The 121,896-nt window shown below is 41.1% G+C and overlaps 10 protein-coding genes across 22 annotated transcripts; 8 read left to right on the top strand and 2 right to left on the bottom strand.

Moving 5' to 3' along the window:
- Positions 1-2,737: 2,737 nt before the first annotated feature.
- rack1 (receptor for activated C kinase 1) lies at positions 2,738-6,650 on the top strand. Its single transcript, XM_086312430.1, has 8 exons — positions 2,738-2,952; positions 3,420-3,591; positions 4,684-4,831; positions 5,202-5,297; positions 5,475-5,585; positions 5,855-5,995; positions 6,215-6,325; positions 6,538-6,650. Exons 1-8 carry the CDS (start codon positions 2,844-2,846, stop codon positions 6,601-6,603), a joined length of 954 nt encoding a protein of 317 aa, XP_086168556.1. The 5' UTR covers positions 2,738-2,843; the 3' UTR covers positions 6,604-6,650.
- A 1,304-nt stretch (positions 6,651-7,954) lies between these two features.
- On the top strand, positions 7,955-12,948 carry nme5 (NME/NM23 family member 5). Of its 2 annotated transcripts, XM_086312449.1 has the most exons (6): positions 7,955-8,005; positions 8,169-8,307; positions 11,214-11,419; positions 11,849-11,949; positions 12,057-12,175; positions 12,263-12,948. In XM_086312449.1, the coding sequence occupies exons 2-6, from the start codon at positions 8,182-8,184 to the stop codon at positions 12,344-12,346; spliced, it is 636 nt and encodes a 211-aa protein (XP_086168575.1). In that variant the 5' UTR covers positions 7,955-8,005; positions 8,169-8,181; the 3' UTR covers positions 12,347-12,948. The 2 variants fall into 2 exon arrangements, with proteins under 2 accessions (XP_086168575.1, XP_086168569.1); XM_086312443.1 differs by lacking the exon at positions 7,955-8,005 and having other exon boundaries at positions 8,012-8,307; positions 12,263-12,945.
- A 2,454-nt stretch (positions 12,949-15,402) lies between these two features.
- On the top strand, positions 15,403-19,262 carry hnrnpaba (heterogeneous nuclear ribonucleoprotein A/Ba). The gene is made up of 9 exons (XM_086312423.1): positions 15,403-15,551; positions 16,073-16,311; positions 16,750-16,918; positions 17,006-17,164; positions 17,254-17,385; positions 17,482-17,572; positions 17,678-17,833; positions 17,943-18,028; positions 18,486-19,262. Exons 2-8 carry the CDS (start codon positions 16,088-16,090, stop codon positions 18,011-18,013), a joined length of 1,002 nt encoding a protein of 333 aa, XP_086168549.1. The 5' UTR covers positions 15,403-15,551; positions 16,073-16,087; the 3' UTR covers positions 18,014-18,028; positions 18,486-19,262.
- On the bottom strand, positions 18,636-23,567 carry phykpl (5-phosphohydroxy-L-lysine phospho-lyase). 2 transcript variants are annotated; one of them, XM_086312338.1, is made up of 13 exons: positions 23,012-23,567; positions 22,798-22,916; positions 22,504-22,663; positions 22,350-22,424; positions 22,178-22,265; positions 21,969-22,085; positions 21,767-21,849; positions 21,452-21,677; positions 21,053-21,207; positions 20,540-20,629; positions 20,288-20,421; positions 20,146-20,190; positions 18,636-19,802 (listed from the first exon to the last, which is right to left on the bottom strand). In XM_086312338.1, exons 1-12 carry the CDS (start codon positions 23,068-23,070, stop codon positions 20,147-20,149), a joined length of 1,350 nt encoding a protein of 449 aa, XP_086168464.1. In that variant the 5' UTR covers positions 23,071-23,567; the 3' UTR covers positions 18,636-19,802; position 20,146. The 2 variants fall into 2 exon arrangements, with proteins under 2 accessions (XP_086168464.1, XP_086168455.1); XM_086312329.1 differs by lacking the exon at positions 23,012-23,567 and having other exon boundaries at positions 22,798-23,002.
- On the top strand, positions 23,234-28,420 carry LOC147337878 (protein FAM53C-like). 3 transcript variants are annotated; one of them, XM_086312412.1, is made up of 5 exons: positions 23,234-23,280; positions 25,402-25,650; positions 25,763-25,823; positions 25,902-26,728; positions 27,011-28,420. In XM_086312412.1, exons 2-5 carry the CDS (start codon positions 25,567-25,569, stop codon positions 27,245-27,247), a joined length of 1,209 nt encoding a protein of 402 aa, XP_086168538.1. In that variant the 5' UTR covers positions 23,234-23,280; positions 25,402-25,566; the 3' UTR covers positions 27,248-28,420. The 3 variants fall into 3 exon arrangements, with proteins under 3 accessions (XP_086168538.1, XP_086168520.1, XP_086168530.1); XM_086312394.1 differs by lacking the exon at positions 23,234-23,280 and adding an exon at positions 23,563-23,695; XM_086312404.1 differs by lacking the exon at positions 23,234-23,280 and adding an exon at positions 23,704-23,953.
- A 225-nt stretch (positions 28,421-28,645) lies between these two features.
- Positions 28,646-39,817, top strand: ctbp1l (C-terminal binding protein 1-like). 4 transcript variants are annotated; one of them, XM_086312351.1, is made up of 11 exons: positions 28,646-29,001; positions 30,048-30,096; positions 30,471-30,617; positions 34,325-34,479; positions 35,357-35,501; positions 35,618-35,824; positions 35,943-36,157; positions 36,886-37,016; positions 37,121-37,248; positions 38,473-38,590; positions 38,674-39,817. In XM_086312351.1, the coding sequence occupies exons 3-11, from the start codon at positions 30,557-30,559 to the stop codon at positions 38,858-38,860; spliced, it is 1,347 nt and encodes a 448-aa protein (XP_086168477.1). In that variant the 5' UTR covers positions 28,646-29,001; positions 30,048-30,096; positions 30,471-30,556; the 3' UTR covers positions 38,861-39,817. The 4 variants fall into 4 exon arrangements, with proteins under 4 accessions (XP_086168477.1, XP_086168487.1, XP_086168496.1 ...); XM_086312361.1 differs by lacking the exon at positions 28,646-29,001 and adding an exon at positions 29,217-29,318; XM_086312370.1 differs by lacking the exon at positions 28,646-29,001 and adding an exon at positions 29,628-29,646.
- Positions 39,818-44,544: 4,727 nt separating this feature from the next.
- On the top strand, positions 44,545-63,114 carry spon2a (spondin 2a, extracellular matrix protein). 4 transcript variants are annotated; one of them, XM_086312317.1, is made up of 7 exons: positions 44,545-45,123; positions 45,968-46,040; positions 54,304-54,532; positions 56,483-56,703; positions 61,118-61,309; positions 61,644-61,815; positions 62,186-63,114. In XM_086312317.1, the coding sequence occupies exons 3-7, from the start codon at positions 54,304-54,306 to the stop codon at positions 62,371-62,373; spliced, it is 1,002 nt and encodes a 333-aa protein (XP_086168443.1). In that variant the 5' UTR covers positions 44,545-45,123; positions 45,968-46,040; the 3' UTR covers positions 62,374-63,114. The 4 variants fall into 4 exon arrangements, with proteins under 4 accessions (XP_086168443.1, XP_086168436.1, XP_086168427.1 ...); XM_086312310.1 differs by lacking the exon at positions 44,545-45,123 and having other exon boundaries at positions 45,844-46,040; XM_086312301.1 differs by lacking the exons at positions 44,545-45,123; positions 45,968-46,040 and adding an exon at positions 49,544-49,666.
- Positions 63,115-64,091: 977 nt separating this feature from the next.
- Positions 64,092-90,422, top strand: kdm3b (lysine (K)-specific demethylase 3B). Of its 3 annotated transcripts, none has more exons than XM_086312270.1 (25): positions 64,092-64,618; positions 73,325-73,483; positions 76,537-76,650; positions 76,964-77,069; positions 77,849-77,973; positions 78,071-78,130; positions 78,252-78,947; positions 79,062-80,259; positions 80,342-80,558; positions 80,673-80,887; positions 80,981-81,133; positions 81,249-81,356; positions 81,469-81,596; positions 81,696-81,993; positions 82,106-82,359; positions 82,723-82,995; positions 83,158-83,329; positions 83,465-83,555; positions 83,755-83,885; positions 83,987-84,106; positions 84,921-84,944; positions 87,378-87,517; positions 87,746-87,922; positions 88,045-88,179; positions 89,453-90,422. In XM_086312270.1, the coding sequence occupies exons 1-25, from the start codon at positions 64,412-64,414 to the stop codon at positions 89,558-89,560; spliced, it is 5,409 nt and encodes a 1,802-aa protein (XP_086168396.1). In that variant the 5' UTR covers positions 64,092-64,411; the 3' UTR covers positions 89,561-90,422. The 3 variants fall into 3 exon arrangements, with proteins under 3 accessions (XP_086168396.1, XP_086168389.1, XP_086168404.1); XM_086312263.1 differs by having other exon boundaries at positions 81,693-81,993; XM_086312278.1 differs by lacking the exon at positions 84,921-84,944 and having other exon boundaries at positions 81,693-81,993.
- A 1,155-nt stretch (positions 90,423-91,577) lies between these two features.
- reep2 (receptor accessory protein 2) lies at positions 91,578-103,821 on the top strand. The gene is made up of 8 exons (XM_086312251.1): positions 91,578-91,840; positions 93,768-93,840; positions 97,107-97,183; positions 97,443-97,563; positions 97,667-97,780; positions 99,006-99,186; positions 100,406-100,566; positions 101,901-103,821. Exons 1-8 carry the CDS (start codon positions 91,809-91,811, stop codon positions 101,970-101,972), a joined length of 831 nt encoding a protein of 276 aa, XP_086168377.1. The 5' UTR covers positions 91,578-91,808; the 3' UTR covers positions 101,973-103,821.
- A 2,355-nt stretch (positions 103,822-106,176) lies between these two features.
- LOC147337873 (uncharacterized) lies at positions 106,177-108,336 on the bottom strand. Its single transcript, XM_086263547.1, has 4 exons — positions 108,131-108,336; positions 107,804-107,889; positions 107,403-107,474; positions 106,177-107,244 (listed from the first exon to the last, which is right to left on the bottom strand). Exons 1-4 carry the CDS (start codon positions 108,326-108,328, stop codon positions 106,224-106,226), a joined length of 1,377 nt encoding a protein of 458 aa, XP_086119673.1. The 5' UTR covers positions 108,329-108,336; the 3' UTR covers positions 106,177-106,223.
- Positions 108,337-121,896: the final 13,560 nt, after the last annotated feature.

Here is a 121,896-nt window from a genome sequence, read left to right as displayed (position 1 = left end):
GTCAGTTGGGGCCATCTTCCCAATGTATTCTTGGATGTTCGTTGTCTCATCCTGGACTGTGGTGCTGACACTCACCAGTCCCCGGCCCCCTTCCTTCCGCTTAGCGTACAGCCTCAGGGTGCTGGACTTGGGGTGAAACCCTCCATGCATGGTAAGGAGCTTTCTTGTCTTTATGTCAGTGGCTTCTATCTCCTCCTTTGGCCAGCCTATTACCCCAGCAGGGTACCTGATCACGGGCAGGGCGTACGTGTTGATGGCCCGGATCTTGTTCTTACCATTCAGCTGACTCCTCAGGACTTGCCTGACCCTCTGCAGGTACTTGGTGGTTGCAGCTTTTCTAGTGGCCTCTTCATGGTTCCCATTCGCCTGCGGGATCCCCAAGTACTTGTAACTGTCCTCTATGTCTGGGGGGGGGGGGGCTACATGAATAGGATGAGGGACCTATGGATATTATATATATATATATATATATATATATATATATATATATATATATATATATATGTATATATATATATATATATATATTTAATCATTTCAAAATGGCTCATGTTTATTAGTACACACAAAACACAACTTTGTTTTTCATGTATTTGGTCACGTGCCTATGCAGAAGGACTTTGAGGATGTGAAAATCAGTAGGATTCATTGTTTTGGACCCATTGATATTTGCATTAGATTTTACCAAAAGCCAAAAGCTAGAAAGTCTACAAAATAAATGGGACAGAATAGAAATACTAAAAGGGAGTCTAAGATCTGTGCAAACATTTTTTACGTTGTCACAGGTCTTAGTCTTGTTTAAAGACTAAGACCTGTGGATTTACTTTTGAGGCATTACAAAAGTCATAGTCAACAGATATTGCAATTCATTGGCTAAAGAGCCAAGACAAAAAATGAGAGAGACACAACCAAAGATTTTCAGTTTGTTAACCAAATGAACCATCCATCCATCCATTCGCTACCGCTTATCCTTTTCAGGGTCGCTGGATCCTATCCCAGCTGTCATAGGGCAAGAGGCGACCCTGGACAGGTCGCAGGACTAACACACAGAGACAGACAACCAGTCACATTCACACCTATGGGCAATTTAGATTGTTCAATTAACCTATCCCCACAAAGTGCATGTCTTTGGAAGGAAGCCGGAGTACCCAGGGAGAACCCACACAAACACAGGGAGAACATGCAAACTCCACACAGAAAGACCCCGGCCTGATGGTAGAATTGAACTCAGGACCTTCTTGCTGTGAGGCAACAGTGCTAACCACCGTGCCACCGTGCTGCCTATATTTATACATAAAGAAGTTGGCATTAACCACAACAGAAACACTGTCACCTAAACAAAACCGACCAAAACTTTAAGCATGGAAAGATGTGATATTGTTATTTCTATGTCAAATCATCTAAGACTACAATTATTTCATTTTTAAATATTTTCTGAGATGCTGTAATGGAGCAGAACCATTAGATCATTCGTTGTGATTACACCAATGTTTACATATGGTACACTTCACTGATTACTGAGCTCTTGCTGTCTACACTCTTTGACAGCAGGCACTTTGATATGAAATTTGAGTATCAAAGAAGTGTTTCTGAGGAGCTCTGTCTTTTGGTAAAATAAACAGTTTAAAAAAACGTCTTTGATTAGGTCTGTCATGAGCATCTGACATAATACACAATCACTCGGGATTAAATACCCGCGCCTGTGACAAAGCATTTCGCCCCTAGAGGGTGCTATAATTAAAAGCAAAGCTTCGCACACGTCTGAACAATTATAAAAAAACCCTCAACGGGTGTAAAAAAAAATTCTGAATGACAATATAAAGTGAAGAAGTGAAGAAGAAAAATACAGATTAGAATCCAGATCAAAATGAAATAATCCATAATTCAATCACTGAAGTGGAAGAATTCACACACTGTATGCAAAAAGAATGAATTCTGCTGCTCATAGTTTCATACCATGAAAAATATACAACACAGACCTGGCTAATACAAAAACTAAACTAAAAAGAGTTAATTGTTTTAAAAAAAAAGGTTTGTTTTTATTTGAATACCTGTAGTGAATTGCCTAAACCTTGCATCTGGCATATGTCCTCCATACAACAAGAGACTAAAACTAAATCTATTAAAAACTAAACTAAACATTTGGAAGCAATAAACAAAACCTGAAACTAAACTGAATTAAAAACAATACGTCAATATGAAATAAAAATGAAAACTAATTAGGAAATACATAACTATATTAAGTATTGAAAGCATTTAGAGCCAGGCAACAATTCCTTTTCTTCTTCTTCTTCTTTGATGAGCAATAAAATAGGTTGTACGTAAATACAAGTATTAGACGTTACATGAATTAAGCTCAATTTCTATTTGGGTAGAGAGCATTAACAAAAATGACTATAACTGCGTTTTGTGTTTTATTTATTATTATTATTATTATTATTATTATTATTATTATTATGAAAAATGTACCTTGATACATTTTTATGATTGTTGTTTTACATGTTTGTTTGTTTGTTTTCGGGGCTTTTTGAGGACCATTTTTATCAAAACTTTTACTAAATATGACGCACATAGAGAGCATGAATTTAACATAATCTGTAGCACATACTAGAGGTAGTAATAGAGGTTTTGTTTTCGTTTCTTTTTACACACGTCGCTGTGTAATGGGCTGAAGTTCACATATCCCAGAATCCTCCGCGGGCCTCTCACCCCCTCTTAGTTTTTGCATCCGGGTCTGAACTTCCTTTTCCTCTGTGCCTAGATGCGATGAGGACCTAGGTTTTCCCGGACCTCTGAAAAATCCGAATCCATCCTTGTAAAAGGCACCACCGAACCTCGCCAAAATGACCGAGCAGATGACAGTGAGGGGGACCCTGAAGGGGCACAGTGGATGGGTCACCCAGATCGCCACTACGCCCCAGTACCCCGATATGATCCTGTCGGCGTCCCGAGGTGAGGCTTCCCCCGCCGGTTGCGCCAACATGGCTCAGATAGCATTATTAAGCTAGCTGCTGCCGCTGTAATGTGAGGCAGATACTTAAACTGGTGTGTAAGGAGCAGATAAAACATGAGTAACCACGTAATATTAGATAAAGAGGGCTCAAACTTTTACATAAAAAAGGTCCTAACTAGCTGGAAAGAAGCAGGTTAGCTAAGCTCGCTAGCGCTATCTGTCGTCATCTGTAACAGACCCGTTGATGTCCATACTTGTTAGGAGGGTTATAGCACGTTTAGTTACCTGAATAAATGTAATTATTTAGCAACAAAACCCTCCTAACCTTCGTAGACTGAGCCCGTGGATCCGAAGTTTAACAGGTGTGCATGTAGTGCTAGCAATCGATGCATGCTGATGCTTAAATTATTCGTTTCCTGAATGAATATTGGACGTTGAGACATGAAAACGTGTTGCTTTTTTTCAGACAAGTCCATCATCATGTGGAAACTGACCCGTGATGAAACCAACTACGGTATCCCCCAGCGTTCCCTGAAGGGTCACTCTCACTTTGTGAGTGATGTTGTGATCTCCTCTGATGGACAGTTTGCCCTGTCCGGAGCCTGGGACGGGACCCTCCGCCTGTGGGATCTCACCACGTAAGTGCAGGGAGTCTTTACCCCTGGGCAGATGTTTAGAAGTACAGGTGAAAAGCCAAGTCTTCTAAATGACATTTGATTTTTTATGAATCACTTGAGTTTGAAGAGGCCTAGTGCTAGTTTCTCAGATCTGTTATATGCCAAAAATAGTCTTACAAATGAAGTGTTTTCTTAGTTAGTTTCAGAATATCAAATTGTTCTCTATGCCATCAGTACATGAGATCTGATACCAACAAAGCCTAAGTTGTCTAGATCAGGTCACACTGACTTTTCAGCAGTCTGATCGACCTCACGCAGACAGAACCACCACAAAGGTAATGGGGTGAAGGTCTGTACTCAGACAGGCACAGGTTCTGTCAAACCCATCACCTACCCTCTACCCTTAGTATGAGCTCAGAAAATCACACATCCATCAGCTGCTGTTACTGTATTTGCACACTGGACTCACAAAATCAAGGGGAAATGGAAGTTTGAACATAATTTAGCTGATTTTTGTTACTGTGTGGGAGCAAAGTCAGAAAACGAGAGGGGTTTTTTTGCTTAACTGATTAAGGGCAAGTAGTATGGAAGAAACTGTAAGTGTAGCTGCATTCTTTGGTGATTTCACAGACTACTTGTGAACCCAAACCACATAGTTTGTCCTTTTCTTCACCTCTGGCCGTTGTGTTTTCCTTGATTTTTTTTCATTTCTTTTATCACTGAAAACTCAGTTGAGCAGCAACATTGGTGTTTCTTGAATGGCCTCAAATAGCTGGCTTTTGGGTGTGTGCACCATTTCACTGCCTAAGATCTATGCTGAAAACAGTGATGGTAATAAATGTGCAGATGGTCCAGTTTTGCTGGATTGTGCATCCACAGCTTTAAAATCTTGAGTTGTATTTTTTATTTTTCAGTGTCAGTGTTCGCATTGTAAAACAAAGACACAAGAAAAACTGGTGTAGTAATTTTTTTTTCTGGCTCTTAAATTAATGTCTAGGCCTTGGACTCGTCAGTAGTATTTGGATGCAGTGGCAGCAGGCATGCATTGATTGGTTATGCTAAGGTGTGCAGTAATTTAGTTGATCTGAAATGCCTGCATATTTTTCTTCCTAGTGGTCTCACCACCCGCCGATTCGTTGGACACACAAAGGATGTTTTGAGCGTGGCTTTCTCTGCTGATAACCGCCAGATCGTGTCTGGCTCCCGGGACAAGACCATCAAGCTGTGGAACACTCTTGGAGTCTGCAAGTACACCATCCAGGTGAACTTCCATCTAATGCTCTCCTGCAGCTATCAGCCACTTCTTAATGCCTTAATATTATTTTGAACGAGACACTTAACAGTTAAAGATGCTAGCTTTAATGTAAAGCAACTAGATGGCACTTTATTGTTGACATCTACATTTTCCCCACATTGTTTGCCTGATTGTGATAAAATGATCTGGCAGATAATAAAACTTTGTTATATGGTTTGTCTGCTCGATGATTATTACAAATTTTGCATGTATTACCTGATCTCGTTGATGAGTACTATTGATGAGGGCACAAACCAAATAGCATCACGTGACGTTTTTAATACCAGCATAACTCATAATCTGGCTTTGAGAATTCACAAAGCTCTTTATTTTGCAGGATGAGGGCCACACTGAGTGGGTGTCTTGTGTTCGCTTCTCCCCCAACAGCAGCAACCCCATCATCGTCTCCTGTGGCTGGGACAAGATGGTTAAGGTATGTTACCTTTGTGGAAACTTTGTGTTGTGTGGTTTGCTCAGTGATTTAAAAACTTTTCGCATGGCTTAACTGAACTCAGTGATGAGAATTATTTATGAGAGCAAAGCTCAGATAGGCTGACACGATGGCGCTTATAACAGTGGAGGCCTAACATAGTGTGCCCTTTGCTCATAGGTGTGGAACCTGGCCAACTGCAAGCTGAAGACCAACCACATTGGTCACACTGGCTACCTGAACACAGTGACCGTGTCTCCTGATGGCTCCCTGTGTGCATCTGGTGGAAAGGTAAGGCAGAGTTTAACTGAATGTCTTTTTTTTTTTAAATCATTTTTACTCCACTTAATAGGAGTAAATTAAAGCCTGCAGGTTTCAACTATGATGTATTCTTTACATGCATCTGTTTTAATATTGATGACACCAGAGGCTGTTACTGAGTGATTCCTGCACCTTAAAGAGATCATCATTAGTGCTGAAGATTTTTAAAAGTGACTGTTTGCTTTAAATGTTACACAAAGATGTTTGAACTGAAGGATGTCTTCTGTCTTCCACATTAGGATGGCCAGGCCATGCTGTGGGACCTGAATGAAGGCAAGCACCTCTACACCCTGGACAGCGGTGATGTGATCAACGCCCTTTGCTTCAGCCCCAACCGTTACTGGCTCTGTGCTGCCACTGGACCCAGCATTAAGATCTGGGTAAGGCTTCACACTCTGGTCTGTGTGTTTAAAAATTAAAGTTGTAAAGGGCAGTGATGTAACCTAACATGCCAGCTGTATTCTATGATGAAAACCAGAGGCTGTTTCTGAGCTCTAACCTCGTTTGTTAGTTTAATAATAAATTTTGGTGCTCAACTTCAGTCACTGTTTTATACCTGTTAGTGATCACACCACCTCTTGGTTCTTCTTTTCATGTAGGATCTGGAGGGCAAGATCATTGTGGACGAGCTGAGACAGGAAGTGATCAGCACAAACAGCAAGGCCGAACCCCCACAGTGTACTTCCCTGGCATGGTCTGCTGATGGACAGGTAAGAAAAACATATATTAAGCATGTCTGTCAGAAGAGGTGCTTTTAGTGTTTTACCCCCAGTGATTATTCCCATTCACTTTTACCTCTGATGTCCACTGGTGACAGTCCTGCAAATATGAGGGGCACTAAAAACAGTTATCTGAATATGATCGGACTATAAAACGGCAGAAATTGATGAGCGTTGACTTTATGTTCTCGGTTTCTTTACAGACCCTGTTTGCTGGCTACACTGACAACCTGATCAGAGTGTGGCAGGTCACCATTGGAACTCGATAAGAAATCCTCGTTGAAGCAACTTTAAATAAAAGACTGTTTGGAAAGAATGTGTCCCGTCTTGCTCTGAACATTGTATAATATTGGTGGTTCTCATATAAGTTGGTTAATGTAAAATTTATTCATATAGCACATTTAAAACAACTGTTGATCAAAGGGCTGTACATTTAAGATGATCAAAGGAGATGAAATTGACAAAATTTAAGAAAAGAAGCATAAAATGAGAAAATTTGAGTAAGAAATAAAACAAAATGGAATTCATTCTGGTTTAAAAGCCAACGAATAAAAGTGGGTTTTTAAACTGGTTATGAAAGTGTCTAATGTTGGGGAGGTCCTGATGTGAAGAGGGAGTTTGTTGCACATTTCAGGAGCAATCACAGCAAAGGCCAATCTCCTCTGTGCTTTAATCTGGACATATGGACAGCTAGGAGCATTTGGTCCCCAGACCTCAATGATCTTGAAGGAATTTACCAGTTGAAAAGATCAAAAAGGTACAAGGGTGCTGACCTGTGCAATCCCTTGAAAAGTTAATAGTATTAAGTCTGATTTAAGAAGGAAAAATTAGATCTAGTATAATATTTAAGTGCAAGTTTGTGGATCTCAGATCTTGTACCTTTTACTCAATTGATATCTTTAGTTAATGGTTACTTTTCAGATCATGTTACAGATGCTCCCTGAATGATAAAAGCCTCTTATCTCTGTATCTGTTTTACGAATAAGATTTCAAATATATGAAGGGTCAGGTCTACTGTTCCTACTCCCTGAGTCAAGAGAGAGAAGCAGGTCACAGAGCAGCAATGCTACAGAGTATGAAGGTTTGATGTGATCTGTATACAAAGAGGCTCAACTTTAAATATGTGCAGTAAAAGTCCTCAAATAGTCAATTAAATGCCCTTTGAAAAGCATTAATGTCTACTTTAGTAATATTTAAGTGTTGCTTTAAAGTATTTTCACTGTCATCCTGGTAGTTAAACCAGGGTGGTAAGGTGCCCCCTTATACTGTGTACCCCAATGTGACAGTCCTCCATATTTAAATTACTTTGGTTTGCAAAATCTTCGAGTCACGAAAAAAGTCTGATTATCAGATCTGCTGCTGGAATAACACTGTTAATAGTTATTGCCACGCAAAAAGGGGGCATACAAGTACAGCTATCCACGAAAAGGTTTCTTCACTGAGCTATAACATAATCTCTCACATCATGTTTATTGTGATTCTTACTATACCCTGAGATATTTGGCAAGATTTTATGTAACTAAACAGATTTAAGAGAAGCTGATACTTTTTTGACGAAGGGGGACAAATATTTATTGAACCTTTGAATTCGCGAGTTTTTACATCGTAAGAATTGTCCTGCATGCGGTGCCGTACACGTGCATCCTAGCAACAGACATACACATCCAGAAGGTGGGTCAGTGGTTTAATTGAACGAGTAATCGCAGTTTCGCTTTAAAAAAAACCATTTTTATAATGAGGCTACTCAAACTCTTCATTGCCAGCTGTTATTAATATTAAGTAAATTAATATCATAAAGATAAACGTTACAAGCGTCTGTCTGATTTGATGTTAGCGAGCGAGAGGAGATGGATGAAAGTTCACCTCTTCGTATTTATGTGGAAAGAACACTGGCCATTATTAAACCAGATGCCATCGACAAAGCTGCGGAGATAGAGAATATTATCCTCAAGTCGGGCTTCACCATCCTGCAGGTATGTTAAAGTTTCTTACGTTGGTAAATTACAAGATGAGAACTGTGGGGTGCACTTTGTTGTGTCAGGGACGAGGCTATCCAGCTGAGGATTTTTGAGGAAATAATTTATCTATTTTCTATTATAAGAAGTGTGATATCTTCGTTCATATAAATGCCCCTTTTAAAAGTAATAGATTTTCTTCCTTTGCAGATATCAGCAGTGTTGGGACTAACGTGTTATTAAGTAACGCGTTACAGTAACTACGTTATTATTGTGGTAACGAGCACGGTAACTAGTTATTATGCCAAAATCAGGAACGCGTTAGTCGTTACTGGGATTTAGATAGGCTCGTTACTCGTTACTTCGTGTGGTGGCTATCGCGGAGCTTCCACAGATTCAGTAACATTAGCAAGTGGTGGAGGCCAGCAGGTGGATGAAGGAAAGGGGGCGCAGAAGGAAAAGAGACCCGAGGCGGCCGCCGGTCCAAGTGTGAACTGAACTTCAGGTAAGAAGTTATGACCTGCAGTCTCTCTGGGTCAGATATGAACCAAGTTTAGGTGGAGTTTATTTTTGTTTCTGACGTTTTCCGTACTGCGTGCTAGCTAGCATGACGGAGTTTCTATACAGCTGGGTGGTGCTATGATGTTACTGATGTTGAACTTTATTTTGTTTATAAGTTATTAGAGTTGCCAACCATCCCGTCTGGTATTCAGAGAAAATATTAGGCGTTTCTTATTGAGGTGAAAAGGAACAGTTTGTCCCGTAATTCAGCTACAGTGAAAAAGGCACAAAGCTGGAGTTATTCTGTGTTTACGCTGCACAGCTGCCTCTTCTTCTCTCATTCTCCCCCCTCCCTCTCCCGTTTCTACTTCAGTCATGAAAACTGATCAATGATCAGCTGATCGGCTCTCTTGTTTGTTTATCGCTCACTTTGCGCCGAAAGAGGAAACCAGCGGATGTCGCGCTAAACAACAGCAGCACTTTTAAGCTTGATCAGCTGTTGTTAGAATTTATTTAATATTAATTTCTAGTATCAGCTGATGTTTGCTGGAGCCACAGCTGTAAACCTGCTGGTCATGATGTCGGTTTGGATATGTGGTGAGAGGGAAACATGAAGATGAAACCAGGAGATGTCCTTACTGAATCATCAGAGCTGAACAGGTGATGGAGAAACAGGTTTACCTTTTAGGTGACATGAATGAGTTGAAGGGAAGTTATGAACTGTTTCTGAGAGACAAATAACACCAGGATCCTTTTCTACTGACAGCTGGTAACTGTGCAGGGGCGGGTCTAGCAAAGTGTTGCCAGGGGGCCAGGTAGGGCATTAACAGGGAAAGGGGGGCACAAAGAAATACTTTTCTTTCTTATTCTCATTTAAAATGTCTAGCTTTTAAAAAAAATAATTATCTGAATCTTACAACAAACGATTGATAGATTGATGCATATATACCATCAAAACAGTGAGCATCACTGTCACAACAGTGTTTATTTTCATTCAAAGGCTTTATGATTTTTCCTATAATGGTGGGCCGGTCTCTAGTCAAAATGTCCGGGCCAATTTTCTGTCCCAGTCCAGCTCTGTATGCAGCTCACCTGCAGTCTGGTGTTACCTACATCTTCCTATTCAGAAGGCAGAATTTCCGAGTACAATCGAAAGCACCACGACTGCAGTTTTTGTGTTGGATGTAAAAGGTGCACATGACGCTGTGACGTAGGCTAGAATCATGGCAGCAGTCAATGACGGTCCAGGCGTGGGATTTCTCTCGTGGAAATATGCACATTATCTTTTCCTTTCTATTGGTAGGTGGCACAGTGCACTTGTGGCAAGTAAGCAAGCTAGAAGACTGGCAAAGTTATGGAAGAAACACATTAACAAGAGAATTCTGAGTAAAACCAAAGTTACTTTCCCTAGTAACTAGTTACTTTGAAAGTAACGAGTAACTTGAAGTAACTGAGTTACTTTTGAGAGAAGTAACTAGTAATGTAACTAAGTTACTATTTTAAAGTAACTTACCCAACACTGGATATCAGTAGCGCAAAGGTTTTCCAATAAAGGGCATTAATATCCAATGCAATTCTATTTTATACAGCGTCAAATCTCAACAGCAGTAACCTCAAGGTGTTTTATTCTCTATGGTAAAGACCCTACAATCAAACGTCCTTCTTTGAGCAAGCATTTGGCAACAGTGGGAGGGAAAACTACCTTTTAACAGGAAGAAGCCTGTAGCAGAATCAGACTCAGGCAGGGGTAGACATCTGATGCAACTGGCTGGGGGTGATGGGACGAAGACAATAACTTAACAACAATAATAACAAACAATAGTTGATAATACAATCACTGGGCACTTTATTTCTAGTAAACCTGGATCCCCTTTTCCCTCAGAACCACCTGAATGTTTCATAGCATGGTTGTCGGAAACATTCCAGTTTGAGATGATTTTAGCTTTGTGACATGGCGCGTTGTCTTGCTGGAAGCAGCCATCAGAAGATGGGTATACTGTGTCATAAATCGATCGTACATCTGGTACCTGAAGTGTGCCAAGAAAATGTACCCCACACTATTACACCACCACCACCATCCTGAACCATAGATACAAAGCAGGATGGATCCATGCTTTCGTGTTGTTTATGCCAAATTATGATGCTCAGTTTATACTTCAGAAGATCTATGACTATGCATACATGCCTAAATGCATTGAGCTGCTGTGACGTGATTGGCTGATTAAATATGACAGGACAAACTATTTTTGCACATGGTAAAAGCAATTGAAGTATGCATATGCAAATAGCAAATAGCCTCAGAATACCAGCCTACTGAAATTAAACTGATCTACTGTATCTGATGTGGTTAGAGATAAATCATGACTGTGTTCACCACCATATGTGCTTTCTCTGTCATATCCAATATTTAATCCCTGCATTAGAAGCGGAAGCTGCTGCTAAGTCCAGAGCAATGCAGTGATTTCTACGCAGAGGAGTATGGAAAGCATTTCTTCCCCAGCTTGACGGCCTTCATGAGCTCTGGCCCCATCGTTGCCTTGATGCTAGCATGCGACAATGCTATCGCCCACTGGAAGTCCATCATAGGACCTGTCAACAGTGCCAAGGCCAGAGAAACCCATCCAGAGTGGTCAGTGTCATTGCTTGGGATAATGAAAAGTGGGGTGTAATTAGATTTTGAATAGAATAGAAGAAAATCAAAGACTGACATTATTACACAATATACAGTATACTGTGCAGCATGCTCACACTTTGGTGTAAAAGCACTTGAATATTTCTCTGCAAACCTGCCCCATCCTTGGACTCAGACAAATGAATAACAGTAATAATGTGTATTATTTACATGGCATTTTTTTAATATAAATTTGACTTGTATATAACTTACAGTGTTTGATTGTAATTCTGGATCTCAGCCTCAGAATTTTAGTTCACCGTGTCCTTTGACTGACCCATCATCAAGGCTTGGTATATTACTTTTATCAAAGGTATGGGTTAAAGGTCAGCTCTGTTAAAACTCATACGCAGATGTACAAATAAAGAATGCTGTACTTTTCTTCAGCCTTAGAGCAAAATATGGCACTTCTGAGCTACAAAATGCCCTTCATGGAAGCGATTCATTTCAAGCAGCTGTAAGGGAGATCAAATTCATGTTCCCAAACTGTAAGTAATTTGCACACCCACACATAATCTTCTATACATAGAGATCTTGTGCATATGCAAGTGTTTTGAATGCTTTTCATTCTTTGACCTGTGTGTTTTTTATGCAGCTATAATTGAACCCTTACCCTCAAGAGAAGAAAATGAAGAATACCTGAGCAGGTATATAAACCCAGTTCTGCTACGCGGGCTCACTGAGCTCTGCATGAACAAGCCACTCAACCCCATTGTAAGTATTAGAAGCTATACGTGTTCAGTCATTAGCCAGCTGTTTAGAGCTTTGTGAACATGGGGATTGTATGTTTGCTCCTGATAGATTTGGCTTGCAGACTGGCTCATCCAAAACAACCCAGACCAACCTCAAATATGTGAAGCAGTCGGTGTGGAAGAGGAGCAATGAGAGGCAAACAGTGGGGAAAAAGGAGCAACGAGCACAGAGTTTAATGTCTTTCTTTTTGACTGAGAAATGAATCTGTTCAACGCTATAATGAAATAAATCATATTTTCAGTCGTAAGCATCTGTTTGCTTTCTGGCATAAATCAGCAATAGACTGGTGATCTGACTAGGTTGTACTTCACCTCTTACCTAAGCCCCAGAATTTGGGTTAGAAAAATGGATGGATGGATGAAAGTTAAAAGTCTTCTTATCACTTAAATATAGACACAACTTCTTAACCTTTAACTAAATGCATCAAAAATGGCTGTGGCTCAGGAGGTAGAGTAGGTTATTTTCTCATTAAAGGCAAACAAAAGTGTTTGGTTGAATTAAGCTTTCATAAAAGAAAGAAAGCACTTTCTTACTGCTTGTAGTAAGGTTTGAACTCTCAAAGCACTTTCTAAGCATTAAGAACAATTCAATGTAAAGTTGTGTTAGTTTGTCCATTTACCTTTAAGCCTCTGAAAATGGGGGACTGCGTGTACAATTGGCTGTCATTCCTGAAGGGTCATGCAACACTTTTGCCTAACTCCCTGAAATAAAGTTGCACTGTAATTTGAATCTTGTGTGTCTGTGTTTTTAAATCTATGGTGGCGATTACTTATGAACCTAACTTTATCACGCTGGGATGAAAGGTCTGGAAATATTCTCTGTAATTTAATCTTTGAATAATTTGATTTGGGCAGCTCCTTAAACTATTTTACAGCAGGTTTGGCACTAATTGAACATACAGTGTTGTGACAAAGTATATTTTTCAAACTTATGTCCCATATATCCTCTGATAATTGTTAACCTAGGTCTACTTCCCATTGAGTTGCAGTGGTTTTAGCCCTAGCTGGGAAAATACGTGTGTCTGGTGCTGCACTTTCAAAGTCACTCGTGTGTGATCTTATGTCATTTTTTACCTTGAGATATTTAAAGAAGTCTCATTGTGAGTGAACTTGACTTTGTTGGAAGGATATGAAAGTTACTTTTAGGTAAAAGTGGCCATGTTAAATATTTCTTTTATCCTCCGTACAAAACAGTGCACCATCTGACTTGGAAGGGGGAAAGAAAGTATTCAGTATTATTGGCAATAATACTATTGGTGACTGTTTAATGTCGAAGAGCCACTCCATCTCCAACCCAGCAGGTAACACTGCTGGTCGACAAGGCAGTAGACAGCAGAGTAAATATTTGGCAGCACCAAATAACAGGACAAACAATTTTATAGGGTCTGCAAATGACGCTGTTTAAAAAGAGTGCATTTTGAAGTAGTGAACATGGTTGCACTGAATCCATCCGATAACCTGGGTCGACTGTATGAACCCAGCTGAGATCAGAATGTTACTTGTTGACAAAACACTCAATAACTTTATTTGATTTTGATGATGATGAGATGAGATAACCTTTATTTGTCAGTTGCAGGTCTTTTGCTCACAACCGAGATGACAGACCTTGCCGACCGTACATACAATACAAACATCACATTGGGGAGACAGGTCAGGCTAAGTAGCGAAGAAAAAAACATCGAAATGTGCAACACAAAAGGATAATACAGGAATGCACAGGTATCAACACACCATAACACAATAAACACAGTCAAGCAATATTTGATTTTGAGTCAGTTCTGTTGCTGTTGCTCCACTCAGATTGATTCACTATTAGTGAAAATAATAACTTATTTGTGCATTTGGGTCTGCTTATTCAGTAAGAGGGTACTTCCAATACCATTTCCTACATTTATATGCTAAGATTGTTGGAAACGGATGATTGCAGTTACCCAGCTGTGAACATTTTGTTCTGCAGTGTGTGACTCTGTTCCTAACTCACCAGGTATACAGAAAGCTGCTTATACTGTAAACACAAGTGCTTATGACTAGCTCAGGATATATTTTTTTCTTAAATAAATGGACTGAAGCATTATAACCCAAGTGTATATCCTTTTATCACACACATATTTCTGGTAAAAGGATTTAGAAAAAGAATGACAGAAAATTATGAGTTCTGTCAACACACTTCAATGCTTTTGTATCTGATTATACATATACAATTGTGTGTATTACAACCTCAAGCCAATCAATTAGCTTTTACTGTGCACTGAAGACATTTGAGTGTGAAACCAAAAGATGAATTTGAGAAGAGAGATCAGTTTCATTTTTTTTTTTATTGCCGTTACTGGCATCTAAATGTGTTTTTTTTTAAACATAGAATATATATAACTACATCAATTCTATGACCCATAGACTGCATCATATTTCTTATTTCTTCATTAGTTCATTAGTAGTCTCTTCATTAGTTATGTCTCTCCGGGGTTCTTTTTCAGCACCTTTTTCAGGGTTTGTCCTTTCAGTCTTTTCTTCATGAGTTGAAATGTTCAGCTGGGTAAAGATCTGGTGATGGCCAAAACCTCTCATGCCACAACCGCCACTGTGCTTCACAGATAAGCAGATCCCTTCTTTCTCCGTATATTGGGCTTTCCATCACTCCGGTGGGGGTTAATCCTTCTCTCATCATCAAACTGTTTAAGAACAGCGGTGGTTCATCTTTTTACTTTTCTTTTAACTTCAGTTTGACCTTCTAATTTTTTACCGCTGGTCAGTGGTTTGGATTTTGTAGTTTGGGCCCTGTTGTGTTTTCTAAGCCTCCTTCACAAGTCTTCACAGGTGAGAGCAAAAGAATTAAACTGAGTGAAGGTTCAGGGCTACTTCCCTATTTAAATAATCAATAAGGAAAAAATAGATTATTAATGGATTACTGTGCCAGTGTGTTTTGTTACTTTATCTGAGCTGTTTTACCTATATCTCGCACTCTATGAATATGGATATAACTTGATGACGTCACTTTATGATTTTTTTTTTTTTTATTAATAATGAAAACTTCACTGGTAATTTTCAGACCAAGTTCCTTGAGTGGAGCTGAAATTACCGAGCAGTGAACACACCATTCTGAAAGTACTCTGAGTTCCTTCCTGAGTTCTCGAGGCGTGAACATCTTTTGTAGAAAAACAGAAAAAAAACTGTCTTACATGCCATTGGTCGGTGCCGTGAATGGCAGCAGAGATTTTCCAATCAGAGGGCTTCTGCGCAAAAAGGTCGTTTTTTTCTCCTGCTGGTTCTAGAAAACCAACCACGAGTTGCCGTCGTGTGGGAGAATCCATCTTGAAGAGAGCTCTCCGGTTGTGTGATTAGTAAGTACGTTTCTGTATTTCATTAGCCTGATTAGTTTTTTCTCATTATATTGTCACGTAAGTAATGCGATTCTTGTAATCTATCTATTTTTTAAACAGTTGTTTTTGGGGTACATGCAGGTAATTTTTGTAGTTATTAAAACTGTAGACTGATATTGCGGCCGTATCGGCCTCGGCATTACGTAACTACGAATTTGAGTTGCATAGTCCCGGCTCGGTTTATCAGCGCGATACATATGTGTACAACTTTTCTAATATTTGCCCTTGGCAGTAATGCGCTAAAGATGCAGTTTGGTTACTGTGATGTGTAAGTGAACGTAACTCTGTGGCCATTTCCCGGCACTCGGTAATAAGCGGGGCTCTCTGAATGCAGGGAACGCGATCGCGCCGGCCAAAATGGTGGGAAAAGCACGTATTGGCACCATGGAAATGGCGAGGCATGCACGGCATGACACATTATATAACCCCCATAACTGTATCACTAATTCCTTACTCTATCTTGTTTGTGTTGGGGGACTTAGGTATAATTGTGCAAAATGTCTGAGTCAGAGCAACAGTACATGGAAACATCGGAAAACGGCCACGAAGTCGACGATGATTTTAACGGAGCCGGCCTCACTGAGGAGGGGAACGACGACGACGACGGCGCCGCCGCGAATGACTGCGGAGAGGACGCAGGGCCCGAGGACGACGACAATTCGCAAAACGGCGGCACGGAAGGAGGCCAGATCGACGCCAGCAAGGGCGAGGAGGATGCCGGGTGAGTTTAAGAGGCCTGCTGTGAATCTGTGAAGGAAGCAGGCGTCCCTAATGAGCGCTAGCGGTTTGCCACGGCTCTTTGTTCAACCGGCCTTTTGTTGGCGCCATGTGCAGCGCGGAGAGGGGGGGATGGGCGCCACTGTAAAGATTAAATCTAATATATAGTTGCTTAGAAAAGCAGCAGATACGGGGTGGGTGCTGTGCCTCTACCATGGGGATTTCTCACTTTATTAAACCGGCCTTGAAAGATGGCTAACGGCTAAAAGCTAAAGCAAGTGCTACCTACCTACCCCCCTACATTACTGGGTCACCAGATGTTTTGGGACAGCCTGTATATCTACACCCCTGGTTCTACCCACTACCACTACTGTGTGAAGCTTGTTAGTGGGGGGGTGCCTGCAGCTGCTGCTGCTAACAGTGTCCCTTCTCCTGTGCTCAGGAAAATGTTTGTTGGCGGTCTCAGCTGGGACACAAGCAAGAAGGATCTTAAAGACTACTTCTCTAAATTTGGCGAAGTGACAGACTGCACCATCAAAATGGACCAGCAGACAGGCCGGTCAAGAGGCTTTGGTTTCATTCTGTTTAAAGACGCAGCCAGCGTAGAAAAGGTAAGTTATGTAATTATGTGGACACGTGAGGCATATTTTCACAATGTGGGCAATTTTACATGTGTTTGTTTTTTCTTTGTCTAATAGGTTCTTGAACAGAAGGAGCACAGGCTAGATGGGAGACAGATTGACCCCAAGAAAGCCATGGCCATGAAGAAGGATCCAGTAAAGAAAATCTTTGTGGGCGGACTCAACCCTGATACTTCAAAGGAGGTCATTGAGGAGTACTTTGGGACCTTTGGAGAGGTACATTAGAAGCACCTGTCAGCATCTAATGGAATTAAGTGGGTATATTGGAGGTGGCTGCTACAAAACTCTGATTTCTTTGTTTGTAGATTGACACCATAGAGCTTCCGCAGGACCCAAAGACAGAGAAGAGGAGGGGATTCGTATTCATCACGTACAAAGAAGAGGCTTCGGTGAAGAAAGTCATGGAGAAGAAGTACCACAATGTCGGTGGTAGCAAGGTAATGGCACAGCAAGCTTGCCGGCTGAAATTTAGTTAGCCAGATTTATAAGTCTTTGCAAACGTTTAACACGATGCTCTTTGTGTGACATTGTAGTGTGAAATTAAAATCGCGCAGCCCAAAGAGGTCTACCTGCAGCAGCAGTACGGTGCCCGTGGATACGGTGGACGTGGGCGAGGACGTGGAGGTAAGCACGAAATCTGTGTGCACTTCAGAAGACTCTTGATTTCAATCATGGCCTAAATTTGTTTCTGGAGACTTGTGACAAAAGCTTTCTACTTGTTATTTCTAGGCCAGGGCCAGAACTGGAATCAAGGCTACAACAACTACTGGAACCAGGGATACAACCAGGGCTATGGTTATGGACAGCAAGGCTACGGATATGGTGGCTATGGTGGCTATGACTACTCTGCTGGTTATTACGGCTATGGGGGTGGCTACGATTACAGTAAGCGATAAGTGGCCCCAGGGAAAAGAAACAGAATGAGAGAAACTTTATTTTCTTGGTCCTCCTTTTTGTACAGAAGAACTCAGTCCCTTTTTCTCTTGTCCTCCAGACCAGGGCAATACAAGCTATGGGAAAACTCCAAGACGTGGAGGGCACCAGAGTAGCTACAAGCCATACTGATCACACATAGTGCAGGTATGCATTTCTGCATCATCCGTGGTAGTATGAGAACATAGCTGTAACCATTAGTGCCTTCTGACCCCAGAGATCTCCATCTACTCTAAGTCCATTCCAGCATTGTTGTGGGGTTAGGGTAGGCCGCCTTGTGGGGTCTGTGATCATTAGAGATGGATTCATTCCACCTGTCGGCCATCTTTAGATGAACCTGTACTGCGACTGTTTGATCAGTACGCGTCGAGTTTGTGGTGGTTGAAAGCGGGAATAAAGGACTGTTTCACCTTTCACCAAAGTGCTAGGTGTAACAGCTAGAGGTCGTGTCCCCCTCCCTTCCCAGCCCCTGCCCCTGTCCAAAAAGTGTGTCTGTCCATCACTGACCAGTCAAACTCATTCATGCACCTGTCTGTCTTTGTGTAACTGCATGCCGCATTTGGTTTATTCTCAGTAACGTTAAGCACCGTGTTTTTCTCTCAAGGTCTAAAGTAAATAAGAAAAAGAGATCCATGGTCTGACTACAGCGAACATGGGCTCTGGCTTTTCCTTTGGAGTTGGCAGAAAATTTGGACTCATGCTCCATTTGTACAGATCAAGTGAGGAACTGGGGAAGCAAATGTCACTTTTCCACTTTTTATTTTATATTGTTTTTTGTTTTGTTTTTTTGTGTCCATTTACATTTCCAGTGATGGAAGTGTTATTTTTACTGTACTTTTTGGTACCTTTTTGAATCTAATGTATTGTATGGTTGTATTTTTACATGTCTACTGGATTTACAGATGAGCAAGAGCTTTTAAAGCTCGCGAATAAAACAATTTTTTTTTTTTTTTTTTTTGTTTCTTCATTTTGTTTTGGTGTTTATAGATTTTGTTGTTCTCCCATGCTGAGTGTTGGATGTGAGTTGCATGGCTTCAGATGTGGGGTGAGGTTAAAAAAAAAAAAAAGGAAAAAGGGATTTATACTAATCAAAGGGTTCTTTGTAAGAGTGTCAAATAAATATTTGCAGAAGGCCTTGTAGACAAAGACAACCAGCAATTATTTGGTTTTTTTTTTTTTTTTTTGTTGTTGTTGTTTTTGTTATTTTGGCTTTTAAGGAGATTCTTCCCCCATCATGTCTGCAATTTTTAAGTGGCTTTACTAGTGTTATTCAACTGAACGCAAGCCTGTTAAATGTAAGAGGGTATTCCCTCTCTCACTGGAAATTCATTCCTCTAGTGTCTTTGGCAAATTGGTAGAAATAAACTTTTGGTTTATATTACACATGGATCTTTCTGTTATTATTTGTAAAGTTAACGTTAAATGTTTTTGTACTGTTAACTGGCTTGCTTGTTTCGTCTCAAGTAATGTTAACATCTCCATGGGAAGCTGTGGGAGAGGGCTTCACTACCTGCAGGATAACTTGCTGAGTGTAACACCCACCCCACTAGATGTTAAACTGCAATACTTGAGCAATTTTTGTGAATGTGTCCGGGAGTTATAGTTGTCTGGTAAGTGCTTAACTCTACCATGCTGTGTATTAAGAACATGTTGCCAATCAGTGTTAAGTCACAGCTGATTATGTGAACTGCTGTCAGCAGAAAAATGATACAAGAACCAGGATTACAGTTAAAAAAAAAAAAAAAAAAAAAGTTTATTTGTCAATATTTTCTTTAATTTATTTATTTTGTATTATAAAAGTGTGGAATTTCAAAATGTCATCTTCTGGTAGACTACATTTCCCAGGTGGCAATGATATGTTGTGGCTTGTAGTGTTTACCTCCAGTCTGTGGGGTGTCATCAGAGAGGTGACTGGTATGATCTGTTGAAAATGAGAATGACTAAAACATTTGCATTGATATTTCACTTTAAATGGGCATAGTTTGAAACGAATGACGACGCTGATCCAGCAGTACCGTTATTTAAAATTCACTGTCACCGCTTTGATATTCTCTGAATTATTAATTTCCAGATAGAAGTCCAACTTCTCTAAAGTGAACCCCCACAGTAGTCTGTGTTGAGTGGAAGAGGCAACATGTTCTGTGAAGCTGTTTGGTCTACTGGAGCCTCAAGAACAGATTTTAATCTCTACCTCTAAATATTATGAATGTGACCACCTGACTCTGTCTGATGCAATTAAAATGTTTTCTACAGGTTTGACAAACCTTAGATGTCTTCCTTTTCCAGTTTGAGGTCACTGGCTTTCATGTCTGAAAAAAATGAAATGGTTATATTTTGGTGTTGAGGTTTTTATGGACTGAGTAGATAGCATGCATATAACCTTGTTTACAATGTTAGTCAGCTAACCTGTAAGGATGCGATCAATACATTGCACCACCAGCTCTGCATTCTCCATGCCGAAGCACATGGGAGGCTTAAACTTCAAGACGTTCTCCCATGGGCCATCAGTACTGACACATATTTGATCCTCCTCCTTCAACCTGATATAAAGAGGACAAACTCCAATCACAGAACAGCACTGGGGAGTAAGCTTTTTTTAAAAAAACATAAAATGTAAAAACTAACTGATAACTAATATGTTGCACTGCAGTCCCTCACCTCTTGACCACATGCGCTGCAGCTTCTGTGGCAGGAGTCTTCTTCTCTCTGTCAATCACCAACTCAATTCCCAAAAATAGTCCAACACCTCTACAGAAATAAAGACATGGCCTTTTATTGGACTTATGAAAGAATTAGCATACTTGTCAAATATATTTACATGTTAAGTATTCACGTTAGCAGCGGTTTGCAGTCCATGTCTGAAAATCTGAGATTTTTGTCATTCATATCTAGCTTTTTATACTGCAAAGGGTAAACACTACCAAATATATGTATAATAGGGTATGGAGGACAATTTCTATACATTTGAATAATTGAACATTTTTAGATTAAGTAAGATCAAAACACCACACCTGCAAATAAAAGTGAGATGTCAACGAGGCACTGTAAACATGGACATGTCTGTAGGCAAGCTTTAATTAGTAGAGTCACTGGACTTCATTATACGGCAGCTCAATTAGTTATTTTTTAAGTGCTATGAACTGCAGGATACCGCTGACATAGCATCCTTACCTGACATCTCCAATTATTTCATGTCGTGCTTTCAGTTTTGTGAGCAAATCTTTTAGGTGGGCTCCGACCCTCACAGCATTTCCTCTTAAGTCTTCCTCCACGATCACATCAAGGACTGCTAGGCCAACTGCACATGAAACTGGAGTCCCGCCGAACTGCATGAAGTTGGAGAGTAAAATGAGTGATTTATCTTTAGAATATGCATAAAAGCATTATATTTAAAAGTAACACAGGAACTGTGAGTGAAATGTACGTTTTAAGTCTTAAAATGACATTTCTCTCTTAATGTCATTTTAATATTAATGGTAAAATGGTAAAATAGCTATTATTATCAAATACCTGGTTGTGTGTGGAGATCGGGCATTAATTTATGCTACATTAAGGTTTCTGTATAGTCACCGTATTGAAGTACTCCACTCCGTTGGCTGTAAAAGCTCCAGCTATCTCTGCAGTGGTTGCTACGCATGCCAGGGGATGCCCATTGCCCATCGGTTTGCCCATGGTCACAATGTCTGGGCAGAAATCGTCTCCCTGAAGCTGAAAAGCCCAGAAATGATGTCCCACACGCCCAAAACCTGTCTGGACTTCATCTGCCACAAACACGCCACCAGCTGAGCGCACATATCTGTGGAGAATACGACGAGGAGGCACCACACTTTCATTGTTGTACAACCAGCTGAGCAAAAACAACCAGATAACTGAAGAATTACTCACTCTGCAACTTTAGGAAAGTATCCTTGGGGCAAGATTATTTGTCCACCAACACTGGGCAGGGATTCAGCAAAGAAGGCTGAGATCTAAAGAAAAACAGATAATAAATATGCACTATAAGTGTAATGTGCTTATTATTAGCACTGTTCTGAGCGTGTGTAGTAGAGATTTTATTGAGCCTGCATGGAACTGGGTTATAGTGTACCTTACGGCCTTTTTTGTGAACATCCTCTATAAGGTCTTTTACTGTATCAGCATATGCTTGGCCTGGGTTGGGGTGATCTTCTCTGTATATGCCTCTGTAAGTGTCTGGTAGAGGTGCCTGGGAGGATGAAAGAACATGTTCTTTGAGATCAGCAGGAGTCTATTGCTGGGTAGCAGTTTTTGTGATAATAGGTTTCTAAATTTACACACCACATGAACCCATTCTTTCTGTCCCGCCAGTTTCTGGAACTTGTAAGGGCTAATGTCGATGAGAGACATTAGATGCCCATGGTATGCACTAGTGTAGAAGGAGAGCTCATTATAACTGAAAAGCACGTGTAATTGCAGGGGTGAAAGGGCTGCAATGGAGCAAAATACTTACTGGTCAAGAACTACGACATCTTCATGTTGGGTGTACTGACGTGCCAAGCGTAGGGCAAGATCATTGGCCTCTGAACTATCAGGAAAAAAAAGATGTAATTGTACTTTAGAGAATGCTTTTTTTAAGGAGTATGAGCGTGCAACAGAATACTCACCCAGAGTTAACAAAGTAGAAGACACACAGTTTCTGGGGGAGGGTAGCAGCCAGGCGGTCAGCATACAGGACTATGTTGTCATGCAGGAATCTTGAATTTGTGTTCAGGACGTCCATTTGAGCTGCTGCAGCCTTTGTGATGGCGGGGTGACAATGACCCACTTAGAAAAACATACATACAACATGTCAGTAAGGGCGTTAAAACGTCCTGCCACTAGGTGGCAGAAGTGTAATACACTGTATTTTTTTAATTGGTTAGAAAAAACGGACTTGAGACTGGATGATAATGTTTTACCATGTTGGACGTTACTGATACAGTCCAAATAGCGTTTGCCATTTTCGTCAAATAGATACTGTCCTCGTGCTCTTACTATTTTCACCGGGTCTTCTGAATAAAACAGTTTACATGACTGTCTGTAATCAAAGAAATCAATACGTGTCATTTGCACTATATGCACAATAAGCCTGTGAGCAAGCACCAAGAAAACACCAAGTTTCATCTTACATACCCGATTAGCCTATTCCTCATTGCAAGAGTTTCTTCTTTCCGAAGTTCTTCTTGCGCCATGACAACTTAATCTCTGGCTCTTTTAATTTCACGTATACCAAATACAGATACAAATACAATGCCATAAACTATAACAGCTATTGACTAGAAACTTATGGAAAACTGTTTCGCTAACTGACCCAATACGCATGCGTCGGTGGCAGAGCTGAGTTCACTTCCCACTAAGTTCAAACACTTTGTAGTTTTAACTTTTCTTTTCCCCTGTCACAGGTAAGGTAGGGTATCTAAATTTAATAAATATTTTATTATTCGACCTATATTATAAAATACATTTGCCTTTATTGTTAGACAGGAAGATTTGAAATTACGCTCTCGCTTTAACCAGAACGGTGTCACTGTGGGACGGTCAAAGTGACAGAAGCTCGTAAAATAATTGCAATGTGTTTTGCTGTGAGTTCAGTTTAATTTCCTCCAAAACAACAGAAAAAAACAATAGTAAACGTTATACATTTTTGGTATGTCTAAACCTCATTTAAGCATCTCTTGAATCACCAGTTGTAAAGGCATGTGACAAAAACACCCTCTCAATTGGTATCGTCCAGAAGCTATAAATACTCAGTTAATCTGCTCGCCACCCGGTGCACTCGCTGCGCAGCTTTGGTTGCTTAGGAACGCCTGAATGCAGGTAATACATCAAGACAGCTGTAGCATGCTAGCTTGCAACCAAGCTGGCCTTACAAAACGTAGCTATAACCGACTGGAATGACAAGCCTCTAACCGGTCGCAATCAGATCTATTGTAATAAACTGACGCTAGTAATTTTAGTGCATTTATCCTATGAGCTAGCTGACAACTTGGTGCTTCACTGGCTGCATCGTGTTCGTGAGCTAGCTTACCACATACCACCTTGCTCACCGGCTATAATCGGAATCCTATCGATCCTGTAAGTTTAGCATTATTTTAATGTGTTACATTGTAACGAACAACAGCTGGATTGCAGTTCATGAATTTTAGCTGATGGGCAGAAACGTGGTTTGAGTAAGCTGCGCAACACTGTGTTAAACTCGCTTGTTTTCCATTTTTTAAATATTTTTTTTTAATTTTGTTTTTTTAAATACAGTGTCCTTAAGTCAAAGCTATTTTATCAAGGTGGCTGTGCTAGAGGTTTCTTGTCATTTCGACAGCGTCCTATATTATTTTTCTTATGCTGATCGAATGTATGTTTGCTAGTCACACTGAAAAGTGATGCTAAAGTTTTATACTAGTTACTTGACAGCTCTTGATTGTGTTCAGGACATGACAGTGGAAAAAGCTTGGTCTTGTGCCCCTTAAATAATGTCTTGTGGCATGTGGAACTAGGCTAGCAAATGCACTGTTTGCCACAAGGAGGAGGAAGGCCCTGGAGGCCACATCTTGACTCAACAGTGATTGAACGAAAGTCTCTTAAGTGAGCTGAAATATAAATGCCATCAAAGGGCCTCAAAGTTGCTAGATTAATATTTGGTTTTTTTGAAGGGGGGTTTTCCACCCTACATGTGCTCTACACATTCTTTTAAACAGAAGTCCAAAGGCTAATGGGTCATGTTACATTTTAATGCAACGGTCATTCTGTGTCTTTTACTTTCAATTTGAGATGTACAGCACTGAGTAATAGACTTCCTGGGATTCCATACATGGGCTACTGCAGGGGAATCTTCAGGTGTTTGTGCATTCAGTAACTAATGTTTTTTTTTTTTTTAAGTTTTTGATTACAAGTAGAGTAGTTCAGGACTGTATTTGGTTTGGCCTCAAGTAAGTCCTTGAGACCTGGTCACTATTCTTTTGTCCCCTTTACAAAGATACTATGGTATGCTTCCAGCCCCTGTCCCATTCATTTTTCACACACTTCCCCCTCCATCCTTTCCCTTTTAGTCTTTCCCTCCCCCTTCCATTCTTTACTACTCACAACTTTTGTCATTTCAGTTTATTGGACCCTACTGACTTGATTGCAAAAGTTTTGACTTGAGTTGTAGTCTGCATCTCCTTCGAAATAAAATTTTCTTTGGAGTCCCATTTGGAATGACAATATGAACTTAATTTGATGAAATGTGACGTGCTGCTTTGTTCAGGGTCACCTCATGTCCATGTGTGATTCTCGCCTTAGTGAGCATAAACTTCTGCTCCTGCATGAATGAAAGGGCAACTTATAAGCCCTAGCTTGGTTCACATAGACCTGTGGTCAGTGTTTGGTGTGCAGCTTTTCTGTTCCTCTTGCTGTGGGCTTTCCCAAACAGAAAAACAAACATTAGAAAGTACCCTCTGCCCCACAATGACTAAACTAGTTTGATTTCTCTGCAGTTTGTCTAACCACTTATTTAATTTGTTTCAATCTATTCTCACCTGCCTCTCTAGGTTGCATAAAGATGTTGGTGGCAAAGTGAGGAACCTGGTCAGTCTGGCTGGTTGAGGTGTAGAGGGGACGCCACAAACCACGCCAGAACTCTGACTAATGACACTTTCACTGCCCTTGGTAAATCTCCTCATCTCCATGTCTCTCCCTGGATCATAGCTACAAATATGGTGACTCTTATAACAGAGCAACTTCGTAAGCAGAGTTTAGAAGAACCCTATCACAAGGCCTTCTCATTCAGTGTGAATGTGGTGAGTTGGATGGTTTAGATGGAACAAAGTCTTGTCCTTCAAACTGATTTTGTTTCATTGACTTGGTTTTCTCACTTCTGATTTTGAAAACAAGTCATTCTGTTTGTTACAGTCATTACCTACAGTGGGCTCCAGTCCCACTGTCTCGTGGAGTGCTCATAAAACAACACAAGGCAAGTTTAGTGAGTTAAGAGCAACATTTGTGACCAGTGGGGAAATTGGCCTCATGTTTATCTTTTTGGCATTTTCAGAGAGCTACACCTCAACTACACATCCATCATCTGTTGCCAGTGTTTTGGATGACTCCTGTGGACTTGATTCACTATGGCCTACTTCTCAATCTGGAGAATCACTCCAGAGACCAGAACGTCCCTTCAAGGCTTTCCAAAGTTCACCTCCGCCACCTCCAAAACGCCACTGCCGGTCCCTCTCTGTTCCAGAGGATCTGTCTCAGTGCCGCACCACCTGGCATCCCAGCGCATCAAGGGTTTGGACCCCGGTGAAACGTAGCTGTCACAGTGGTGGAGCATCTAGTTCAGGCTCTGGAGCCAGCTCTTTGCCACTTTGTGGTCCTAGTTCCTCCTTCCCCTCTTCCTCCGTACACTCATCTGCTAGTCCTACCTTCTTTAGCTTAGCGCTATCGTCTGACTCCCTGATATCATGGGGCTTCCCATGGGACCCCTGCGATACACTGAAAGGAGCGTGTTCTGCATCTTTTGCTACGCCTTCTTCGTGCTCTTCTTCACCGGCCCCGCTGACCTCACACTATGTGCTGCAGCGTCGCTTCTCCCTCTCCCCTGTACACATTCAGAAATCTCCTACGGTGCCCTTGCCCCCCCAACCCTGTGCAGGTTCAGCCTTGAAATATGGCCGTTCTGACTTGGAGCACCCAGCGCTGTCTCCGTCTCCTACTTCAGCCTGCAGCACACCATCCTCATCTAGGCGTGGCCTCCACCCTGCTTTGCCACGTTGCCACTCGCAGCCCTGTGACATGCGCAAACCTCGCTTAAAGAGGCGCCATGACCCAGATGTTCTGCCCTACCCAAGGCCAGTCCTCGACTTCAGCAAGATGACACAGGTGAGCAAGGAAGGTGGTCCATCAGTGTTACAGTACCTCTGTGACGGAGGCTAATAGTATTGGTGAGCAATCAAGTTCACTACTTTCCTTAAATGTAGCCTTCTCTTTGAGACCTTTTGTGATCTTTTTTTTTTTTTTTTTTTTGCTTTTATCTCATCACTTATGTTTTACCACTTTATCTTTATCACTTATTATTTGATGCAAGGATGCAAGACAGTAATTATTTTTGTCTATAAAAATAGTAACATGATGATCATGATGCACATGGTTTTTCCTGCTTAGATTGGTAATCGTGAGAGCCCTGCATATGGACCAGGTAGCGGTTTGATTCCAGTGACCTCACAGGTGGAACGACGTTCGGCTTTCTCTCCGGCAGAGTTTCTGGGAAGAGCCAGCATCGGGCCGCTCAGTGAAAGTGAGGAAGAGGAAGACGAAAGGAGGCCTGCAGATGGAGGACAAAAGATTGTTTTTGAAAGAGACTGTACAGAATTGGATCTGAACCTTATAGAAGAAAACTGATCGCTCCTTGGTGCTCTCAGTGTTATAACTGCATCAATATCCATGTTAAGCACACCTGCAGGCTTATATTTTCTTTTTAATATAACGTGCTCTTCTGGCAGTTGGTGGAAACCTGCTGCCCTCTCTATACAAATGTCCAGAGTTTAAAAGTAAGCTCCAAGGACCCCATGTGGGAGGCTAATATCCAATGACATTACTGCGATCATAACACTTGAGCTTGCTCACTATTCAAAATTGCACAAATTTTGTTAGCGCTGGCCTGTTGAAGCACTCCTTAAGGAAATGTGCATGAGCGAATAAGCAAGATTTAATGCGCACAGATTTTTGACTAATATTTGATATTAAGACAAGTCTTAATTAGCATAAGCCACTGGTTTGCATCTTGATGGCCTTACATATCCTTATCAAAGAACTTTATTGCCAGAGGTTGACAGAATGTTTCTATTACATGACGCACACTAAATGCCAGTAACTGAATGAGACAGATTGTTGTTCAGTGCTGCTTCTGATACTCGAGTAGACTACTTTTGTATTTGGCTGACTGAATTAAATGTGAGCTGTTTAACAGTAGCTAAAATGTTGCTGTGTGTAAGATTAAAAAAAAAAAAAGCCCATACAATAAGTATCCATATTTAATTGTTCTGTGTATTTAACAGGATACATTCCACTTTTTAAAAATCTCGCCTAAAGCCTCTTCACTTTTACTGCTGTTCTAACTTTTCAGATATATTCTGCTTTTCTTCTGGCACAAACGACATAACACACCCTCTACGTTACATTATCTTTTTGGAGTTTGTGTAATTGCTTTGACATTGACACATCTTGTTAACAGTGACACGGCTTACATAAACTGACCATGCCTTAAGCTTAAAATACAGAGTTCTTGGTGCTGTGCTCTTGTTTTTCACAGCCAGGCTCCTGTTTGCACTGATTGAGATATTTCTGAATTCGAGGCACATACACTTCAGTGGTCAGTCGTATGAGTGCTGCAGCTGGTCTTCACAGGGCACAATGTAACGGGCTGTACAGTGGTTTGAGTGAGTACATGCGTCCAGCCATTTCTGAGAGTGTATGTAACGAAAGAGTGAGGCTTTTAAGAAATGATTTCTTTGGCTGGAAATATACTTGTTGCACAATTTATGTACAAATAAATTTAATAGAATTATTTTTTTTCCCAAAAAGTGTCTTGTCCTTCTTTTCTTCTTCTTAAATGAATATGAATGTTGTTTCATGCTTGGACCCAACATAAAGGAAGTCAGGGGGCAGTAGATAATTGGATTATTGTGACACCTAGTGGCTGATCTCAGTATAATAGTCGTGCTGTATGGATATACTGTATAGTCCAGTTTGGGTTAGTTAACATAGATATTGACACACATACACCTACATTTCGCGCTCGGGGAGAAAATGTTTTTCTTGTAAACTATATTGTAGCTAGCTGTAACCGAATTACAAATTGAGCAGAATCGGGTCTGCGGGTGTATGTGTAAGAACGCTGCACACGAAGTTAAAGTTTAAGCAGAAAGTTTTGATAGCTGCCTGCAGACTTGTTGCACTAGAGTTTGCGCGTCTTTGTCGTTCCGCCTTGAAAGGTGAGGGCGCTCCTTCCAGTCCAAGGATGCTTTCTCGCACACTGTCTGACCCCCACATCGACAAGCCACTTCCTCTTTGTCTAATTTCATGGCGATCGGGAGAGAGGGAACACCGCCGACGCACGCACACTGTCTGAGCACTCCTCAAAGAGTTTATTCGGGGTAAATAATTATCATTTCTCCTCACAAGATTCGCTTTTTAGTTCACAAAGTAGATGTGGTTCAAATCAAGCATACGGGCGATTGTTCCTTCCCCGAAGAATTAATGATTTTAAAGCTTCTGGGTCAGATATTTCACATTGTAGCGCTCTTCGCTGATAACAGATCGGACGAAATGGGCTCCCCCTCCGTTCTCATCTCCCACACACTCAGCTGCACGCTAGTTATCGGCGATAGCTAGCTAACGTTAGCAACGCTTCAAACGCCTCATGTAATTGTGGACGTGGGTTGTAGCAACACTATTCACGAGTTAATGAGAAGTAAATAACATCAAAAACAACGTGTACTCGAAAGTTGGCGGGAGTTTGAACTTGCCACTAAAATGTTAGAGAGTCCTCAAGTGTTTGTGTTTGGGTTAGCTAGCCACCGTCGCGCAGCTAGCTGCTGTGCTATGTGTTTAGTTAGCGATAGCTCGGATTGCGATTCAAAAGTTAATGCTAGCTGAACTAACTCGGAGTGGACTTTAGTGAATGTCATCTGCGTATATGAGTCAATAAATGTAACGTTTGCATTTAACGGATGAATGTTATCCTTCATTGTAAGCGTTCCGGTGTTTCTGGATAGAGTAGAAACGAGTGAGCTAGCACTGTAAGCTAACTAGTTCATTAACGGTAATTTGGGAGCTAACCGTTGGGGATATTATAACCAAAAAGTTATCAAGAGTGTCCTTTCGTACTGTTTATTCGTACTGTGTGCCTAGGTTGTTGTAGTAAAGTTAAGGAGAAAGTTGGGGAACACGAACGAGTGTAACTGTGAAAAAGAAGGGGGGGAAAAAACTATGCGAGTTGTACAGCGCAAGTTACTTCTCTCAAAATACTTTTGCCACTAGATGATGGCCATATCATTTTAATTGCTGTGCATGCGATGTTATAAGTGTCGAGTTTTATTCAGTTATTATTATTATTTTTATTATTTTAATGAGCCACCTGCAGCGTCACTGTTTCGCATTATTATCACCTAAAGTAATTTTATCTCTGCTTTGTTTACAGTGTAAACTAAGTTGTGAAGCTGACTGGTGCAACAGACGCTATTCTCCAGGTGAGTGTCTGTCTAAACCCTGCAGCTGTACTAATAAATCCTTATAATAAGTTTCTGGGGGTAAATATACAGTATATTTCCCCCAACGCCCCCAAAACCGTAGTCCTGTAACTTTTTAGCTTTAGTTATCACTTGATCTTGTGAAAAAAAAGTTTCACTTGAGAGTGTTTTCATTCCTGGCAAGTTTGATTATGGCTAACTTCTAATACTCCAAATTCTATGTGTTTAAAAAGAAAGTGACTCTTTTTTTGAATTCTAAAATCCTCATTACTTTTCATTTGCAAGTTGGGTTTAATGCAGGTGTCAACATAAGGATGCATTTAAAATTTCAATTTTTTTCATCTTTTCATTTTTGGCTGGATTCTTGTATGCAGGTGAAAATACGTGGACGTCATTAAAGGGACCCTGCCACCACTTGGATCTGTTCTTTCTGTGTCCCTGGGTATAGACTGCTTGGTGTATGGCTCTGATGGACAAGCACAAACAAATCAAGCGGCAGAGACTCGACCGCATTTGTGAGGGTGAGACTATAAGCATTACAGTCATATATATGTAGGATTCTCAAAAAAAAAAAAATATATAAGTGTTTTGAGGAAGTATAATAACATTTGTTTGTAATGTTCCTGTGCCATTGCACATAATGATAGTTTCTTATGAAATAATCTTTAATACTTGGTTGCAGAAGAGATTTACTACATGCTGTGTCCTCATGAGAAAACCACCTTTTAAGCCACAACTCACAAGGGTTTTAACTCCGAAGGCGGACAGTAGTAAAGAATTTGAAATATCCATCAGAATGGGCAGATGCACACAGTCACGGTGAAATTAATTGTTTCGATTTTTAGGTGAGAAAAATAGGTGAACTTGGATCTTTTTAGCAAAATGCATTTGAAGATGTTGCACTGCAGATTTCTAGAGATACAGTGGTTGGAGAGTGGAGAGTTGATGATAGTGATGAGACATAACGGTGCGCTAAAATGGAGGGAAGCGTCTGGAAGAGTCTCAGGAGACGGGTGAAAGGGAGAGAGGACAAGGTGAAGGGTCGTGGCCGCAGCTACAGGGAAACGGGCCAGCTGTCTCTTTAAAAAACGACAACAGCCCCCCAAACCGCTCTCAGCCTCAGCTTGGGCTATGCTAATGAGGTTAGTGCTGGTTGGCTGGCTCTCAATAGAGTCGCCCGGTGATTGGAGGCAGGCTGTGGGGGAGGGGCTGGGCGTGGATGACAGCTGGGATCCAGTCAGCCAAGAGCAGGCTAACAGAGAGAGAGGGAGGAAAAAAAAAACGAGCAATAGAGGGAGAGCAAGGCGAGGGTAGAGAGAGAGGAAGACAGGCTGACAGACTTCATAATGCAAGGTTAGCCCCGGTGCTCATGTGTTTTCTATATCGGCATGTGTTTTTGAAATTTGTGAACTGTGGAAGGGGGGAAGGGATCTAGGCTCTGGGTGTGGTGCCGGCTATGTGTGTGCAGTTTCCCTTTTTTCTTTTTTTTCCTTTTTTGTCTTTAGTGTGTGTTGGTGTCGCAGGCGTAAGAAGGAACTGAATAATCGCATGTGTGTGTATGTGGGTCTCACTGTGTCTGGGTGGAGTACTGCTGCTTGCTGCATTATCATCGCTTGCTGCCCCTCCCCCCTCACCTCTTACTCTAACTACAGAAGGGGGGGGGGGGGGGGAGGAGGAGGGAGTAAGGGGAAAGAAAGGGAGAGGGAGGGAGAATGAATGAATCACTGAATGAATTGCATTGTGTGTGCGGCCATGCTCGCTGGTTGTAGGCCTCGGGTATACCGATGTCCTTTGCTCAGATTGCTCTCTGTGTAGGCCTACTTGGATATATATTTTTACACAGGGAGTCTTTGTGACGCACCCATTTGGGTTTTTCTGCATAGTAAGAGTCTTTGTTTTTTGTCTTTTTTTTTCTCTAGCCTGTTTGCAGTCAGCATGACGGCATTCTTGAACCTTCTGCCGCAAATGTGAATCACACTGCTAAATGGTGTGCATCAGATTGAGTGTACCAGGCTTTATAAATACCTTTTTCCCCTCAGCTTGTGTGCATTTTATTCATGAATTGAGATATGCTCAGGCGTCAGAGGAAGCTTTCGCAAATATTTGTTTTCCACCCCCCTTCCAGCTACCAGCGCCTTTTCTTCCTCAACAGTCTCACCATTACGTCCTGTCTTCTGTCCAAGTAAATGTTCCTGCTTGTCACACTCCCCACCATGGGGGCAGGCGCACACACACCTGTCACCCAACAGGACTGAGATAGTGAGTGCTGGCGCATGTGTGGAGTCAGTCCAAGCCTGAAGACGTTAAAGTCGCCTTCACGCGTCCCTAGAGATTATTTGGGCAGGTTATCCAGCTCTCAATCCAGGTGTTAAGTGGACTTTAGCTGGTTTAAATGCAGCAAAATGTGTGAGTAGCACAGGTAATTGTCTAGAGAATCCACAGCGAGTGAGTGGGCGTCATGTGTCCTGCCTCCAGCAGGCTCTACCCAAGTGGACAGTCTCCTGTTGTCTTCTAGTCCTGAGAAATAAGTGTTGGATCTGATTCTCCTGAAAGATTTATCCAGATTTCATGTGAGAAAACTACAGTGAGCAAGAGTAAAACACACTTTACTGATGTAGCTGTTTTTGCAAAGATGTGGCGTTTATAATTTAATTGAATAGTCTGTACCAGTAAAAATATGATTTTTATATACCAAAAACAAAAATATTATCCAACATACTTAAATGTTGTGTTAAAACACTGACATGGCAGATCATTTATTTAAGATGTTAATATTATAATTTCTTTTTTGAGAAGACACAGACTGAAGTGTTAGGGTGTTTGCTGAGTGGCTTACTAATGTTACAGTTACATTATGTTGGCATAAGCATTTAGTGTTAGCCACTGCAAACATTTCAGCCTATAAAACAAAGTTAATTTCACAACAGCAGTGCCAGCTGTCTCAAACAAAACGCTAACGTGTATTTCAGGATAACCTAAGAAGGACCATACTTTGTTTGCTGATACTATGAAGTGAAACCCACTCAACTTGAATTCCGTGAACCGATCTGGATGCTGGTCTTTCAGGTGCTTTGCTCAACTGGAAGTATTTCCTCCCTTTCTCTAAAAAATATCATTTAATTTGCAGGGGGCATGTTGCACTTATCATCCCTTGCTTGCCCACCTTTGAATGCAAAGTACTTCCTGTTTTTCTTAGCTACCATATCGGTTCTCGCGGCATCCCTATTGATCCCTCTGATTTGTGGTAATCGTGCAATATTGACCGTAGTGCACATGAGCCAGTTGTGCAGATGTTTGCTGCTGAGGTGTTTGTGAGTGTGCGATTGGGGAAATAAAAGGGTACAACAGGAAAAATAAGAAGTAGGGACTCTTCCAGACGGGAGAATTTAGGTCATGACTCAGGCCCCCCCTCCTCTCCAATCCCCACAACCTCCTCCCAGAGACCCCACAGTTTTCTCCGCCCCTCCCCCAGTCATCATACACCCATCACCTCACCCCCGTTGTCCCTACCCCCACCCGTCTGCTCATACAGTAGGCAGGCCAAGTTCCCAGAATTAACACTTAACTAAAAGCCTCTCTTTCATTAACCAGTGTCCGAGCTTCCCCTTTATGAGTAGTAGATTTGAACAGGACGCGATGGATCTGTGAAGTCTTGACGGTGTATAATGGTTACATGCCATCCTAAACAGAGCTGGAGTTCAATGCCAACTAGGCCAGATGGCTGGACACTGTCCATGCCCCATCATAGATATGGTTACACATTGCTTTTGTAACCTTAAAACACTTGGTATAAACACACACACACTTAAACACACCATTTTGATAGTTCCCTTAAGGTTCTGGTGTAAGTGTTGGAAAAATACAGTCATAAAAGTCTTGAGTTATTATTGTCTAGCTCTGTTTAGCCATGTGCGCAGGGTTTTTTTTGTGAGGGTATGATGACTTGTATCACGTCGGATAGTCCAGACATGGGAAATGCAGACTGTTGAGTCACAAACCTTCAGCTGAAATTTACTGGTTCTGAAATGCAAGTAGCTGGTAGCTCTTTACGTCAAACGTCATGTGGAAGCTACATTTGAAAGGGGGCAAAAAAGCAGAAAGGCTGTGTAACAAAATCTGTTTGAAAACAAGTGCTCACATGCGTCTGTGGCAATTTGATACTTTTACCTGGTTCTTGCTTCAGATTGATTTGATGCACATTTGTCCCTTTTCTCCCCGGCGGACTCAGGTATCCGACCCCCAATCCTGAATGGGCCAATGCACCCTCGGCCTCTGGTGGCCCTGCTGGACGGGCGTGACTGCACTGTGGAGATGCCCATCCTGAAAGATGTGGCCACAGTGGCTTTCTGTGATGCCCAGTCTACACAAGAGATTCATGAAAAGGTAGAGGAGACACAAGCACACACGTTAAAAAGGCACGACATTCTGATGTCACATGAAACATTCTTCTAAAACCTTCTAAATGTCAAAAAAGGCTGCATTCCCTTTTCCTAGAGCTGTAAACTTCAGACAGCATCTAAGCTGTCTACACAAAAGAAACCTGCGGAGAAAAAAATTCCCCCCCACACAGATTTGGCTGTGACAGATGGCTCAGACATATTAACAAGCACATTTTATGTTATGTTACATAGTCTCTCAGAGAGAACCCTCTCACTTCTTTTTTTCCTTACTTAGAAGGCTCAGTTACTAACTATCTCTGACCTTCCTGTCTCATGTTTTTCTTGCTGGCTGCCTTGCTGGCCAGGATGCTATTGTAGCGGTCCTCACTATCATTCACCTGCTTCCTAAGAGAGGATCTGTCCCATGGTTGGAAAGATTCCATCTACACCATCCTGGGCTGCAGCTGGAGATTGTTAGTCCTTGCTTTGCTTTGAAACTCCATTATGAGCTGGAGAATCGCTCTTAACAGAACCTGCAGCAGATGGAAAAGTGTTTCATGTACAAACAACGTGAAGTCACTCAGGATTAGCACCGCTAGCTGCAGCCCAAGACAGTGGAGATGAATGCAGTTGATTAGTTTAGTTTATTATTTCTTTCTTTATTCCCTCACTTCATTATTCATTTATCATAATGCACTTAGCAATAGATTTGTAAAGAAGCAGCTGTATTATTTGATGATTTATTTAAGAGAGCATGCATGCACCTCCTTCACAAGTGGAATCGAAATCTGTGCACAACACTGCAGCCTTGTAACAGAATGATAAGTGCAGTCCACTGAGATGAACACCGAGGTGTTAAAATTTCCATCTGTCTCCAACAGGTGCTAAACGAGGCAGTGGCCGCTCTGCTGTACCACACTATCACTCTATCCAGAGATGACTTGGAAAAGTTTAAAGGCCTACGAGTAATTGTCAGGATCGGCTCCGGCTTCGACAACGTTGATGTCAAAGCAGCCGCTGAGCTGGGTGAGAGGATCAAATTTGTACTGTATTTTCAGAGACTTGTACAGCCATGCTGTGACACACAGTAAAATAGAACGGTTTAGTTAGTGTTTCTTTCTTCTTTTCTACCTGTTATTTAGGCATCGCTGTCTGTAACGTGCCAGCAGCCTCAGTGGAAGAGACAGCGGACACTTCGCTATGTCTGATTCTCAACCTGTACAGGCGAGTAACCTGGATGCACCAAGCTCTAAGGGAGGGGACCCGTGCTTCTAGCGTGGAGCAGATCAGAGAGGTGGCTGGTGGCGCCGCTCGTATCCGGGGGGAAACGCTGGGCATTATTGGTCTAGGTGAGTAAAAAGCGTAGTGAGGGGTGGCATCAAAGTAAGGAAATGTGACGAATTTTAAAATAAGCCTGTGCACCACTAATGGCTTCTTATACCCCTAACCTCCCCTTCCTCCTTCCAGGACGTGTTGGTCAAGCAGTAGCTCTGCGGGCAAAGGCCTTTGGTTTTGGCGTGATCTTTTATGACCCTTACCTGCCCGATGGCGTGGAGCGCTCACTCGGCCTGCAGAGAATGGCCACTCTGCAGGACTTGCTAATCCACTCTGACTGTGTGTCCCTGCACTGCAGCCTCAATGAGCACAACCACCATCTCATTAATGACTTCACCATCAAACAGGTGTGTGAACATACTCCAAATATCCAAAACAATGTTGGTTTCAGAAAGGGTAGCATTACTTCCACCTCAGCTATGTTTTGTTTAGAATAGATTGTCTAGTGACAACATACCTCTGCTATCTGTTTAAACCCTGTGAGTAGCTTGCGTTGTTTATTTTAGATGAGATTAGATACGACTGCATTCTGCCGTACTACTCTAAATATTATCTTGCATCAGCTGATAATTTGGTTCAGTTAGGTTATTAATTTTAGATGTATTTGTCACATCCATATGATTAGAAGTTTATTATCAAAATGACTTCAGTAACATCTGAGGACTCGTTCCTGCCTAATTCTGCCTTATTGCTCTTTGTGAGGATGAAAAATATTTTTCTGCAGGGGTCTTTGAATGCATTAATTGTAGTTTTTTGGTGGGATTAATTCAACATAATCATTATCTAGCATCAGCTAAGTAAACTGCTGCTTTAGCACACAGGAACTACTGGCTGGTGTTTTGTAAATAATCGACAGGACTTTAAATGAGAGTGACAATTTCTATGTGCCAGACATTTCAAACATTTGCAGCTTTTCCTGAGCCAAACCTTGTAATTGTGTGACTGTGTGTGTTAATCAGAGTTTAATAGTGCTCATTTGTTTCAGTTTGTACTGCATTTCGCTGGAAATTGAAATTCTTAGCCTTTCCTCGCAAGCTCTCATCCACATTGTTGAATGATATTGTTAATGACACAGATGCGCCAAGGAGCCTTCCTGGTGAACACATCTAGAGGCGGTCTAGTGGATGAGAAAGCACTGGCTCAGGCCCTAAAGGAAGGCCGGATACGAGGTGCCGCCCTGGACGTCCATGAGACAGAACCCTTCAGGTAACCCTAGTGAATTGGGCTCTAACTGGCCCGCTACATTCATACATAAGTGTGGTGCAAACCCTCAGTGCTCTCTCTGTATCAGCCTGTACTTTCTTCTCCAGTTTTTCAACAGGCCCTCTGAAGGATGCCCCCAACCTGATCTGTACCCCGCACACATCTTGGTACAGTGAGCAGGCATCTGTCGAGGCTCGTGAAGAGGCAGCCAGAGAGGTGCGCCGGGCCATCACTGGTAAGACGTGTACACTCATCTCATGAGATCAAGCCATTTCTTTCGCTGCAGTGAACGCATTATCATGTGACACTCCTCACTTTTTGGCAACTATCACTTTTCTAATGACAGTTTGGGTTCTGTGAATCGCCCAGTGTTTGTATCTCTAAGCATGCATACAGGTTTTTTGTGGTTAGGACAAGTGCAGAATTAGTGGATCAGAGCTGGAGTCTGACTAATTCTGGATTTTCTTAAGATGCGTGATAGAGTTTTAGAGTGCTACCAGGAGTACCCCTTGTTTCTCTTTTTTGAACTGAGCAGTTACTGTCATATTTCAGACCGGCTTTCAGGACAAAGTTACTCAGTTTGGATCAGATGTTAGTGAAGGGGAACTCTGCCTTTACACTTTACTAGCACTACCCTTGGAAAAACCTAGAAACTCTTCTAATGATCATAAAACCAAGTTTTTATTACCGAGGTCTCAAAACTCATTAAGGGTCCATGGGATGTCCTCAAATATTGTCTTTATGGGAGAAGAGGTTAAAGAGTAAAATTCCAAAAACACAAATTTTTAAATTCTTGATTATATTTCCACACATAAAAATTTAAAATGAAATGCCTACCACCAAACACAGAGCATGTATGATGAATCAATCAATCAAAGCTTTATTCGCGACATGCAGGTTGCCCTGCAGTGAAATGGGACCCCCCCAACCCCCCCAACCTTACAGACACAACACAGACATTACATGGGGATACAAGTCGAAGATCGGTAGCGTTACAGAAAAACACTGAAATATACACAACAATGGGAAAGTACAAGAGGGAAAAAAGAGACCTCTACTCATGCTGTGCTTCCATGGTAGGACAGCATGAGAACAAGAAACAAAAAAACTCCTCTGCACAAAAAGCACATAAATGTCCACATCACACTTTGTGAAAGACATGACAAGCCACAGGATTGGGTGGGGGGTGAGGAGTAATACGAAGCGAACACAGCAGCCGCCCTGCACAGCGCTACCATTCCAGCGCGGCACATAGACCCGCTGTGTTCCCCCGCAGGAAACAAGCATCGAAGGCGTTTGGAATACACAGGCTTCATTGGAGTAACGTGTTCCCTGTTGCCATGCTGAGACTGTTTTGACTCATATTGCTAGAACATTAAACCAGAAATGTATCCGGTAGCTGAATAAGGAGGTTGTCGGTCATATCTGACAGCGAAACTTTGTGGTTTGTTTACTGCAGGGCGTATCCCCGACAGTCTGAAGAACTGTGTTAATAAGGAGTATCTGATGGCAGCCTCTCAGTGGCCCGGCATTGAGGCCGCTACTGTTCACCCAGAACTAAATGGAGCCGCCTACAGGTGAGCGGAGAATTGACCGAGATTGCCTCATTGGTGATAAGGTTGAATTTAACCTGATCTGATTTTGTTTGGCTCTGTGTCAGATTTCCTCCGGGGCTGATCAACGTTGCAGCAGCAGGCGGTCTCCCAGGAGCTGCCGCAGGCGTTGAAAGTTTGGTTCCAGGAACCCTGGCACATGGCATCGCCCCCGTCTCCCACCCCCCTCACGCCCCATCCCCAGGGCAACCTACTAAGGCCGAAGCCGACAGAGACATCCCTTCCGACCAATAGCCCCCCCCCACCGCCGTCAGCACATTCCGTCATCTCTGGAAACCAACCCCCGCCTCCCAGGATCAGACACAACCCTACCCTCCAGTACATCGGCAGCACTAGTTTGACCTGACGTGGCTCTACAGTCTTTTCTCAGATCACATAACCAGCCCAGGAGTGACCTGTCCACACCACAACAATCCACCCCCCCAACCACCACCACCCAGAATACACCCTTGCCTCCATCATCCACCTGCTCACCCACCATCCCCTCATCTCCTTCACTCCCCCACTACGTCAGCAATAACTGTGTTCTCAAGGATTCAGTGATTGGATTGGTTTATTTCCTTAGTTGGTTGTTGTTTTAATGAAAAGTTGATCTGCTCTGGTTCTAGATGTTAATGTTTGTTTGTTTAAAAAAGAAGAAAACAAGAAAAAAAGCATTTCTGACACGAGGCTTTACAGTCTGCCTCCTGCAGTCCTCCTCTGACCACTAGAGGCACAGACACAGAATGGTTGAAGCCCCACTTTTGTACATTAATGGCTCATGTTACTGCTCTCTTCCTCTTTTCTTTTTCTTACCCTTTCCATCTTTCTCATGATGGGGGGTGAAGTTTGTACTGAAGTAAAAGAAGAAAACAGGACAGAATCACAAACAGTACATCCTCTTCTCCCTGCCAAGTATCTAGCTAACCCTTTAGCCCACTTTGGCCCTTGTCTCTCCTCTGCGCTGTCATCAGTTTGCTCAGCAGAGGGATCCATAATGCTGTCAGTGTGGAGCTCTCTGACTGTCACAGTGTGTTTTTTATCTGCTAAACTCGTCTGTGAGTATTAAACCCATTATTCTTTGTCAACTTTCACTGCTGCGATTGTCTAGTTTTAGGACAGTCATCCCTGTATTTACACACGCTTTTCCCCTTTTGGATTGTGATGTCATGAGATAAAAGCTCTGAGCGTCATATCAGAGATGTACCTGCATGTCCTGGTATGAATTTCTATCTCTTGCCAGCAGTCTTGAGTGATGTGCGTTTGAGTGTGCGAGTGAGCGTGTGAGGTCCTGTGCACCTGGTGCCCACAGGGACTCGATTGCAGCAGCTTTTCTGTTTTTCATTTCCTTCCCAGCTGGAAACCCAGCAGCATTTCAGCAGAGGGCGCTGTCTGGCTGCTCAGAGCAGAGGAAGCTGCCTGCAGCTTCTCTCAGTCACAGTTACAGGTAACCTTTAGTAACGAAGAACACGATGACACACTGCCGACGTTCAAACCACAGGAGGGGTGACCAGGGATGGATTACCGCCTTATTGTTAAGCTCGCGCCACAACCACCAACACACCCACTCTGTCACCCACCCTCCACTATTCTCCCACTGTGATGCTCCAACCCTATACATCTGCTCATGAATCCATCAATTCCTTCAAAGTGCGAGGGGACGATAGAGATTAGATTCTCCGTAGGAGCAAATGGGACGGTGTTCTTGCATGCTGGCTCATTAATGACCGTGGCATGCGTGTGTGTGTGCGCGTGATAGTGTGGGTTTGCGTGCGAGTGTGTGTTTGTATGTTCCCTCACCCTTATAACAAGCTGTTGTCGTTCCAAAGGAATAGCCCCTAGGAGTAACTCTTAAACGCTGTTGCCCTGGTGTCATGGGAACACCACTTCTAGTACCTCAGTAACAGATATTGAATGTACCGTGCATACCCTTTTATTTTTTTGTACAGATTTTCTAGATGCATCTTTACTATTCTTTACTAGAAGGGTTGTAAAATGGTAGCAGTAATGATACAATTTAAAAACAAAAAAAAGCCCCATAAAATAATTTGACAATATCTTTGTAGGTTCGATAAGATCAATGAATACTCAGGCATTAAATCCAATGCGTATCTGTTTGCCTTTACCTTTTTATTTCCTCATAGTGTAAGAATTCGGCACAGATTCAGACTGTAGTCGATGTGTTTCAGTCCCAATCTTACTGGCTGATGGAAAAATGAGAGGAAAAAAAGGAGGAAAAAAACAAAACAAAAGGCGATCATTGTGATCTGCTAGTTTTCTTTTACTAGAACAGTAGTAGTAGGTGCTGTTTTGTTATTCATTTAATCCCCCTTCGTCAAGCTGCTCTATCTATAGTGCATGTGAGGTCATTTTTAAGGGGAAATACTATTGCCCCCCCCCCCCCCCCCTCCCCCCCTCCCTCCTACCAGACCCCACCGAGTGTTTCCAACCCGAGTTGCCATGTTTGTCGTGGTCAGTTTCCAGTGATGTACAGTTTCCCCCCTCAGAGTCTATGACAGACGTGGAGCGCGTCTGTCCTGAGATGTTAGGCTCCTCTGTCATGTGATGAGTATATATTTTTAATAAATAACCCCCATAGTTTGGATTATGAGCATAATAGTAATCTTAAAATTTTTTTTTTGCTGTTGTTGATGATGATGATGATGATTATATATATATATTTTTTTCAGTTCATCAGTGCACTGTTATGAAAACCGTTCTGTTTTATTTTAATGGATATGCTGTCTGTGTTCTACATGTTGTACTGAAACATTTCAGAGATCAAGAGTTCCCTCTTTCCCCCGCAGCCCCAATTTTTATTTTTTTTTCTTCTTAAAAGAAATTTGTCTGATCCCACCACCTTTTCTCTCCAACTGATATCCTGTGGGCCTTACTTACTCTCCCCATAATAGTAGCTGTTAGTGAAATTTGCCATGGAACCACTCACTGCCTTAATACAGTTGACCACAGCAGGTGAAGTCAGGAGACACACACCCAGCCAAAAGGAAAAAAGAAGATTGGGCCACATTCAAGGCCTCTCCGCAAAAAGCTCCTCACACCCCAGCAGGCCTAAATCTACCGCACCTTGTTTCTTTATCAGTGACGAACCACATTTAGCCTTGTGTGAACTCTTTTAGCTCATTCTGCAGCACATCAATCCTGTGCTGTACAGCGTTATTTTAAATGTCTTTTTCATTACTCCCTGGTTTAATAGTTCAAATCAGCCGGGCAGAGAGTATATGTGTGTTGGCTAACAGATAAGCACAGTGTGAGTATGCTCATAGCTGATATTTCACTCTTGGGTGTGAGACTGCCCCGCCACCGTTACCATCACCGCTCTGCTGCTCTTAAAAGTCTCCGAGCCGGAGCCACAGGGGTGACTGGTAGGGGGAGGACAAAGCGGACTCTGGTGTGGTCTGTTGGCAAAAAGCAAAAGGAGAAAATTATGGTGAGAGCTGGTCACTTTTTCTCTCTCAGGGTTCAAAATGCACACATATCCTCCAGCAGTCGCCCTCTGTCTCTTGTCCCTCATCCCAAGTTTTCCGCCCTGACAATGTAGAACAGCCTCCTGCATTTTTTTTTTTCTTTCTTGTTTTTGGAAACCGCTCTCCCCTTCGATCCGTTTGTGCACAGGTCTGAACTTTTTCCTTTACTCTTTCATTTTTGCTTTCTTTTAGCACTGACATCTAACCATCTAACAAGGAATGAATGAATGAATGCTTGGAAGTGACTGTGTGTAATGTTAAAATTGGGAAATGTATTTTTACAACATGTGAACATTTTTTTTTTCCCACACACTCTCATTGTGAATTGATTTTTTTGTTTTTTTGTTTTTTCTTTCACCAGACTGCAAAAACAAAACAAAACAAATTAAAAAAAATTCTCCTGTAACTAGACTCTTAAGCTTTATTTTTTGTTTTGTTTACTTTTTTATTAGAAACAATCATGTTTGTGATGGTAACTTCCAATGGTAAACTCCACACCGTATTTTAATAAAATCTTAAAAAATGAAATTTCTCTCACTTCTTTCTTTGCGTTTGTAAGCTGGTACCAGGCGTCCTGCTGTGTACTGAACCTTTAACACTGCCTTTGGTAATTTCTTCGGGGGGAAAAAAGGGGGTCTGTGCTTCATTATTAGTGGTTAGTTAGATGGTGACAGTTAATTGCCAGCTGTGATATGTTGACAGTCAGCATGTTGAGAACATGGAGCTGTGTTTACAGAACGTCTGCCATAAACAAAATTGTTTACTTGCAGGCTTAAGCTGCTCTTTTATACGCCAACTGTAGCTTAGGCACTGCCAGCATGACCACAGGTTTACAAGGAAGGGGGGCTCAGGAGGGTGGAGGGATTATTGGCTCCAAAATTGCTTCCACATGCACACAACCAGGAACTTTTAAAATGGAGCAGAGATCGCTCTTGACCCTGTTTTCATTTTACTGTACTGTGCACAAGTCTAGAGCCACCCCTCATTTCTCTGCATTTGATTTCAAAGGAGCCAGACCTTGTATCTTTTTTTTTTTTTTCTTTTTTTTAAATGGTCTTGAGCACTAGTTCTCCAGGCTTTCTAAAGGTCTTTCAAAGTCTTTCTCTGGATATTTTGTTTCACTCATCTCAGCCCAGTGCTTGTACCTGGCTGTTTTAGATGAATATATCTTTTTGTTAAGCCACGTAATGCTGACTTGTGAAACACTTATTCAAGTAAAAGAATGGCATCTAATTCAAGGGATGAAGCAGAGTTGCCTACATATAACGACTCAAAAAAAGAACCAGTTTTAAATTGGATTTAAAACTAGGATAGAGACTGTAACTACCAGCCTGTCACAAAACCACATCATTTGTTCCCATTTTTTCAGCTGAATGTGTGAACAGTTCAAACGATAACAGTTTGACAGGAATAAGGTAGTATTTTTTTTGCACCAACAAGGTGGTTCCTAAAGAGCTAGTAGCTCTTCCCATGGTGTGCAGTATGCCCTGAACAAATTTGAGGAAACTGGACAAGTAGAGGACAAAAAATGCAGGTAAAACTACAGCAGATTAACACTACCTAGAAGTCTTGTCCATAAGAAATAGGAAAAATTGCAATATAGATCTGACATATGACATGAAAGATTCATTTGGCCCTTCAGCTGATCCATCTACTGTTCACAGAAGGAAAATAAGCAGGGAGAAAAGGCTGAGCTGTGCCGAATTACACAAGAACTGCACTAAAAATCAGTGCCAACAGGTCTTGTGGAGTAATGAATCCAGATTTAAAATTCTTGGTTCACTGTCAGAGGATGCCAAAAAAGAGGCGCACCAGTGAGTGTCAACAGCCATCTTGAAAACGTGGTGGAGGCACAGAGGTTTAGAGCTGCATTTCAGCCAATAGCATTGGAGAACGTTAAAATAAACACATAAAATTACGGTCATATTTGATCCACTATGCAATGCCATCTGGCAAGCATCAGACTGTTAACAGCTTCATTTTTTAGCAATGATCACAGATACTCTGCCGATGCAATTAAAACATACTTAGATGGAAAAACAGTGAAACACCGTCAGTTAGGGTTGCCAATAGGGTTGCCAACTCCCTGAAAAATAAATAAGGGACACCTCGTGGCCAGGGCCGGGCGACCCAGTTGTCTTCACCCTTCCCAGTGTGGTGAATTTTCTAGCTCTTTTTTTGTGTGTGAAATTGTTTTTTTAACCATTTGACTTGAAGTTGATTGTGCGATTTTTGGCCCATTTTGAGCCGATTTTTGAGTGATCGGACCGATTTTGGCCTTCATCGTGCGTCGTGTAGTATACGTGGGGTAACGAGAAGTGATTAACACCTCACGACCAGCTCCCGATCATCAATCGCTCGTGAGGGTGTCACCACAGGCTGAGCGCCTGTGGTGACACCCTCACGAGCGATTGATGATCGCGCGCAAACGTAAACGTAAACGTTGGTGAAAAAGACGGAGCAGCACGGCTGTGCAGCGTGTGATCTGGACACAAGCGATGGAGGCACAACTTGTAGAACTTTGGAAAGCTCATCCGAGCCTTTTCGATGTGGCATCACAAAATTATCACGACCACAACAACCGTGAAAATAGTTGGATTTACATTGCTGCTCAATCACAGCTGCCTGATCAATGTTTTTCATTAGCAATTTAGCAAAGTTGATGGTGGTGGTGTGTCTGTGTGAGTGAAAGACAGAGCGAGCGACAGATTTTCTGTTATAACCTTCATGTTATGGAGGCACAGTGTGAGCACTCAGGTCGCATCAGAGCATCGGGCGGTATAGTGTGAGACCTGCATCGTGACCTACCAACTTCTAACCCCTGCGAGTCAATCGTGCAGTTTGAGCAGGAGCTGAATAACGTGACTGAAAAAATCGCACAGTGTTTGCCCAGCTTTAGGTGTACTGTCATCCGAGACTTGCACCGCAGAGTCGGCGTTTGTTCCCCTGTTGGCCATGCTTCTTGTTGTGGTCATCTGTTGTCTTCCGGTATTTTCTCCGCAAGCGACCTTTCCTCGACCAATGAGATGAGCGGTAATCTGAATTGTCATACTCGAATTGTCATAAGTGTGGTGTCAGCTCATTGGTCACAAAGCAGGAGAGGGGCTGGGAATTATGTTTTCAAACAAAGCGTTAATTCCATTAACATTTATAGACTACTTTTGATTCTCACTGTATTACGGGACAAAGTGCGTCCCTTATTAGCTCAATACGGGACGTGTACTTTTGTTTCTAAATACGGGACGATTCCGTATTTTAAGGGACGGTTGGCAACCCTACACACTACCAACAAAGCAGCTACTATGCTAGTAGCGGCTAATGTAGCTCTGAGCATCTTGCCTCAATAATCAAAAGTGACTCAATTTCAGCTGTTTATGTGCTTTTTAGAATTGTTTTACTGTATAGCTAGGTTGGGTCTTGGCTTTTTTTTCTTAAAAGGTTAGTTTTCAAGGTTTAATAGTAACCATATGTACCACTTTAGCTCAATAATGGTATTGAGGTATATGCTAGCAGCTATACCTGAATGTTGTTGTGTTTGGAAGATAGATGTATAAAGAAAAAGAGATTTTAGTCTATTTTCTAAAATTTCTTGGTTAAATTATGGTTCAAATAAAATTAACCAAATTTAATTGCAGTTCATACAAACTACAAAATTATTATCAGTCATCAGAGGTAGTATCAGCCCTACTTACTGTTTTTGTTTAAGAGAGTGACAAGCATATACTGTGTTATGTAACCATGTGTGCAGATGAAGCAGGCCCAGGGTGCCAACGGTATTATTTACCAGACCTGATTCACACACACTTCAAACACACCATTGCGACATCTGTCAGTTCCCATGCTGTGCCAACACATTTTTTTTTATTTGTTTGTTTAGTTCAGAGGAGGAGGGAGTCCTTCAGGTCAGGCCAGTAAAATGTGAGAACTGGTTCCTGCCCTGCTTCTGCAAGGTCAGTAATTTCATTTAACTACTCTTTAAAACGAGTCGTCTGCAGGTTTGAGTGGAAAAGAAAACAACACAGAGGTCTTAGATACAGAGTTGAAAACGTTAAGAAATAAAACTGTTTGGAGTCTTTCTGGTTATACAGGGGAGCGGTTTGACGGACCCACATGTGTCTCATATTGGTTGCGTGCTTGCCCTTATGATAAATTAGTCTGGCAGATTGATGTCCCCCCATGTGGAGGGATCCTATCTTCAAAGCTGTTTGGCATCTTTGGAGTAATTTCATTCTTTTCTAGTAACCGAATCAGTAAGATACCAGTTTTGCTTTCAATTTAAAATGAATGAATCCGGTACTCTGATACTCTGAGATAGTTAATTTATCTTCGACTTCAACTTTGTTAAAAAAAAACATCACTTTGGTAATACAGGGGACTTTATCACAGATAACATAACTTAAATATTTGAGATAATGTGCAAAACGTAAGTAAAAACAACAAAACAATGTGAAGCATACAGAATTTAGAAAATACAGCTGTATTAAATTCTAAATGAGAAAAAGAAATGTCTTCAGCATGTCCTGGTTCTGCACCAGGGCCTCCTCCTGATGGGACGTGCCGGGAACACCTCACCCAGGAGGCGCCAGAGCAGCGGCTCTACTCTGAGCCCCTCCCGGATGGCCGAACTTCTCACCCTATCTGTAAAGGAGAGGCCAGCCAACCTTCGGAGGAAGTCCATTTCACCCGCTTCTATCCGGGATCTTGTTCTTATTACTAAACAATTAAATAAACTTACTAAACAATTTAATGAATGCTACACATGTGATATATCTATGTAAATAAAAAAAATATACTGAAAATAATGGCAAGTATAGTAAAATGGGTTTCAAAAGCACAAATAACGATTTACAAATTCAAAGACAAGACGTAAAAAAACAAGATGCTCTGCTTCAGTTCATCATTTACGGTACTCTGAGGTAATTATGGGTCACTCCATCTCAAATCAGCACAAATCATGCAGATCTACGATTTGTATTAAAAAATCGAGGTCCAAAGGTTGGACATACATAATGGCTGTTGTGAAAATTTTGGTTCTTTGGAGTACTTTTCAAAATATGTGTAATTTTTAAAGATGTCGACCCACTTTCTGAGAATGTATTCACACTTTGAAATCTGAGGTGGTGTTTGATCACAAATTTTCACTGGTCTTTCTTACCATTGCAGCGAATCAGGGTCTGTTTGGGGACAGATGAAATGAGCTGTATGTGTCTTTATAAATGAGTAATACATTTTAACAAAGGCCCTGAATCCCCCTGTTGAGAACCTAACATCTTCTGTCAAGCAAGACTGGGAAATACATTTCTTGCAAAGCTAGTGCAGTCGCTCTGCTCGGTTCACGAACTCTTATAGACTGTTGTTAAAAGATGAGCTGATGTAACACAGGGGTAAACATGACCCTGTCACATCCTCTTCAAATAGTGTTTTTTGGGTCAAAGAAATAAACAAATTTCTCAGTTTTCACATTTCAATTATTTACAGTATTTTAGATTATTTAAAAATTATTGGATTCTGTTTTTATTTTCATTTTGCAAAACATCGAAACCTATACCAAAATGTTCTGTTCTGTCGTGCCAACTCCTCTTTGATCGGTAACATCTCCACACCCATGTGTTTTAGGGAACGAGTATATATTTGTGACTTGTTTTTAAATATTTATCTCTTGCAGGGATAAATGAGTTTAAGCTGCGTGGCAGAGGGAGGGTAAAGATGTGCTGAGGAGTTGAGAGATGGATGAACACATTGTTGGTTTTGGTCTCATGCACCGTGTATCGGTGTAATCCATCTGTTCTCCCTGCTGTTCTTTCCTGTTATAGGGGTGCAGACTGTTCATGGCAGTGAGGCTGACATAGTGGATCTAGTATGTCCCACGCACAACGCTCTGTGATTAGCTCACGGTTTTCCTTTCATTGCCCTACTCGCTTGGCTCGTGTAGCACTGACGTGAGCACGTGATCGACAGGAAGAAAACCTCCAGCTATCTTGCCGATTTGCGTCAGTCAGGCAAATCCGCTGCTGTATCCGGTGTCCTAAAGCGAGACTTTTTGAGTGTGTGTGTGTGCTGGAGAGCGCAGCTTAACCGTGAGCTCTGCATGTGTTATGGTAATGTAAGCATTCATCAATTCCCACATAGGTTTGCAGGCACACGTGTGTCAGTGTCCACCGGCATACCTCCCAATGTGGGGTCAAAACTGAGGTCGTTTTGTGGGTGCAGTGTGTTTGATTGCATGCACGTATGCACACCTGTGCAGCTGATAGAGTGTCACTGACATTTCACATTAACGCGGTAAGTCAGTCTGGATGCTAAGCTCACTGTCATTAATCAGCAGGCAGCAGCAAGGGAGTCATGCTTATTTCCCGTAACCTACTTTCAACAGCATCAGCATGAACAGATAGATAGATAGATAGATAGATAGATAGATAGAGCTGGTGAGGAAGTAGTAGTGGAAACAGATGTGTTTGATGGTGTTTGTGTGATTGTTTATAACTGCAGGACACAAAGTCCAAATTGTTACCCGATCCACATCTAACCCCACTCTTCCTCTGCCCTCGCCTCTTCATCCCTTCTTATTCCAGGAAGGTTTAGGGCTATATAGTGACGTGGCTGCCTGTTTTCTTCTTGCTCTGGCTGATGTTTGCCAGGTCAAGCTGATAGCACATGTCTTGAGAGTGGCAAGGCTCGGTCCACACTGAGCCCAAGGCTGCTTTGTTGCACCGCGTACAAACAGTCTTATTTAGTTTCAGCCTCTGACACGTTGATAAGTTTGTGGCGGCCGGCAACAGAAACCTCCCTGGTCGTCCATGTGTCTACCAGCTGTGGGACCTGGTGGCCACACGTCTCTTTCACTCTCTCATATACACACACATACTTAGACACTCTGACCTGAGGAAATGGGGTTCCTCAACTGAGATCACAGATGGATAGGCCACAGGACAGGAGAACTATTTGAAAGGGGTGGGAAAAAAAGTAGACAGGAACCACTTTAAACTCTTTGGTTATCTGCGGTGTCCAATCAGTGCATTCACTGCAGAAATAAAAGCCCATGTTTCTGTCCAGACTGAGCTCATCTGTTATCCAGGTTGCATGTCTGTGCATGAAGCCCCGCTTCTTTCTCTTTCTAATTTACTGCCATTATTCAGCAACTCTACACCTCTCAAGTCTGACAGCTTGAGCTGAAAAACGGGGGCAAGATAATACATAGAGCTGAACGGGGTATGACGAGAGAGAGAGAGGCCAAGGTGGTGTTGATTACCTTGTCAGCAATGTGCCTGTTGAATTTACACAGCCACTGAAAGAATAGAGAGAGAGGCTAAGAGGGAGAAAAGAGGGGAGAGGAGTGAGGCTGTTAACTGCCTTTCCATACAAGGAGAAGTAGGGGGAGGAAAAGGGAAAAAAAACGAGGAGGGGGAGGAGAAAGCAGGAGAAAGGAAGAGAGAAAGGGTAACATGAGGAGATACGGAGAAGGGAGGAGGAGAGAAATTTGGAAAGAGATAAAGACGGGCAACCGAGGGATAAAGGTTGATAAGGCTGCACCAGAAAACCGGTTACAATAGGGAGCAAGTGGAGCTGTACCCTCTCTGTGAGTCTGCTGCAGCTTCTCTCTGTCACTGATAATCCAGCACAGGTAGGGAACACACACTTCATTCATTCACTGCACAGAAAGCCTGGGTGAGTTTAACCCAAATACCCACTTTAATGGAAAATCTTGCTTAAGTAAATGTATAATTTTAACCTTGTCAGTATTGCCTCTGAAATATAATGTAATATAATCATATGACACATCAAATTTCAATTGAAAGTATCTAATTCTGCAAATTCAGCGTTATGTTATACTGCATGCATTTAAAAAGCCCAGACTGAAGGTTGGTTGTACACAAAACTAATTTGTGATCTTGCTACTAGCTAGTAAAGTATCTAATAATTACACTATTCTCTCTGAAATGTAGCAGATTTGTGTTAAGTGGCAGTGATTGAAATATTCAAGTAAATAAAGAGATGAATCAATTTCCCATCACTGAACTCTTCCCTTGCAGGAATGATTCGACTAGATTTTTCTGTTTCACAGCTGATTTTTAGTTCTTCTTTTTTCATATTATAAATCCATATCGTCAGGAAAGCCAAACTCAGGCAGTGCCTCCTCACTTTTCTTTTGTACCAGGTATCATAATTTCCCTTCCAGCTACACGAGAAGCAGTTAAAGTTTCAGACCTGCCGTCGATGTGATGCACATCTCACTGCGTTTTCTCTTTGTATGCACGAATGAATGAAATGGTTGCACAGAAGTAGGCTAATTTAAGACAGACTGATGTGTCTCCCTTCTCGACACAAACTCCTAAACCGGCCGTTGCCCCGTAAAAGATTTTCATGAAAAATCTTGGCCACAAAAGCAAATTATCCCCTTTCCATTTTCTTGTTAAAAACAAACGTACCTCTGGCTGCGTGAACAAATCTGTGCTTTTGTGTTCATAACCGAATGCCTTTGTGTATGAGCTGAGGTGAATGTGTGTATTATCTCTGCTTGAAGCCACTTTAATTGCACAGTAAATGTGCCCGGAGGGCGGCAGCCGCTTAAGTTTGGCTCTGCGCCACATCCCCTTGTTTTATTGTGTCTCGTGCCTGACAGAAACACCGCTGTGTTTGTCTGTCTGTGCCGACTGGTGAGTGCACATCTAAATTGTGTGCGTGCATGTAACTGTGTGTTTGACAGTTTTTGTGTCTTTTATGTGTATTTTAAAAAAAAAAAGAAGCTATTATCTCTGCGTGTGTTGCAGCAGCACGCATCAGCTGGTAGTGTGTCTGCGTGCTAACCGATAAAGCTCACCGTGTCCATGTGGGAATTCAAGAAATGTCTCTTTAGTGTGTTACGGGGTCAATGGGATGAATTCAAAAGGAGCGTAAGAGGGTCAAATAAACCAGTCTCACTGTAGAGCAGGTCAGAGTTGATCAGAAACAAATAATTTCAGAATAAAAGATCATATATGTCCAGAGTGTTTAAGTAAGTGTTTGCATCACCCTGTCACAGCGTTGACCTCCTTTTCTCTAATAAACATAGTGGAGAGAGCAGACAGGACAGTCACAGTTACCAAGTTCACATGGTGATGTTAAAGCCTGCAGGGTCCAGGTCATGAATTTCCACACACAAGCTTCAGTCACAAAGATAAGATAAGAAGCTGAAGTTACTCTCTGGAAGGAGACCCATACTTCTCATCCTGAAGCTTCATCTGACTCCAGCCAAGCTGCAGCAGTCAGTGAGGTGATCTGATGACTGAGCTGCACGATCAATTGGGACCTCTGTGTGTCACCATATGTGGGGTATTTTTTTACAGCTGGCAGTTAAACAGTGCAGTGGAGACATTTAATGGAGACGGGGAATGGATAAAACACGCTGCGAGGACGCGGTCAGAAAAGTGTCAGAGTTGGAGTTTTGCAGCTATATTGGAGGAGTAATACTATCTGACCCCTGAAAATAGACTTCACTGACAATGTGGACATGAGTGTTGTGTGTGTGTGTGTGTGTGTGTGTGTGTGTGTGGGGGGGGGGGGGGGGGGGGGGGGGGTGTTACATACACATGTGTGTGTGTTTTTGACTTGCCCAAATTTAACTGTCTGCATTCTGCAGCTGCTTGGAGTTTTAGTTATACTGTAGTAACTCACACAAATGCCACTCTCCCTTTCTGTATCACACAAACGGAAAAAAAGATCTGCCTCGAAGTTACAGACTGGAGACGGAGCTAAAGGATCTGCAAATAAAACACAATAAGTGAGGTGATGTCATTTTGTGTATTTTCCCTTGAAATGCTCGACTCAGCGAAGCATGTCGATGACTTTGGGCCCATCTAATCTAGGTGCCAGTTTGGATTAGGACGGTATTTGGGAATAATTGTAAGATCACATTTTGAAAGTGGAATCAAAAAGCCAGATCTGGAACAAATTTAGATGTAAATTGGTACGTGCACACTATGACACACAGCACTGCAGGGTTGTTCTTTCATTTAGGAGAAATAATGCTAGCTAATAATTGCTTTTGAATCCTCTTGGGTCCCGAGGCTGTGAATTTCCTTCTGAATCCAACTACTGATTTTCTGCCGCTCTTCTTGCTCGTCTTCTTTAACTCTTCTGACAGTGGGACTCTTTCTTTGCCATTAAGAGTTCAACAGTAAGGCTATGCCAGTTGCTCAAAGTTCTGTCATTACAGCTACCCTTGAAAGCTGGCAGCAAACACAAATGCTGTCCTCTTCACTGTGAGAATCCGCTTCCTAATCCTCCGCTTCCTGCCCTTGTGTGTTTCCCACCTTTGCAATTGCTCAAGTTTTTAATGCACTGCCCCTGTGTGTCTTTCCTTTTTGTGTACTGGCTACTTTATTACTTGCTAGTACCTGGTTGGACTCTGTTTTGCCCCCAGAAGTACCTTAATTCTTCATGGCACAAATACAACAAGGTGCTGGTAACGTTCCTCAGAGATTTTGATCCATGTTGACACAACAGCATCACAGAGTTGCTGCAGATTTGTTGGCTGTACATCTCCTGTTGCACCACATCCCACAGTTTCTCTATTGAATTGAGAACTGGTGACTGTGGAGGCCATTTGAATACAGTGAACTCATTGTCATGTTCAAGAAACCATTTGGAGATGATTTGAGCTTTGTGACATGGCTGGAAGCATCCAGATGGACATGATCAACAGCAATGCTCAGTTGGTATGAAGGAGCCCAAAGGCTGCCAGCCACAGCCAGCCTGAACTGTTGATACAGAGCAGGATGGTTCCATGCTTTCATGTTATTTACACCAGATTCTGACTCTACCTTTTGAAAGCTGCAGCAGAAATTGGGACATTTTTCCAGTTTGCTGTTGTTCAGTATTGGTGAGCTCTATGAATTTTATCCTCGACTTCCTGTTCTTAGTTGACAAAATCGGCACCCAATTTAGTTTTCTGCTGCTGTAGCCTTTCAGCTTCAAGGTTCAGAGTTGCTCTTCTGCATACCTTGGTTGTAACAAGTAGTTATTAAAGTCAATTTTAATTTTGCCTTTCTATTTTATGTCTGCACAGAAATGCACAGAATTCTTGCCCTGTGATTGGCCGATTCTGTACTTCTGCTAATGAACAGCTGTCCCAGCAGTTTATCTGGTTTTTATAGTTGGTTTGATTGCAAAGTTGCAAGTTGAGCTGAGATTTTTTGTAATAATCTTAAAAAACAAAGTAAAAACAACACTACTTGTTTACCCTCAGTATGCAACATAGAAGTAGTTGTGGTGGAGAGAGTTTATAATTCACAGCCATCCATTTTCTTCTGCTCGTCCAATGACAGTAAATACCAGGCCAACACTCCAACAAAGTGAATAATGTTATTGTTGCTATAAAACAGAAAATTGAGAGGACGGATGTAGTGACTACTTTGTTGGCTACTTTGTTAGAGATAACAGATTATCTCTCCACAACGGTAGACTCATTAAAAAAACAGAAAAACAAAACACCACAAATTTAAAAATAAATTCAACTAAAAGCATTTTCACCAGAATTTCCCAATAATATTGTTCTCATGAATGTAAAAATCACAAAGAGTTCAAAACAAATGGGGGTTTCTAGACTGTGACCTATGGAGCTGAAATGCATTTTGAGCAATTGTCATGCCCCCGTCGCCCCTCTGCCTCTTAATAGAGTGTGAGTCTGAGTCAGCAGCTGGTGGTCAGTGGATGGTCAGTCGGTGAGATCAGTAGAGCAGACAGAAATTTGTATCCATCCTCAGAGATGTTGTTTTAATTAAAGGCGGCGTCTACAGCAGACATTACAACGTGATGTTTTCCCTGTAGCCAGAAATTGGCTTTTTGTCAGAAGTCTCTTGGCCCGACCAAAGAAATGGGAGAGTTTCTTTAATAGGAAGCCTAAGGGTCAGGGAGTTCATCGGGCTTTGGTCTTTGATAAAAAGGCTGTGTTTTGATATCAGGGCTGGGATATGGAATTTCCCCACTCATACTGATTTTCCGGGATTGTCTGGGTTTGGTTTCCTAAATGTTCGTCTTGCGATCTTTTCATTTACTTGCCCACGTACAAAGATTATATGTCACAGAGTTTATGGTAGACTTGTTCAGCAGCTTTTTGTTCATGCCATTTGCCACAGTGATTTATTTATTTCTTTTTACAATGATTGTGCACAGAGCAAGGAGAAAGACTTTAATGTTTTTTTGTTTTTTTGTTTTTCATTTCTCCATTTCTTGCAGATGATGTCATCAGAGCACCTGACCTGTGGCTGGCTGCAGCAGCTCCTTCTCGTACTTGTGAAGCTTGGCTTCACATTTGCTGGGCCTTTGCGACCGCTCATTGGGACAGAATGCACAGCCAAGAGTCCTGCTTCCTACATCCTGGTCTTTACTGGTCACTGGAGCCCTCAGGCTTTCCCAAAGCAGTATCCACTGTTCCGACCCCCTGCACAGTGGTCCAAACTCATAGGTGAGAAAGACCCATGGGGGTGGAAACACAGGTTACTGGAAAATCATCCATGTTAAATGGAAATTTTTACTGTGACACCTGATAATCCATTGCATGTGCACTATTACTTCAGATTCGCAACAGCAGCAAAGAGTCACAGTATTTTTTTTTTCATTTATTTTCAGCAGTTAAGAGTTTACCGATGTAAAGCTTTTGTGTAACAGGTGAGCCAATCAAAATGCACAAATCACATTCACAGTGAGACTTAAGGAGATTTTGGACGAGCAGTCACACTGAAGCAACTTCTGCTTCACCCAAGGGCAGTTTATTTATTTTTTGTTCCTCATCAAGGAGCTTCATGCACAACTGCATACAAAAAGAGGTTAGAGATGTTAATGAGCAAAACAGCAAAAAGTTGAGAGCAACAAGAAAAACAACCTAAACGCTCCCAGATGGTAGCGTTTCTCTTTGTTTCTCTAACTTCTCTTCAGCTGTATCTTTAATATTTCTCTATTTCTTCAAGTCAGTCCTACTCTCCTTCCCACATTTCCGCTGGTTTACCACAGTGTTGGCGGTAAAGACTGGAGTGGTGAGTTTGGGGCTGCTGAAGGTGGGTGATGATAGTTGGGGTGTGGTGGGGTCAGACCACTCACCTCGGAGCCAGGAGGAGGAGAAGCAGAACCAGATACAACCTTATATTCTCCCTCTTTTAAAAAAAGCAAAAAACAAACATTGTGGATGGATGGATGGCAGATGTCTGCACATCTGTGTGTGCGGCGTCTTGGACTGCTGTGTGGTGGCTGCAGCTTTGTCTGGTTTCTAGGTCTCCCATTGGTGCTTGACTGCTTTGCCAGAGGATGATGTCCTACTTACTCCATATAGACAGAGGCATCAGAGATTCTGACACACCCATAATGGCTTTTAATGTTCTAGGGTGCTGGGCACCGGGGATTGGACTTTGTCACAAGAAAAGAAAAACAAAGACTTCAGTAGCCTCAGAGTCTGCAGCAGGGGGACACAAAGAAAACTGGGGATGAAATCTGTCACCGCACAAAAAAACAACCTGAAGAAGGTCTGACGGCCAACAGAATAAAGGAGGAATGGAGTTTGTCATAGCCAAAAACAAATACTCAAGAGAATTAGAGGGAAATGGGATTTAATGTCTTGATAGGGCTCAAACGTGATGGGTTATCAAGTTTCAATGATGCTTGTGGGAAGTTTGTTAGGATGGTAATGTAATTAAGCATGAAGTAATTGCAGTTTGGAAAGAAACAAGATAGTGTGTGAAGTGTGCTGGGCAGATCATGTGTGTGTGTGGTTCGGCGTTTTAACTTAAATGCGTTGGCGTGCGTGCGTCTGTACGCGGGTCTGAAAAGTGAGGTAAGGCAGAACCATCAGAGCATTTGTCAACGTGTTTCTGGCTAACCTTACTTTGCCCTTAAAACCACCGGCCCAGGCCAGTAGCTCTGTGGGATTCAACAACGTAGCTCCAGAAGCTGTGGTACAAACAGTTCAGCCTAAATCAGTGTCTCCATTCAAAGCGATTTCATAGATAGCCACAACAAAACATAGGAATGTGAGGCAAATGCTCACGGACCCGACGTATCAGAAAAAGCAAGAGTAAAAGTTATGAATTTATTATTTTATCCACCATCTGGCTGCCAATCCGAGTTCCTGACCTACCTCCTGGCAGCAGTGTTGTGGTTTCTTCAGTGATAGATGGAGAAAAGACGTAACTGTAACCTTGCAATATTGCCAAAGACATGCATGTGGGCAATTCCTTTAGAATTAAATGCTTAAGTGCAGGAAGGAGGAGAGAGCCATAGAAATACATGCAGGCTCCACTGGTGGAAATGATCTCATCGTCTGGCTGAGGCTCTGTGGTGCTTCGCTGACATTGATATGCATTCCAGTGAATAAGCATCTTACTCCTGTCATCTCCTCTTTCTTCAATTTCTTTTCTCTCTTTAGCGGTCAGCCATAATCGTCATTTTCGGCTATGGGAGGAGGGCGCTCCAGCCAGCGCAGGGGTTCAGAGCGTCGCTGAACTCGGAGTGACGGTGGAGCTGATGAAGACAGCCAAGGAGGCCAGGAAGAAGCGCGTGGTCGGCGCCATGTACCGAACGGCTGGCATCCCCAACGGCATCGGGCACAGCTCCACAGAGATGCTTATTCATCCCCGGAGTTCACTGGTAGGCACAAATTTACCTTCATAAATACTCAGACGCAGTAAGTCACACAAACCATCTGCTGGGCTAAACCTATTCCGTCATCTGGTGACCAGCCTCCCCATAACATCCACGTTCATCTGCTCTGATTAAACACTTCACCACTTCTTTCCACTATCCAATCAGCCTATGTTTAGCTGAAGTGCTTCAGCTCTGCAGCCACAAACGCCCACATCCATCCTGCAAGGTCTGTGCTCTGTCTGCTGCGGACCCATGATGACGCGCAGCACAGGGAGCTGTTTCTGGAAACACATTTGCCTGTTTTCTTAGCGTTAGATAAGAAGTTTGATAAATTGGTACAGCAAACGTTACGATATAGCGAGTGGAATCTGGAATCTGTCTTCATGTGATGATGAAATTAAATATATAACAACTAGATGACACCCACTATATAAAGAGCAGCACACTGTTTTTACACTTCGCCCATGGTCCAATAAAGACAAGAAAATGTCAGCTGCTTTTGTAGATAACTTTTGCTAACAGTTTACCTGCTTTAAGCCTTCAACTGGCTCCATATTTTGGAAGCAGACAAGAATAATAACATATGCTCCCATGCCTCTTCTACACCAACATTTAATAGTTGCTTTGATCATTTTACCCGTGTGCTCAACCTTAAAGTGATCCCAGGTGATCAGAACATCTTCATGTGACTTCAGCTACCCGAGTGAACCAAATTAAGTAAATGTTTACCAAGATTTTTTTTTTGCAAACTTTTCTTTTCTTCTGTGTCAGATTTCCTGTACTGCAGCTTAGCAGGGAAAATCCTTTTCTAAGGAAACACAATGTGAAACTGTTGCACTAAAGAACCAGCTGTGGAGGATAGCCGCTGTGGTCCCACATGAGCCATATTTAAGGTTGTGGCTTTACTCATTGCTGGATAGCGCTGCGTATCTTGAATGGTGACCGAGTGCGGGAGCAAAAGTCACGGTTGGACTCTTTGTTGAGGCTCGGGTTAAATTTAGGAGCCGGGCCTTAAACAAAGGCAAAGGATTTGAGGCATGGCCATGTGGAAAAGTTACAACTCGAAATAAAATAACCCCTTTATGAGTCAGGCATACGCAGCTGATGAACAAGAAGGAAAAAGGTGTATAGAGGAGAGGGTGGACATTTTACTGGAGCTTGTAGGAATAGGTGTGTGTCTGCCTGAAAGTCTGGTGACCTACATTTGTTTATTGCCTGTCGCACTGCTTGAACCCGAGGACCTTAAAAAAATCATAAACAACCTGGTCGGAGGGCATCGTTGGTAAGTACGAGTCATGGACAGCAGCTTAGCAGCTTGTCATCTAGGTATATGATGCCTGTGGCTGCTTTCAAATGGTCTGTTTTTAGACCTGTGGGCAGAACAGCAAAGGAAAGCGTGACATCGGCGGTTTTGTGCTGAGCACACGTGAATGATGTGAAGCTGTCGTCTGCTCAGTCTGCTATTGTGCTTCTCTGTCTGTTTCTCCCGCACGCTCATTTATAAATACCATCCTTTCTCTTCCAAACAACCAAAACACTCATACTCAGTGACCTAAAAAGCAAAAAAATCCCAAACACATATGATTTCCATCTCCACTGCTCATGACTCTTCTGCTCTTGGTGTGTAATTTAAAACAGACAGATTACAACGAATAAGCCCCGTTGGGAAATTCAGGGCTTTTTGAGAGCAAGAATTCAGGTGACAGAGTCGCATGCTTTCAGGGATGACTATGCTGTTTGTTTTGATGGGTTGGGGAAAAAAGTGAGAGGGGTCATGGGAGATTTGAAACCGTCTATGCTTTGGAGACACTTCCTGGCCCGTGCGTTGCAAAACATCCGCGGACTGATCAAGCTGCTGACGAGGAATACCCCTGCGAAGACATCCTTGCTGAGTGGCCCGATGGATATAGCGGAATGATTTCTTGGAAAAGCCGCTGTTTCAGAGGAGGCTGAAAAAAGAGGACGATGAAGGAGCGGTGTTTGCAGAATAAAGGGAGGAAAAAAGGAAAGAGTGAATGAGTAGATTCATAAAAGCAAGAGTGCGACCTCTGATTTGTTTTTTTCTGTTCTCTGGCATGAATTACAGCCAAGAAACAGACCTCATGTGTCATTCTGACTCTAGCTACTCTCCTGTCTGAGTCTCTTTTGACTAGTTTGATTTCTGTTCCAGCTCTTTCCCCCCATCCTCCAGGCCACCCTTTCCTATCCATCAAAAGCCAGCCAAGCCCAGCAATCCCTCCCTGAGACTGAGCAGCTTAGCCAAGGTCCTCAAATATCGGCCCTTGAGTGAGAAGGCGTTTTCAGATGTGCTTTTTTCTGGTCATCTGTGAACTCGGTGTGTGCTGACCTCCAGGCCACTTCCTGTATGAGGTCACTGGCACTCAGGAAACATCCATCACAGAGAACACACAATCTAAACCTGTACAGGAAACTGAGTGAGCTCATGAGCTCACATGCATTTATAAGTTTTAGAGCTATAAATCCTGAGATCAGCTGTGTTTTTGAGCGTGATGTCATTCTTAATGCATTTATAGTTCTGCAGAATGATTCCTGTAATATAGTTCACGCAGTGAGCATTTGGACAGTCACATGTATCCACTTTAACACAGAGAGCCCAAGTTTAGGTTTTACAAGTTTAGGTGTTAGTGTGTGGTGAAGAAGGACCCAACATGCAGACACGGGGGGGCAGGAGCAAAAGGCAAGCCCTTTGTTAAGCTGATGATGTTTGTGAGGCAAACCACAAAAGAGAAACAAAGTCAATGAATAGTAAAAACTCCCTGGGGCTAGAAGACACTAAAAACCAGAGAACAGCAACTTGTATTGTGTAAAGTTAACAGTGACATTGACAGTAGAGGGAAGGCAGCACTATAAATACACAGACGGAAGATTGAAGCAGAGTCACAGGTGAACATAATCTAATTGATTACATTAAAGGACTTGGATACTAAAGAAACTGAACATAATCTGCCTCACAAACCCTAAAAGTGAAAATATGTACTCTCTTTGGCCCCTGAAAAGCTGCCTTAAGGTCCAGTAATGTTGCTTAGGCGATAACTTCGTGTAGATAATACCTATCAGGACAAAAATGGGCTTATACTGTAAGCTTATTTCTGAGAGTGTTACTGCGTGCATGCCTGTCTGTTGATCTGTCAAGCCAACTATCTCTGATCCCTCTGGAAGACCACGTTGTTTACTTATATTGACAAGCACTTTTTGTCAGTCTAAACTCTTTAGTACATATTCTAATGTTTAAATGTAACACACTTGGTAGCCAAATGTCCAACTGCTGTTGAACCCCCGAAAATCTGGGCCCTGTAATTTGGAAATATAAGTATATCACGTCTATTACATATTAAAGCTGGGATGTTTTTAGCATTACTTTAGAACAAAGTGGATGCTCTAAAGCACAGAGCCTGATGAACAAAAAGAGCTTGGCTGTCCACATAATTACGGTTTAGACTATACTAAAAGACAAGAAGCATTATAACAAAATATTGCTGTGCTGATGGGATCAGATTTATTGTTTTTTATGGATTGTTTGTCTTTTCTTCCCCAAACAGCCTTCGGTCAGCCTTTTCTCATCCAAAATTCCACAGTTAGACTTTTGATTGTAACCACAGAAATAATAACAGAGGATTGAGTGTAACATTTGTGCTATAGTGAGTTAGACTACTAATTAATGATTAATGTGACTGCATTTTCATCATCGCTGATGTTAAAAGGAAAATGCTCACCGTCATAGTCTGACATCTGAGAATAGTGACTGAACACAAAATGCTGCTGATGCTTTGCAGGGTGAAAATAAATCAAAATAATGAACAATTCATTCAAACGTATCTGGCCCCTTCCTGATTTCTTTCTTTTTTCTTTTTTTTTTGCATATTTGTTGCACTTACATGTTTTAGATCATCATGCACATTTCATTAGTCAAACCCAAGTACAATGATTTTGTTTATGAACGAAGTGAAAAATGCTATCCAAACTGACCTCTGAATGACTGAAAAATGAACAGAAAGGTTTTGGAGTGGCCTAATCAAAGTCTGGAGTTAAATCTGATGGAGATGCTTTGGGATGACCATAAGCAGACCACTTACTAGGGTTGTATTAAAACAATTCTGCAAAGATGGTGAGCCCCAGTAATCTGAAAGACCTATTGCCAATTATTACAAATGCTTGATTGCAGTTCTTGCTGCCACTTTTTAGGTTTAGGTGGCATTTATTTTTTCCCACAGGGCCCTGTAAGTTAGCTTTTCCACCCTGACACCGACACAAAGACATCCATGCTGTCAACATTAAAGCACTTTATAGCTTTGCCACTCAGTTTAAATCTGCTTATGAACCGATGACTTGACCGATTAAGACTAGTTCTGGCCTATAAGCTTAAATATTCACTTAACAGTGTCTCTTGTATCAACAGCTGTCCCTGATGGTGAAGGTGATCCCCAGCCCTGACTGGTTTGTTGGTGTGGACAGCCTAAATCTTTGTGAGGGCAACCAGTGGAAACAGGAAGTGACGGTTGACCTCCACCCTTATGATGCCGGCACAGACAGTGGATTCACTTTCTCCTCTCCCAACTTCCCCACCAGCCCTCCAGAAAACATCACAAAGGTAGGAATGCTTCCAGTGTGGACTAGTACATCATGTGCTCATAACCTGACACTTCTCTACGTTCTAGGTACATTTTTGTATAGTCTTATTTTTATTTTTAGAACTTTGCAGGATGCTTAAGGGATATCATTCCTTCACTTAAGTTATTGCTTGGCAGGCCTCACGTCTGACATGAAGTTGTTTTTTCAGTTAAGAAGGCTCTCTTGCGTAACGGACCATCTATCTTTTCCCAGCATGTGTCTGAAAGTGGGCTATTGTCCATTCAAAGTTGTCTTGAGAATCTGCTGGCTCTCCTGATGAGATATGCCTCACCGCTCTTTGTTGACTTCTCCAGATCACCTCTCAGTTTCCAAACCACCCGGCCAACTCCTTCTACTATCCACGCTTGAAGGATCTTCCACCGATTGCCAGCATAAGGATCACGCGACAGAGCAGATCACGTGACCATCAAACCGCGATGTCCAACCACATTCTGCCCAACTCTATCAGTCCCCGCCGCTTCTCAGGTATGACCACTGGACACATTTAATGCTGAAAGGCCAAATATCGATGCGAATGATTGGATAGGAGAGCACAGGTAATCAAAGAGACACATAATGTGGTTTTATTGTGTTTTTCATTGCATTGAAGTCACATTATGGTTCATTTAGTCACATCTAATGATGATTTAAGTAGGTTAGCAGTCTATGTCTCTACTGAATAAATAGAAATGTGATTTAATGAGTATTTGGTTGGTTAAATCATAGTATAAAATGGGAATGCACTCAGTCCCTTTAAATGCTACAGGAAACTCACAGCATAGTTGCGTCTTTGGTAAATCGCAGTACTTCTACACCTTTTTGGCTGTCTCTTATATTTTCCTCATCTCTTTCTCAGCAACGCCATTGGACTGTGAAGTGTCGCTCTGGTCGTCTTGGGGTTTGTGTCTGGGTCCCTGCTCCAGGGGCGGCGTCCGCCACCGCACACGTTACATCCTCTTACGACCAGCCAACGCTGGAACCCCCTGCCCTGAGCTGGAGGAACAGGCTGAATGTGTACCGCACAGCTGCATGCAACTCCAGTAGCTGCAGAGTGCATGAGCACGCATGCTGCCGGTATGCAACACACTGGGATTTTGTGTCATTACTGCCGGACTTTAAAAGGTTTCTGCATCTTGATCGGCGCGTTTATGAAGCGAGGGGTTCAATTGTCTTTGTTACAGCTCAGTTTTGTAAGTTTAAGATGTGGCGCGATAACAGCGAAGGCCGTCAGATTTAGGGCGAATGCTCCTCTGGAACTGAAGTTTATGAGTCTGATTGTAACTGCATGCTGAACGGGTATTAAAGCTTGAGACAGCGGTTTAAATGTTTTGAGTGCAAAGTGATATTTTTGGTTTTTGGAACTGTTGTAGATGCAGAAGAGAAAAACTGATTATGGTCTGTTCATTGTCAGCAACGTATGCATTCAAACTGTATGTCGATAGCTGCACACTGGCACAGAGTGCTCACAAATGTCCTTGCACATACTGCATACCTCTACAGGCATGCTGGCATTACTTCTCTTAGATAACCTATACATGCTTGCCGGATTTCAAAATAACCTCACACCACATTTTATAAATATGACCTTTCATAAGAGACACCCAGTGGCTGACTTGAAGCGTAATGCCAGTCTGAAGAAGCTGGCTTGCAATAAGACACGATGCAGGTTTTTATTGGAAGAAAGATTAAAATATTTGTATTATTTTCTCTTTTGATATTTCATTGTTGAGACTTTTGTACATACTCTAATGTATCGTATCTTGTATAACTCATGAATAAACATGGAGGTGTGTTTTTCAAATTAATTTCTGTGTTGTTCTTCAGTGTGGTTTTCCAGCTGTATGGTGTTTATGTGTGAAAATTATATATTTTAATAAATGTTTACTAAATGCATGGGGTCAGGACCAGGCATTTATCTGAATATCGTCAGATTTTCATTGGGGGACATTAGGGACAGCACAAATTGAGCAGTTTGGAGACAAAGAGAGGCAAAGGTGAGATCGTTTGGACACATGCAGAGGTGGGATATATGATACAAAATTATGTTCATATGGATGCAGTGAAGGAGTAACTTCTCTTTTACACCAGTGTAATAGAGAAGGATGCTGGGGGACAGGGTGAGATGGTCTCCTGTGGTGACCCCTAAAGGAAGCAGCCAAAAGAAGAAGATTGCTGCAAAGATACACAGCCATAAATATCCCAAAAATATAGCTCACAGTTATATTTGTTTATAGATAGAAAGGCACATTTATTAAATTTCTTTTAAACTGTTTTAAAGCCTCACTTGGAAGTCTCGTCATTGCCCTTTAATGATGGCTTTGTGGCGATGTAGCACCTCCTAGTGGTCACAATCAACAACAATAACCACAGTGATCCTCATGAAAAAATAATTTCAATCACAGAAATACATGTATTCATTAGATGACACGTTGTGCGCTTACTCCAAGCTTATTTTCCTGTTTACTGGCAGTATTTTTGTACAATTGAAGACTTAAATTTTAACAACAAATGTATATATGTTATTTTTTGTGATCTTTGTAACAAGCGAATATCCCTGTAAAATAAATCAATAGGTTGTTGAATCAAATTAAATACAAATAATGTAAATAATCGTTTTGATAAAAGTATTTTAACCATTTGCAGTGTAGTTGGGCTGGTCCAGCTATCTCTGGTTAACACTGCGGAAAATCCTGAAAAATAAAGCAGCTATCGTTGAGGTGCTCTGCGGTCCTGTCGCTAGAGGTCGCCGTTTGCGCACACTTTCTCCGTGTCTCCGCAGTGCTGCCTGAATACGAGGAGTGCGTTTGATTGTTGCAGGGCTAAATGGCGGACAGAGCTGGATAGTCGCGTTAACACCGAGGACAAAAACGTTTCGACTGGGTGAATTCCTGGCGTGACCCGGTCCTCAGCCGCGTGTCCCCGGGGTGCAGCGCAATCGTCGAATCGAGCCGTATTGGGCATCGAGCTTAAAGCTGTTTTCCGATCGTACCCTAACCTTAGCTTTCTTGAGTTCCCATCCCAAGCGGAGAAGTTAACACTGTTTATGGTGGCTTACTAGAGGCAGCTAGCCTGTGAGCAAACCATGGAGGACTCTCTTGAATTGATAGGGAAGCGTTTGCTTTTGCTCCTCGACGACGGCAGGTCCGCGAATGGATCCGAGTCGGAGCAGGCTGCCTGGGCCCGGGACTGGCTTCGGGGAACTGTGCGGGCAGTGAGTGTCATCGGCCTGGCCGCCCCGGAGGTTAGCGTCGGGGAGGCGACAACAACAACCACTGCAGCGGGGCTAACGGTCAGTGTTTACATTCAGCTGATGCCGTCCTGCATAGCTAAATACACAACAGTTAACATACATGCACAGCGTACCAGCTGTTTATTATGTGCTCTACATTAGCGAACACATTTTTACCTAGCACCGATGCTACATTTGCTAGTATTTTATGTTAGCTTTTGGACATACTGGTTAGCTCCAAGTCGCAGCCACTGGGGCGCAGCTAAACTCGAGGCCGGGGATTTTTTTTTGGCCTTTGCTTTGTTCGCTTTTCAGCTCTCTGACACCCAGCTCCAGTGTTATTCGTTAACTATTTAGCACGAATTTCGAAAGCATCGATACGTTAGAGCTAACTAAGGGTTCATTTCACTGAAACAAATCGCCGGCAGTCACAGAGTAACCGTAAAGGTTGATGAGCTTCCACAGTTGGCTGAGGCATGTCTAGTTAAAGGCCTTACAAGTTCATAAAGGGGCGAACCAGGAATCCCTGCGAGCGTACTCTGCGTCCAGATTATTAAGTATTCACACTGTTGCTCGGGGTGGTAATTAGAATGAATGAATGAAAGTGTAGTGTTGCCGAGCCCAAAAATTGGGAGAGTTTTTGAAAACTGGGTGGTGGTGGTTGACCTACATGACAGCTGCACTTTGTAGTCCAAATGCGGGTTATTACAGTAGCATGCATTTGAATTGACATTAATAGATGTTTATCAAGTAAAGTAAAAATGTAGTTTTAAGAAAAAAAATGTAATCGCTTCCGATGTTTTATCTTTTTGTTTATTAGAAAAAGCAAGCTACAACAAAAAATGTAGCCCTTAGTCCTCTTTTTTTGTTTGCTTTTATCTAAAGAGTAGCAATACTACTTATTGACCTCAGGTGTGCATTTCCTAATTGTGTATTGTTGTTTTTTTTCTTGGGAAATAAATCTTAAACTGAGGAATTTACTTCTTGTGTGAGAACTTGTTCCTGTGCTCTGCCCTTATCGTGCATGTCGATGCATAATTATAAAAACATAATGAAAAACATCTTCTATCCATGTTCGTCTCCTGCTCTGATAACCTGCTCCATCAGTGATAAACAAAACAAAAGGACTTGAACATGTGGTACTGCACACCCTTTTATGCTTTTAAACCTTGCTGTATGTGTCAGGGGTCTGTCCAGCTTGGAGGGTTTATGCCACCGGTGTTTACTTCTCAGAGCCCCACCATCCAGTGAACATGTAAGGACATGTCAGGAAATCTGAGCTTTGAAAAAATAGGTGGGCTAACTGATCAGTCCAAAAACGTGAAAAGCTTGTTTATGTGCTAACCTTTTTAAAGACGTGTAGCTGGCAGGTGTGAGTCAGGGGTCTAGTGAAGAAGATGGAGGATAGATTGGTAGTTGTAATGTTTTTTCTTCTTTGTAGGGCAGCGCTCATCCATGATCTGAAAAAAATCCCACTACAATGATTTTTGGTCAATATTAAGTTAACTTTCCAAAGAGCACAGTGTCTTTTAAACATTGAATTTATCTAAACTTTGAGTGTATTTGAACTAGGGCTGCCACGATTAGTCGACTAGTCACGATTATGTCGACTATTAAAATCGTCGACGACTAATTTAATAGTCGACGCATCGTTTGAAGCTTTGTAAGATCACAAAGGACGCAGGAATGAGTAGTAGGATTTAAGAGTGTAATAACGGACTGAAACAGAAGATGGCAGCACTGCATGTACAAGGATGCCAGCTGCCGTTAAACCCCGAAGAAGAAGAAGCTGTGTCCCAGAATTCATAGCGCAGCTGTCGACAATGGCGGCAGCTAGTTAGTTTTAACTTTACTCTTATTATTCTTTCTGGGTCACAAAATAAACGTTTAACATATTTTCAGGCGAGAATGTAGCTGTGTAAACCTCAAATATCTGCTCAGTTTATCAAGACACCACATATTTTCAAAAGCGCTCCGACGTTTTCGGAGACGTCTGTTACCCACTAGCTCGTTAGCTACGCGGGGGCAAGGCTAACTAGAGCCGTGAGAACACCGGACTCCGGCAAATCGTTTTCAAACCCACCGCCGTCTTTCGCTAGTCAGGTTAAACATATATATAAGTCACTTAGATAACTTAAAAATGTTAGTTTGGCTTTCTTTAGTATTTTATTTGTTCCTGAGTAAATCGGTTTGGCTGAGATTAAAGTTATAGTTTTTGCACAGCTAAAACTGTCAAGCAGACAGCTTATTATCAGAAGTGTGAGACGCTGGAGAATATACTCCGGTGTCCTGTTATATTTTAGAAAGCAAGGAGTTTATTAAACTTCACCGAAACAATCTGCAAATTTCATTAAAAATTAATAAACTACCATCTTGTCTTTATTTTTAGTTAGCACAAACACTTCAAGCTGTAAGCTAATGATAGTTATATAAGACCAGATGCTGCTGGTGCAATAAGCTGTACGCTGTATGTCCAATGGATGATGATCTGATTAGTCGACTAATCGCAAAAATAATCGGTGACTAGTCGACTATCAAAATAATCGTTTGTGGCAGCCCTAATTTGAACTGAAACCCAAATAAATAAATTAAAACGTGCTGTGAAGGGACACATTTTATCAGTTAGATCCACACTAGACCATATATGCCCTGTAGCCCTGAACCTTTCTACATATTTCCCACAAGATATGGATATGAGAACATGTTCAATCAGAAGTGTGATCGGACATAAACGTTCTCTTCCTTTTACAAGGTCTGAGCTAAGTCCGATTGAGCCCATTTGCGAATACAGGTAAGGGTCCAGTGACTTCAATATAGGGTCATATGGGCTAGTTGGGGTCATATTTCAACTAACAACTCAAAAACCATTGCCTCCACTGCAGGTGTTCTCTGGGCGTAGACAGCTGACGAGAGGCCCTAGTTGCACCACACAGCTGGAAAACCTGCAAGGAAGTCACTAGTAAAGTAACAGAGAGTCAAGCCTTCCTCAGTTGCAGACAGGGGGTTAGGCCAAGAGCCATCCAACACCTTTAGTGTGTGCTGCTGATGACAGACTGGACCAGGCACCCTGGTAACGTGGAGACAAAGACAGCCGGAGGCAATCGTTAATGATCCTTCCCCAGGTGAACCTGCAGAAACCTTAGTATGGCTTCTCTTTGTTGATCATAGGTACTCTTCCTGTCGTCCCAGCTTGATCTGGACTTGAAGGTACACAAGATTTATTAAATAGGCAGGCAAATGAAATTACAATAATGATCCAGCCACTAAGATGACTGATAGTCGTAGATGCCATACAGAAATTTATGAATTTTTGCTTCTTATCATCTTTAACCGTCTGATATGTTTTATCACACGTGCTTTCTGATTATCTTATCTCATAGATGTCAGTGCAGGCTGTCAGGACCAGATCCTAACAACAAAGAAAGAAGAACGTATGCTCTGGATTCATAAAAAGCAACACCAAATTTAGATTAAGAAGGTTTTGCACCAAGCGGCATTTGGTAGGGTACTCAAAGCTCACTTTGTGGTTGTTCCTTCTTCATTAAATGACATTAGATCCCCTAGGAGCATGGTACTTATATGTGCAGACTTAAAAAGCTAAAACAGTACTAACCACGTTGTTGCAGATGGTGTTGTGACAAAAACAGATTGTCAGAATAGTGGCAAAAGTGACTAAAATCAAGCAATAAACTAATTTTTGTAAAGTTTCTGCATTCCTGCATTTTAGACCTTTGGCAGTTCATGATTTTAACATATGGCGCTTATTGTATAAATGGAAACAGATGGCCTTTTTGTTGTATCTGGCAGTTTTTCAAAGTCTGTCTGAGAGACTGAGTCTCTTTGCAGTCAGTTTACAAGTGGACAGACTCCTCGCAGTTACCATGAAACTCCAGTGGCTGCGAACCTGCTAGTCCTGGCTGTCCTGTCTTCTGTTTTCCCTACGCACCGGATCGCTTTCCAGGTTGCTGTTGCAGGGGCCCTCTATCATTCAGATAATTCTCCAGAGAGGATGCTTCTTTTGTCACATGTACTCCAACATCACTGTCTTGGACGGCAGGTGGTGATGCTAGACCTTCAGCTGTGGTGGATGCACTACAAGCTCCAGGGCCACAGTAGTTTGGAGTTGCAGTCTAACACTATGGAGGTGGAGTATAGGTATTTAGTCATTAATGCATATGCACCTGTCTATACAGAGAAACACCAGATTGTGAAGATATCTGATGAAGTTGAGAAGAGACTGGTTTTGGTTGATTTAAATTTTAATTTTTTTAAAGTCATTAATCCTTGACATGTTGGTGATTTTTATTCCTTGTTACCTTTGGAAAAGTAAAACTGAAGAACCATGGAAATCATGGATCACTTACTTGGCACAAATGCTCTCCATATGTGCTGCAGACAAGCGGTTATTACCTGTGATTTATTTGGACCAGTGAAAGCTTTTGACACCGAGATCTGTGGATTTCATAGAGTACTGTATTTGGAAGGCTGCAGATGCATGAGACGAGTGCAGCAAAACCTTAAAATCTGAACAATTACTGTAAAGCTTGATGCCACATGGACAAAGTTAGCAAATCTGTTGCCTTTTGCGTGGGATGTACCAAGGTTTTGGAACGTTTTTCCTTGTTGTTTGAGAATGAATTGTCTTGCACAGTGGCAAACCATCACTACCTGGAGGTTAAGCAGTTTGCTTGGTATTGTCTCTGCAAGTTTGCTGCCTTCAGAGTATATGTCCAGGCATCCAAATAAGTACGGCTACATTTCACCTATAAAATTATAGTTCCCTTTCAGCTGATTCACTCGGTACAACACATAAAGTACGGGATTTCCCTCCGCGTATATTAGAAGAGGAAACCTCTGTTTACGTCTTGACTTGTGATGATATGTGCATGATGACAGGGCTGAGTATTTGCTGCCGAGTTATTTGGGCAATCAATCAAAGCCATTAAGGCTTTGATCTGTGGAAGAAGCAAACAGAGGCACTGCGTGACATCATCGCCAGACGTCATACCAAGCCCAAACTAACTAGATCTCACAGTCCTACTGCTCCTCTGCCGCCGGGCAAGAGCAGCATCCACTGCTGCTGTGGGTGAACCTTCAGTGAGAGCGAAGCCTCCAGCTCGAGTTCCACGCCAGTCGGCTTGGAGCAAAGGTCCACATTCAAGCTCCCGGTGGGACCCAACGCCAAGGATGAAAAAGCCTTAGTAGTTCTAGGTGTGGGATTGAGCGGAGAGGGGCTCCAGTGGCAAAGATACAATAAGAGGCGCAGTCCTAGCATCAGTCCTTGAAGGCGTTGTACTTTCCCAGCACCGTCTCCCAAGCACAAAGCCCCTGCACACAAAATGTCTCAGGTTGTAACTCCCAGTTTGGGTGTGTTAAAACATCAGGTGCCGATGTCACATCAATCTGTCACATCAGTCTAACAGATGCTTATTTTCATGATGCTATACAAATGAACAACAGGCAGTTTTTGAGGTTTGTATTCGAGGGGGCAGCTTACAAGTACCTGGTGCTGCCATTCGGGCTCTTTCATTCTCTCTTGCAAATTAATGATCAAGAAACTGACCTCACAGCCCACTGTTTATCACTGGTGCTAGTTTCAGTCATTATGCAAATGCACTGCTTAAAAGGTTAGGGGAAACCTTTCCTATTAAAACTAAGTCGTTGCCGATCAGTTTCATAGATGGTGTTAATCAATAACATGATGTAATATTCCCACCTCAAGTGTAAACAAATGTGACTAGAAGAAGAGATGGTGGGAGTCTGGAAGACTGGAATCTCCATTAAACAGCTGTAGTCCTTTGTGAGAAGAGGGAGCTCGGGTGTTCTTATGTTTACTTTGTCACTTTGTGTAGCCGATCATTTGAATGTGAACTTTGGCAACGATCAACCATTGTGCATATTTGCATAAAGTAACAGATGACGGAATAATCATGTCTCTATGAAAATGTTCTTTTTACATTTGTAAAAAAGGTTTTCATTCAAAATCTTTACGTATCCTTCTTTCTTCACTATTCTGTGGGACGAGATTCCTAGTTCCAGAAGCACTGAAGCGTCATCTCAGCATAATACTCCCACCACCATGTTTCACTGGGAGCTTGATGTTCTTTCTCCAAACATAAGCTGAGTGTCTGTGATCAAAAAGCTCTAGTTTCATCTCATGTGGCCAAAGGTCACGCTTCCAGTGTGCATAATGTTTCACCAGGTTGTCCTTGTTCTGTACTGTGTGGCAATCTTTGAATTTCTTGATGACACTTCTCACTCCAGTTCTTGACTCTTGGAGCAGCTTTAATAACTTTGTATATCCAGCTCGTGTTTTGTGAGCATCTACAATTCTTTTTCTCCAAAGAAAAATAGTATGACTACTAGGGCTGCCACAAACTATTATTTTGATAGTCGACTAGTCACCGATTATTTTTGCGATTAGTCGACTAATCAGATCATGCATCAGTTGGATGTAAAACGTACAGCTTATTGCACCAGAATATCTGCTCTTATATAACTATCCTTAGCTTACAGCTTAAAGTGTTTAAGATATGTGCTAACTAAAAATGAAGACAAGATGATAGTTTATTAAATTTTATTTAAATATATTGTTTCGGTGGAGTTTAATGAACTCAGCCATCTGCTCATTGCTATCTTAAATATAACAGGACACCGGAGTATATTCTCGAGCATCTGACACTTCTGATAATCAGTTGTCTGCTTGAACTTTATTCAGCTGTGTAAAAACTATAACTTTAATCTCAGCCTAACCGATTTACTCAGGAACAAATAAAACACTGAAAAAAGCCAAACAATAACATTTTAAGTTATCTAAGTGACTTATATATCATGTTTAACCTGAGTAGCGAAAGACGGAGGTGGGTTCGAAAACTATTTGCTGGGAGTCTCACCGTCTCTAGTGAGCCTTGAACCCCGGCTAGCTATCGAGCTGGTGGGTAACAGACATCTCCAAAAACGTCAGAGTGCTTTTGAAAATATGTGATGTCTTGATAAACCGAGCAGATATTTGAAGTTTGCACAGCTACATTCTCGCCTGAAAATATGTTAAAAGTTTACTTTTTGACCCAGAAAGAATAATAACAGAAATATTAAAACTAAGTAGCTGCCGCCATTGTAGAAAACTGAGCAGGGCCGCGCTATGAATTCTGGGATAGGTTGGGCCACGAAAGATACATCCGACCCATCCTTCAAATCTGGGGAAATGAAGGGCGGATTTGGAGGAGTCTTCGAATTTGAACAGCCTTCGTCGTGTTGCTGTAACGTAATTGGCCTACAAATGCAGGCTCAGGAGTTTGCGGTTCCTGAATTTGAACACAGCCACGATACCAGACACTGCTTCTTCTTCTTCGGGGTTTAACGGCAGCTGGAATCCTTGTACGTGCAGTGCTGCCATCTTCTATTTCAGTTCGTTATTACACTCTTAAATCCTACTACTTATTTCTGCGTCTTTTGGGATCTTAAAAAGCTTCAAACGACACGTCGACTATTAAATTAGTCGTTGACAATTTTGATAGTTGACATAATCCTGACTAGTCGACTAATCGTGGCAGCCATAATGACTACTATTAAGGCTGATTGTGATGGTAATATCCCGTGTCTGGTTCTGTTTTTGTTTTTCAGAACTAGCAAATACAGTTATGGTTACTGGGGAAAAAGACAAATGAAATTAATACCATTTGGACAGATATGACAGTTTTATTAATCTTGTTCAGACAATGTTGGATAACACCTCCCACCCACTCCATGACATGTTGGTCAGCCACAGGAGCTCGTTCAGTGAGAGACTGAGATTACCGAAAAGCACCACTGAACGACACAGGAAATCATTCCTGCCTGTGGCCATCTCCCTGTACAACGCATCCACTTAACACACTGTTTGTTGCTACAACTACACATGTTTCTTTTCCAAATATTTATTTATAAGTGACTTATGTATGTATGTATGTATGTATATATATGTATATATTGTACTATTCTTAGTTAGCGTATTGTCTGTCTTGTCTTAATGTTGGTTTAAAATGGAGCACTGTAACAAAAAATAATTTCCCCCAGGGATCAATAAAGTATTCTGATTCTGATTCTGATTCTTGGTATCCACAGCCAGTGCTATTTTTCAAGCAGGGCACATTCATAGTAGAGTAGTACCCAGAACTGCAAGAACTAAAGTGGACTTACCATTTGGTGTTCTTCACTTCTATAGCGAGTGTTGACTGACTCATACTTGTATGGCTGTTATTTACTCTCCAAATCACACATCTTTTTTCAGATTTCTCACTGGGCTGGGCAGCATGGTTAAGGGGACTTTTCCACAGATGATGCATAAAGGAGCAGTTACTGAGTAAATGTGCAGATGTTTTTTCACTTAGAGAATCCAAACAGCAGCCCGGGGTTTTGAGGGCTAACCTGAAAACATAACAAAAGATATCTCAAGTTTTCCTCTAGCAGTACTCAGCCTCCTTGAAGTTTAAGTTCAATTAAATGTGGATTTTACATATTTTACACATATTATACATATAGGTTATATAAACCTGTTGGAGCATGCAGTTCACTTAATTCACAAAACCAAAATACAGTTTAACATCCTGTGATGGTAATATATTAATTAACTTTGTATCAAATTTGATATTTTAATACCTTTTTAAGGAATCAGATTTGCTTTGTTTGTTTAGACTTGCGATTTCCTGAAAGTGTTAGAGTCTGCAGTAATTTCACTTGCTTCATCACTTCACAGTCCTTGTGTGTATGTTCTGGTTGATTTTGCAGGTATTTGTGGAGTTTGAGAATGCTTCGCAGCGCTGTTCTTGGGTGCAGGTGTATGACGAGGGGGTGAAAGCTGTGCTGGTAGAAGACTCCATTGTTTGGGCCCGTCGTAGCGACGTTACCGACACAAGCGGAGCCTCGGCACCAGCCTGGCCTGCTCTGGTGAGTGCTCAGCTGGAAACAAGCAAAACCATTAACCACCCAAATAGTCTGGGCTCCAACTGTGAATGAGGAGTAGAGTGAGCTGTACTTAGATCAGATTTATGTTTGGAATGTAAAGTGAATGGAAGTTGGATAACTCTTTTGGTCATTGAAATTCATTTGAAAATAAAGTGTGCACCTGATCCCACACTGGTGTCTCCCGACTCATTGAGAGGAGACAAAGAAAAATTAAAGCGCCATTTACATGTTGCTCACCTTCCACATCCACACTTGGAGTTATTTTAGTCATTGTTGTACGCTCTGCAGTGCACATTTGCATATAAGTATAATAATGTCCAATCTGAAGGTTACCATCACCTCGTACGTGTTTTGAACAGCTAACACTTGCAGCTGGATATTGGCAATGATAGCTTAATTTCAACAATAAAATGAGTCAATTACTATGGAGTTTGATTCAGTGCTTGATGTTTTACTTGCATAAGATCAAAGCATCCATGTTTAATGTAAATGCATAAAGCATGTTATAATTGTATTATTTGTTTCTATATTTCTTTGTGTAATCAGTGTGAGAGTGCTGTTTTCTTATTTATATGAAAATGACTCTGGTCCCAAAATGTTGATGTAATGTATGACAAAGAATTAACAAAAAATGATCTGCACGGTTTGAGTGCAATTGCAAAACATTGTCTACATGCACATTTAAAAAAAACAAAAAAACAAGCAAAATGCTTGCATGTGTTCACGCATGGACTCTTAGTACATACGTATACAACTGGCTTAATGATCACCTTGAGGGCAGACAGGAAAGTCAGCACATCATTAACTGCTTATGTTACTTATCTTCCAGATAGTAAACAGAAGTCAACCGAGGCCAGGTCAATGTGCAGTCTGTTTTACCCTTTCATAGACGTTTTGGTTTTGAATTGGCCAGTTTACTTTACTTACTCGCCACTTCATTAGTTACACCTTCTCCAGTGCCTCCAGAACTGTCCCTAATATTTCATGGCATAGATTCAACAAAGTAATGGTGTCATTCCTGAAATATTCTGGTTCCTATTGGTAGTTGCTATAGATGTGTTGGTTACACATTAGAGCTGCATTAAATCATTCTTCAATAATCTTAAAAAATGGTTGATGCATTTTTTTGGTTCAATGCTTTGGGTTAATCCAACAACTTGGTAGCGCTCACTTGTCACCCTGTAAATCACAAATGTGTCACCCACATTTGTGATTTAAAATATTTAAAATGTTTTTACTGCAGGCCAGTAAAAATATACATGGGCCTGTAAAACTCTAGGCTGCTGACATGGACACTGAATTATTGACATCAACTATTACCATTAATTATTACATCTACACCGTTAGAACGTCTGTTTTCTGCAGTAGAAAATATTGCATTTAAAAGCCCAGTTTCAGTTTTAAAAATGTGGACATGCTTGCTTTTCTTCATTGCAGTCATCATTTACAGACACACGAGCACACACACAGAAAACACATACGCCTGAACACCCACCAGATCTACTACGTCCAGGTGATGCAGTACAGTCAGAACTCTTTTTGCCTCCTATTAATGGAAGAACACATTGAAAGAAAGAGTAAAGGCTGTTTTATTCTGTGCCTCAGCTTAGGTCGTGTATATACCTTTTTTTCTTTTTTTAAATTACTGTTACTTTGGATTTAAGAAATATTTTTCTTTAAAATATGATTTTAATATGATATTTAAATACAATGAGAGGTTTGAATTGTTTTGGCAGACGTTGTATTCAGTTAAACTATTAAAACATTGGTTTCCATTTTAGAAATTGCAATTAGTAGTGCAGTTTGAAAGATCAGTTTCCTCTCTTTTGAATATTTATCGTTGCTCATTAATATGACAAAGTAATATTCAGTTAATCAGATAATTGATCGAACACTCGATAACTAAAATAATTGATAGCTGCAGAACTAATGCATACATCTAATGCATCCGTGATGTAAATCTCCTGTTTCACCACATCCCAAAGGTGCTCTATCGGATTGAGATTTGGTGTCTGTCGAGGCCATTTCAATACAGTGAACTCATTGTCATGTTCAGGAAACCAGTTAGACGTGACTTGAGATTTTTTGACATGGTGTGTTATCCTGCTTGAAGCAGCCATCAGAAGATGGTCACACCGTGGGCATAAAAGGAGCTGGTCAGCAACAGTACTCAGGCAGGCTGTGGCATTTAAACGATACTCTGTTACTATAAGATGATTAGAGTATGCCTAGAAAATATCCCCACACCATTAAACCCAACCCAATAGCCTGCAAGGCAGGAATGATCAATGTCTTCATGCTGTTTATGCCAAGTTCTGACCCTGCCGATTGATTTTCCAGCAGAAATTGAGACTCATCAGACCAGGCAACATATTTCCAATCCTTTGGTGAGCCTATGTCAATCGTAGACTCTGTTTCCTGTTCTTAGCTGACAGAAATAAGACCCAAGGGCCTTCTGATGTTGCCCATCTGCGTCAAGGTTCAATGTGTTCTGCATTCAGAGATGCTCTTCTGCATATCTTGGTTCATCAAGTGGGTGTTCAAGTTACTGTTGCCGTTCTATCAAGCAGTCTACAACAGCATGGCGTTTTTACCCAAAGAACTACTGCTCACTGGCAACTTTCTTTTTCAGACCGTTCTCCGTAAGTGCTAGAGATGGTCCTGTGGGTAAATCCCAGTAGATCAGCACTGTCTGAAATACCCAGTCCAGCCTGTCTGACACCAACAACCAATAACCATGCCTTATTCAGTCAGTTGAATGACCATTTTACCTCCATTCTGATGCTCAGTTTGAACTTAAGGAGGTTGTATTAACCATGTCTGCACACCTAAATGCACAGAGGTGCTGATTATACCAAATATAGTGGCAAGTAACTGGTGGTGGACTAGTAGACTGATCTACAAAATTGTATAACATACAAAAAAAATGCATAAATGCATACTTTTGTTACTCCTTTTGGTTGTTGAACTGAATAAACCTAATGTAAGTTCTCGCCCTGTATTTATCTCATTACATGCTCTCGCCTTTTCCACAGACTTTCCGCTCTCTGGTGGACAGAGTTGGTTTAGGATCCTTGGTTCCTGTAGAGTACTTTGGAAACAAGAATTTTGAGTTCCTGCCCGACAACAAAACTGTCCAAAGGTTTGAGGTATACAAAAATTCTAGCGTTTGTTAAAGAAGTTTGTGAACTTGTATATCAAACAGTACCAACAACATTTTGTGATTTTAGCGTCTGGTGTTTTCTATTTCATGCAATCATTAAACAGATTGACTATTTATCACTCAGGATACATGTTAATGTAACTGACATGTTTAAATGTAAAACAATTGAATTATTTTCTGTTTTCATTAAGTGCTTCTTACTTAATAATCTAGGGTGAAGCTGCATACATGTTTTGTTCTACATTTCAGCTCTACTGCGAGTGCTGCTTCAGATCAGTTTGGTTTCTGTCCTTTTGCAGGTTGATAAAGATGTTAGACACCCTCTGCTGTTGGAGCAGCCATCTCTGCAGGCTGCCATCTCCAGCTGGCGTACTGACTTTGAACTGCAGGAGATATTCAGGAAGGGTAAGTTTCAACCTTCACCAGTTTCCTTTATCTCGATTTCACATCTGGGACGTGGTACATACCAAAACAATTAAGGGTGTTTGTCACATAATTAAAATTGAAAGGAGTCCTAATCAGTGGCACTTACTTAAGTTAAGCCTATTAATTTCTGGTTATGATTTATTTGATGTTCTTAAACGTGGCGTTTGGGTGGCTTTGTAGTTTAGTGATTTACACAACAGCAACTCAGACAAGCACATTGGCACACAGCTGCTTGGGTTAATTAGCTTCCCACTGACTAGCTAATCGGTGGCATGCAGTCTGTTTTCAGATGACCTCAGATCAGTTTGAACCTCGGCTGAGTAGGTACTAAAAAAGTACCAGGTACCACCACCTACTGGAAAATCCTTAAAGTTGAGTCAAGCCCATCTGACCTCAGTAGGTACTAGTGGAAATGGGCTATAACAGTGCAGACAACTATTCCTATGAAGCGATACCTTTGCTGCAATTTGTTTAGTGCAAATTATAGTGGAAGACCTAAATATTATGCCGCCCTCCTCTGTATTTTTCACATTTTACAAAGTCCTCTATTGGGCTGGTCTCTTTCACAGAGCCGATCTGGCCCTCAGGTTGGACACTGTCACCCGTATTGTTAGAGAAATGAAGGAATTTGAGTTCAGAATAAAAACCATCTGTGTTTTATTTAAAAGCAACATATCTGTCTGGCAGATTTAAATGACATGTGAGGGATGTAGATTTAATTCTCTCAAGTCCTGTTTTCCCATTGTACCTGTCCTCAGGTTCATACACCATTCAAGGACGCAAAGTTCGTGTGTACCAGCCGGAGTTTGAAGAGTGCTGGGCCACTGGACTGGTCTCACAGCACGACCCTATCTCTCACATTATGGAGATTACCTTGGATAAGGTAATGTTTATGTTTTGCCTAAATAAATTCTACTGTTCATGGTGTAAATAAATGTTACTTAATGACTACACTTTTTTTTCTTTTTTTTGCGCTGCAGGGAGAAGAAAATCAGATGGTTGATCCTCGTGTGATACACGTCATGCTGACAGAGGAGGAGGTAGGGTTGTTTCAGTAGTCGATATCCATCAAACTCTCCTCATGCTGTGTGCTGTATGTTTAGTTAATAAGTCATTTGAGATTTAGATTTTTAATTATTTCTGGATATTTTCTGCCTTTAGCTTGGCAAGAATGGGCGGCGAAGGAAGGACAGCGAAACAATGAAAGGAGACAGCGGACGCAGACGCAGGACTGCCTCAGAAGGTGAGGATGACTTGAGCTTGAAACGGTTTAAAGGAGCAGCAGATACCGGAGCGGACGCACAAAACTGCGGCGACACCAGCAAAACTGCAGTGGACGCGATGGGGATTTGGGCTGGAGACTCTGGTGAAAGAGTCAGCAGCACAACCAAAAATGGAAGCTCTTCAGATGGAACCTTTCCTCAGGGCCGAGGTTCGCCCCCAACAATTAATTCCTCGCTCCAGATGGACCAGTCAAACGCTAGTTCTCCTCGCTATCCCGGCCACATCAAAGAAAACGGTCGCGCAGTCGCCACGCAGGGAGCAGCAGACTCGACCACCACCATTACACCCACTCCTCCTCCCCTCAAACCAGCCCCTTCCCCCTTTTCCACTGCGTCTTTTCCCTCACTAGGCCAGATGCCAGTCTTGGTTCCTGGAGCACCAGCCCCCAAGGCCTCCTCATCCCCCCAGCTCGAACGAGAGGAGGGCAACCAGGCAGCTTATTCCAAAACAGCTGCTCTTGTTTCCCCAGGACCTGTCACCATTTCTTGGTCACAAGACAGCATTCCCAGTGTTTCGCTTTCAGCTTCTGTGGGTTTTAGCTCTAAAACTTCTAACTGGGGAAGCCAGACGGAGGTAAAACCAATGATGTAACAAGTACCATTAATACTGTACATTTCCAACAAATTGCTCTTTGCAATCTGTTATCTCTATTATTTGACTTAACCGTGTTGTGTTTCTGTTCCTCAGGGATCTAAAACGGCATCAGGCTTTCGTTTGTCCCAAGCTGGACCTACTGCTCCTGTATTTGGAGATGTTACCTCGCAGACCAACGGAGCTCCTACCACTACCACAGCCTCTCAGGATGCTCCCAAGCCTTTTGGCTTCAGTTTTGGTGGAGCAAAGACTGAGGCTCAGCCTAAGCCAGACCAGAACCTGTTTTTCCAGTGCATGTCGCAGAAGTCTGTCACCAGCCTAAATCTAACTGCTGATCAGACCCAATCCAAGGACACCAATTACTTTACTGCAGTGTCTGAGAGCCTGAGTAAAGAGCCTCCAAGCCTTTTCAAGCCAGCAGCCCCCACTGAAGGGCTGAAAAAGCCTGAGCAGCCTAAAGTGCCTGAGGTCCAGCAAACAGGAAATGGTGTGTTCAACAAATCATCTTCACCCTTTCAGGGCATGGGGGGCTCTCCAGGAGGACGGAGCTCTGGCTTAAATGTGGGTGGTCCAGCAGTGTCCTCTGGAGCCCAAAGTGCTTCTAAAAAGAACAGTAATAATGGAAGTTCAGTAGTTGGCTTAGGGCTGCAGTCTGGTTTTAATTCTGCAGAGAGTCACCAGAACCTTTTTCTACAGAACTCCAAGGAGTCTGCTAATCCATTTTTGGCATACGGGGAAAAATCCTCCCTCACAGCTTTCGTTGGCCTAACTGGGTCCGAGCCACAGTCCATGGGTCCTGCGCTGGACAGCAAGCCGAACCTGTTCACTATGGCAGAGCCACCTAAGGGGATTCTGTCTTCTCCTTTCCCAGCATCGTCAGCAGCTGCTTCAACCAGCACTTCCCCCTCTCCGGCACCAGCCTCATCTCAGACGTTACAAAGTGAAGGGACTGAGACAAAGGAGGTGCAAGATGTTAGCGAGATTTCATCATCCACCTCAGACTGCCCGATGTTTGGAAACGCTGGCCCTGGCGGAATGGAGGAGGTGCCTGTGCCCTTCGACCAGAGCCAGTCTCAGAAGTTTAGCTTGGAAGACAGAGGCCAGTCATCTAAACATGACTCCGAGTCCAGCAGCAACAGTGACCTCTCAGATCTGAGTGATAATGAAGAGGGCCTGGAGAAAGGTCAAATCCCAGGAGGACCTTCTGTTTCTGCCAAGGATGGAGCCATCATGCAGAAAAATAAGGTCCAGGGGGCCGCTAAGAGCCGTCCACGTAACAAGCCTTTCAAAGGTAAGACTTGTCCACTTCTCACTTTTTAAAATGGTGATAAACAAGCTTACCAAGAGAGGTAACACTAAACTCTCTTTTCCAGTGGGTCAGTCTGTACTTAAAGATCAGAGCAAGGTGCGTCGTCTAAAGCAGTCTGGTGAGTCCTTTCTTCAAGATGGCTCCTGCATCAATGTGGCCCCTCACTTGCACAAGTGCCGCGAATGCCGCCTGGAGCGTTATCGGAAATATCGGAATACGGGCGAAGAGAGCGACGACGATGATGATCCGAATGTAGCCTGTCGTTTTTTCCACTTCAGAAGGTATGGATCACGCAGCTTTGTCTTTCTTTATAATTTTATTTATGTATTTCTTTATTTTTGAAAAAAAAATGTGTGTTTTGACCTTAATGTTTTACTCTTTTTGCTCGTGACTAGGCTGGCTTTCACTCGTAAAGGTGTGCTGCGTGTGGAAGGTTTCTTAAGTCCCCAGCAGAGTGATTCTATGGCCATGGGACTGTGGCTACCTGTGCCCGCTGTCCATGAGGGCCTCGACCTCGACACATCCAAGTACATCCTGGCCAATGTGGGAGATCAGTTTTGTCAGTTGGTGATGTCTGAGAAGGAGGCCATGATGATGGTGGAGCCTCACCGTAAGTATAAAGACATCTCTCCAAGCTCATGTTTTCTCATTAGAGTTTTGTTTGCCACGAGTCTAAATCGCTTATTTTTTGATTGTCCTGCAGAGAAAGTGGCCTGGAAACGTGCCGTGCGAGGCGTCAGAGAAATGTGCGATGTGTGTGAGACCACCCTGTTCAACATCCACTGGGTCTGTCGTAAATGTGGGTTTGGAGTGTGTCTGGACTGCTACCGGCTTCGCAGGAACAGGCCAAGGGAGGGTGAGTCACTGCAGTGATATTAGAGTAACTTTAGGGCTGTTTAGTGTGTCTTATTTTATTCCTTATTTAGCTTATTGTGTTGGAAATACATGGTTGACTTTATTCTGTCCTTCAGATGTAGACGAAACTCCGGAGGATGAAGTTTTCTCTTGGTTGAAGTGTGCCAAAGGCCAACCTCACGAGCCACAAAACCTCATGCCTACACAAATTATACCTGGAACAGGTAACATGTACATTATGATCAACTGCCCCATCACAGGAACATTAAATGTTACCTGTGATCAAATATTGCTACAGTAAAAAGGTGTGATGATCGTACTCTCCTTCTCTTCCAGCTCTTTACAATATAGGAGACATGGTGCACTCAGCAAGAGGCAAGTGGGGTATTAAAGCCAACTGTCCCTGTGCCAATCGACACACTAAGCCTCTAGTGCGCCCTACTGCCCCAAATGGGATTTCACAGGTACAGTTTTACAACTTTACGAGCTTTCTTTTCTCATGTCTACACTTTGAAAGCTCCTAAACTGACGACTCTGCTATCTTGTTATGTGTGTCTCAGCAGTCCACACCGGGCAGTGGGGGTGTCCTCGCAGGTGCAACCTCTGGTACTGGCATCACTCCAAAATCAGAGGGAGAAACATCAGCAATCAAAACAGAAACCACACAGACACCAGTATCGTCAGACAGTGGGGGTGGAGAAAGTGTGGGCAGTACCAGTACCTCCACCAGTGGTACGTCCTCCCCCTGTAACCTCACACAGTCCTCTGTCAAGGAGTCGCGCTCATCAGGAGAAGGCAACAGCTCTGCTCTGCACTGGCTGGCAGACTTGGCCACACAGAAAGCCAAGGATGACACAAAGGGTAAGTAAGAAGTGGGTTACAAGTGTTGAGTGTGTAAAATCTTAGTGCATGAAAAAGATTACATCAACCTAGGATCTGAATAACGTCGCTCCTTCCTCCCATCTTTCTCCAGAATCCGGTTCGCTTCGCTCCATAATGAGTCGAGACAGTCGACCTCCCTTCGGCCTGGACTCCCTCAGTGCTCTGTCAAAGCCTTCTGCTTCTAGCCCTAAGCTATTTAACAGCCTTTTACTGGGCTCCAGCATGGCCCAGTCTAAACCTGAGGGATCCAGTCTCCGGGACCTGCTCAACTCCGGACCAGGAAAACTGCCCCAAGGCCCTGGAGAGAGTGGGGTACCATTCCCCTCTGTTTTTACCTCAGCAGGCGTAAGTAAAATGTTTTCATTTTTCCATATGATGATATAGTGTTGATCAACTTTTTTCAAACGCATGTATCAACACAAAAACTTCAGCTAAGTTTCTGAACTTGAAATTATACTTTAAGTCCATTTAAATATGGAAATTTAGATGCTGAAAACAGGAATACAATTTGTTGTATTTTAGCAAGCAACAGATTTCTGAAGTGCACAAGTTGTGGAGTAAATCATTAAAAAATTACCACCATCTACTGATTCTTTGTAAATTTTAGTGTATAAACTACTGAAACTGTACTCCTTCAACAATAGTATCGGCTAGCTACGAATGAAACTACATAGCTGGGTAACCCAAAATCTTTACGTGACCTGACAGAGCGACAAGCTGAAGAGCAGCCTTCCAAACTTCCTGGATCACATCATCGCCTCAGTTGTGGAGACCAAGAAGGCCGAGGGCCGTCGCACCGGGGCCTCTGAAGGCGGAGAACTCGGAGCGTTAGGGTCTCGCAAAGACGGCGTAATGGGCCTTAGCGTTTTGGAGCCACATACCTCACACTCCTGGCTCTGTGATGGCCGACTCCTTTGCCTACAGGATCCCAGCAACAGCAACAACTGGAAGATCTTCAGAGAGTGCTGGAAGCAGGGACAGGTAAGAATTATGATTAGCATAACTTCATCTTTCATCCAATTCTTTGATTTTTGTGTTAAAATTATGCAGAGATGGATGTTACTGAGCTATGGGTTGAAATTTTATTGCATTGATTGATGTAACTCACCCATTACTGTCTGATTACCTCTGCTTTGTGGCCAGCCTGTGTTGGTGTCAGGGATACATAAACGTCTGAAGACTGAGTTGTGGCGGCCTGATGCTTTCAGCGAGGAGTTTGGAGACCAGGACGTAGACCTGGTCAATTGTAGAAATTGTGCTATTATCTCTGATGTAAAGGTGCGAGAGTTCTGGGATGGCTTTGAGGTTATTTCCAGTGAGTATCCAAACTCTCTTTTTCCTCAATTATTTTATTTGTTACTTGGATCCATGAGATCACCAATTATTGTATCTAGCATGTTTTTCTCTGATGCTGGACAGATGTCACTAAATGTGTTTTTTATGAATGCAGAGCGACTGCAAGATGCCGATGGCCTGCCCATGGTGTTAAAATTAAAGGACTGGCCTCCAGGTGAAGACTTCAGGGACATGATGCCCACACGGTGAGGAACACAAAAACATTTACAGAGAAAGCGTCTCAGTGATGTTCTGCGGTTGTTCGCTCATACACATAGAGGACATAGAGGAGCTAACTGATTTGATCTCTTCTTTGTATTTTCATGCTTTGCAGCTGTAAATTCTGCCTGTTTGTATTTATGTAAGGTCTGTTATTGATGGGAATGTCTCTTGTACCTTTCCCAGGTTTGACAATTTAATGGACAACCTCCCTTTGCCCGAGTACACAAAAAGAGACGGTCGTCTAAATCTCGCTTCGCGCCTCCCTAACTTTTTTGTGCGTCCTGACCTTGGACCGAAGATGTACAACGCTTATGGTAAGAACAACGTCTGATGGAATTATTTTGTCTTTCGCTCCTTATGTGCGATATAATTTATTCATCTCACATCACTCGTTTCCCTCTATTTTAACCTGCAGGCTTAATATCGACTGAAGACCGGAGGGTGGGAACCACTAACCTCCACCTGGATGTGTCTGATGCGGTCAACGTCATGGTCTATGTTGGCATCCCTCACGGAGAAGACAACCAGGAGGAAGGTTGGTAGACTTAAACACACTTTGTCTCCTTTTTTTACGGTCTTGCTTTCTGTGTTCAACAAACTCATTGAAGATCAGGATTGTTTAATTTAACCGATTTCCAATAAAATGAACCAAATAGGAGCTAAAAATTTTACCTCTGCGGTCTCTCCGTAAATGGAAGGAGAGTCACATTGGTGCTCCGACGCTGTTGCCTCTGCTGCTCATTTGATTTAAGAAGGGACAGTGTACATTAGCTGGTATGACTCCATCATGTAAAAACCCCGAACATCCAGATTTAACACTACAGGTCAGATATCTGGAGTCTCTGTCAGATTTATGGCTTAAAAGTAAACGTGCAAAACCATATAAGCAAAGAGAAACTTAATCAGCTATAGTAATAAGTGGGAATAAGCTTTAAATGTCAGGGTTTTGTTTTATTTTCCAGGCTTGTGACAGTGAGATTTACACGTATATCTGTTCCTGATAGTAAAAATGTGTTACTGTAATATATGAATGTTTTTGAAATCCATCCTGACTTCCAAAAACACAAATTTTTGTAATGTGAGAGTATTTCTGTAACAATATTACACACCTTGCACACTAAAGCCATATTATCCTGTGAAGCATTAAGTGGAGTACAAGTTAACGAACTTTCTTCTTGAAACACTTCATCACTCATTCCTCACTTTATCGCTCTTGAACAACCCAGTTTTTCCACAACCTCATCCTAAACATTATAGCTACACTGTTTTAGTTGTCTTGGCTTGGACTCTGATAAGACCCTTCAGTGGGTCTTGCTCATTTACATTGTGGCAAAATTTCTCATTCACAGAGGCAGAAATCTCTGGACGCAAAGGTCTGTAGACTTTCAGTTGTATAAATTGAGTAGCATGCCCTTCTTCTTGACTAACTCCCCTTCTTCACTCCTCCACTCCATCCTTCTGTTATCTGTGCAGTAGGGGCCAGAGCACTGGGAACCGTCTGCTAGTTTCTGCTGCTGCATTTTTGTACGCTTTTTTTCCAGATTTCTGTGTAAATACACGCTTTATTAAACTAAGTAACCACATATGGCATTTAAATTTTCTGCATTGCTGTTCTCTGGAGATCCGTGTTTTTTGTTTTATATTCCTTCTGTGTATTTTCAGTGTTGGGTTAGATAAATGTGACACATTTGGTTGGAGATTTGGTAGTTTTGGGTGCACTGTGCTCTGGTCCTTACCCCGTGGGAGAAAAGTTTGAATGAAGGGCATCTAGATTTGGCATTACCTGTTCCCCTCTGCAGGCTTCTTTTCACTCATCTGAGTGACTCTTATGCTCCTGCACACACGCAATTAGGGATAAGTAGGAAACTACATTTTCCTGTAGTGTGCTTATCTAATATTCTTATTTAGTTGATGAGGTTTTAAATTTATAGCAAAGACATAAGTGAGTAGTAGAGGGAAGAGATTTGTTATGCATTATTGAGCAAAGTTAGCAAAAAAGAACATTGGGAATAGAACCTCCACATCCAGCTGGTGATTTATCTTTCAAAAGTTAATTATGCTAAAATTACTACTTTCTTTTTAAGTTGTATATATTTTTCACCCTTTCCACTTCCTGGTGGTGACCCAGGAAGTGGAAAGGGTGCAGTCAGGAAAGCCACTCTGTGCAGGATAAAACTGGATGGGTTATTGTGCTTTAGTTTCCCAGCTTTTTCAATGTTCAGTGGAAAAGTTTAGGAAGAATCAGCCGGATGTTTCTTTTCATTTTGAAGCATTAAACCACCTAAAACCTTTATTAGGATTTATTTTATTGCACTGTGATTACAGTCCAAAGAATATTACTCTAATGAGCACATCATTATTAGTAAGTCGGTTTAAGACAAATCCTTAGTATCCTTCCTTTTATACATAAAGACCCCAACAACATAAACATAAAAGGACTGTTGTAGCCTAGGAGCTGAACTTATAGCTGTAAAGAAGTTATTTATGATGGACTAGAGAAAAAAACTGCAGTCGTACACGGGCACGTTTATTACAGCTGAATGCAAACACGTTTAGATTTCAATGAGAAACTTTGACCATAGCCAGGTTTTTGGTGAGGGAAAGATGAAAGTCCACTGACGTGACGGATTTTATTACACGCGTTTGTTTCGATTTGTGTTAATGAATCAAAGGTCTGTCAGTATTATGGCGAGAGTCCAGTGGACTCTTATTAAGGCAGTAGTTTTAGCTGCTGTGTAAGTCAGCAGTAGGCTGTGAATGTTTATGTGTCATAAATGTGATTGTGTAGTCTGCAGCTTGTCCTGTCCTGTGCCCCAGTAGTTCTCAGCTGGTCTGACCATAGGATCTACATTTTCAGTAGCGACATATTTCCAAAAAAAGTAGTTAGTAGTTAGGAAATGTACAAGGCTTTCATGCATTAGAAACGTAGTTTATTAAATATAATAATAATAAAGATTTGGATCTCAATAATATGAATGCTTAAGCCGCATTTATATTAATTACCGTATTTTCTCAAGTGAAAACCTTTATTCAGCTAAAAGGAGCGCCTCCAATAATGCCTGGGGGACGTGATCAGCATGAAGAAATTAGCCTGTCTGGGTTCTCTTGTATTATTGTATGCCTTTAGAATCAAAGTGTTTTTGTGCACTGCAACACTAAAGGGCTTTTAATTTGAAGTACAATAATGCACTAACTTTAAAAAAGTATTTCTACTGAGACAAGACCAAAAATATCTTTTTAAAAAAACAAACAAGACATTAGAAAGTAAACCTGCCTCTTGATACAGACCTGCTTCAGCAGTTGAGGTACATAAAAGTCATGGTCAGTATTTGAGGAAATACGGTGGTTACAGTTCATTGAAAACCCATGAGCACACAGGCCTGCTGCTTGGCATGCTTGTGTCATGGAAGATGCAGATTCTGAGCTTTTAGTGCACTTCAGAATAAAACTCTTACAGCATTGATGTCCTCTTAGGTCATTTGTCACCAGTTGAGAACTACATCCCTGCACCGTTTCTGCCAAGAAAAAGTCTGTGATGGATGTATATGAATGAAATTGTTCTATTTAAAGAAAAAATATGTAGATTTAGCACTTCCAATCACTGTCCCAGCACTTAGCTTAGTCATTCATGGAAATGGAATAGAGTAAAACACGGTAGTGTTTAAAGTGCTGTGGAAAAATTTAACAATCACAGTGCAAAAGCTAATTTAAAAAGGCCACTAAAAGTCAAATAAACTAACTTCTCTTACAGCTGTTATAGAGACAGTGCTGATTACAACTGTTGTTTGTTTATGTTTGGTCTCCAGAGGTCTTGACCACCATTGAGGAAGGCGATGTGGATGAAATGACGAAGAGGAGGGTGCACGAGGGAAAGGAGAAGCCTGGAGCTCTCTGGCACATCTATGCTGCCAAGGACGCAGAGAAAATCAGGGAGCTGCTTCGCAAGGTCAGCAAGATCTGTTTCAGGCTGGCTTGTCGCTAGCTGTAGCCGTAACATTTTGTAACCATAAACTGTGAGGACAGGATTGTCATTGGATAAATAAAACTGGGGTAGAACGATAGCTTGATTTCTGCAGAAGATGATTAAAGTTCACAAACAAAAATTAGCCAGCTGGGGAACTTTTACTTAAAAGCTCATTCTTTCTAAGCAATGGCTTGTCCTGACCTTTCACAGGTGGGAGAAGAACAAGGTCAAGAGAACCCGCCAGATCACGACCCGATTCATGACCAGAGCTGGTACCTGGACCAGGTGCTCCGCCGCAGGCTCTACGAAGAATATGGCGTCCAGGGTTGGGCCATTGTACAGTTCTTAGGAGATGCTGTATTTATCCCTGCTGGAGCTCCCCACCAGGTCAGACTGTTTTTATATGAAAAGTGGAGCTGTACACATACCCTGTGATTCAACAGACCTGCCTGTTTTTTGTGATTTTTCTCACACCTCCATGAACACATTTGTCCTTTCTGCACACTCAGGTGCACAACCTGTACAGCTGTATCAAGGTGGCGGAGGACTTTGTGTCTCCCGAGCATGTGAGGCACTGTTTCAGGCTGACCCAGGAGTTCAGACACCTGTCCACTACTCACACAAACCATGAAGATAAACTCCAGGTGGGTGTGTTTTTCCTCTCAGTGTGTAGTTTTATGTCTTATTTGGATGGTTTATACTAGAGGACGATGTTTGCTTGTGTCGCTTGAAGCTGTAGGCTATAGTTTACTTAACTCTGTGTTCACAGTTTTATGATCTTTTTATTGGAACAAAGAGTTTATTAGTTGCTGACAGTTATTTAAAAACTATAAAATTAAGATTGGTTACCAGTATGTCATCTATAAACTGGGGCTGAAGCCTGAGAAGCATTATAAAGTGTTAAAAATTGAAGGGTTTAAAGAAACAGGCACAATTTATATTGTTCACCTTTCATACACTCTTGTGTCTGTTTTGTTAACCCTTGTGTATATATATACACACTCAGCAGACACTTCATTAGTTACACCTGGCTGGTAATGGGGTTGTCTTTAGATTAGTTTTAATTTTTCATGGCATAGATTCAACAAGGTGCTGGAAACATTCCTCAGATTTTCATTCACATTGACATGACAGCATCACACAGTTTCTACATCCATGATGGGAATCTTCTGTTCTACCACATCAGGTGCTCTATTGGATTGGGATCTGTTAACTGTGGAGGTTGTTTGAGTGCAGTGAACTCTTGGTCATGTTTGAAAAACCTGTTTGAGATGATTAGTGCTTTGTGAGATTGTTTCAGTGTTGCTCACCTAGTACTGAGTGGCTTAAAGTTGGATGGATCCATGTTTTCATGCTCTTTGAAATTCTGACTTTTTCAGACCCGTTCCCTGTAAGCTCAGGAGATTGTTGTGTGGGAAAATCCCAGCAGATAAATGTTTAAAGTCACCTAAATCACCTTTCTTGCCCATTCAGATACTCAGTTTGACCATGTCTACACACGTAGCTCCACTGAATTACTGCCATGTAATTGGCTGATTGGATATTTGCATAAACCAGCAGCTGAACAGGTGTAACAAAGTGATCAGTGAGTGTATACACTGTTACAAAGGTGGATGTTTATATTAGAGGCCATTCTTCACTATAACGCAGCAGCATGTTTATAGAGTTCTCACTGGGAAAAGCTGATTGTTCTGTCTCTGTTTCATAGTCAAACACAGCACAGCGTGTGTTTACATATAACAATGCTATGTTTTTGTTAAATAAAAGGAAAAGCACGATGATACTGTTCAAAGTAAGATAATAAAAACTTTTTTTTTTCTCACAGCAGCATTGAAAAGTTATCATTTCTTATCGGTGTGAGGTGTTTTGTGTCTGGTGTTGTCTCACCACTGTTTTGTTGTATTTTTTTACCCTCAGGTGAAGAACATCATCTATCACGCAGTGAAGGACGCCATTGGGACGCTGAAGGCCCACGAATCCAAACTAACGCGCCCTTACTCGTCTCCTCAAACCGCTGGCCTCTGAAGACCACTCCACTACATGCACACAGCGCATACATTTCATACCTACATAAACAAGTACCAGCTGCACAGCGCAGAGTACAGAGATAGTGTAGGTTGTTTTGAGGGCAGTGAAGGTTTGAGTGTGGGAAGACTGTACATTTGATTAGATGGGGAGGGATGAATCAGCGCTTCGATGAAGGAAGTCCTTTATCGCTGTTACACAGTACGCTCAAACTTGTCTAGTTGTTTTCCTTTTTTTTTTTTTTTTTTCTGATTTTGGTTAACTCTGTATTTAAGGTCAGTGTGTTTGTTCTGTTTTCATTGTACATGTAAGACGTGAGAGTAAGGGAGGTAAAAGCTGACGTGCCTTTGAAGCAGAGGTTCAGCTACAATATAAGCAACTGACAAAAATGTGAGTACTGGGCTAACTTTCCTATTTTGATGACATTGATATTATCTTTCTTCAATAGGAGCGAGGTTAACCTGTTTTTTGTAGATTTTTTTTTTTCTGTTTAAGTTTTTAAACAGCTGATTGTTTCTGCCCTCTGTGGCTGAAATGAATTTGTGAAAACAGCCAGTCAAGGGAAGCAGACCAAAGTTTTGTATTTTTAGTTTTCTTATTTCACTTTTAGAGTAAGAAGTCTTTTTTTTTTAATTTTTTTTTTTATACACCACAAGGTAATAATTGGTTGGGTGGGGCTTCAAAGGAGGGCAGTTTTTTTTCACTTGTCTTTGTCATGTGGGCTGAATGAACTGCAGACTTCCAACATGGTTCAAGAATCACAATTGCAGCTGAACAGAACTACTGGCCATTAACATTGTATCAATATATATATTGATCTAGCAGTCTGTTTGATTTTTCACAATAAAATTTACAAAAACTGCTGCTTCTCTGATCTTTTTTTTTTTTTTTTTTTTTTAACCCATAAAGCCTCTACCCATGCACCGCTAAGATGTAGATGGTATTAAAATACAAGTTTGCTGGTATCTGATTGCCTGTTTGGTCAAACATCCCAAAACAGAGATGCAGTTCGCAGTTATGTTGTGCTCTGCAAAAGTCTTGAGTCACCCATTTCTTTATAATTTGCTGGGAAAATGTAAATTGGGTGCAGTGATACTAAGTATTCTTCAGGAATACTTCTCCAGGCTTCTTAAACAACATTCAGAGATGCCTTTTGTTTCGTTCTCTGTCATGATGATCCCACACTGCTTCAATAATGTTGAGGTTTAGGGCTTTGGGGAGGCCAATCCATGACTGATAGTTCTATTGTATGTCTTTACTGCATTGGCAGTATGTTTGCATTGGCTGAAGTGCAGTCCCAAACCAGTCCTTGTTTGACTTGAAAGATGCAACATTGGTAGATCCCTTGTAAATTTTTTCATATGTTAGTTTTAAGTGGCTTAATTGAAAACAACACAAACATTCCTCTGACAATGGTCGGGTACAAGGACTGGATTGAAAATCGCTAAAGAAGCAGCCACTTTCAAAAGAAAAACCTTGAAAGACCCACGGGAAGTCTGGTTCCTTAGAGACAAAATATAAAGTAATCAGTGGTACTCTACAGGCTACTTACTTTTTGATAAGTTAACCACTCAGTTTTCTGCTTAACTGAGTAACTGTTATCAAATGTTTAAACTCAGTATCTTGTGGGACTGTGTTTAGTGTGTTTACATCTTTAAGTCTTCAGAGAAATGTTGAATCCCTCTCTTATGAGCCTAAATCATTTATCCACAGATCGGTCTCATGGACATAAAAAATAATGATCATAAAAAGGAGACCAGCACTGTGTGGGTTTTCACTAGGATAAACCTGGTATGACTGTGCTCGGCTTTGGTCCTTGTCAGTGAGCAGACTGTGATTGCACAGCAAAATTATGAAAGAAAAGGATGAAATCAGTTCTTTAGTAGTTTAATAACCTAATGTAGATGACTAAGGTTGTATTGTGCGCCACTGTTGGTTAACTAGGAGGAGCACCATGGGCCACATTTTGAAGCTAAAACTACAGATTTATCAGAGTGAGTCTGGCCCTTTAAGAGCCAGTCGTGTTCATCAGCGGTGGTGTTGGTGGTGATAGAGAGCAGAGCAGTCTAGAGCTACACACTGCAGAGCACATCTCCAGCTGCTGTTAGCCTACCTGACGGCACAGCAGCCTTCTGGCTCTCATCACAGCTCGTCCTGGAGGGGAATGGGGGCCACCTAGCCCGCTTACTAGCCGACTAGATTTCCTAGAAGCTGGGGGGAAAGCCTCGAAGGCTGGCGGTCCAGCAAGATGGTATCCTGGATTATCTCGAGGATAGTTGTGTGAGTATGGGCAGGGTTGAATCTGTTTTTTTTTATTCTTAAACACCATAACGGCTCCTTTCATCAGCTGTGTGATGCTGAACGCCGACTAGCTAGGCTGTCCGTTTCTTGTCCTTTTTATACATACACTTCACGTGTAGGGGAAAAATAAATACATTAGATATCCTGGCATTCAGACAGGGGCGTTTAAAGCTCCTGTGTTCAATAACCACAGCCGTTTCTTTAATCAGCACAATGATGCAGCACAATCTGCATCCAGCGCTTGCTAGCCGCTCGTAGCTAACGCGGGCTGGCTAGTCAGTAACTGTAACCACCTGACAGATAATGTGTTGGCAGGGAAAGTGCAGCCTGTTTAACATGCCAGCCTCGCTGCACACAAGTAAACAGACTCCGAGCTGCCAGCCACTGCTTTTTACTTTTAAATAGCCCTCTGTGAATGTAACTAGGCGCCGTACCAACACGAGTTGGTAAAATGTGGTGCAAGGCTAAAGAAGCCCAACAGCCCAGCCAGGGATGTGTGTCCATCCATTCATATGCCACTAGCAGTGGGGCTTAATAAGACGGACAAGCGGTATCAGCAGATCACTTCTAGGCCTCCACCTGAACACGCCACATCCACACTGTGTGGATGACTCAACTAAAGCCAGCTGTCGTTATCTTGATCCATTATGCAGACACTTCACAGTGCTGCACCGGTGCTGTCCCATCTCTAGTGAAATGTCCAGATACTGTGTGCTCATCAACTGCTAACCTTAAAGTCGAACATCATGATGCCTTTGGAAGGCCCAGGTGTAGAAATGATGCTTCATCCCTATAAATGTTCTGCTTTTCCTTGATTACATAAGCAAACTGTTACTGTTATTGGCTTCCAGCTGCCTGCATCTTCCACTTCACTACACCTCAGGTAGTCATGTGTCTACTGAAGGCAAACAATGTGACTTGAATATGCATCATAATGCCCGCTGATTATCCAGCACACAAGATTAGTCATTTCTTGTCTTTGTGCTTTAAATGTGCATCTGGCCCAGTTTTTAAAGGGTGGTCAGCCTGTTTCTTTTCTCCTGTTTTTACAGCTAGTTTATTAGTCTAACCTAAAGAAGTGAACACTAAAATATTTCCTAGACTGAACAAGAGGACAGAGTGACCGTAAGGTCAGTAGTGGGCTTTCAATGAGGACACAAAGAGGCACAGGGCGTCTGCTCTGGGAGCCCGCTGGCTTGGAGGCCTGCTACGAGTCATGTCGGCTCACTGTACGGAGCAGCACACATCACTGAGCAGCGTAGTCGAACACTGGGACAGAAGACCTACTTAAGGAAGGGGGGGAAAAAATAATGCTAGGCTACCTATGTAATTGGCATTCAACCTTTATTTACATTAAGGGTTTAAATCCAGCTATTGGTTTGCACTGTAGGCAAACTTGCATGGCCCTTCTGATCTGAGCTCTCCCTGCTGTCGCCTCACTCAGCGTTCAGTATCCTGTCAAATCAGCACATATCAGCACAGTGGCAGAGGATGCGATCAAATGCACATCAAAAACAAGGCTGTGTTTGCACAATGTCCCAGTGTGCACGTGTTCTAACACATGGTGACCCACCCCTGGTGGAAACTGTGTGTTTTTTCCATTTTAGCTCACTGCAGTCTTCCTGACTCCATTACATTGTTTCTACTCATTATCAGGCCACTTTGTTTTGACAAGTCACTGCCCAGCACTTCTTTCGTGGCATCACCATGCGGATTAAAACCACATAGACACTCGCTCTGCTCAAGTACATGTCGTCCTTTTGTGTTTCATAGAAGCTCAGAGCAGATGTGGCTGCTGTGTGGGAGTTGGGAGTGCGTTTGTGAGGTGTCAGAGTCAACACCCAGAGGCCATGTTCTCTAGCTGAAGCCCCTTCCTCTGACCCAGTCTTGTCTGCTTTTTTTGCAGCCTTGCCTTTGGGACGCTCTACCCGGCGTACTCCTCGTATAAGGCCGTCAAAACGAAGAATGTGAAGGAATATGTGAGTATAACCCCTGGTTACTAAACTTCAGCAAACCATTTTTGAGCTCTGTCTGCTCTGTTTGACCTTTAGGGTGTTTTGCCCTGAGCGCCTGCCAGCTATTTCTCCTCTAATGTGTTGAGAATCAACATGTGGCAGAGAAATGCTCTGTTTCATCAGAGCAAGCTTATTAATTTCTGTTGTCATGTTTTCTGCAATGCCCGTTCCGTTTCTTTGGCCGTTATCATTTGAAGACTAACAAAAATAGGAATCATGCTTATGATCGGGGTGTTCCAGACAAGGCTAGAGGCATGGGATTGCAGTTTAACTAGGACACACCAGCCTTCATAAAAGAAGGGCGTTTATGCACCATAAAAACACTAAAAGACGGAACAAATCCTGCACTTTGGATTCTTCCTGATTCTTTTTCCGTTCTGCGTAGATCTTTATGAAGTTCTGATTTATAAACCTGAAGCATTTATTGTGACAGGACCTTAAAATGTGGGACTTAGTTCAGGGTATTTTAACGCTACCCTTGCTAACATTATATGAATTTACATGCAGCTCCTGATAATTGCAGGGTCATGTTGTGCACTGTATTGTGAGAGCCTATCGGGATGAATTGGACTGAGCACTAGACAAGTAGCTGGTTGTTAAAGACAATAAAAGGTTGTCTGTAAAGGTTAAAGCAAATCCTATAATTCGTGTTAGGATGATTAGATGATGTCCCAAAGAGCTTCTTTGGCTATCTGCAATGTTTGGCTTCCTCATTTTTCAAGTGCTTTCAAGTTGAGATCTGGTGACTGTGGATGAAAGTCCGTGACAGTCGACACTCTTCAGTCTTCTTTTTGGTCTAGTCGTAGTTCTTGCAAAGAGATGTGGTTGGGTGATTTATTCAGCTGCTGTAGGAGTCTTTCTAAAAAAAGGGCACCAACTGAAGGGTTTAGCATGTTAAGCACAGAGTGCACTTGGGTAAAGTTGATGCAGTGGAGGCAAAACCGTCCCACAAACATGTTTCCGTGTCGGTTTGATCTACATCTACAAATCTTATCTTTTGTAATCTATGAGCTAGGGCAACAGTGACAGAAAAGAAAGGGGGGGTGCAAATGCACAGGAGTTAACTGGAGAAACAAGAGGAAGACTAGATCACAGCCTAACAAAGATGCAGAGAGGAAATCCGGATTAGGAAAATACTCAAATCTCCAAGCAGTCTCTCTCATGGATGCTGAAGGGTCTCTTCAAGGGTTGGATAGAAATACATTAGCAAGCTTTGCTCTGACCTCACGTCTCTCCGATGGAAACAGGAACACAATCTTCGGCAGTTTCATACCCCTATCAGATGGATGCATTATGATCGTGTTCATCACTTGCTGGAAAATACAAATCAAAACAAAACAGGTGCTGCAGCTTCAGAGTGTGGTTGGAAAATCTGCGCCAGTGCAGAGTTAGTGCTGGAGAGCTTTACACTTTCACAGCACTCGACATAGTGGACTCTCCATGCAAACACAAGAGGAGTGAGCGGTGTGTGTGAGTAGAGGTGTTATTGGGGTTGTTGGAATTTGTCCTAAATTCACACTAGGAAGAGGGGAAATAAGGCGCAGGGGAACTCAGTCGAGACAGAGAATGAAATGCAGAAAGCCCTGAAAACATTCAGAATGAAGTGGGGGCGGGGGCGGTGGGGAGACTAAGATTACAACAATAAACCAGGAAGAAACACTGGAGCATGAAACTGTTTTTACTTTTCAAAATGACTCAAAATTTCAAATCCTCAAACATTCAACAAAAATTTTTTCATTTTTTCTTTATCATTTTAGACCCCAGAATGTATTTTGTTTTAATAGTTAAACATTATTCATTATTTATTTATTTATTTATTTATTTATTTCACAATTGCAAATGATTCAGACCTGTGAAAATTGTCATATTTTTAAACGGATGTCTGTGCTGGATCCAGCACTGAATAACAGACTGTATTGCATTGCTCAAAAATAATTCAGGGGCACACTCATAAACATGATGTGCCCTCCTGGAGGAGCTTTGAACATGAATGTACCTTTTCATGCTATAATTGGTTACAATGAGTGTAGCAAAAAGCAAAGCTGGACACTGATCAGTCAGGAGAGGATGCTAGACTGTTGTCTGTATCCAGGTGGTCTTGTTGTTGCCTCTCCTGTGGGCCCGTTGAAAGCACCTGCACCTGACTCACAATGGTTTAAGCTTCCTAAATGGACAGATTGATATCCCTGAAGTTTAACTGACTTTTTTTTAAAAGAAACGTATATGATGAGATTCCACATGAATGATTTGCTTTGGTTTAAAGTGAAATAAAGGTTCCCTGTAAAGGGCTCAGTCAGTCTATTGGATGTTTGGACTAAAATCCAAAGGATGAAGATTGTATGAAACTGCCCGACCCTTTAATACAATAATGTTTCATCGTTCGGAAAGTGCCTGGGTTTTTGATCACTGTGGATATTTTTAAACACAGCTGATTGGGGCTCTTCCTGATTACTTCATCACTGCATGAGAGAGAGGTGGGGAGATGGCAGCACTCTGGCCCTCAGCCTAGATTTGCACTGGAGAACAGTCTCCTCCTGGCTGGTTACTATGGCAACCCACCCTCTCAGTCGCTGCTCAGGCAGACGGCCACAGAAGGAGCGAATATGGGGCGGGGAAGTGTGAGAGGGGGAGAGAAGGGAGACGCCATTTTTAGAGCTGCTCTCATCCCCGTTCTTCTCTTGTTTGGCTCATTTCTAACGAGCCAAATGATCCACCGTTTGGTGCATTCTCGCGGCTGCGTCCCCGTGGCTTGTTAATGTCTTTAAATGCACCATTACCACTCAGAGCTGTTCTTATGTTGAATGTATCAGTGTATTTGATAACTGATGATTTATCTGATATTAGCAACGAAGTTAATTTGCCTGTAAATGACCAGTTTAGAAGATGACTCTCATCTCTCTTTGTCTCAGATGTGCCCATGCATAGTGATGTGATGCGAATGGACTGAAGCATGTGTCCGATTTCTGTGTAGGGATGTCTGTGTGCGTAACCTCTGTTTAGTGCCACGTGTTTCAGCACATGCGAACTGGATGCTGTGGGTTTTTGTGTACTATTTTTAATCATGTTCTCTCCCTCCGCGTGTGTGTGTGTGTGTGTGTGTGTGTGTGTGTGTGTGTGTGTGTGTGTGTGTGTGTGTGTGTGTGTGTGTGTGTGTGTGTGTGTGTGTGTGTGTGTGTGTGTGTGTGTGTGTGTGTGTGTGTGTGTGTGTGTGTGTGTGTGTGTGTGTCCAGGTGAAGTGGATGATGTACTGGATAGTGTTTGCATTGTTCAGCACAGCAGAAACAGTCACAGACCTGCTCCTATCATGGTGAGTCGGGAGCTGCTTGTGATTGTAACCCTCTTTCTTCACGCGCTTATAATAAATGAACCACTTGTAAAATAAAAAATCAATAGATGCTTTAATGTTCTGCTGCTGATTTTTAATACAATAATCTCTTGAAGGATCTTTTTTGTTTTTTTCCTACTTTAGCATCCTAATCTATACACCACTCATGCATACCTTTTGCTCAGTGTGTTGTTTCCTTTACGTCTCTGCCGATTGATTAACTCTGTGTTTAATTATCCAGGTTTCCATTTTACTTTGAGCTAAAGATTGCGTTTGTGATCTGGCTGCTGTCTCCGTACACCAAGGGCTCCAGTGTCCTCTACCGCAAGTTTGTCCACCCCACCCTGTCAAATAAAGAGAAGGTAAAAAGAAAAAGCCCATCAAAATCTGATGTGAAGTCCACACTGAAATGATATGACAGTGTCGTCTCTAACTCCTCCCTGTGTACTGTCCTTTGTGCTGCAGGAGATAGATGAGTACATCGCACAGGCCAAAGACAGAAGTTATGAGACCATGATGAAGTTTGGAAAACGGGGTCTCAACCTGGCTGCTAACGCTGCCGTCACTGCAGCCACCAAGGTGACTGTGTTTAAATGTCCCCACATAGATGCCTCTGCTTTTCTGTTTGCATGTGAAATACGAACTTCGGCCAAATGGTAAATAATGTTGTTATTAACTCACTTGTACAGCTAGAAAAGAGGACTGAGATGACTGTCAGTAGTTGAGCTTCCTCTAACAATTAGTCTCATAATTAAGTGGGCTCCGAATTTATTTTCTAAATGAGTTTTTTGTTCTATTCACGGAAGAACATTAACAAACGTCCACCAAGCCAGCTCACTCTGTGGGCAGTATTTACTTTAATGGGACCTCTTACTGTAATGTACATAATAAAGTGACAGGTCTATATATATATATATAATCTCTACATCCCCAGATGTGTATGCTTTCAGATAAGAGTTTTAAATAGCTCTACATATCATTATTAGCACTTTGACCTTCAGATCAATGTATAGATCTTGAAGGAGAGGTCAGAGTTTGACATGATATTTGAAATCTTTTTATTTGTTGACTATACACAACACATTTGTAAGAATCACAGTTTCTAAGGTTTAAGGCTTTTTTGTTGGTTTTCAACCAATAAATAACTAGGATGACCTTTCATGGTGGATGTGCATTTTATGTGACCAGGTGACTGGACTAAATAACTTTTTCTGACTTTCGTCAGATTAGCTGTGCAACTGTAATAGTGAAGCGTGCTATTAGATACTGAACAGTTGTTCTTGTAAGCTGCGAAACAGGAAGTTGGCGCTACTAAATCATTCTGTACTAAAGGCTTATAGCTGCTGCAGACACTTGTTCTATATTTATAGTAAAGCTTGTTGTTTGTTCCTTAATACAAAATTCCATATTAGTTAAACATGCACTCTCTAACATTTGTCATTTGTCCCAAACACAGGATCACAGATCGCATTTATCAATGTCCTCAAGTATTCACACACATTTGTTTGTAAAGGCAAATATTGTCCGTGCAGCTGCTTTTTATTAAAGCTCCACTTGGATTATTTTCATATTGATTACCCTGTTGATGATTCTGTTTAGTAAGTTAAATAATTGTAGCCAAAATTGGTCATCTCACTTTCCCAGAATCCAAAGTGGGGTCTTCCAAATATTAATCAGCTTCACCACATAATCATTGGCAGATTTTTAAAAAATGAACTTTTGAAAACTGTTTTCTTCTGAGCTCTAAGTAATGGTGGTTTTGCATATCTAATATGCCTGTTTTTGTTCCTGCTGTGACGCCCAGGGGCAGGGCGTGTTGTCAGACAAGCTGCGGAGTTTCAGCATGCAGGACCTCACTCTCATCAACGCTGACGACGAGCTGGCTCTGCACACTCCCGATGCCCGCATGAGACGGGACCCCATGGATGAGATGAGCTCGGGCGCGAGCACCCTGCCCCGGGCCAAGAGCACCGCTGCACGGCAGAGTAAGGCCGCACAACACGCATCTCCCACACGACATCAGCAGCAGCTTCACGTAGAGAAACACGGAGTTGTACACAAGTGCATGAATACACACAAGCTGTGTTTGCAGCTTGCTGACTGACCCAGAGCGTGACGACGAAGACTTCCTTTATTTAACTTCAGAGCAGGACTGGGACTACTTCGGCCAAGTGGAGTCATGTGATTTAAAGCACTGCAGGGTGGGAAGAAAGGGTGGGGAAAGAAGGGTGGCTGAGGGAGGCAGTGCAAAGAGGATCGAGCCAGGGTGAAAACATGTGATCCCAGTGGGAGGGAAGGCTTGGAAGGAGGTCTCTTTGTGTCTCGCTGCACTGCCGGCTGGCTAACTGTGTGGGTACAAGCTGTGAGCTGAATACAGAGAGACACTGAAACAATGAAGTCACGGGGCCGAGTGGTGCATTTTAATATGTACAATGCATTTTTTTTCCCTTTTTGTTCATTTACACATGACTTCTAAAACCAGACTGGAAACAGCTGAAACAAAACACTGAAGTCAGAGTTCAACTGAAATCTGCAGTGGCGTTAGTAAATGAGTAGACCCTAACTTTTATGAACTAGCAAGTTCAAAATTATTTATTTTGGATTACTTTTCTTTTCTTTTTTATTCTAAATGATCTGCAGATCATCACTAAAGTAACGAGTTGTAGCTTTGCAGCTCCTAAAGTTGCTGTTTGGGATTTTTCTAATTTTATTTAATAAAACACTTTTTCTATTCTAGATGTCACACAAACAGTTTAGTTTCCTTCCTAATTTAACATTTGCAAAGAAAACTTTGTAATCTAATGGACCAGTTCTTCTGATTTTATGTCTCCCAAAAGCAAAGGATAAAAATGATTTCACAAGCTAATTTGAGTCTCTGGAAAATGGGTAAATGAAAACAAAAAAACAAACACATAAAAAGATGGAAGTGACTCCTTTTTTTTCCTCTTTATTTTAAAACTGGTGGCTGTATATTATTAAAAAAATAGATAAATGGAAGTCTCCACTAGGTGGCATCAAAGGCTCTGTCTGTGATGATGCACTGGTTCAAGGCTACACCAAATAAATCTGTAAATTAAGCAGTTCTGTGGCAGCAGTAAAATGCAGAAGTGTGATGTTTGGTGTCTCTCAGATCATGTGGTGATGTCACTCTGAACACTCAGCTTCTCTCACTGACTGTCCATCAATCTCTGTCCTGTCCTGCAGCTCGCTCTGTGGCAGCCCTTATTGATGACACATCGTCCCAACACAGCTCTGACCTGTCAGACACAAGGACCGAACACTCTGATGAGGATGTGGGAGATAAAGGGCACAAACGCAGTACCAGTGTGAAGGCAACCAAGAAGCCTGCTGCTGCTAAGACAGAGGTACGGCATACACGCTTTGTAGATTTGTCAATCACAGGGCAATTTTCTTAAATTGTATATTACAACAGTCACTAGCCACTTTAAGTACAACTTCAAATGCTCATTACCCAGCAACTGCATTTAGCCATGTAGACATGGTCAAGATGACCTGCTGAAGTTCAAACTGAGCATCAGAATGAGGGAAAATGTTGTTTAAGTGACTTTGAAAGTGATTTGTTTGTTTTGTGGTGCCAGATGGGTTGGTCAGAGTATTTCGGAAACTAAGGTTTTCCCACACATTCATCTCTAAGGTTTACAGAGACTGGTCTGAAAAAGAGAAAATATCCAGGGGCTCTACAGTCACCCGATCTCAGTCCTATAGAGCAGCGGTACCCAACCCCCGGGCCACGGACCGGTACTGGTCCGTGAGTTATTTGGTACTGGGCCGTGAGAGTGAGACTCGGGTGTAAAATGTTTGGTTTTCAGGGTTTTTATCGTTTTTTTATCGTTATTTTGTTATCGTTTTTTTTTTTCGTTAACTCTGTTTTCCTGGGTCTTTTCACGTGTGTTATGAATAAATCTTTTTTTTCGGTACCGGTACTAGTTTTATTTTGTTGTATTTATGCGTGACACCTTAAAGGCCGGTCCGTGAAAATACTGTTGGGCACAAACCGGTCCGTGGCGCAAAAAAGGTTGGGGACCGCTGCTATAGAGCATCTTTGGGATGTGGGAGAATGGGTGTGGACAGAAATCTTCCAGCACCTTGTTGAATCTGTGCCTTGAAGAATTCTGAAGGCAGACGAGGCCCCAGCCCTGTACTAGCAAGGTGTACCTAATAATCTGACCAATAAGTGTAGCATTGTCAGTATTTCCTAATATTTTTTTCTTCCTCAACAATTAACCTACTTTAATTTGGTAATAGTAATATATGTATTTCGTTACTAATAACACAGTTCATTTCCAATAAAACGGTGATAAATGATTTCATGTTGCACACATTACCTCTTGACCTACATTTAGTTCTGACCCACAGATTACATGTATGCTTTCACAAGCAATTAAGTGGCCTGTGAGTTCATATAATCATACCTGTAATTACACAGGCAAGTGATACTACCTGCACCAACTGTATATACATCAGATGTTCCTGTGGTGTTTTGCAGCATCAACAGTTCACTCAGAAATCACACGCTGCTCTTTATGGAGACTTTGTTTTCACTGTTTACACAGATGAAACATGCTTTGAGCAGAAGTTACAATGCAACTAATACTTGTACTCTTGTTAGTGAAACCACTCATTTTACCAGTCTTTGATTGATCAGTAATCTCTCTTTATTTTCTTCTTCTGCGGCCAGACTCAAACCAAGACAGTGAAGAAGCCAGTGAAGAAGAAGACGACAACTAATAACGCAGAGACGCCACCATGAGTCCTGCAGCCCACACATGCACTGGCCTCCGCTCGCTCCACCCACAGCCTGCAGTCCCTTCCTCCTGTTTGGTGTCCACACAAGCGCACATATACACTTTACATACATACATTCATTTTAAATACAGTTCTGTTAAAGTTACAGGCCCTTGTTTATGTCTCGTTCTCTTTAAGGAGAATTTAGCTGAGATTTAACTGAGACTTTTTTTTTTCTTTTTAATTTCACACAGGCCACAGTCTTCAGCTAATCTTGACCTGACCGTGTGATAGAAATCGTCCAAAGTTTGTCTTTTGAAGCACTAAAAACTGGAACTCTGGGCTCTCAGTATTTTGCCATCATTTTAAACTAAGGAGAAAAAGGCAAAATCTCCTTTGAGGCCTACATTAATTAATGAGTGGATGAGTGTGTCCATCCTTACTGCTGTTAAGCTCAGCACACCTGTCACTCAGGACCAGCCTGTCTTCACTCTTTTACAGCAGTGTATCCTGTCTTTGTTTAATGTTGAACTAATTCTTTTTTCTTTTTTGCGTCCAAAGTTTCATTGTTAGCTTGTCCTCAGCCTGTTTCCTCTGAGTGAGTCTGGCTCTGCCACGTTCAGGTCTCACTCTTTCACGTCACACACAGTGCTGATGATGAATTATTTGTTCAGTGCTGGTTTTGTGATCCTCGGTCTGGACGCTACTCTGAGGTCATATGTAACTATGATCTGTGATGTTAGTAATTAATATGATCAGCTGTGCTCAGCTGGATCTGTGAAGGCAATGCTGCCAATGAGTGATGACTTTCATGCTGGTGTTTTTGAGCTAACTTATCCACTTTCACTACAAAGGGGATGTTTGTATATCATTTCCTTTCAACATTACAAAGTGACTCAGCACCTCTGCGTTTTCTTTTACTCCTATCCAGCTGTGTGGTGACACTTGACCTGATTATTAGCATTTCTGCACACTGGAAGCTTGGATGGACTATAGAAATATGTGAATAGTGACACAAATAAAACTACTGCGAGTGATTATTTTAGTCTCAGATATGGAGGGAGAGTGAGAGCAGGCTGTGGGTGTTTCTAAAGTTACTGGACTTCTGGTTGTCAGCCACTGCGTTAAGTATACTGAGTACACGAGAGCATGAGGAGGTCAGTGCTCATTACTGCTGTCAGCAGTGTGACTCTTGAACCAGTAGGGGGAACCAAAGCCCACCTCCACTGTTAGCTGAAGTTGCTGAACCACATGTAAACACCAACATGTAAATAGTAACCTTGACTGTATATACAGTATGAGCTTGCTTGCCTTATTCATTCTCTGGGCTTAAATCAGTTTTTAATCATTTCTGTGTATTTTTCATTCTTAGTCTTGACAAATCACACGCTCTGACTGAGACCAGAGGAACCTCAGACTTCAGTAAAGACTTCTGGTAGTAGAAGTGATTATTGAATTTTAAATTAACATTTACTTTTCTCCTTGAGACATTTGACTCCATCTCAGTGTAGGGAATCAGCTTGTAAATTTACATTTTATCTTTGGTATTTTAGGGCCAAAACTTGGAAACAAAACTTTTTTTTTTCTTCTCCTTAATTTAATGTTTACACTGAATAAAAACACATCACATACTGAAAAGTCATTTTGTGTTATGAAGAGAACGTTCTTCATTTTATCTTGTGTCTTTTGAGATATTTATTGCTGATTATTTTGAGTTTAAAATCAGTATTATATACAGGGATGTTCATTTGTATCTTGTTTGTGTCAGTTATCAAAGCTCCACATCAGAGAGGATAATTTCATGTGTCGGCACAGTGGTACCTAACAAGGTCATGTAATGGTCAATAAAATACTAATAAAGAACATTAAATTTGTCTATTTCTGTTGATTTTTGTGCAGCTCAAAGCAAATCATCTACACAACAGCCACTAAGTGGGAGTAGCACAGTTGTTTCTAGTAATGGCAAAGCTTCTCAGACCTCACTGAAGAAAGACAAACTGATTTTGATGGGGTAGGGTTGTAAAAAATATGTAAATGGTATTTTAACTGTGCTTTCAGAAATGTATGTATGTGTTTGTTTGTTTTTCCCCTAATATCTCATTCATTCATTTCAAAGTCTGCTAGCTCACTCTGGAGCCTCACCCTGTTTCTTGATATAGTTAATCATCATCTAACCCACATGATGATTCTGTAAACAGAGAGATGATATACACTTTATCTGTTTCATCAACAAACTGAGTTTATTTATATAACTTCTATTCACAACAGCGGTCTTAAGACACTGTATATTGTAAGGCAGACCCAGCAATGTTAAGGAGAACATCAGCAATCAGAAAATCTCCTGTGAGCAAGAGATGACAGGAAGGAAGAACTCCCTTTTAACAGGGAGAGATCTCCATCAGAATGAGATTTGGGGAGGAGCAGCCATCTACTTCTACTGGTTGGATGTTTGTTGTTTTTGTGAAGAGACTATAATGTCTCTTATGGCTGTATAAATCTACATATAAGATGACAAAGAGTTGTTGGAGTACAAAAATGTGAATAAAGAACAACTTACGTAAGGGAGATGTGAGTCTTAGTAACAACAAAAGTAAAAGATCATGAACCAGCTACACAATGGGCTGTTATATTCCAGCTTCAAATGTCAATATTAATGAACTAAATTCCTAAATGTTGGTTCTGTTCATCCGGACGTAGCATTTTCAGTGGGAGAAACGTTTCATCAATCATCCAAGTGACTTCAGTCTCAGCTCACTGCGGGACTCCATTGTGGACAATCACACCTGCTCCATTCCACCCTTGTGAAGCAGCAGAGTTCCTTCTCCCTGTAACTGATTTAACATTTCAGCCATAAAGAATAGTTCAGGAAATCATTATTGTTCTCTCTGTAAAAGTGTACAGTAACTCTTCATTATGTGGCAGGATAAATACAGCATCTCTCTCTCTCTATGTATAACTTTCTGTGAAACCATACAGTTGAGCTATAAGCAGGAAGAGGAAGGGTGAGGGTAATCCACAGTAAGAACCCATGAAATATTTGTGTCACCTCTAACAGTTTCCCTGTAATATCGCTCAAAGATGAGAATGTTTGAAGTACAGTACTGTAATTTTGGAGTTTACTTTTCATTTTGTTTTAAACCGTACTGTTCAAAGAGCTGTTAGGCACAAGAGGAAGAGTGGGGGTAACCCAGATTAAGAATCCAGTGAAATACTTGCCTCACCTCTAACAGTTTTCCTGTAATAAAATTTAAAAAATACACAATATCAAAAATATAGCACTGCAATTTTACTTAGCTGGGGATAAGGTCAGGTTGAATATATATGTGTGTATATATATGTGTGTGTATATATATATATATATATTTCAAATGTTGAAGTGGATTGAATAATACAATAGTAAATATTATGGCAGGACATAGAAGACTGTTTCTAAGCCATATTGTAGGTGCGGCTGGGGGTGTGGCTAGCTTGACTGTCACTTCACATGTGAGGGCTCACTTGATCACAGTGTCGCAGCAGCGAAATATTTACCCCTCCCAAATGCGTTAAACCAAAAGTAACAGTAGCCTGTTTTGAAAATGTAATAAAAACGTGCAGATATTTGTTTGAAAATCTAATGAGAAAAACTAAAAAGCAGTTTAAAAAAACTACTCAAGTAAAGTAGAGATAGAATAGAGATACCTGAAAATATTACTTAAGTACAGTAGCGAAGTATTTGCATGCTGTTACTTCCCATCTCTGTTTACACTGAATAAAAAGACATCTCATGCTGAAAATATATCTTGTGTTAAGAGGATGTCACTCTGTGTTTTTATCTTGTGTCATTTTTACATATAGTCTTGTATACAGGGATGTTTATTTGTATGTTGTTAGTGCCAACTCTCAAAGCTCCATATCAAAATAATAATTTCATGTGACAGCACAATGGTACCTAACAAAGTCTTGTAATGGTAATTAAAATACTAATAAAAAAACACAATTTTTTTGTGTTTCTCTGCATTGTGTCCATTATGGTTTCTTTACAGAGCTCTGTGTACCTGTTAAATCTTTCTGAACAGCCTCAGTGAAGAAAGACAGTATGATTTTTTTTAAAAAATCATAAAACTTTGCCCAAAAACTAGAATTTAAAAGTGTTTTGTTCTCATCCATCTTTGTATCATTGCTTTAAATGTGTAAGCAGGAAGATAGTGTACAATTTGTTGATGAGGAAAAAAATACCAGAGTTGGTTATTACAATTCTGTTTTATTTAATCATAGACAAAATACAGATCTGAATTTAAAAGATTTGTCTGTATTCATCTTTTAATTTTACTGGAAGACGCTGGTGAAGCTGGATGAAGCTGTTGATTCCAGGTTGTGACTTTAGGTCCTGTGTAAAAAGATAAACTACTTTTTGGTTAAATTTTGTTGTAATCCTTTCTTTAACCAATGACACAAAACTATTGTTAACATTTTCTCTCCACAACTTCTTCAGAATAGGTTTAATTTTCGCTGATAGAAATATGAAAGAATCAATTTTCTTATCTCCAAGCGCCAAGAAATCTTTACGCAGCTGAGGTAATTCTGCAGCCAGCTCCACTAGAGCTTCTCGAGCAAATTTAATATTCTTACTATCTTCACCACATGAATATTGCTTCAATATTTTATTATTTTTTAATTTTTTATTTAAATTCTCACAATCCAATTCATAGCAAATCTCACATTCCTCAACACAAGACTTTAAAGGACTGTTAGGACCCATAATGTCGTTAAAGCAAAGCTTGTTAAAGTAACCTAGTCCAGAAAGTCCCCAAGGTATTGTGTATGTCAAAACTGTGATAGCACCATATTTTACATACCATTTATAAGCGTTGATTAAAATCAAAAACATACAACCCTCAATTTGATCATCCCTTTCAAAACATGGACTATAATATGAATATAAAAATATCCATTTAACTTTTTTATCTTGTGCTAAAAATGTATTCATGTCATCAAGTAAAATTTCTTCACAGTGTATTGTGTTTGTATTGTGATTTGTTCTTTGACATTTTTTTGTTGGAATATATGGACGAACCTTGTCAAAGAACTTTAGCGTATTATCTTCCATGCAGATAATGGCAAATGCAGATTGGCTGCATTTTTCATTTGAAATTTCTATGTATGATTCCCATGATGTATCAGAATACACATTTTCTACTCTTGTTACTAGCTCTTTCAACATTATAGCTATGCACTTTTCCATTTTCTTCTTTCTAGTTTGATTCATTTGGTTCTTCGGGTCAGACGATGTATCCTTCTTCTTGTGGTCATCTTCCCTGAATAAGGGGAAAAATCATTGTACAAAACATCCCCATATGCTGCACACAGCACAAAGAGCAAAGAGCAGTGTAGCTCAAACTGCTTATATACTGAAGTGCTAAGTTACTCTATGTCAGATGAATCATTCACAATGTGGGCAGATTGCAATACTTACCCAGTAGTTGTATAATTCTTATGAACTGAATCAATATAATTTTTGAAGGGGGAGGGATCTATCGTCTTATGCCTTGATAGGAATAAAATGTGAAATACAGATATTTAGAGATTAATTTAATTGTCACTTTTTCAAGGACGCATTGGTAACATATTGAAGGAAGAATACATTGCAAAACTATACATTGAAAAAGTAGTTAAAGTATTACTGTGCAAGATAAAACAACATGAATGATAAAAACTGATAAATTCAAACATAATAAATGAAAATCACATAATCAAGAATATAATAAAATTATTAAAATTTCACTACAAAATTGATTCCTTCTTTTTTTACGTGTACTTCTCCCAGTTTATGACATGAGCAGTTTTAGCTACAACATTTTGTTTTCATATGCTTACCTTTGTTGTTCAACTTCATTTAAGATGTTAGTTGAATTTATATTTCCAATATGTTTTGTTTCCAAAATCTTGTTTGTTTGGACCTCCTTTGTGGAAAAAACAGTTGACATAAAACAAATTGTACTATGTAATCTACCAGTTTGATCACAGAATTATTGTTAACCAAGCAGATTTGCTAAATTTGGCTTAGTAAGCAATAGCATATGAAGGAGAGACAACAACAGAGATGCACATTTACGTAGGTTAAAGTCATAAACAATATCTGATGTCAAAATTTGTGCAATAACATGAATTTTGAAAAGCAAGAAGATTCATTGCTGCACTTACCAGAGGTATTCCTCCACCAGCTTCTTGGATACAAGGTTTACTTTCTGAAGTGAGCTTGTGTTTTTTACTCATTATAAATTTTGAAATTTTGCTGATAGATCCCTCCCCTGCGCGTCGACTTTGTGAAGAACTTTTACTACTGTTTAGTTTTTTATCTAAACCAAATTTAATCATTTGGTCTAAACCAAATTTAATCATTTGGTTTAGATAAATGGGTGTTCTTTAGCCCAGGCTTTATATACTCTAGTGTCCCTTCCCTTGGCCAATCAATTTGGAGAATCTGCTGCTGGAATGCTGTTTGTCAAGGCTGAAGGATTGGGGCAACCAAGCAAGCACCAGTTTCTTGTCGCTCTTTGCTAGGAAGTATTTATAGTGAAAATTAAGTAATTAACACTGCACCTATGCCTCCTTATTCTGTATTGTTTCTTAAAATAGTTATTGTCACTGCACAACACTTCTTGTCCAGGTTCCCTCTGTGTTGCTGAGGGCATCTTTTATTTGTGTGCGTGCTAAGTACATTTGTTAACCAGTGTGGGAAGACCAGTATAAGTAAAGGTGGCAAAGCCGCTTAGAGCAGCATACAAACTGCCATAGATTCTGGTGCTTTTGGAAAGCAAGAGAAAGTGCACACCTCAATATCTGTATGTCACCTCAAAGAGACAGACAACAGCTCCACTTTTAAGATCAAACTTTACATTTTTGTTTTTAATAAAGCATGTAGTTAGATCAGCTGGATAAGGTGACCATGAATCCTCCCTTAGCTATGCTGCAAAATGCTTAGGCTGCAGGAGGCTTCCCATGATGATTTTCTTCCATTTCATCATAAGTCATCTCAATTAATGATAAAACTGAAATTTTGAATTGTTTTAATGAACATTTTCTATCAGTGGGTTCCTTGTAAATGGCCTGCATTTGTATAGCCCTTTTCTAGTCCATAGGACCCCAAAGCGCTTCACACTACATTCAGTCATTCACACACAGGCGATAGCAAGCTACATTGTAGCCACAGCTGCCCTGGGGTGCACTGACAGAGGCGAGGCTGCCGGACACAGGCGCCACCAGGCCCTCTGACCACCACCAGTAGGCAAACATGGGGTTAGTATCTTGCCCAAGGATATTTGGCATGCAGCCAGGATGCAGCCTGGGATCGAACCACCGACCTTCTGATTAGTGGCTGACCTGCTCTGCCACCTGAGCTACAGCCACCCACGTTTCTGCTTCTGCAGAAACTTTTTTAACAAATACTTGCCCAGAACTCTCTATGTTTTCTGGAGACCGTTTTAACTTTGTACCTTTTAGTGTTTATGAAGTGCATAAAGCTTTAAAGGCTTTGGACCACAGAAAACCTCCTGGTCCAGACTTGATGGAACCTTATTTTTTGAAGTTGGCAGCTGATTTTATTGCAGAACCACTCTCAATTCTATTTAATTTTTCAATTAAAACTAAAGAAATTCCATCGGTTTGGAAATCAGCTTTCGTTTTGCCTTTATTGAAAGGAGGAGATCCATCGGTGTTGACTAATTATAGGCCAATATCAAATTTGTGTGTTTTATCCAAAATCCTGCAATCTCTAGTTTGTGACCAGCTGAAAGAGTTTTTGTACTCTAATGATATTGTCTCCAAATTTCAGTCAGGCTTCAGGAAAAAACACAGTACTAATACTGCCACTATGAAAGTGATAAATGATATTATTGTGGCACTTGATAAGAAATTGTACTGTGCGTCACTCTTTATTGACCTCTCAAAAGCTTTTGACACTGTTGATCATGCAGTCCTAAAAAACAGACTGCTCAGCCTTGGATTATCAGAACATGCATTAGCGTGGTTCTCAAATTATCTAAATAATAGAACCCAGTGCATTAAACTTGAAGGTCTTTGTTCTAAATTTGTTGCTGTCCACAAGGGGGTGCCACAGGGCTCAGTTTTGGGTCCCCTTCTGTTTCTTTTATATATCAATGACTTGGGTCAAAATGTCTCAGACACAAATTTGCATTTTTATGCTGACGACACAGTTATTTACTGTTACGGATCATCTCTTGCTCAGGCCATTGAAACTCTACAGAAAGCCTTTGTTGCTTTCCAGCATTCACTTATTCAGCTAAAATTAGTTCTCAATGCTGACAAGACTATGTTAATGTTGTTTTCCAAGTCAACGAAGGTCCCGGAGCCTATTCCAGTGGTGTCCACCCTTGAAGGAAATGTCATAGAGATAGTTCATGAATATAAATACCTTGGTGTCTGGACTGATGACTCCTTCACCTTTAAACCACATATAGAGAAACTAGTAAAGAAACTGAAACTGAAACTTCGTTTTTTCTTCCGTAATAAACAATGTTTTTCTTTTGCAGTAAAAAAACGTCTTGTCACTGCAACCTTTTTATCTGTGTTAGATTATGGAGACATTCTGTATATGAACGCTTCTTCTTCATGTCTTTTAATGTTGGACACGATGTATCATGCTTCCTTGAGGTTTATTACCAACTGTAAATACCTGACCCATCACTGTGATTTGTACTTAAGAGTAAAATGGCCTTCTCTGGCCATTAGAAGACAGGGGCATTGGTACACTTTTATTTACAAAGCTATGCTTGGATTGCTGCCTCCTTATATTTGTACTTTGGTCACAAGGACAAATAGTGGCTCTTACTCCTTACGCTCAAATGATCAGCTGCTGTTGTCTGTTCCCTTTGTCCGCACAGAGCTGGGGAAGAAAGCCTTTGTCCACTCTGCGCCTTATTCGTGGAACATGTTACAGAAAGACTGGAAATTGACTGAATTGTTGTCTTTAAATGTTTTTAAAACTAAACTCAAAGGCCTACAGGCTGCCTCAATAATGTGTAATTGTTTTGTGTAATTTTAACTTTGTTTGTTCGTATGTCTTTGTCTTGAAATGTGCTGCCTCTTGGCCAGGACTCCCTTGAAAAAGAGGTCTTTGATCTCAATGGGACATTCCTGGTTAAATAAAGGTTAAATAAAAAATAAAATAAGTCAATATTAATCTCTGGTTCTCTTCCACAGTGTGTATTTTGTGCTGTCTTCCTCCCCTAAGCCACATTTGCAGCAGGTAGCTTCTTCTCCGTGAGCTCGGTTCTGCTGGAGGTTTCTTCTTGTTAAAAGGGAGTTTTTCATTCCTACTGTTGCCAAGTGTCATTCTCTCCATTATTGTCCGGTCTTTACTTTAGAGTATAAAATGCCTTGAAGCAACTGATTTAGCACTACATAGTGTAAAAAGGTAATTAAAAACATTTATTTTAAACTAAAACTGCCTGTTATTATTATTTTGCTTTATTTTTCATTCCAGTTTTACTTTTGATTTCTATTATTGTACACCCTGAGAGTCACACACATGAAAGCATACAAAGCCATGTTTGTAATATCTTTGCAGGCTTGACGCATTCATCAGGGATCTAACAATAGGTGGGTGTGCCAGGCTGAAGTGCAGAAATGCAGTCACTCCTGAAATTGAGTATCATGTTTTTGTTTCTCTAACGTCAATAACAGTGTTCACATGCACATTTTCAAAACAATCATAGGAGATACTGGGTGCAGCTGTAGCTCACTGACCAGCCTTTAAGACCAACAATTTAACTTAATGTTTTTGTTTTTTTTCAGGTAACATTCAAGACTCTGACACCAAAGACAAAACAAGCTCTGTAAAAGCAGCTGGAAATGAAATCCAGTGTGCCTCCGACATGACAGACACTGGTGTCTTTTTGTGGACAGCTTCAGTTTGTTTCAAAGTTCAGTATACACAATCATTGTTCCAAGATATTTGTAAGACTGAACATATTTCACTGTCTGAGTCTTATTTTTGTGACATCTTGTTTACGAGTTACATTTTATAAGCCAGTGATCAGATCATTTGTGCTAGAAATGTTTAGTTGAATTCAGTGCTCATCACACCATCTAACACTGGGTTGGTCTCATTGTCCTGGAGCTGAATGGCAATAACAAAGTCATCTGCATCCTTTATAATGGCCCACTGCTTCGCTCTGACACTTATTTGTGTACAGGATAAAAAAGTATGAGAGCACAGATCCTTGTAGGGAGCTGCCGATGATCAAACTTGATCGGACATGAGTCCATTTATCCAGACTGCTTGAGTCCTCTTAGGTAAAAGTCGAGAGTCCAGAACACCACATTGTTCTTCGTGTCAGATTGTCCTTTAAAAAAATAAATAAAATTTTTTAGTTTCTATTGATGATCTTGCAGAAATAATTTACATTAGGAGCAGTAGGACACCCCTGGAAAACGAAACCAACATTTAAATGCATAGTATTTGTCCATACACAATTTAGCTAAACATTGGAGGCAAACATTTATGACAAATAACTTCAATTCCTCAAAGTTTTAGCACGATGTAAGTGGTAGCTCCGGAGTGTATTTCCCTAATTGTTTTTTTTTTTAGAATAGAATTTTTATTTGGAATATTTGGTTGTTTTAAATAGTAAGCAAAGAAAAAGAAAACAAACAAACAAAAGAAACCAACAAACTGAACAGTTGGACAAGTGGAAACCCAATCTTGATGGAATTTCCATCTTAGACTTGTTTTACTAGGTAAGATAAGTTATTTAGACAAAATAGCTTCTTAACTCTTTAATTGTACTGGGCCCATTTGAATACAGTTTATTAAATTTATCTCTTTGAAGCTCAATATGCGGCTGGTTTTTGTTGAAGGATGAAGAAAAATCAACAAATAATAATTGAATACAAGTTTTTCCATAAGAGCTCTGTGGCACCCTACCCTCCACCATGTGGTGTACAAACTGCAGGGATTCCAAAAAATTTGCAATGGAATTTACACACGATATAAAAATTTTTGCATGTCGTAATTAGTAGATTTAAGAAAAAATGTATTTTAGGCACCAAAATTCAATTTTAAATATGACCTGTTTCATCGTGTCTAATAAGCTTCATGCAGTTAAGCACCAACATTCACTACCGAAACTAAAACTATGCCTGAAACACAGACTTTATCTCTTTTAAAATATAATACAGTTATCTGCATAAATATTTGGATGGAGAAAACTTTATTCTAATACTGATTCTGTACATTACTGCAAAGAAACAGCTCAAATGCAGTTGAAGTGCAGATTTAAGCTCTGATTTGTATATGGGGATGTTCATTTGTATCTTGTTTGTGCCAAGTTCAAGTTCAAATTTTATTCACCACATGGAGGTTGCCCTGCAGTGGAATGAACCCGACCCCTGACCTTACACACATGACACAGGCATCACATGGGGGATACAAGTCAGAGAACGGTTGCATTAAATTCAAATTCAAATTTTTATTTGTCACGTACACAGTCATACACAGTACGATATGCAGTGAAATGCTTAGACAACTGCTCGTGACCTAAAGAAGAAAAAAAAGGAAATAAATATGAAAAATTAAAGTGTAAATTTAACTAGGAAGGAATAAAATATAAAAAAATTAAGGTTAAAAATGAAATAACCGTACAACACAAATTAGAATGAAGGGTAAATTTAACTGGAAAAGAATAAGCACTGTGGCTTCAAGGCTTTCATCCTGTGTTTGCTTTTTTGGTACCAAAATTGGACATATGAAGATGACAAGGCATATTTCACACCGATAGAATTATTTGCAGCATTAAGAGAAACTGATTTTCATCAAGTGCTTGAACCTACAATCATAATATTGATAAAGGCACTGGTATCACGTAAATTCTTAATAATTCTAAAAATGCTACGTCCACATGAACAGAATTAACTTTTTTGGGATCATTTTATATCATGGTGTAGAGGATTACAGCCCCGTGAACACCAGCTATGAGATTTAGAATCACTTGCTAAATGATTTTTTGGTGAATTGCCATGAAATACATTACCACATAAACCGAACATTCAACTCATACTTTGGCTGCATTTTATTTTTTCCAAAATTTTAAAAATAACTTGTAATTATTGTATTTTTGTTTTAAAATTTCAGGTTTTTTATTTTAGGTTTTGCTTTTGTGCATCCTGAGAGTCAGACATGAGCACAGAAAACCTGTGCAAAATAAATCTTTATAAGATGGTTGTAGGCTTAAACAGGCATCTATGGCTCCAGCCTCAGGTTAGACGAGAGGAATACTTTCGTTTCTGCTAATGTACATCATGTCAATCACACACACACACACACACACACACACACACACACACACACACACACACACACACACACACACACACACACACACACACACACTCAACAAAGCAAATCGAGGGCTAATCAGGTACAGCCACGGGTTGAACAGCAGGAATGCTTTTGTTTCTGTAATGTCAGTAACTGAAATGTCAGTCACACACAGACAGACGTGCATGTGTAACAATGGGTTCCGCCTCAGGTGAAACTGCAGGAATGCAGTGAGTCCTGAATGAAGCTGGTTCAGGACTTTGTTTGTACCTGCAGGTAGAAATGGTCTGCCATAGATAAGTTTTACAACCTCATATGCATTTTCAAAACCAACACTGACAACAGATAAGTGTATAAATTAACTGAATAACTGAATAAATTAATAAATAAATGATCCACAGAGCATCATGTATGAAGTACAACTGTCATTTATTTATCTGAGTTATCCCATATGGAAAAGAAATAGTAAAAACTTATAAAAGACTTGCATAAGATGTGGCCTACTTCACATAGTGAATCATATAAGGCTTATATGATTTACTCATGAAAATGGCCACTTTCTCATTACTTTCGTATATTGTTTTAGTAAGTATCCAAAACATACAAGTTTCATTTATATGATTTTTCAAGGGATCTTATATCTGTTTTCACTCTTGTATGCTTTTCATACAAGTTTCACACAAGACAGATACAAACTTTATAAGATTGATGTATATCTTTTCCAAATAGGATGGCTGCTGGAACAAAGCTGTTTCTAAACTTGGGATAGAAGCTTTCTTCCAGAAGGAAAAAACTGATACTGGTGAACGAGGATGTGGGAAGAAGTGGTGCTCACATTTTGTTGGCAAATGTTTATGGTAATGTTGATTAAATAGTAATAACATGTTTTATCATATACCTTTTTCACATTTTCATTGCCTAACTGTAATATCTAGTCTTACTAGTGGACATTTATATAGAGAGACGAAATTGATATCGAATTTACTGATGCAGCCCTCCACAAACCTCTCTCATGTGGCCCCATTAATTGTCCGCCCATGGTTTCGGGGTTTCCCATTTGGTCTTCCATTTCTTTATTTTGCCAATTAGATGTTAAGCTAATCTTGCATCTTTAATTTTGCAAACTATTTTATCTATAGTAGTTTGTGATTTTTCATGTACTTATTTTAAGTATACAAACTGCACTCCTAATAGTCCTGAACTTGAAACTTAATTTCCATGTTGCAGTATAGTTAACAATTTTTGACTCACTTTTGAAGTTGTGACTGAACTTCACCCGGCTCAGAACTACTGGAGCCTCACCCTGGGGGCCAGGCTTGGGAGAGGGACACATCGAAGAGTGCCTACCCCCTGGTAACCCATGAGTCCTGAATGAAGCTGGTACATCATCATGTTTGAGCCAGAAAGAAAATCAGGGTGACGTTCAAATGACTTTATTAGAAATGGTGGACATGGTCTGCCAAAGACTAGTCTTCCATCCCAACATGCACATGTTCATTATAAACACAGACAAAAGATCAGGATAACAAACATGCAGAATAAATTAATAAGTAACTAGAAAAATTTGCATTTCCTGCGAAAATGCAGTGTGGATGCTTTAAAGCTGAAGCTGTATGCAAAAAGTAGCTGAAAAAGCTGAAAAGTTGCAGAAATTGTAAAAACTTTGCAGAAGCAAAAGAACTTTGCTAAAATGGAATAACTTAGCAGAACTGCAATATCTTAGAGGAAACATAATACTTGGCAGAAATACAATAGCATAGCAAAACTTAGCAGAAATATTGTAACTTACCAGAAACATAACTTCTCAAAAATACAAGAATTTAGGAGAAATAGTATAAGATAACAGAAAGAATATATTTAGGCAAAAATACTTAAACATTACAGAAACACTATGATTTAGAAAAATAGTACAACATAGCAGAAATATTGTGATTTACCAGAGACACTGTGTTGAACTGTGAATATTGTAATTTTAAATTAAGACTATGTTTTAGCACAAATATTATAACATAGCAGAAATACAATTATATAGCAGAAATGCTATATTTAGAAAGAAAAATATAATATAGTAGAAATACTATGATTTAGCAGAAATACTACAATATAGCATAATAACAATGATTTAGAACAAATACTATGATTGAGCAGAATAGCAATAACTGAAGTAGAAATATTGGAAAAGTAAAATGACAAGATGACAAAAAAAACAGAACATGGTTAAGTTCCCTCAAAACTAATTGTTGTTCACCTGTGAAAAAAAAAATAAAGAAATAAAAAAAAATTAAAAAACAAGAAGGAACAGCCAACAATTACACATAAAATCAAATATGTATACACAAATGCACAGAGAGAGAGACACACAGAGGGTCTATGCCAGTCAACCAGTCTGAATATATTATATGTTTTTCCAACAATGAGATGCTGCACTAAAGTGGGTCTCTCTCTCTCTCTCTCTCTCTGTCTCACACACACACACACACACACACACACACACACACACACACACACACACACACACACACACACACACACACACACACACACAGGGAGAGAGAAGTAAGTAAGGTCAGCCTGGGAGCTGCTGAATTTGAATCCACCAATCAGAGAGGCTGTGCACTTTTTCCCGCCAAAACAGGTGCACGCAGCACAGAGAGACACAGGATTTTTGCAGTCTATTTCTCATAATGACGATTCCCCTCAAACAAATGACCATAATTTCCTAACCGTAGGGGCTAGAACGGTCATTCTTACACTGTTTTGTTCAGAAGAGATTGGGGAATCTTCAAGTGTTGACAATTTATCATTAAAATATGAATTTTTAGAGATATATGACATGGATGACTTAGAAGCCACAAATTCCCCAATATGCAAATTTGAATGCCTCAGACCACATATATGATTGGCTGGCTGGGAAGCCGTGCAGGCCCTGATTTGTGGATTTGAATTCCTCAGCCCTCAGATATGATTGGCTGGCTTAGAAGCCATGAAGGCCCCAATATGCAAATTTGAATGCCTCAGTCCACATATATGATTGGCTGGGAAGCCGTGCAGTCCCTTATTTGAAAATTTGAATGTCTCAGTCCTCACAGAGGATTGGCTGCCTGGGGACCTGGCAGAAATATATAGAAATACTATGATACAGCATAAATACTACACTTAGTAGAAATACTATGTTTTAGCACAAATACTATAAAAAGCAGAAATACTATAATTTAGCAGAAATACTATATTAAGCACAAATCCTATAAAAAGCAGAAATACTATATTAAGCAGAAATCCTATAAAAAGCAGAAATAGTATATTAAGCACAAATCTTATGAAATAGTAGAAATAGTATGATTTAGCACAATAGTAATAACTTAAACAGAAAAATTGGAAAAGCAAAATGGACAGCTGAAAAAATGCTGAACATGCTGAGGGTCCCTCAAATACACTTGTTAAATGAAAAAAATTCAGCAAAAAAATCCATAACAGCCACACAATCACAAATATGTACACATAAGGAAACACACATGCACAGAGAGACACACACACACAAGATCCAATTCAGTCACCCAGTCTAAATATATTGAATTTGAATCTTAGAATGAGATCATCCCATAAAAAGGCTTTCTCTCTCTCTCTCTGTGTCACACACACACACACACACACACACACACACACACACACACACACACACACACACACACACACACACACACACACACACACAGGGAGAGAGAAGTAAGTTTCTAGGTCAGCCTGGGAGCTGCTGGATTTGAATCCACCAATCAGAGAGGCTGTGTACTTTTTCCCGCCAAAACAGGTGCATCTGTTTACACACGCAGCACAGAGAGACACAGGATTATTGCAGTCTATTTCTCATAGTGAGGACTCCCCTCAAACAAATGACTATAATTTCCTAACCGTGTGGGCTAGAGCGGTCATTCTTACACCGTTTTGTTCAGAAGAGATGGGGGAATCTTCAAGTGTTGACAATTTATCATTAAAATATGAATTTTTAGAGATATATGACATGGATGACTTGTTGACTTAGAAGCCACGAATTCCCCAATATGCAAATTTGAATGCCTCAGTCCTCACAGAGGATTGGCTACCTGGGGACCTGGCAGCAATATATAGAAATAGTATGATTAAGCATAAATACTACATTTAGCAGAAATACAATATTTAGCACAAATCCTATAAAAAGCAGAAATACAATATTAAGCAGAAATACTATAAAGAGCAGAAATACTATATTAAGCACAAATCTTATAAAATAGCAGAAATAGTATGATTTAGAACAATAGTAATAAGTTAAACAGAAAAATTGGAAAAGCAAAATGGACAGCTGAATAAATGCTGAACATGCTGAGGGTCCCTCAAATATACTTGTTAAATGAAAAAAATCAGCAGAAAAATATATAACAGCCACACAATCACAAATATGTACACATAAGGAAACACACATGCACAGAGAGACACACACATAAGATCCAATTCAGTCAACCAGTCTAAATATATTGAATTTAAATCTTACAATGAGATCATCCCATAAAGAGGCTCTCTCTCTCTCTCTCTCTCTCTGTCTGTCACACACACACACACACACACACACACACACACACACACACACACACACACACACACACACACACACACACACACACACAGGGAGAGAGAAGTAAGTTTCTAGTTCAGTCAAGCAGCCTGGGAGCTGCTGAATTTGAATCCACCAATCAGAGAGGCTGTGTACTTTTTCCCGCTAAAACAGGTGCACGCAGCACATAGAGACACAGGATTTTTGCAGTCTATTTCTCATCGTGACGACTCCCCTCAAACAAATGACCATAATTTCCTAACCGTAGGGGCTAGAGCGGTCATTCTTACACCGTTTTGTTCAGAAGAGATGGGGGAATCTTCCAGTCTTGACAATTTATTATTAAAATATGAATTATTAAAGATATTTGACTTCTAATGCACCATAACTGAGTAGAGCAAAGCAAAAACTGCCTTGACTTGCCCTCAAACAACGCTTTCTAACTCTAAATCTATTTGGAGTATCAATATCATTCTTTCACCGTAAGAGACAGCAGGCTTTGGTGAACAATCATGGAAATTTTCAGGTCTCTGTGGAAATCCATTAAAAAGATATGACGAGAGAAAAAAGTGGTTCATTTCCAGAGTTTGAAATCTGAAGAAATCTGAGCAAAGGACGAATTTCCTACCCTCAAACAAGTCTAACTCATTTCAGAATGGTAATAGGTGAGAAAGAAATTCTTGAATTGTGAGCGTCAGGGGTGTCTGAAGATATACTGGGACAAGCCTTATGTCTTAACTTTGCTTCGTTAAGGAGATATGACAATTCGAATATGCCTCTCATTACAGAAATCAAGCGGTGATTTTGAACAAGCTCTCCATTGACTTTCTATGGAGAGTTTTGTGACATTGTGTTGGTCTGAGGAGATTTGCCAAAATTCTATAAATTCCACAACAATGATAGTGACATTTCCTGAAAGCCAGCAAAAATACCTACGTTTTGATGTATAATTTGTGGAAGTTGAGTGAAAATTGAGCAAGTAGCAAGAAGTTGTTCGGACATGAAGAGAAGACTGCAAAACCTTCAGTGGCACACTGGAAGCCAAGTGCATAGCAACCATAACAACGCATGTATTTTGTGAAAAATCACAATTTTGCAACTGAAAACTTTAAGAGGCATAAAAGTAAAACGGTAAAAGATTTGAAAAAGCTGATTTATACCTGAATAGCCCAATAACTTGAGAACATTTTAAAGTTTGAATTGTTGTTCTACGTGAAAATATGAGGAAGTAGTTAAGTTTCAAAAACAAGCAAATTTTAGCAGAATTGCAGAAGTTTCCCATTCATTTCAATGGGACAAATTAAGCTTAATATTTTAAAAAGTATAATAGTGAAAAATACCAAAAGACATAGCCATAATTAGCAGAAATAGCAGAATAGTTTAAAATTTGAACGGTGAAAATCGGCTGAAAATTGTGGAAGTAGTTAAGTGCCAAAAAGTGTACGGAAGTCCCAAGAGGAACTCAATAGTGTGGATGATTAAAGCATCCACACAATAAAGAGAAACAGGAACTCAATAGTGTGGATGCTTAAAGCATCCACACAATAATGGAGAATCCACACAGCATCGTGTATGAAGTAAAACTATGATTTATTTATAAAGTCCAGATTAGCTTTTATATTCTTGAGGATTATGAGAGGTTTGTACCTTGCAGTGAACCCGTCTGTATTTACTTCCATGCAGTTTATGGTAGACGTGGATATCGATACACCTACCTACTGGGTTGTTCACTTGGTTGGCTGTTCTGAGGGGGTTTCTCTTCACCATGGAAATGATTCTGCGATCATCCACCTCTGTTGTCTTCAGTGGACATCCAGATCTTTTTATGACAGAAAGCACTGAGTTCACCAGTGCTTTCTGTCTTTATCAGGATGGACCATACTGTGATTTTACCACTCCTAATATTGTAGCAGTTTCTCAGATGTTTTTTTCCCCTTTTTTGACAGCTTAAGGATGGCCATAGACAGACACAGTGGACTATTATACATTTTTCCATGATACTGGGTTGCACAGAAAGTTGGAGTGGAGCAGGTGTGATGGGTTGTAATTCCCTTGAAGCACAGGCATACAAGAGTGGTTTTCTTTCAACAGATTTATTTGTAGACTTCTCTCTAAATGCATCGATGAAAACTAGATCCACAAAATAAAGACAGCATGTGGATCTATGTTTAGTAAAACAAAGATAAAACTAATAAATGCCTCTTTTGCATTCTTTCAAAGTTTCTTTACAGCTTTCCCCATGTGATCTAGTTTGTTTATCTTAACTTTTTACCAGGGACATGTCATGCCCCGGCTTGCTACTTGCTCGCTGGCTGCCTAGAATCCCTCACAGAAGGGAACAGTGGAATGATTGCTTAGGCAAACTTGTACCTTAAAATAAAAGCAGCACAGTTTTAAATAAAATCAGTAACACAAATAACAGATGCCACTTACAATTACAGCTACGACATGGACCATGAAAAAGAAAAATATCTTAATTATGTAAACAGTATCATTTACCACCTTTGTTGACCTAGTTGCAGACAAAGGAGATGGAGTGAGGAGATTAACAAAAAAAGTGAGCCTTTATTTGGGGGCTGAACACACAACAAACAAATGCATAAAGCGACAAAGACTAAACAAACAAAAGAAGCAACTAAAAAACAACTAAAAAACAAGTACATAGAAACTAAAGACCTGAAAACCTGACACGTGAGACCCAGAACATAGCAACAGGAAAGGAAAGAGAGAACTAAATACACAAATACACATAACGAGGGGATGGGAAGCACAGCTGGAACTAATCGGACACAATGAGACAGGGAGGAAGCAAAACTAAACACACTGAAAACTAGGCGAGGGACAATCAAAAAAAAAAACAGGAAACATGAGGCATTCACAAAGACGTGGACTGGACACTGTGACATGGAGACATGACTTAGTAGGGAAAAAGAGGAAACATGAAAATGGAGACAAGAGTAACTAAACGTGGAACACAGGGAAGACACAGTGACAGAAAACTAAAGACTAGGAACTATAAATATAACACAAGCAGAAAACAATAAACAG

The sequence above is a fragment of the Aulonocara sp. 'chitande type north' Nkhata Bay genome, linkage group LG2, assembly GCF_057382095.1.
Source record: "Aulonocara sp. 'chitande type north' Nkhata Bay isolate Kocher_YH1m ecotype deep benthic linkage group LG2, A_spYH_male_GT1.1, whole genome shotgun sequence".
In the NCBI taxonomy this organism is placed as follows: domain Eukaryota; kingdom Metazoa; phylum Chordata; class Actinopteri; order Cichliformes; family Cichlidae; genus Aulonocara; species Aulonocara sp. 'chitande type north' Nkhata Bay.
Note: the sequence above shows the minus strand (reverse complement) of the source record. Positions and strands in the feature narration are given on the sequence as shown.

Bases quoted from the DNA above. Each gene is read 5' to 3' on its own strand.
- nme5 (XM_086312449.1), top strand. From the start codon at position 8,182: ATGGATGAAAGTTCACCTCTTCGTATTTATGTGGAAAGAACACTGGCC. The intron at 8,308-11,213 runs GTATGTTAAAGT...TCCCTGCATTAG, and splicing joins CGGGCTTCACCATCCTGCAG to AAGCGGAAGCTGCTGCTAAG. The intron at 11,950-12,056 runs GTAAGTAATTTG...TTTTTTATGCAG, and splicing joins CAAATTCATGTTCCCAAACT to CTATAATTGAACCCTTACCC.
- LOC147337873 (XM_086263547.1), bottom strand. From the start codon at position 108,328: ATGATTAAATTTGGTTTAGACCAAATGATTAAATTTGGTTTAGATAAA. The intron at 107,890-108,130 runs GTAAGTGCAGCA...TTTTCCACAAAG, and splicing joins CTGGTGGAGGAATACCTCTG to GAGGTCCAAACAAACAAGAT. The intron at 107,245-107,402 runs GTAAGTATTGCA...CCCCTTATTCAG, and splicing joins AAGAATTATACAACTACTGG to GGAAGATGACCACAAGAAGA.
- kdm3b (XM_086312263.1), top strand. From the start codon at position 64,412: ATGGAGGACTCTCTTGAATTGATAGGGAAGCGTTTGCTTTTGCTCCTC. The intron at 76,651-76,963 runs GTATACAAAAAT...GTCCTTTTGCAG, and splicing joins AAACTGTCCAAAGGTTTGAG to GTTGATAAAGATGTTAGACA. The intron at 80,888-80,980 runs GTAAGTATAAAG...ATTGTCCTGCAG, and splicing joins GATGATGGTGGAGCCTCACC to AGAAAGTGGCCTGGAAACGT.
- ctbp1l (XM_086312351.1), top strand. From the start codon at position 30,557: ATGGCTCTGATGGACAAGCACAAACAAATCAAGCGGCAGAGACTCGAC. The intron at 35,825-35,942 runs GTGAGTAAAAAG...TCCTCCTTCCAG, and splicing joins GCTGGGCATTATTGGTCTAG to GACGTGTTGGTCAAGCAGTA. The intron at 38,591-38,673 runs GTGAGCGGAGAA...GCTCTGTGTCAG, and splicing joins CTAAATGGAGCCGCCTACAG to ATTTCCTCCGGGGCTGATCA.
- spon2a (XM_086312317.1), top strand. From the start codon at position 54,304: ATGATGTCATCAGAGCACCTGACCTGTGGCTGGCTGCAGCAGCTCCTT. The intron at 54,533-56,482 runs GTGAGAAAGACC...TTCTCTCTTTAG, and splicing joins ACAGTGGTCCAAACTCATAG to CGGTCAGCCATAATCGTCAT. The intron at 56,704-61,117 runs GTAGGCACAAAT...TTGTATCAACAG, and splicing joins TTCATCCCCGGAGTTCACTG to CTGTCCCTGATGGTGAAGGT.
- hnrnpaba (XM_086312423.1), top strand. From the start codon at position 16,088: ATGTCTGAGTCAGAGCAACAGTACATGGAAACATCGGAAAACGGCCAC. The intron at 16,919-17,005 runs GTAAGTTATGTA...TTTGTCTAATAG, and splicing joins ACGCAGCCAGCGTAGAAAAG to GTTCTTGAACAGAAGGAGCA. The intron at 17,386-17,481 runs GTAATGGCACAG...GTGACATTGTAG, and splicing joins ACAATGTCGGTGGTAGCAAG to TGTGAAATTAAAATCGCGCA.
- reep2 (XM_086312251.1), top strand. From the start codon at position 91,809: ATGGTATCCTGGATTATCTCGAGGATAGTTGT. The intron at 91,841-93,767 runs GTGAGTATGGGC...CTTTTTTTGCAG, and splicing joins ATTATCTCGAGGATAGTTGT to CCTTGCCTTTGGGACGCTCT. The intron at 97,781-99,005 runs GTGACTGTGTTT...TGTGACGCCCAG, and splicing joins CCGTCACTGCAGCCACCAAG to GGGCAGGGCGTGTTGTCAGA.
- rack1 (XM_086312430.1), top strand. From the start codon at position 2,844: ATGACCGAGCAGATGACAGTGAGGGGGACCCTGAAGGGGCACAGTGGA. The intron at 5,586-5,854 runs GTAAGGCAGAGT...CTTCCACATTAG, and splicing joins TGTGTGCATCTGGTGGAAAG to GATGGCCAGGCCATGCTGTG. The intron at 5,996-6,214 runs GTAAGGCTTCAC...CTTTTCATGTAG, and splicing joins GACCCAGCATTAAGATCTGG to GATCTGGAGGGCAAGATCAT.
- phykpl (XM_086312329.1), bottom strand. From the start codon at position 23,002: ATGAAACTTGGTGTTTTCTTGGTGCTTGCTCACAGGCTTATTGTGCAT. The intron at 22,086-22,177 runs GTGTGTAAATTT...TCATCCTCCCAG, and splicing joins AGAAAGAATGGGTTCATGTG to GCACCTCTACCAGACACTTA. The intron at 21,678-21,766 runs GTGAGTAATTCT...TATTCTCCACAG, and splicing joins TACTTTCCTAAAGTTGCAGA to ATATGTGCGCTCAGCTGGTG.
- LOC147337878 (XM_086312412.1), top strand. From the start codon at position 25,567: ATGGTGACTCTTATAACAGAGCAACTTCGTAAGCAGAGTTTAGAAGAA. The intron at 25,651-25,762 runs GTGAGTTGGATG...TGTTTGTTACAG, and splicing joins TCTCATTCAGTGTGAATGTG to TCATTACCTACAGTGGGCTC. The intron at 25,824-25,901 runs GCAAGTTTAGTG...TGGCATTTTCAG, and splicing joins TGCTCATAAAACAACACAAG to AGAGCTACACCTCAACTACA.